The sequence below is a fragment of the Tenrec ecaudatus genome, chromosome 8, assembly GCF_050624435.1.
Source record: "Tenrec ecaudatus isolate mTenEca1 chromosome 8, mTenEca1.hap1, whole genome shotgun sequence".
Lineage (NCBI taxonomy): Eukaryota > Metazoa > Chordata > Mammalia > Afrosoricida > Tenrecidae > Tenrec > Tenrec ecaudatus.
In genome coordinates this window covers 38187446-38331624 of record NC_134537.1, presented here as the reverse complement: position 1 = coordinate 38331624, position 144179 = coordinate 38187446, and positions in this window count along the sequence as shown.

Here is a 144179-nt window from a genome sequence, read left to right as displayed (position 1 = left end):
TCCCTCTCTCACTGTCTCATTCATTGGCTGCCTCATTCACTCACTCAGTTTCATTCACTCACTCAAGCACTCACTCTCACTCACTCTCCCTCCTTCCCACACTCACTCACTGTCTCACTCACTGATTGCCTCACTCACTCACTCATTCCCTGTCTCCCTCCCTCCCTCTCTCTCTCTCTCACACACATTCACTCACTGATTGATTGACTGACATTCAGTGTTTTGCTCACTGTCACTAACTCTTCCTCACTCACTCAGTCTTTCTCATTCACTCATTCACTCCCTCACTCAGTCACTGTCTCACTCACTCTCTCGTGCATTCTGTGGCACTCACTCACTCACTCACTCACTCACGTCTCTCACTCAGCTACTTTAACTCACTCACTCACTCTCATACTCACTGTCAACAAGAAAAATGTCAGGTGCGGCAGGGCTGTTTCCTTTTGGAAACTCCTTTTCCTTGCCTTTTCTGCCTTGTAGAGTCAGCCTGTAAGGAGCCTGGTGCAGTAGGGTAAGCCTTGGACTGCTATCCTCAAAGTAGGTGGTTCAAAGCCACCAGCCACTCTATGGGAGAAAGTAGAGGCTGCCTGTAGCTGTAAAGAACCCCATCCTCTATCTTCAGAGCTTCTTCGCATCAGTTGGATTGCTCTCCATCCTTGCAGCTTCTCTCTCTGCCTCTCGTCTTTCTGCCTCTCTCTTCGTCTATTTGGGACTGGGCTCACCGGATCATTGCAAGATTCCCAACTTCATCATACTGCAGCGCCTCCCTGGTTGCATGTTTAACTCCCTTTTGTCATGCAAGGTAGCATTTTCCTGGATTTCCAAGATTAGGGTGTGGACATCTGTTCAGCTTACCACCACGGTGTCTTGTTCGTTTTGGGGCTAGTTCTTATTGTTTTGTCCTTTATGTAGAGAAATACATATTGTCATCAAAATTTCATGGGCAGGTGAACACAAAAAGAACATAAGTCTGGGTTCTTTTGGGGGAGTTGGGGGTTGGTATTACAGGTTCCATTCTCTGCCAGTGTGTGACTCAAACACGGAGTACCTGTGGGAATGAGCTACCTGGAAAGGCTCTCAGTGCCTTCGTACCAGTCATGGTAGCCCAGGAAGAGCCAATCTGGGAGTACCATGCTCAAGGTCACACAGCACCGAGGTTACAAGCCAGATGTCCTAGGTGATGTGCTAATTAGGCTGATGGGAATATGTGGGTGGGGTTTGGTTGACCGGAGGATGACTGAAATAAACAAGACAGCTGGCATTCCATCTCCCTCTTGATCCCTAGTGATTGGACCCACGTGCTGCTGCTTTAGCTAATTTTCTGCTTCAACCTGTGTGCTACACTACTTGTGGGCCAAGCCAACCCATGAATTGTGTTCCTAGAGCTTGAGGCTCCTTTGACACCTGCTTCCCCATGCTGCTGGTTCATACATTGCTTGAGCTTGAGGCTGGTGGGTCCTGTCACCTGCTTGAGTTCTAGATCCCCTCAGGGCCTGCTTTACTAAGCTCCTGAGCTACTGACTGTTGCTGACCCATCTTGCTGTCTGCTGCCTGTTGCCTTGACCTTGGAGCCATCAGCCCACGTGAGTTGAAGGACTTACAGTATACTAACTGCTCCATGAAATGAGTTGAACTGAGCTTTCTGTACTGCTGTGTGGACTAATTAGCTGTTATATTCCTTCTTGCTATATCAATCAGTCTGTCTGTCTATCTATCTATCTATCTATCTATCTATCTATCTATCTATCTACCTATCTATATCTATCGCTATATATCATGTGTCCTGGTCTTGTTTCTTTAGAGAACCCTGTTTAACACACCCCACCCCTCCACTGTTTGCAGTTCATTCAGGGGACCTGCCTTCAGGAGGGATCTGCCTGCACCAGGCTCCAGTTTCTACGCACAGATGCAACCTGGGAAGTCAGACCCCTCTTCTGGCATCCTGCCTCAGCAAAGACTGACTTGGGAGACCGGCTTTCCTGGAGGTGTCTCTCTCGGTTCTCAAATGCTCTCTCCTGCCACAGTACGGCTTGTCAAGGCCCTGCTGGAGACCTCTTCTTCAGCCTCCTCCCCTCCTCTAAGACCTTTGTCCTCCTGTCTGCACACCTCATGACCTTCTCACTTGTGAGAGTTATATGGCTCTGGTTGGTGCCACTGAGTCAATTTCAACTTACCACGGGCCCGTGTACAACAGAACAAAGCACTGCCCGGTCCTTGGTCATCCTCACCATTGTTATGTGCGAGCCCGTTATTGCAGCCAGATCCATCTCCTTGAGGGTCTTCCTCATTTCATTGCCCCTCCACTTTACCGAGCACGATTTCCTTTTCCGGGCACCATTCTCGCTGAATAAGGCGTCCAAAGCACATAAGATGCAGTTTCCCCATCCTGGCTTCTAAGGGGTCATTCTGGCTATACATCTCCTGAGACAGATTTACTTCGTCTTAGACATCATATACAACATATCTCTGTGTGTGCGTGTGTATATATATATATATATATATGGATATATGGTGGGATATGTGTGGTGGGATATATACAATGGGATATATATGGTGGGATGTATATAATGGGATGTGTATATATATATATATATATATATATATATATAAACATATAATGGGAAAGGCAGGGCCCAGGCCAGAGTGCTCCTTTCCTGGTCTCAGGGGGCAGCACCTGCCTCGGTCCTCAAAGAGGTGCTAGGCTAATCCCACATGATGGCACTGGACCCAGGAGAAAGCTGGTGGGTGCGTGTGTGGATGAGCTGACATTTCCGTCTGTGGATCCCTCCCTCCCTCCAGGGACCTCTCAGCCTGGGCAGCCGTTTCCCTCGGGGATTTCGTTTTCATCCTCAGTCTTCAGGAAGTGCCTGACACCCAAGCTGGGGAGGGGCGGATGCTGGGAGGGTCACTGAAGTAATATTTGCAAAGCAGTCTGGGTTGGAAGCGAGCGCTTGCTTTGCAGTCTGAGGGTCCCAGGAGGCCGAGTCTTGCCCCAGCACCAGCGTCCCCTGGGAGCAGTCCCTGTGCAGGCAGAGAGGGAGCCAGGGGAGAGGAATCAGCCCTTTGTTTCCTTCCATTTACCCCTTTCTTAGAGAATGTCAAACCGAGACGTGCGGTGGAGGGAAATCGATACCTCCCCGTGGAGACGACCTTGCTACATTTACAGCAAATCAATTCGGTGCAAATTTACAGAGCACCTACTGTGGGTGGGGCCCCGGGCCCAGAGGGAGTCAAAGCTGAATCAGCCTCTGCTGGGCTACTGCAAAATTCACAGGGCGGGAGGGTGGGAGGAGGAGGACGGCCTCAAACATTCACAGTCAAGCTACAGGGTGTTGTCAACCAGGCATATCACTCTCCCTCTGGGCCTCCCACCCTCGACCCCCAGCCTGGGTTTTGCTGACAGGAGTACCGGCTTCAAAAATCCCTCTGTCGTTGCTGACTCCTCACAGCGACCTATAGGAAACCCTGTGGGTTTCTGAGCCGGCCACCTTCGACACTCAGCTGGGTTCCAAGGATGGCCATTGTGGTTAGCAGATCAGATTGGAACCACTACACCATCAGGGCCCATACCTAGGTTTGGAGTAAGGCGCCCTGGTAGCACAGTCAGGTAAGCGTCGGACTGCTACTTATAAGGTCAGTGGTTCAAGGCCACCAGTTGATCCTTGGGAGAAAGAACTGCTCCCATCCAAATGGAGAGCCTTAGAAATCCTTTCTAGGATCACTGAGTCAGAGTGGACGCGAGGAGCTGTAGGAGTTTTGGGTTTCAGAGTTGTAGAGGCAAAACACAAAGACGACATGTGGGAGGGCTTTGTCAGGAGAAACCCTGTGCTGAGCTTCACTGTGTATGGTGACCAATGGCCTGGGAAGGAGAGGGACTGCTTCGGTCCGACTGGGGAGCGCTCCAGAGAAACCCTAAGGAAATGGCTTAAACAAAGCACGAAGCTGTTTCTTTATCCTGGGAAGGTCCCGAGGTTGATGGTTCAGGGCCAAGAGGCTCACTCTGAAGTATCAGGGAGCCACGGTGTCGTGCCGTCTCGGGCTTCTCAATGTGGGGCTTCGTTCCCAAGATCACCTGTGGGCCCCAAGTGGCTACTGCAAGTCCAGCCATCACATCCTCACTGAGCCACCAGGAAAGAGAAACGGGGAAAAGTAGTTCCCTTCCCATTAGGAAATGTCCCCAGGTTTCCAGTCACGTGGCTCAAGACATGCTAGGAGATGCGGTCTTAATTCTGAGTGCGCCACTAAACATCCCATGGAACCAAAGGAGAGCGGACACTGCGCCCACCAACAGCCCAGGGCTGTAGACGCCATCTCGACTCTCCTCGGCATGTTTTGTTTCCAGAAGCCGTCTTCCTGCCTTTCCATCGGGCATCCTGGGGCTTTACAGGTTCTGAACAGGTTCCGATGGACTGCAGAAAGAACAAGTTAAAATCTTCCAGTCACTGTAGAAAGACTCCAGAGGTGCGCAGAAAGAGTGTCGGTAATGCAGGGTGTGCTGGTCTGGGTGGACTAGAGAAACAAACCCATGGACATGACACACATATGTGTATAAGAAAGAGATTAATAGACAAGAGCAATTGAGCACTGAGAACACATCCCAGTCCGGCCCAGATCAAGTTCATAAATCCGATATTAGCCCATGTGTCTGATACCAATCTATAATGTCCTCTTCAGACACATGAAACACGTGCAATGGCGCCGAATGTAGATCACAGGCCAGTGGGTAAAAGTCTTTGGATCCAGTGGCGTTGGAAACATCTCAGCGCTGGTAGGGGTCTCTGCATCAGGGTGCATCCATGTGTGCTGTTACCTGCTATGTCTCCCAGGATGTGAGCAGAGTCTCCCACCTCCAAGGAGGAATTACCAGATTTCCCAGAATTCTCAGGAGAAGGTCATGCCCACACAGAAGCCTCATTGCCTGTGATCTGATTGACAAGCTAGACTCCATTCCTACACACTCTAAATCCTCAAACTGACAAATGATTATATATCTACCACACAGGGTTGTATACCGGTGTCCACACGGCCTTGGGTGGGGGGGCACCAATGGGCCTGAAGGCTTTCCCCAGGACATGAGGGGTGACCACGAGAGATGCCTTGGACTGCACAGAACCCCTGTCCCTTGCTGAATCCTGCCGAGGCTACTCTTTCTAGGTTTTGTCCACCCCTCTGACCAGTGCCTGCTTCCTTAGGTGCGAATGTGCAGATTGCCAAGGGAGGGGGATGCCCTCCTTCTCCCCTGCTCCTGGATACCTAGAGCTCCTATCGTGGAAATGCCAGGACCAATGGTGTCACCGCCCAGAAGGGTTCTCTCCTTGTTTCGGTGGCCCATACACCACATCCACAGTGCTAGCTCAAGGGAAGGTCTCTGGCTGCTCTCAGGGGAAGATTCTTGTTGGAAATCCTCTAGGTCTGGGAGTTTCTCCACGCAATGACCCCAGGACCAAAGGGTGCATGCGTTCTCTTCCCAACTCAACCCATCTTAGGTACTTTGGGCATTACATCAGAAGAGACCAGTCCCTTGAGAAGGACATCATGCTTGAAAAAGTAAAGGGTCAGTAAAAAAGATGAAGTCTCGCCATCCTGTTTTCCAAGAAGCATTCTAGCTGAGCTTCCGCTGAGGCAGATTTGTCTGTTCTCTTGGCAGTTATCTCTGACACGGTACTTTTTAATATTCATGGCCAGCACCATAATTCAAATGCATCTGTTCTTCCAGAGCCTTTCTTACTCCCTGTCCAACTTTCACATGCATAGGACGTGATGGAAAACCCTGTGGCTTGGGTGACGGACGACTTTCTCTTGAACACGTTAAAGAATTCTCATGCGGCAGATTTGCCCAAGGCAACATGTCATGTGATTTCTTGGATCCAAGCAAAATGAAATCCTTGACAACTTTGACCTTGGCTCCGTTTGTCATGCTGCCTTTTGGGCCATTTGTGTGACTTTTGTTTTCATGAGATCCGTAAGGGAGGCTGCAATCTGATGTTCTTCAGTGAGCACAGGCCAGTGTAAGCTGTATGTGCCACAGGGACTTGATGACGTATCACCTCCACATGTTTGTGCGGGAGCCGCCCCCCTCTAGACCTTTCCCTCTTTCAACCCAGTTTGGGAGGGGGCTACAATTTGGATTTGGTCTCCCCACTTACTCTCTGACTTCTCAGGGCACCTTTCTTGACTTTAGTCCTGTTTCCTTAAAAGCAGGGTGCTAATACCTTGCTTGCTTGCGAGGGAGACTTGAGGGTGGAGGAGGCCTGGGTACCAAGGGCTTGGCAGACGGCACCTGGACCGGCAGGGCAGTATTCTCTCCTTCCTCCTCCCAGAGGCCTCCCTGACCACCCCCTTTCCTGACCCCTTGTCTGCATTGTTGGGTGCAAATGACAAACGTGTCCACAGCAGGCCACTGGCAAGTAGATTTCTCTCAGTTCAGGACCAGGGCCCGGCCAATCCTCTGCATGTGCCCCTGCCCCCAACCCCCATAAGCCCTTGCTGTAGCATAGGGGGCGTGCTCCCTGGGAAGAGGGCAGGGAGGGGCAGGGGGAGACAGGCTTAGGTCCACTTACCTCCTCTCTTGGCACCCTTTACACAGAATGGAGGCTGAGCCCTGTAGAACTGAGGTGCTGTGTGCTGGGAAGGCTGCTGTCTGGGCCTGGCTGGTCCCAGGTGGTTGATGGGAAGAGTGCTGGATGAGAACCAACCTGGGTCCTTCTCAGGTGTGTGGGAGAAGGCATAGCACCTCTCTGTCCTCAGGTCAGAGGGGACCCGGCTGGGTGCAGGGAAGGGAAGGGGCTGTCTGGGGCAAGGAAGGCAAAAGCTGCCCTCTCAGCCTTCAGGGGGCTCCTCTTTACGGACTTGGAGCCTAGCTTGTCTTGGGGTATTTGGGAGAAGCCTACATGGACTTATGCTCAGCCTGGGCTGCCTGCCCACATGCGGACACGCATGCACATGCATGCGCTGCATGCATGAGAACACACACACACCATGTAATTGATATTCATCATGAAGCAGATCAATGATGCTATCGCTCCTCCCAGAGGAGGGCACTTTTACTAGAAAGGCCATGGGACCCAGGGTAACCTGTGACAGGCCCCTTCCTAAGTGGCACAAAGATTGGTGCTATATGACCGGATGACAGGGCTTTGGGTGGGCTTCTCTGAGGGTCTAAGTGGAGGCAGTCCAGGGGCCGATGGCGACTCACTGGAGCTGGTCCCGGTGGTGGGGACGGAGACTCTGGACTTCCCATTTGCCACTTGATCAAGGTCGGCTAGACCCTGGCTGTCCACCCAGAGAGGAGGGTAGGGGAATATCTCAGGAGAAGGAAGGCCTGGAGGGACATCGCCTGCTGTCTTCCTTAGGGTCTCCAAGTCACAGAAACCTGGGTGTCACTGCCGCCCAGGGCGTACCTCTGCCTGGCTCCCTATAGAGATCTGGCCACCTGTTCCCTCAGATGGCCTGCCACCTCCTCACCGAGCTCAGGGCCGTGCCAGCCTGAGCCACACATGCAGCTGTTGCCCCTTTGCTCACACTGACCCTCAGCCTGGAAGGCCCTCACCCCTGCTTTCCTTCAGCATCCTGGGGCCTCGCTCTTCAGCCCCTGCCTCTACACCTCTGGACTGGGGTCTCCCCAACTCAGCATTCTATCTGTGCCCTCTCCACACCTCTCCTCACAGTACCACAGGGGGCTTGTGGGGTAGGTATTTGGGACCTGTCCTGAGTTCTGCCCTAGACTGAGAGCCTTAAGGTATAGGGAGTCCTCTTTGTGCTTCACCCCAAGTAAGGAGCTGGTCCAGAGCAGGTGCCAGGGACAAAGTCTCCTCACTGCTCACTAATAAGCATTTAGGGCAAGAGGGGTTTCCCACAGCAACATGGTGGGGTTAGGACTTCGAGGATGACAAACTCGAACCCAAACTACCTGCCATGGAGTAAAAAGAGAAGGCAAGCTACAACTGCCCCTGTGTGTTTCTGAGACAGTCCATCTTTATGGGAGCACACAGCCTCATCTGTCTCCCACAGAGAGGATGGTGGTTTCAAACTTCTGACCTTTCATTTAGCAGCCCAATGTGTAATCCACTATGCCACCAAGTCAATAGATCTTGTAGGGCAGCCGGGGACCCCCTGCGCTGCTGAGGGCAGTGTTTGCCTGGGACATGCACTCGGGGTTCCTACCAGCCTGGTCTCGGCCACGCTCGCGGGGACAAGCTGTTCTCCCCTGGCTCTCTGGAGACTGGCTGCATTTCTGAGCTCTGGGCCGGGCGTCCCTGTCTGCAGACTGGCCGGGACCCAAAGGACACCGCAGCTTCTGAAGTGGGACGAGGCAGATGCTACCTGGCAAGGAATTCAGGCCCTGGTCCTTGATCCTTTTCCAATGACAGAGGCCGGCAACCCATCTCCTCACGCTGCCCACAGGGCAGAGAACAGGAAAAATCCTGCTGAGGGTTGTCCTGCAGCTGCTGTGTACTGCGTGTCCTTGAAGGTCAATGCTGCAGCCCTTGCTGGCTCAGAATAAGATACTCGATGGTCAGGTCGAATTAGCTGCAGCTGCCTCTGAGTACCAGGGTAAGGACCACAGCACACCTGCCGCCCCAGAGCGGCGCCAGTCTCTACATTGAACCAGGTCGGGCTCCGTGTTTCACCTGCCAGGTGTGTCTGTGTCGGCGGGTGGACCACCTTCCTGGCTGGCCTGGTCGCGGGCGGGCTCTCTGCTGACCTCACCCAGACTTGCTGGAATACACCAGGTAAGCCCTTGGCTCCCCGTCCCTGCCATGTGGAGCTCTGGGGGGGCTGCGTGTTATGCCTCCGGCTGCTAATCACAAGATCTGTTCCCGCCACACTTTGTCCCACTCACAAGGAAATTCCAGCCTTCGGCAGAGAGCGTCTCCACTGCTTGGAATCCTGCCCTTTGACCTGTCTGGGTTCCGGAGGAGGGGAAAGTAAATAAATAGAGCTCCTCTGATCACAGGCAGGACCTTGATCTTTCAGCAGGAAGCCTCCTGAGGAAGGACACGCAGGGCCTTGGAGCGGTCAGACGGCCACAGCCTCTGTTGTCCAGCTTAGCGCCTGGGGTGGGCTAGGCACAGTCTTGTGGGGAGTCATTCTGATGGTGCTGGGCCCAGCACCTCCTGAGCTCCCAGGTACCCCACAGCCCTGCCCTTCTCACCCAGATCCCTCCCTGTCCCTCAGCAGGGGACACCGATGGAGGAAATGGGTCTACGCCATTGAAGCGGATCACTCTCGGGGCTGAGGAGGTCATGGCGGGGTAGGGCAGCGCTGGAAAGGCAAACCCAGGCAGTCTCTTGTGGGGTGTCCCCTGACCTCTCAGGACCCCTAAAGAGAGGGGTCCCAGTCCTTATCTGGTTTGGTCATGGAAGCAGTTTGCCTGGGGCAGTCTTCCTCTCTAAGCTTCTGTTCTTACCTGGGTCTGACCAGGAAACCATGTGGCCTTTGGATTCATTTTTACCAACTAGTTGAGAAGTTTTGTCTCCTTATTTTAACTTGATTTCCCCTTATCTTCTTTTAAGTTTTGTTGTTGTTTAAATTGTGTGACAGTCATACCTCATGGTAGTTATATAATCTGTTGTTAATTTGAGAGGATTATGAGTGAAAGGGTGGCGTCTAGCCTGCCAATCATTGTATAGTCAATGAGGCCTCTGTGTGGGCATGGCCTTTCCCTGAGGATTCTGGGAATTCCTGTATTTCCTCCTTGGAGGCAGAAAACACTGCCTCTCTACTGTGCACCCCCTGAGAGATGTTCTACTGACGAGACACATGTCACTATGCGGCTGGACCCCATGACCTGGGAACTGGAGGAGCCACGGGGAGAACCCGTGCTGAGATACTTCTACCACCACTGGATCCACAAGACTTTGCGTCCACTGGTCTGTGATTATCCTACATTCGGTGTCATTGCATGTGTTTTTGAGTTTGAAAAGGACTTTATAGATTGGTATCAGACATATTGGGGTAATATTGGATTTATGGACTTGATCTGGACTGGACAGGGATGTTTTCTCAATATTCAATGTGTGTTTATGAATTTGTTTCTCTAGTCTACCTTGACTAACACATACCTAGACACATTATCATGGTAAAATTTAAAAAATAAAATCACAATATATTGAATAAGAAATTAAAGTCCCCTTTTGGCATTCTCTTCGGAATTTCTTGCTGCTCGTAATGGTGGCGAGCCCAGGCTGCCTTGGGGTGCTCCATAAGTGTCACTGTACTCACAGGCGGGATGGTGGGCGCGGGACCGGCGCCGCCTCTATTAGAAAGGAGCGGTGGGGAGGGGCGTCCTTTCCATGTCGTGAGGGGGCGGTAAAACCTCGGTCTTGGCTTCGCATGAGAAAGAGTTCACGCTGAGGCCTGTTTTGTAATCCAAGGTTCTTATGAAGGACAGGAGACGTTTCGGGTTTTACAGGCTCAAAAGAGAACACGCTACGTCACGGAAGCATGCCAAACCGGGTACTAGCTGCGGGAAGTCCACAACTGCACACGAACCACCTCGAGGAACAGCGCACCCAAGGGTGCGGACGGAGCCCAGAGGGCGCGGGCTGCACATCCGCACGCACGCATGAGCAGGGTCAAAAGAGACCAGGGTGTTTCAAGCCTCTGGCTGGGGAGGCTGAAGGTATTGGCTGAGCCCATTGGCTGAATTAAGCCCACCTGGGTAGGGTCATAAGCCTGGGCCTAGTTTGGGCCGCCTAGGTGTACCACCCACCTGGCTTGGGGCCTGAATTTGAGCATGCCCAGTTCGGGGGTGTCTTCATGGGTGGCTCTCATGATTCCCTTCCAACCTCCTCTCTAGGGGCCTGTACAGGCATGGGAGGGACACCCCCTGTCGCTAGCTACCGAAGCAGTAGAAGAAGCCGAAGTCATGCAGATCCTTGCGTGACTCCTGCCTCTGGCTCAGTGGCTGTGGGCCACTGATCCCGAGACACTGTGCCTTTACCTGTCCAATGGGAGGAGCCCAGCTTCCCTGCTCTGAGGATGCCACGTGGTGGCTGAAGAGTTAAGTGCCACCATCACAAACAGTAAGGAATTCTGAGGAGAAAGGCAAAAGGGGGCATTTATTTATTATTCAATACATTGAGCTTTTATTACAAACTCTTTTTTCACCAGAATATCATGTCTGTGTTTGACTTTTACACAGTTAAAAAAACATCGACAAAACTTTAAACAAGATCATGGGAAAGCAAATTAAAACAAGGAGATACAATAAACAAGATCATGGGAAAGCAAATTAAAACAAGGAGATACAATCTCTCCACCAGTTGTTGGCAAACATGAACAGGTTTGCTAAGACAAGTGTTGGCCATGAGGCGGGAAAGCTCATGTTCTCTGACAGCGCGGCTGGAGGTGAACGGAGGAAGGATGGAGGCAGCAGCTCAGGATGACCATAAGGCAGGTGAACTGACAGGAGAAATGCAAGAGCCGCACCCTGTGAGGTCCCCTCCTGCTCCTGGCTGGTTACAGTGTTCATGGAAGCAGCTGGAAATGAGCGGGCTGTGTTCATGGCGGCAAAGCTGTTGGCGAGCCTGAGGAACAGTGTTTGGTGCGCCCTGCAGCGAGAGCGCCGGCAGCGTTTCCAAGAGCAGACATTCAGAAATACCTTCTATGCCCGTAACAAAGCCACAATCTGGTGCGTTTTTATGCCACCTCACACGATGAGGTTATTACAATAGGAATAAAAAAGGAAGAAAACATGGCAGAATGTTGTCGATCGTTGCCGTCCAGTGGGCTCTGTCTCTTGGAAACCTGATGCAGCACAGCAGGGCACGTTGCCTGTGCTGTGCCCCCTCTCCGAGAACAGACAGTTGAACTTTGGGTTGCTGACACTGTGCCAACCCAGCCCATGGAAGGTCACCCACATCGCTGCCGTCCCTCTGATTTACCAAACACGGCGTCCTTTTCTGGTGACCAGTCTTTCCTGATGACGGGTCCAAAGGGAGCAAGACAAAGTCTCACGGTCCCCACGTCTAAGGAGCGATCCGGTCGCATTTCTTCTCAGACTAATTTGTTTGTTCTCCTGGCTGCGTTCAATCAACATCTTCACCAACCCAGCAATTCTAGCTCATCAGTTCCTAGGTCTTCAAACTCCTCCTTCCCATTGTCATGCTGTCACCTGCGTATGAAGTGATTGAAAAGCCTGTGGCTTGAGTCCATCATACAAACACCTTAGTGATCCAGGTTACATACAATGTAACCATTGATATAAATAAAGACACAATCCTAGTTAGTTTCCTTGTTTCTATGAAAAATCAGAGAAACATTTGGAAGGATACCAGGCAAAGTTACTTGGCTGGTATCTCTGGAGAAGAAGGGAGAAAATATAATGGGGTACCAATATTTGGAAGGAGGCTTGGTGGTGCAATGGTTTAAACTTAAGGCTGCTTACTAACTGAAAGGTCGGCGGTTCAAACCCACCAGGTGCTCCACAGGAGAAAGACGAGGCAGTCGGTGTCCTCACAGTTACAGCCTCAGAAACCCAGTTTGACTCTGTCCTGTAGGGCCGCTGTGACTTGGAATCTACTTGATGGCAGTGGGTATAATGGCATCTGTAGGTCACTAGTTGGCACACATGCTCTCTGAAAGGTAGAGCGTTCTAACCCACTCAGAAAAAGAAAGATCTGCCAATCTCCCCTAAGGATCACAGCCAAAAAATCCTCATGGAGCTCAGTTCTCTCTGCAGCACATTTCACTGTGAGTTGAAATCAATCCTACAGCAGTGGACCATCTTTGTCTGTAAAGTCCTCGTCTGTTTAGACAGTTGTCAGACACTAGTAAGCACTTGCTAACTATTTGTGAGTAATGCATTTGAATATTTATGACCAGAAACTTTGTCTGGATGAATAGAAACTTAATGTTTTTAGAGCAGCATGCGCCTCTCTGGCTGACTGCACACCTGATGTGCCTGGAAGCTTCCAGAAAAAGGATGCTCAGCCCTCCGCCACCCCGTGACTTTTGATGTGACTGGTGCTGTTTCTCCAGCCCTGGAGCCTTTCAGTGTCTTCCCAGGTGGTTCTAGGATAGAATTGAGAACCCAGAGTTCGAGAGGCAAAGACCAGACTGCCGTCACAGGTAAGAAGAGCCGGAAGCCCTGGCCTCCTGGAGTGCACATTGGTACCATCTGAATAAAATGGAGTTAGTGTGTGGACCAAAGTTATTGTGAGGATATTTCAAGATTGTGGTAAAAGTATAAACAGCAGAACATCTGTGACTTGAACCATCTTTACATGTACCGCTAGTGACATGGGCTATGCACATCGTGTTGTACGATCCTTACCACTATCCTTTCCCAAGCCGTCCCCCCACCGCGAACAGGAACTCGGTGTCCTCTGAGCAGGCACTTCTACTCCCAAGGGGTCCCCGAGAGCCATGAATGAGCTTGGTCTCTACCACATGTGCCTATTTCGTATAAGTGGGCTCATACAATGTTTGCCATTTTGAGACTTATTTATTTCACCCTTTTATTGATCGAAATATTTATTTATTGAAATGCACACACATACTATATATAGTGTGTGTGTGTGTATTTCAGCACCCAGGAGCCCGGGGAACTCATGGAACAGACAAGGGAACAAAGGCTGGGGAGATAGGGAGGTCACAGGGAGGTAGGGGTTGGGCAGGGCTGACCTTCAGATCCGACCCTCTTGCTCCCTAAGCTGAGGGCCCTTCCTGTCTGTGGCTGTGAGATTTTAGGTCAGCTTGCTCTTGTGTAAGAGTGAAGTCCAGCCTGTCAGTCAGGTCACAGCCTGATGATGCCTCCTGAGAGGAGACACTGGGAACCCCGCCCCTCTCTCTCCCTGCCCCTTGGCCCTCCAGCTTGCTGGCACCTGTACGGGCCTCCAGGGTTGGCCCCATGTGGAGTTGGACTGGGCTGGGAATGCCTTCTGGATATGACGTGATCTCTTGTTATAAAGACCTTTCATGTTCGGGTTCGAGGGCCCCTGGCTGTTTCTGTAGACGACCCAGCCTGACAGACACACGGCTGGAGGGGACGTCCTTGGGAGGGCAGAGGCCTTGGGGTTTTGACTCTGGCTCTGGGGCTCCCTCCACTTGTGCTGAGGAATACTTCTGTTTCCATGACGTGTAAGAGCAGGACACCATGAGGAGGCTTCCACCTGCCACTCGCTGCTAATCGACAGGATGGAACTGTCCTGTTAAATTTCACATCCTGCGGCCCTCTCCACCCCTGGCTGCCAGGCCCGAGCCCACCGGGCCCAAGGGCAGTTTTCACATCCATTCCGCGGGAGGGCAGGGGGCTGAGGGGAAGGGCGCCTCTCGAGGGCTTCTGCAAACCACCCTTACTACAGCTTCACTTAATCACGGATGGCTGCCGGGAGCAGTAGGCTCTTTTTGAGAGGATCCGATGGGCAGCAGCACCTGGCCAGTTTCCACGGGGACCTTAGTGGGCAGGGAGTTGGGTGAAGGGGGAGGAGCAACTCAGAAAAGGAGCGTGGGCCACTAAACATCTGAGACCCGGGCCCCGCTGTGCTCTTGGCATTTCTTCCCTACAGAAGATTCAAAAAAGAAAGCGAGAGAAAGGACTGGAGCAGACCCTCCTTGAAACTGCCCTGCCCGCGGCCCCTCCTCACCCCTCGGGGCAGGGGGACCTGCCTGGCCGGCCCTGAATGGCTCATCTTGGGCTGGGCTGGGCACAAACGGCCGTGGGAAGGTGCAATTGCTCCCACAATCACGCAAGGAAAATGCTCTCTGATTTAAGTCGCGTGGCCCGGGCTTTGCGCAGGAAGGAGACGGCGGAGATCGGAGCCGTGACTATTGACCTGGCTGTGCAGCACCCGGGAGAATCACTCGATCCCCCCACGACCCTGATTGAATGGGGCATTTTTCAAAGTGCCCGGAATGCATTTAATCAACAGCCGGGATTGAAACCCTTGGGTTAAGGGAAAGGAGGACAGAAGATCAGTGTCTGTGGATGGAATTAATCATGTTTGTTAAGTTGAGGAGCTCTCTGGAAAGCGATTGACCGAAGGTTTTGTGACTTGTTGGCTAATGGCATGCCAGGCTCCATTTAACGAAGATCTCTGGGTCCACAGGCCTGCACTGGCCATGCAGGGCCACCGGAATATAAGGAGCAGTCCCTCCCAGCCACCCAAATAGCTGGATAGAAAACAGAACAGGACAATCGCCAAGGCTCCAACAATGGCCTCTGAGAGAATTTGGGGGGTGCCGTGTGCACTCCCCACCATGGTTTCCTCACCCCCAACCCCTCCAGCACCCGGATGCAACCTGGAGGTTGGCGTGGGTAGCTCCTCTGAGCACCCCCTTCTCCGGTGGGAGGCAGAACGACGCAGCAGCTCCGCCCGGTTTCACTCCAGCTCCTCCCTGTGTGACCAAGGACAGTTACAGACCTCTCTGTGCTTCCCGGCCCGGTGGGGATTTGAAATACCGGTGGCACAGCTTCCAGCCTCTCAACACCACGCAAGTCATTGCACTATGATGCGCTGAGAGATGGGGGTCGGCAGAGGGCCCTCACAGCCAAGGAACTCCTCCCTGGGGTGGACGGCCCGGTGGCTGCAGTGGTGCCTTCCAGCAGACCCGCCGTTGTGAGGATGATCCAGCAGGGTTTGGTTCTGTGGTGCCCATGGCTGCCACCCGCTGAGCCCACTCGTTGGCAATTAGCAGCAACAGCACCTGCTACCAGCAGACTTACAGGCTAGCCGTTCATGCCTCCTGGTTCAAAGGGGAAGGAAGTTTTCCACACACCAACTCTGTCCCTCCTGACGCCGGACACACCAGCCCCACCCGCCTCTGGTTACCTAGCCCTTGTCTCCCAGCCACCTGTTTTCAGATCCACCTGGACCTCGCTCTAGCTACACCCTGCACGCAGACGTCTGCGCTTCGCTCTCACGTGCCACCCGCTACTGTTTGTGTCTGGCCCACGGACTCACCGGCCACTAACTTGACTTTGTGTGTCCAGAGCGTGTTTTTCTCTGTCCTGACGGGCGGCTTTGTGGAGGATGAACTGCCTTCAGCAGGAGGGAGTTGGAGGTCTGAAGAGGCAGGTAGGAGGATCAGGGACCCTGAGTCATTCCCTGAGCTGTGGTGATACAGGGAGTGATTGGCACTGATGGGGTGCACGGGTGAACAGCCACCAGGAACCCCACCACCAAAGCAGCCCAGTGAGAACTCCACGGCCCCGCCTCTGCCCATCTCACAGAATGCCACCGCCGAGGAGGCCCGAGACCAGTTGGCAAGATGGTGGTGGGAAAATTGCAGCGGCAAAGAGGAGACTGAGATGCTCATAATTGTGTGCCCCTTATGGTACGGCTCCATCATGGCACAGCTCGCATTTCCTCCCAACAACCATTTAACATGGTCCCTGAGTCTTGAATGTCCCCAGTAGTGGGCTTTGGGGGTGCTGAATTCTGGGGTCTGAGGCCAGCCCATCTTCCACACAGGCTTAGGCCGCATGAAGACTATAATATTAACCATTGTAAACATATATGTACTTACAAATATGTAATATATATGAATATATATATAGTATCAAAACCAAGACCACTGCCATTGAGTCGATTCTGAATCTTAACGACCCTGTAAGACAGGGCAGAATTGTCCCATAGGGCTGCCAAGGCAGCAGATATTTTAAAAAATTCATTTGATTGGGAGCTCTTACAGATAGCATAACATTCCACGGGTCAATCGCTTCAGTCAGCATTATACAATTGCTACCACAATCAGTTTCAAAGCATTTTCTTTCTTCTTGAACTCCTTGATATCAGCTCCCCTTTGTCCTCTGTCTCTCCCACCATACCCCCCCCCAGAATTCTTTGTCTTAAATATATATATGTATATTTCCATATCTTACTCCTATCTATACACATACAATTCCATCCCATTGAGTGAGTTACACCGTCATCAATGCTATCAGCTCCCCCTTCCCCATGTCCTCCCCCTCCCCATCCCTTCCCACACCCTCAGGGAACCATTACTCCTGTTACTGTTTCTGAAGTTATCTGTCTTGACTTTCATGCATTGAACTCATCTTAAATATATAGATGAACATATGCAAATCTGACATGCTTAATGGGGTAAAACAAATAAAAGTTATAATAGTAAGGGGAGGAACTATTAGTTGTGCATTTCATCAGTGCCATTCTGCACCCTGGATTTATAATCCCTTCCATGTGGCCCTTCTGTGAGGGACTGTCCAATTATCTTACAGGCGGGTTTGGGGTCTCCACTACATCCACGCCCCTTCACATCAATTTGGTTGCTTGATTTTAAACTTTGATACCTCTTCCTGTCTACACCTCATGATCACACAGGCTGATGTGCTTCTTCTATGTGGGCTTTATTGCTTCCTTGTTAGATGGCTGCTTATTTCACTACAAGTCTTTAAGACTCTAGAGAGTGGTTCTCAACCTGTGGATCGTGATCTCTTTGGGGGTTGAACGACCCTTTCACAGGGGTCACCTGATTCACAACAGTAGCAAAATGACAGTGATGAAGTAGCAACTAAAATAACTATGGTTGGGGGTCACCTCCACATGAGGACCTGTACGCTCTAGGATGGGCAGGACTATAACACAGGTTCCAAGGCCACCAATCGTTCCTGCCACAGACAGCCACACCTGTCGCCTTCGGAGCAGCTGGGGGATGTACACTGCGAATCTCTTTCGTTAGTAGGCCAGCTTAACCTGCTGGGGCTCCTGGGCTCCTCAGGAATTTCCTCAGTGATTGTGGAAATGAAGGTGCTGGCTGAGAGGTGGGGAGACGGGGTGGGCAGAGGCATGGAGACAAAATGGAAGGATCTGGGGAGCTTCCAAGAGTCGAATCAGGATGAAGGACAAGGGGAGCATCTCTGTGTCAGTCTGGGTGCTTTAGAGAAACCAATCCACAGAAACTCATGTATAAGAGAGAGTTTTATGTAAAGGGTAAGTGCCTATCAAGAAAACATCCCAACTCAGTGCCTCCCAAGCCCACAAGTCCAACATTAACCCATATGTCCAACACCAGTCCACAAAGTCCTCCTCCATCTCACAAAACACACGTAATGATGCTGACTGTGGAGGAAAGCCAAGTCAGTGAGTGTGTAAGCATCTCAGCGCTGGTAGGGGTCTCCACACGGCTGCTTCAGCATCCAGGGCTGCACCGGGGTAGGTCCATGTGGCTTCTCCTTGGGGGTGTCTTGTAGGAAGTGAGCCTTGCCAGCTGAAGCAGGGAACTGGTTAAGGCAGCTGCACCCTGGTGTGACCAACAGAAATCAAGAGACCCAAGAACTCCAAAGGTGAGGCTCACTGAGCCATTTATCTCTCCGCTCTTCGATTAACCCCACCTGTGTTTATTGACCAGGTTGGCACAATAAATTAACTAGCTCACAAAGGGACCACTGTGAGGACGGTGCATGTCTTGGCAGTGTTAACAGGGTTGCTGGGAGTTGGATTCGATGGCACCAAACAACAGCTGCAGCCACCAAACAGATAACCTTCAACGAGCCCTGGTGGTGCCGGGCTAAGTGCTCAGCGATTGACTCAAGAGTCGGTCCCTTGAAACTTGACTCCACAGCAGTTCAGTGAGAGGAAGGATGACAGCCTAGCAACTCCTGGGACATTCTGCTCTGTCTTCGGAGGTCCAGGTGAGTCAGAAGCTACCTGGCAGATGAGACAGATCACTTTTACATTCCTTCCAACCTTGAGATTTCACGATTCTATAATTCTTTGTATTTTAAGAAACTTAATGGAATCAAATTAGTTCCAGCCTACGCAAATTGGGGTGGCCTGCCTTCCAGCTTCCCCAAGGGAAAGACGGTAGAAAACGCTGCGCCCTCAGAGCAGAGCTGCGATCCCTGCAGTTGCCTCCCGGCAGCCCGCCAACCGGAGGATCCCGAGGATGAAGCAAACGCGCCTTGTCATGCTGACTGATAGGCTCACTCAGGTCTCATCTCTCGGGAGCGGGCCCGATGGAATGGCTGGAAATGGAGCATTGCTTTCAACAAGGTCTTTTTGAGGATGATTTTCTGAATTTCCCACTCCTCAGCTCAGCATTTCCCCAGCTGACTTTAGGATTTCAAAGTTATGCTCTTGTTATAAAATTTCATTTCGTTCTTATATTCTTGGAAGAAGCTTGCAAAGGAGGTGGTTAGGAAGGAGAGAGGACTTTAGGGTTCTAGCTTTGATGGGACAAGTCTCTGAGCCACCCTCCCCCCCATCTGAGCCCCTGTTGCCACATGTGCCCTGGAATGATATAGAAAAAACAATGCCATGGTGCTTGCTTCATATTAGGATGGTGTTAGGATATCCCCAGCCTAATTCAAAGGGAAACACAGCTTATTGCGTAAGTCACCAAACCATTGGACGTTTTGAAATTCGATTGTACGTTTAAGGAATGCTGGTCCCCTAGTGGGTTATGCATGGGGCTGCTAATCACAAGGTTAGCAGTTCAAAACCACCTGATGCTCTTCAGGGGAAAGATGAGGCTTTCTACTGTAAAGAGTTACAGTCTCAGTACCCCCCCACCCCCAGCAGTTCTAGCTCATCCTACAGGGTCACTATGGGTCGGAATAGACTAGCTGGCAGTGCGTATTTGGAATTTTCACTGTAATTTTAAGGCCCTCCCCACATGACTTCTTTGACCTAAATGATCCATTTGATGACCAGCAACAGACATGGTTTCAGCAGGAAGGAGACATGTCAGCTTGCTCACATGACTTCCAGCCCTAACCTCACCATGTTTGTCCTAGGAGCTCTCCGCCTATCGTCCAGTGAGTGTGTACTAGCATCTTGTGACATCAATAATGTGTTCAACACACTGACACATTTCCAGCTGGAGTGGGACCTCACGCCGCTCTGTGGCATAAGAGATGTTACTTGAGTTCCCCCTCACGTCCAGGATCAGTGGAGTAGAGGCTTATCAGCATTCTAGAAGTTCTCCATGCCAATAAGGGAAAGACACTTTTCGAAACTCAATGTTCATTAGCCTACTTCATATAGAGTAAATTCATGTTGACCGATAGCTCAGTGGTGCCTGGTTCTAAAGAAAAAGGGGAAGACATATGGGGTCTGGACAAACTCTTCCCTTCCAGTTAAAGTCGCTGCCATCGAAAATGTACCCTGAAGTACACTAGTTGAACTCTCTTAACCTCATGCTCTATCTGGAAATATCAAGGATTAAAGAAGTCTAGATATTTATATTCTTTTGCTGATTCCAAAACAGATGCCAATGGCTTTGATACAGGGCACACATTCTAGACCACTAGGGAAGCAGATTTGTGGGGGGGGGCATGGGAAGAAGGAAGAGTTGTGTCAGAATCTAGACTGAGCAGAGGTTTTTATAAAAACAAAACCAAGCCCACTGCTATGGCGAAGTACTGTGCCAGGGACCAAAAGCCAACCCTTGGAAGGCTTTGACTCCATGCAATCCCCACCTGCCTGCACACCCGGATTCCCATCAGGAAGAGTTACTTGCTCTCACCAGCAGAGATCGTGGTGGGTGAATGGTGAGTGGTGTTGGGTTTACTCTCAAAAAAGCCCAGAGAGAAAATGGACTGTAAGGAAATGTTGGAAAAACCTGAGTCCTTTTTCCCCAGCACTTAGAAACATCGCATAATATATAGCAAACATCCCTGTAGATGAGAAACCAAGTGTACAAACAGGGAAGGAAAATTACCTGGCACTGCAAACAAAGAGGAATCTCAAAGCTCCAGTGGGAAGTGAATGAACTGCTTCTGTGACTGGCAGGCACATAGAGGTAGAAGATGGAGTTGTGAGATTCTGCGTTTCAGTACTGAGGGTACTTTAGAGAAACAAATCCACAGAAACTCATGTATAAGAGAGAGTTTTATATAAAAGTTAAGTGCACATGAAGAAAAAAATCCCAACCCAATGCTGCCCCAACCCACAAGTTCAACATTAATGCATTAACCCATATGTCCAACACCAATCCACAAAGTCCTCCTTCATCTCCCAAAACACATCAACTCCAGGAGGAAAGCCGAATCAGTGAATTTGTAAGCATCTCAGTGCTGGCAGGGGTCTCCACCCGGCTGCTCCAGCACCCAGGGTTGCATGGGGGTAGGTCCATGTGGCTTCTCCTCAGGGATGTCCTGCAGGAAATGAGCCTTGCCAGCTGAAGCAGGGAACTGGCTAAGGCAGCTGCACTCTGGTCCAACCATCACAAATCCAGGGACCCAAGAACTCGAAAGGCGAGGCTCACTGCACCATTTATCCCTCCGCCCTTCAATTAACCCCACATGTGTTTATGGGCCAGGTTGGCACAATAAACTAACCACCTCAGAGGACTTTAGGTTTCCAGAGCCACATAAGGACAGGAAATGGAGCCTTTGGGCCACACAAGAAGGAAATTTGAAGGATACCCCTGCTTAAAGCTAGCATCCTTGAAGGGCTGGGCCCTCAGGGAAAGCAACGATTAGAGAGCGCTTGCTCATTGGCACAGTCCGATAATAAAACAGCATGATGAGGGTGGGGTGAGGGTGCCCCTGCTTGGGCCCTTAGTGATAAAATAGTGTTCCTTGAGAAATTAATACCAAAGGCGGTGCCAACTGGCATTTGAATTTGAATGTAGACTCTCCATGAAAGCCAGGACAATCCCAAGCCAAGAAAAAAAAATCCTATCCAATGGGTGTCAGACTGCTGATCCTTTTGATTTGCCTGGAGAAGTTACTACAACAGCATTCTGGAGGGGCTGTTTCCTACCCTACCATGAAGCGGGGGGCACGGAACACTCAGCCCCACCACAAAAGGCGAGGACACCATCTCCGGAGCACGAGCCTGAGGATGCAAGGAATAGGAGGAGCCGAGTTCCAGGAACCTGGGATCACAGAAGACAAGCATTGGATACCCGCGTACGCTGAAAATGAATAAAGCACTCACACACGTACAAACTGGCACACGTATAAGGCCTCTTATTACAGTATTGCTTTAGAGGCTTCTTAAAGGAGCCGGGTGAGGCATGCCTACCCAAAGGAGTGAGGTGTAGCTGCGCAGAAAGATGAGCTCGTTTTCCAAGGACAGCTGTGAAAAGCTACCCAGGATTGGCTGCTCAGAAGAAAAAAGGTTTATATAATTAGTTACCATGTATCTAAGACAGGAATGGCAGAAAGATGATGAGGATTCATTCCTTATTTGCTTGCGTTTGCAGTCTTACTGAAAGAGATGAACACAAGAAACTAATAGCTTTGGTTGCCCATAAGGACTGAGGTGATGGATGCTGAGAATGGGTCTGGATCCAACAAGAGTTTTCAATGGGTATCTTTGTATGTTAATTTGATGTGTGAACCAGAGGAATGTGCATTAGGCATTGCCTATTCAGAAACTTAATTCTAATGCTAGAACAGTAAAAATGAAACTGCAATACAAGAAGAGGACTAAAAAAATAAATAAATAACAGCAGGTTTGGAAAAAAGGGCCAAATGTAAATTATGGATAAAATGGTAGTTGAAATAAGAGTTGGTGGAGGAGTTACAGAGTAAAAGAAATGTAACGGAAGAGAAGACGAGTGTCTAAAAGGAGTTTAGCAAAATGAAGTGTATGAGAAGCAAAACGAGAAGTCCAGCACACGTCTGAGAGGAGTCTTAGAAACAGACAACGGAATCATTAAAGTGGTGAGGGCTACGGCATTCTCAGAATGAATGAGTCAGGCATTAGGGAAGTACAGTGGGCCCAAGACTGGGTAAATCAAGCCAAGCCCACCCTTAAACGCATCAGAGTGTAACCCTGGAACTCCAAAGACAGAGATACGTTTTTTAAAAACTAGCAAGAAAAGATGGAGGAGGAGCAGGTGGCGGATGTTCACATTTTCTATAAAGCCCTCAAACTAATGGAGCAAAAGCTTCAAGAAGGGAGGTTTAAATCAAGACACTTTTAGGGACACAAAGACTAAGGGACATTTCTTCTTGTAATCAACCTGTAAGCATTTCAGAAAGAAGCAAAGGTAAGCTCACAGGATGGAGTGGAAAGCAAGAAACAATAATGAGAAAAATATTAAAATGAAAAAAAAGAAAAAAATTAAAATGTGGGAAATAGAGATGTGTCATGACTATATAAAATAGCAGCATCAACAAGGATAACAAAATATTTCAGAAAATGAAACAAAGTGTAACTAGAATACTGGGGGGGGGGAATCACATGTAAGATGCTGTCAGAGTTAAAATATTCTAAGCAATGGCTAAGACTAGGTGAGGTAAGTGAAAGAGTTGCCTTGGGCATGAAATTTAGGGGAGGTGGTAAAAACCATCCTGCTGAATAATACCATAGTACGATGTTTCAAAAGTATATATTAATGCAAAACTGTCATATCAACATTTTAAATTAAGGCAGATTAACATGACTGAGTTTTCCCTTTGCCCCACACTCCAACACGTCTAGGTACAACGCTGGTTCTAAGGTTTCTGCATTGCTTGGAAGGGGGGCAGAGATGTGAATTACCTCCACGGTGTGTAAAGGTTAAATTTTTTAAGTGAAGCCAGTAGAAGGATAAAAACAGGATGTAGGAACTCTGAACAACTGCAGGGATTGGAAAATTAAAATACTTTTCACTCAATCTTATTAAGGGAAGAAAATGAGGTGGGCCCAGCCAGGTGGTGCAAATGAGATCAAGATGGAAGAATGAATTCCAGCAATGTCAATGAACACAGTCAGTCAAAGCCCAGACAGACCTGGGTAAAAGAGTGGATAGAAATCTCCAGATTCCTCTCATCCAGCTATATGCTGCGTATTAAAGGCAAAGCTAAAAGAAAGATGAAAGCAAAGGAGTAGAAAGTGAGATATCAGGCAATTATTATGCCAAAGCGGTCCGCTAGGAGCATCTTGAAGCAGACAAAATGGACTTTCAGGCAATATGCCAAGTTGGGGATGCTGGGGATGCTGGGAATGCTGGGGATGCTGGGATGCTGGGAACGCTGGGATGCTGGGATGCTGGGATGCTGGGAACGCTGGGATGCTGGGATGCTGGGATGCTGGGAACGCTGGGATGCTGGGATGCTGGGATGCTGGGATGCTGGGATGCTGGGAACGCTGGGATGCTGGGATGCTGGGATGCTGGGAACGCTGGGGGCCAGCATAGGAAGGGAAGACAAGCAGCTCACCAGGAAGATGAAGCCATTCTGAACTTTTCTGAACACAGTAAATAGTTCCTGAATGTACAAATCAAAAAGTTCAAAATTACAAGGAGAAATTACCAAAGCCACAACCAAATTGAGACGTTTACCTTAATTCTCTTAATATTTGATGAAGGAAGCTTCACAAAGTGCTGGGATAAAGGAAATTTGAATAATGCCGTTAATTGGCTTGATCGGAAGTAAGCAAGTAAATCCTCTACCAACATTTAGAGACTACTTATGCTCTTAAAATAACACTTGCAGGAATAGAATCCTCTTTGTGTCGTTCATAAAGCACACAGAGTTGGTAAGATTTAATTCTTATTATGTGCCACATCTGTGACACAATAAAACTGAAATCCATATAACTAATATATTGATTTTATTCAGATACCTAGGAACCAACTTATAAATAACCCATGGATCAGGGAGAAAATGATACGAGAATTATGAAAATACTCCAAATGATGATTAAAACTCTACTTATTAATTATGTGGGATAAAACCTTACATACAGATATTATAAAAGTAGCCTATATACTACAACAGCATTGGGAATCCAGAAGCAAATCCCTGCATTTATCAGAAATTGACTTTCACAGGAGTGCCAAGATAATTCAGTGGGGAGAGTGTCTGGAAATAATACTTTCAACAACTGGTGCGGGCAGCTGGGCATCCACATGCAATAGAATGAATGGAAACTCACATGCAAAAATGAACTCCTACTGGATCAAAGACCTGCCGGTATGAGCTAAAATTATTAATCTCTTAGATGAAATCATAGGTGCAAATTTTAGCGAGTTTGGATTAGGCAGTGGTTTCTTAGGTAAGACACTAAAAAGCACAAGCCACAGAGGAGAAATCGTTAAACTGGCTATCAACAAAATTAAAAGCTTCTGTGCTCCAAAGGATGCCATCAAAGGAAGGGACGATTCAACCAGGGTGCAGTGTAGATAGCTGTGACGAACCACAACACTCCTCCAGTTCCTGAGTGCTTCGTACCCGCCCCCCTCCAACTACCATGACCCAGTTCTACCTTAAAAATTTTGTTAGACAGGAGAACACACATTGATACACAGAAGAGCTCTGAACACATGGGATTCAGGACAAATAAAACCCTCAGGAACAGTAGTGGGAGTATCGATGACATGAGGATAGGGGGATGGGGGTTGATGTGAAGGGGGAGAAAGGGGGAACCCATCACAATGTTGGATATATAGCCCACCCCCATGGGGACGAATAACAAACAGTAATGTGGACCAAGGGAGACAATGAACAGTGTACAACACGAAATAACAACAACAATATATAATTGATGAAGGATTCACAAGGGTGGGAAGGGGAGGGGAGGGAGGGGCAAAAAGAGGAGCTGATATTAAGGGCTCAGGTAGAAAGAAAATGTTTTGGAAATGTTGATGGCAAAATATGTACAATTGTGTTAATACAATTGAATGATGGATTGTCATAAGATTTGTAAGAGCCCCCAGTAAAATGTTTAATTAAAACAACAACAACAAAAAGAAAGTAAAAGGACAACTCACAAATTGGGAGAAAGTTTGCAAATCATTTATCTGAGAAAGGACTTATATATAGACTATACAAAGAACTCTGACAACGCAACAATAAGGAGACAACTAACTCAATCTTTAGAACTAGGCAGAGATCTGAAATGACCTTTCTCCAAAGATAAGCAAAGCTCCAACAAGCAAACGAAAAGATGGTCAATGGGGAAAAGGCCCATCGAAACCACCATGATACATCCTCTGGACACAAGAGAGGAGGGACCCAATTTCGTAAGCTCCGTTTGATGAGAAAAGATGGGTAAATAATTGAGGGGGACATAAGTGGTATTTTGGAATATGAATCACAGAAAGAAAAGGAACTACCTAACTCTGAACAGCGACTAGTGGAAGGCACGACTGGAATTCCGGGGTGAGCTGAGGTAGAACTCTAAGAAATGATGCTCAGATTGGCCTCACCCTGATAGGCCTTTGTTTACAGTAAGAACTGTGTGGGAACTGAGTAACCCCTCGAGGTGGTGGGTGCCCCGTCACTGGAGGTGCTCAGAGTCTAGATCATTCTTCTTGAATGGGTTATGGAGGGTGGTGGGGGTGGGGGTAGGAAGAGTTGTATGCTGTTCATGGTTTCTTCGAGCCTACGAACAGTCTCTAGTTAGGAACAAAAATGCTACGAACAGACGTGGGTGTTTTCAAGGTTCCGGAAGGAGAGAAGCAGGCATAGTCGGGGTGGCCAGAGAGGGCTTCCTTAGGCTTGTGCTGACACCCTTGTAAATGCCACTGGTGGTGGCTGTGTTCTGGACAGCAGCCTGCGGAGAGCCGGCAGCGTGGCGAGGAGATGACAGTCCAGCCCCGGGCTGGGATCCCAGGACCCGGGTATGGGATGCCCTCAGGAGCTGAGGCTGGCCACAGAGGCCTGGGGCAACAGTAATAGTCGAAGGCATCAGGCAGGCCTTGTTAGGTTGGCTCTGGACCTTATAAGCACATTTATGAAATGCCCCATTCATTTCCTGCCAGAGATCCGATCTCAATCCAAAGCTCTCACCGCCAGGAGAATTAGCTGTTTCTCACAATTCTTGCCTGCCCCTAAAGATGCTGAGGGAGGGCTGGGGAAGGAGCTGTCCCATTTGGCAAAGCAACCTCTGCGCTGTGTTCTCCATATGGCGACTTAAGCATACACTCCTTTGCTTGTTTAGACATCTCAGGCAAAATATTGGACCAATTTCACTCTGCAACATTTGCTAGCGTGGAGTATGGGTGATCTGAGACAATATTCTTCCACGCTGTGCAAAATATCGGAGCCACGGCGAAGACTGCAGCCTCCAGGAGAACACAGTGGCTGTCAGACTCTGAGCTGCCTGAACCTGTTACAGCCGAGGCTGGAAAGGTCGCAGGAGGACAGGCACAGGGCTTTGCTGTCTCGACTTCTCTAAGTCCGTCTTGCAGGTTTATTGGCTCATAGGAATGTTTAATGGTATTCAGCACAACTTTCACTTATCTATTCATTCTTTCTCTATCGGTGGATAAATAGATGACTATAGATGATAGGTTTTTTCTGTCTATGTATAGGCATATATATATCTATCTCTAGATACATCTACCTACAGATAGATAGATATATAATTGATAGGTAGCTAGAGCAAATAGTCTCTATCTCTCCCTCTATCTAAATGTATATAGATAGATATCTATAAATATTGACAGATATCTAGAGAGCTACATAGAGAAAGCAAATATATTTCATATACATAGGTATCTATAGATAATATATTTCTCTATTATATTTTATATATAAATATATGTATGATATATAACATATCAACATCTATCTATATATATATACATAGAAATGTAGAGAGAGAATATTTATATATCTATAAATATATATGAAATTAAATATATATCACCTTTGAGGATAAAAAAGTATTTCTATGAAAACACAGAAGCCCTTTTTAAACAAAAAAATCAAAATTGTTTCTCTCTATATATATCAATAAAGATAGACATAATATATCATCAATTTATTTATCTATATCTTTATAGATAGATGGACAGAATGCATATCACTATCTACCTATCAATCATATACATAGGAGTCTGAGTTAGTTTATTGTGCCAACCTGGTCAATAAACACATGTGAGGTTAATTGACGGGCGGAAGGATAAATGGCTTGGTGAGCCTTGCTTTTCTAGTTCTCAGGTCTCTTGCTTTCTGATGGTCAGACCAGGGTGCAGCTGCCTTGGCCAGTTCCCTGATTCAACTGACAAGGCTCACTTCCAGCAAGACATCCCCAAGGAGAAGCCACATGGACCTACCCCAATGCAGCCCTGGGTGCTGGAGCACCAGTGTGGAGACCCCTGCCAGTGCTGAGATGCTTATACATTCACTGGCTTGGCTTTCCTCCTGCAGTCGGCATCATAGTATGTGTTTTGTGAGATTGAGGAGGACTTTGTGAATTGGTGTTGGACATATGGATTAATGGGTTAATGTTGGACTTGTGGGCTTGGGCAGCACTGGGTTGGGATGTTTCTTGATGCACACTTAACCTTTATATAAAACTCTCTCTTATACATGAGTTTCTGTGGATTTGTTTCTCTAAAGTACCCAGACTAACAGAATCCCACGGTGGGGCAAATGGATAAGCAGTAGACTGCTAACCAAAGGCTGGTGGCTCAATCCCATTCAGAGATCCATCAGAAACTGGTCCTGGTGGCCTGCTTCCAAAAGGAAGCATCCTATGGCATGCTGGTCTACTTTGCCTATGAGTGGCCGCCATGAGTTGAAATCAACTCAATGCAACTACCAACACATACATATTTAATTTTAATATATTGCACTATGTAAAATATTATGTATGACATTTCTATTTTAAGAGGGTAAGTCAAAAGCATTGCTAACTTAGCTTCCAATTCATACATGTGTGTATATATTTTTAAATGTTAAGACTCATCTTAACATTCAGTGGCTAGCTGCATTCACGCGACAGTCTTTGTCTCATCAGGGTGCCTTCCAAATTGTACCCAATCCAAAGAGTGACTTTCGGGGAATCTGATGGGCTAGGTCAATTCAAGGCAGACAGGTCAGTAACCTTGACAGATTTTCCTGAAGGACAGAGAATGATTACAGGAGCTTGGTGGGAAGATGTTTTAAGAAAATGTTTGTGAGACAGGGACAAGCAGAGGTGCACTGAGGAATTTCCCCATCCTGACAACGCGCTGGTTCATTCGGTGAGCGCAGCAAGCGCTGGCCTATGGGGCTTTCATTAGGAACTCTGACCCATCCACTCTGCAGCCCTGACCTTGCTCCTGCAGTCTCCTTTTTGTTCCCCAAGCTCAACATCGAAAAGCAGCACAATGACAGGTACAGATAAGAGCTAAGAGCTCATGACACATGGAATCCAGGAACAAGAATGGGAATAGCGATACCAGAAGGGTAGGGAGAAGGTGGAGAGAGAGGGAGAAAGGGGGAACTGATTGCCATGATGGACACATAAAGACCACGCCTACCTCCAGGGGGATGGACAACATAAACCACGGGGGAAGGGAGAGTGGCCAGTGTGAGATACAAAAATCATAAAAATGTATAGTTTATCAAAGGGTCACAAGGGTAGGGGGGAGGGAAAAAAGAGGAGCTGAATCAAGGGCTCCATAGAAAGTAAATGTCTAGAAAAGAATGATGGCAACATATGGACAAATATGCTTGATACATGATGTATGGATTATTATAAATATTATAAGAGCCCCCACTAAAATGATCTTTCAATAAAAAAAGAAGAAAGAAAGGGAACACAATGGAGTCCCTCAGGAATGACTTGTTGAAGTGGAAGAGAACAAAATTCTTTGGGGAAGAGTTAGAGATGGAAACCCTGCTTTCAGAAGTACATAAACCTAGATGGATGGGGCGGCAAGAAACAACTTTGATATTTTGTTTCATAAGGTTTCTGTGACTTCACAGTAATACTCTTTGACCTTCAAAGGTCATATGTATATACACACATATGTATGTGTGTGTGTGTGTAGAGAGAGAGAGTGCCAGAGATGTGTGCATGTGTGTGTGTGTATACACATACACACACCATTGAGGGGAGGATCAATCATTATAATAAACTCACTATCCGGGAACAACAAGTGATCTAAAATCAATGACAAGGAGGGCATAGGATGCCTGGTGAAACTTGATCAGGTGGCAATGTAGACAAGAGGAATTACCGAAATCTGTATGAAGGCTGAACATGATAGTGGGACAAGAGGAAAATAAAAGGAAATAGAGGAAAGAACTAGGAGGCAAAGGGCATTTATAGAGGTCTAAATACAGGCATGTACATATGTAAATACATTTTTATATAATGATAGGGAAACAGATCTATGTCCATATACTTATTTGTTAAGTAATTAGGCAGCAGACAGAAATTGGACCTCCAATCAAGTATTCCCTTGACTCAAGAACACTGTTCTAATAACCAGTTATTCTGTGCTGCTCACCTTCCTAACATGATAGCTGAGGAAAAAGCGGGTGCATAAGCAAATGGGGTGAAGAAAGCCAATGGTGCCCGGCTATCAAAAGATATAGCATCTGGGGTCTTAAAGGCTTGAAGATAAACAAGTTGCCATTTAGCTCAGAAGCAACAAATACCACATGGAAGAAGCACACCAGCCTACATGATCATGAGGAGTTGAAGGGATCAGGTATCAGGCATCAAAAACCCAAACAAAAAATCATATCAATGTGAATTAGGGGGAGAGTAGAGTGGAGACCCAAAGCCCATCTGTAGATAATTGGACATCCCCTTACAGAAGGGCCACAGTACAGCAATGATTAAATATACAACTTTCCTCTAGTTGTTTAATGCTCTTCCCCCACCCCAACTATCATGACCCCAATTTTACCTTACACATCTGGCTAGATCAGAGCATGTACACTGGTACAGATGAGCTAGAAACAGGGATCCCAGGACAGATAAACCCTTCAGGACCAATAATGAGAGGAGCAATACCAGAAGGTAAAGTTAAGGTTGGGGGAGAAAGGGGAACCGATCACAATGAGCTACATATAATGCTCCCCCTAGGGGGATGGACAACAGAAAAGAGGGTGAAAAGAGTAAGTGGTCGGTATAAGTTATGAAAATAATAATCTATAAATTATCAAGGGATTATGAGGGAGGGAGGTAGGGAGGGTGGGGGAAATGAGTTGATACCAAGGGCTCAAGTAGAAAGAAAATGTTTTGAAAATGATGATGGCAACATATGTACAAATGTGCTTGACACATAGATGTATTTAAGGATTGTGATAAGAGCTGTAAGAGCCCTCAATAAAATGACTTAAAAACTAAAAAAACAAAAATTCACTACCATTGAGTCAATGTCAACTTTTAGTGACCCCACTGTGGATTTCCAAGACTGTAAGTGTTTACAGGAGTAGAAAGCCCATTCTTTTCCTGAAGAGTAGCTGGCGGATTTGAACTGTAGACCATGCGGATTGTAACCCAACTCATAACCACTACACCAAAGTCATTGCTTTGGCTGAAATTCTGAATGCTCTCAGAAGTCAAGGCTTAGATGTACTTGTCAGAGGCTGGAGCTACAGTCTTGAGCGGTCCCAGGGTTTGGTGATGTGCATGATTGTTGGCACAGCCTCCGACTGTGTTCAGCACCAGCTGGAGGAGTTGAATACAGTTGATCATTATTTGCAAATTCCATTTGCAAAATTGCCTGCGAATTAAAGCTTACTTGAGCCTCACAATCCACACTCTTGGCACTTTTGTGACCATTTGCAGATATGCTCAGAGTGGCTACCAATGTGCCATCTCCCACATTGACGGGGGACAAGGCAACACTCTGCCTTCTGGTGACGGACCCACAGACACCAGACGTGTGTGCGACAAGCTTTGTTGAGGAGCGCATCGTGGTGCTGTTGGCCAGGTGGAGCTCATGTGAATGATTCAACATCCATACTAAACAAGGCCTTCCACAATAAGAAGCACACATAACATGGAGTGACAACCATGTTGTGACCGTAGGCTCACAGGAACCTGATTCTGTATTCCCTTTGGGAGCAAGGGTTTGTATGTATGGATTCTGTGAGTGTGGCGGCTTTAGTGAGAACAAATAGTAGGAAAATAGAGAATAAGCTGTACTTCTCTTCTTCCTTCCTTCCTTCCTTCCTTCCTTCCTTCCTTCCTTCCTTCCTTCCTTCCTTCCTTCCTAAGGCGCCATTCGAGTGTGTGAGGGACCTCAGATAGCAGAGACAGGGCGGATGCCTCCTAGGTTGCCTGAGAGGCTGATGAGAAATGGAATGGGAGTGTTAGGATGGCTGGCATCCCTGAGATTACGTTGCAGTTGGTGGGAAACGGTAGAAGTTACTCAGCATTCCTCTAATAATCTCTCTGGAAAAACTGAAGCTGGTCTTGCTTCTCTGGCTAGACACTTCTGCTCTGAGCTCCTTTCAGTCAAAGCTCTTTATTTGTCCCCTCTTTTCCCCTTGGAGCTCCAGGAGCCCACTTACCTGTTCCAGGGCACGTTCTACCTTGTATTGTAGGCTGGTGTCTGGACCTGCCTTGAAAGCAGGGCTGGGCTGTCTTACTCCTTTGTGCTCAGGAGTAGGGCCTTTGTCCCTGTCCCCGCACATGCTAGGCACCCAGTACAGGTTGGTTAGGTAAAGGTCCCAGGGAATGAGAAGTTGCTCACGGTCCTCAGTGCCCATGTGAGGCTTGACCAAGAGTAAGCACTCAGTACCACTGACTCCCAGCTGTTCTAAATCCCATTGGTCCTTCATCCAGCTAGGCTCTGAGACCCTTCCAGAACAGCCATTTGAGATCTTACATTTCAAGTGGATGCTAAGTTGTTTGGCCTGTGAAGTGGGTAAGTGACCCTCCTAAAACCAGTCTTCATGGTCTGGAGGGTTGACCTCTGGAGCAAGCTAGCTTGTGCAATCATGCTTGGAAAAGGAGAGGTGCAGCAAAGGAGAAGGAAGCCCTCGATGCGACGGTGGCACCATGACTGCAACCATGAGTTCAAGCCCAGCGTCAGCGGTCAGGATGGCTCAAGATGGGGCGGTTCTTTCTTCTGCTGTGCATAGGGCCCTTGTGGGCTGGCACCAACTCGATGGCACTCAACAACAGCAACATTTAAGGGAGCAGAGAGACTAACCGTTCTCCTGAGGGGAAGCTGGTTGGTTTCAACTGGCGGCTTACTGGTTAGCGGTCCAATATTTACTTGACACCACCGACAAGACTCCTTGGGGTTACCACTCCAAAACCAAACTCACTGCCCCAATCACCTCAATTCTGACTCATCGTGACACTAGGGGACACAGGAAAACTGCCCCATTGGGGTGCCCAAGGCTTCAAACCTTACAGACAGACAGTCTCATCTTTCTCCTCGTGCTGATTGAATTGTTGACTTGTGGATAGAGGCCCAATTTATAATCCACTACATTAATTCTTTAACTCACTATGGTGGAGTCGATGCCAAGGCATAGTGGCCTATAGGACAGGGAAGAACTTCCCCTGTGAGTTTCTGAGACTGTCATTCTACAGCAGTAGAAAGCTCTGTTTTTCACTCATGGGGTGGTTTTGAATGGCGAACCTTGCAAGTTAGCAGCCTAATACATAACCACTCTGCCACCCGGGCTTCTCAGACTGTAGCAACTAGTGGAGGTCAATCTTGGCTACTCTAGTCTATCTGGAGGGAGCCCTGGTGGTGTAGCGATTACATGTTGGGCTGTGATCCACGTGGTTAAGAGTTTGAAACCACCGGCAGCTCCATGGGAGAAGGACTGGGCTTTCTACTCCCGTAAACAGGTCCAGTCCTGGAAACCCACAGGGGCCCACTAGGAGTCAGCATCGACTCCACGGCAGTGAGCTGGGTTTTTTGAGTCTATCAGAGCGGGGGTCAGCAGACTGCGGCTCTGGAGCCATATGCAGCGCTTGCAGTGTGTACATGAGGCTATGAAGTAAAACTGAAAAGTGTTAAAGCATGTTGTTCAGATAACGGTGATTTCATTTGTCTGTAAGAATATGTTTATGGCTCTCAAATAATTTCTAAATTGTTGTGAGGTACAGGATTGGTGCTGCCAGCTCAACAGTCTGCCGAGCCCTGATCCAGAGGGAGGGCCTGCCTGCTGGCACAGGAGAGGCTGTCCTGTAGTGACAGCCAGAGTCAAGAGGGAAATTCCATGGGGACTACGGGCCTGAGGAGGCAGCATGGTCATTTGTGATCTGGTTTCTGTCATGGGCCACCTTTCAGGTCACCGCCATCTGGCACTCCATTGCTCCAAGCTGCTGGGGACCCTCCCTGGCCATCCTTCACCCTGCCTTGAGGGTTGCAGCTCAGGCTGAGAGAGAGCCAGGAAGATGCATAAATGGTTAAACCCTAGGGGGCTTCTGAATGAGTTTGAACCTCCAACCTTTGGGCTTAACCATTTGTGCCACTTGGGGACACAGGAACCTTATTGAGCATAGACTGGAGGTCCTTCCTCTGATGCAGTAAATGTTCCCATCAGAAACACAACTATAAATGGCCCCGGGGATGAGTGGAGCTGGTAGAACCTTGCGTTTGAGCATTTTGTTGAAATGTAACCTTCTGCAGTTAAATGCACAGATGTCAAGCATCCACCTCAGTGAATGCTACACCTCAGCATGCACCAGGGAACACCACCAGACCAGGACAGGGCATCTTAGCACCACCAAGCCCCCCTTGCTCCCCCCTCCCATCAAAAACCACCCTATTAGTCCATCCCCTGCTAAAGATGATCACGTTTCCAAATACTTTCCTCCGTTGACTAGTTTTACCCATTCTCAGCTTCCATGTGTAGTCCCTGGGTAGTACAGATGGTTAATGTGCTGGGCTGCTAACTGGAGAGGTTGGAGGTTCAAGTCCTCTCAGAGACATCTCAGAAGAAAGGTCTGGTGATCCATTTCTGAAAAGTCAGCCACTGAAAACCCTGCCGGGTGTGACCCTGCTGTGACCCACATGGGGTAGCCGAGGGTCAGAGTGAACCCAGTGACTACTGGTTGGCCCTTCATGTTCACTGCAGCACTCGGAAATGGTCCTCTCGGGGCCTCTGTGCCCCTACCCCACCTCTTGGTCATGCCCTCCTGAGGCTGCTGAAAGGAGTGAGGTTGGTTTCAGAAGTCCTTGAAGAGGGCATCAGGCATCATCTTGGGGTAAAGGACAATGGCGGCATTCTGGTTGGCACCGGTTTGGCAGAACTGAAACCTAATTTTTGGTCAAATTCAGTGAACTCGTTGTTAAAGTGGCATGTGTCATCAGGCTGCTCTCTAAGGTGGAAGGCTGGGCAGCTGCCCAGTGTGGAAATCACAAATTTACACTCCTTACTTTCATCTGTGCAGTAATGTATTCTAAGCACCCACAGTCATGCTCAATCCATATGAAAAATTTAGATGAGCCGATGTTTGTAATATTTACTTATTCATTTAATAAAACTTGTTACATATTCTTTTGATAAAATATTGCATTTTTATTCCCTTGCATTTGTTACTTCAGTAAGCAAACTTAGAACTTAAAGAAAAAGAAAAAATGTGTCAAACAGCCAGAGGGTGACATGCTGTCATTCATTTCAGCTTTCTGTTACACCCCAAATTCCCATGAGCTATTATGAGTGAATTATGCAATTCCAGAAAGTTCCCAAAGAGCTAAAAGTATTGTCAGAATAATTGCTGTAAGTTCAGCAGAAGCAGAAAGGGTAAGAACCCAGAATGTTCAGAGAAGAAAAGTTGCATGTTTCTAATATATCAAACACAGTGACTGTTGTCTAACTAGCCAACCTCTAAAGCAGTGGCTCTCAACCTTCCTAATGCCAAGACCCTTTAATACAGTTCGTCATGTTGTGGTGACCCCCAACCATAAAATTATTTTCATCACTATTTCATAACTAATTTTGCTACTGTTATGAATTGGGAAACCCCTGTAAAAGGGTTGTTTGACCCACAAAGGGGTCGCCACCCACAGGTGGAGAACCACTGTTCTAAATGAGAGGGATCCTACTCTTATAGTGAGGAGATGGTAAAGGATAAATCACACAGTCGATGATGCTCAGATAAAAGTGAAGAATATTGGGAGGATGCCAATCAAGAAGCAATATGGAAATATTTTAAATAAGAGTTATCTTGTTTGCTTTTGGTCAGGTATTATTTAATATTTTAAAATAGTTTCTTTTTTTAAAATGAATGAATGAATAAATTTAAAATATTAATCATTTTATTGGAGGAGTCTTACAACTCTTGTAACAATCCACAACTCAATCATATTAAGCACACTTGTACATATGTTGGAAATGTTGATAGCAACATATGTACATGTGCTTAAAATTGTCTCTTCTAGCATAATCTAGTTTTGTGTACCGCTTTTATTGTTCTTATTTAAGTATTAACTGTGTGAAATAATAAACTGCCTTTGGGTACATCATTTTTTATACTTAAATGGTCAGTAGGGCAGTGGGTTTGTTGTTAAATGGTTTGAATTCCCCCACTGCGGAAGGATGTTCTGACTTTGGAAATGTAATAAAAACCAAACCAAACCACCACCACAAAAGCCCCAATTGCCATCAAGTCAATTCCAACTCATGGTGACGCTGGCTAGGGTTTCTGTGACTGCACATCATTACGGAAATAGCCAGCCTCATCTTTCTCCTGCCCAGCAGATGATGGATTTGAACTATTGACCCTGAAGTGAAGCTGATGGTGGCACCAGGTCAATAGGGACCAGCAAATAAAACAGCAAAGAATCTTGGGGGAAAGTGGACTGTATTATCAGGTTCTGATTGTGGTTTTATTATTATGAGATAACACGGAGGCAGGATCCCCCTGGTCCTAAAAGGAGACAGCAACATACCTAAAGTGAGCCCTGCTGCCTGAGAGAGAAGCCTACCCTCTCTGACTGGCAGTGGGAATCCGAAGTCGGTCTGGAGAAGTCTGCTGCGGCTTTCCCTAACAAAGATTCCCACCAGGAAGACAAATGAACAGGGGCTGCTGCTGTGGTGAGGCGGCACCGGTTGATTTTCACTCACATTGCCCAGCTGTGGCTGAGCAGAACAGCCCGGCAGAGTTTTCTTCACCACTTGCCTGCCAGTTGGCTGTACAGTGGTGGCTTGTGTGTTGCTATGACGCTGAAAACTCCATCACTGGGATTTCAAATACCAGCAAGCCCACCCAAAGTGAAGAGGTTTTATTTATTAGAGCTTCAAGATTGAGAGCAGACTCCCAAGAAGAAAGAGGCTGTCCACTTCAAAGGAATGGGCCATCGAAAACCTTATGGATACCATCAAAACATTGTCAGACACTGAAAACCTACTGAAAAGAAGCAGAACATAGTCAGAGATAGAGCCAGAGGAGCCCCTCAGGTAGGAAGAAACTCAAAACACGGCTGAGGAAGAGCTGCCTTCTCAGAACAGAGTCAACCGCAATAGAGTAGAGGGCGGAAAGCCTGCAGGCACAAAGTCTTCGGGACCTTCATGTGCTGATGAGGCAGGAGGCAGACTGAGAAGAAACAGCTGCAAGCATTAATTAATCATTGGAACTTGGAAGGTATGAAGTATGAATCTAGGAAAATTGGAAGTTGTAAAAAATGAGATAGACCCTTATTAGACATTTTGAATCAGAAAGTCACCTGGTTTCCTGTTCCTGAAATAGTCTAGACATCACCTTCATAATCAAATAAGACATTTCAAGGTCTATCTTAAAGAATAATGCTGCCTGTGAAATACAGTCAATACTATTATTCAAATTTATGCACCACTCACTGAAACGACTGAGGAAGAACTTGAAAAATTCTACCAACATCTTCAGTCTGAAATTGATCAAACAAGTATGTAATCAACATGCATTGATAATGACTGGCACTCGGAATGCAGAAGTTGGAAACAAAGAAGAAGAGCAGTATTGGAAAATATGGTCTTGATGATAGAAATGGAGTTGGAGATCAGGTAATAGAATTTTGCAAGAACAATGACTTCTTCATAGAACAAATAATGCAAAGGGAAACTATATACATGAACTTCTCCAGATTGATTTTGAAAAATCAAATTGACTACATTTGTGGGAAGAGATGACAGAGAACTCAGGATCAGCCACTAAAACTAGGCCAGGGGCTGATTGTGGAACTGTCCATCAATTGTTCATATGTAAATTTAGGTTGAGAACTAAAAGAAGTCTGCTAGAGGCAAAATATGCTCTTGAGTATATTCCATCTGAGCGCCGAGCCTATCGCAAGATCAGGTATGCTGCACTGAACATTAATGACAGAGACCCGCTGAGCTGTTTGTATGACATCAAGACTATCACACGTGAAGAAAGCAAAAGGTCATTAAAACGGAAGGCCATGAAAGAGCCAAGTGGATGCCAGAAGAGACTCTGGAACTTGCTCGCCATCAGAGAGTAGCTCAGCAAGTGGAAGAAATGACGAAGTCACAGACCTGACCAGGAAATTTCAAATGGCGTTTGAGAAGACAAAGTAAAATATTACAACAAAATGTGCAAAGGCCTAGAGTTAGAGAATAAAAAGGAAGGACAAGCTCAGCATATCTGAAATGGAAAGAATTAAAAAATAATTCAAAGCTCAAGTTTCGACATCGATTCTATGGGTGAAATGGAATGACATAGGCAGCATCAAAAGGAGATGGAAAGAAAAAAAGAAGATGGAAAGAAAAAAAAAAGAAGATGGAAAGTATGCCGTCACGGTGCCACAAAGTAGTCGACAGTCAGCCGTTTCAAGAGGCAGCATAAGAGCAAGAACTAAAGGTAATGAAAGAAGTTTACGCTGTATGAAAGCATTAGCCCAAAACAAGGCTCCAGGAACTGATGGAACACCAACTGAAATGTCCCATCGAGCAGAGGGAGCACTGGAAACATGTCGGAGCCCGCCGAGGAGTCGAACATTCCTGAAAGGGGGAGTGAGGATTAAGGGCAAAAAGAGAGACAGAAAGTATTGGGAGGGCAACAGTGAATACTGAAGCCCCGAGTTTATTCTACACGCTCCTTTTATCCATGCAGAAACAACCCGGGGTTAATACTCTCATTGTTAAGCAAGCACATTTGATACACATAGCAACTCTATCTTCTGCCAAGCCAGGCATGCTTGAGAAAATTAAACCACCTGTTTTTCCCAGACCTTGTATACTTTCTTGTTCTTGACAGTCTATTTAAAATGTTAAGTTGCAGGAGAAATCAACAAACACTGACACATAGGTCATGAGACTTCTCAGCCGTTTCAAGACTGAGTCTTAATGGCCTTCCACAGAAACACCCATCTACACCAGGAAATTCGGGAGACAGCTAGTTGGCCAACTGACTGGAAGAGATCCATATCGGTACCCATTCCAAAGAAAGGAGACCCAACAGAATGTGCAAATTGTGGAATAATGTCATTGATATAACATGCAAGTCAAATTTTGCTGAAGATCATCCAATAAGGGTTGTAGCAAGACATTGACGGGGAGCTGTCAGAGGTTAGAGTCAGAAGAGGATGTAGAACAAGAACTATCATTGCTGATGTCAGCTATCTCTTGGCTGAAAGCAGAGAACACAAGAAAGATGTTTATTTGTGTTTTATTGACTATGAAAGGATCATAACAAACTATGGGCAGCCTTGAGATGAATGGAAATTCCAGAACATTTCATTGTGATCCTGAGGAACCTGTACTTGGATCAAGAGGCAGTGGTGGGAACAGAACAAGGGATGACTGCATGGTTTAAAATCAGGAGTGGTGTGTGTCCGGGTTATAGCCTCTCACCATCCTTATTCAATCTGCACGCTGTGCAAACCCTCAGAGAAGCTGGATTATATGAAGAAGAATGCGGTATTGGGATTGGAGGAAGGCATATGAACAAACTGCAATATACAGATGACATAACTTTGCTTGCTGCAAGTGAGGACTTGAAGCACTTGCTGATAAAGATTAAGGGTTACAGCCTTCAGTATTGATTACAACTCAATGTAAAGAGGGAGAGAAAAATCTTCACAACTGGATCAATAGGTAGCATCATGATAAATGGAGAAAAGATTGAAGTTGTCAAGAATCTTGTCTTGCTTGGATCCGCAATCAATGCTCGTGGAAGCAGCAGTCCTATCAAAAGCCACATTGGTTTAGATAAATGTGCTGCACAAGACCTCTCCGGAGCACGAAGAGCAAAAATATTACTTGAGGACTAAGGTGTGCCTGTCGTAAACCAGGAAAGTGGGCGTCGGGATAAGGAGGAATCCCGCAGGACGCAACGCTCCTGCGGAGCAAAGACAGCGACTTTGTCTTTCGTGCTGTGGACGGGCTGGCAGGAGAGACCCGTTCCCGGAGGAGGACAGTCCACTTGGTGGAGTATCGGGACAGGGAGAAAGACGGAGCCGTCAACAAGCTGGAGGCACAGCGGCCGCAGCAGTGGGGGAAGCCGAAGAACAATGGCGAGATGGCGCCCGTTGTGTTGGACCGGGGCACGCTGGCACCTGCAACAACACCATAGCACTTCCTCGGCTGCAGCCGGGACGGGAGCCGATGACCAGGCCTATCTCCCTCGGAGCCTCTGGGTGGGTGGGAATGGCCAACATCGTCCCTATCCAACAAAGGGCTCCTTCAGCAAAGGACATCATTTGCTAGTTCGGTAAGAAGAGCTTTTGTCTTTAGAAAGTGGATGTTCGTTTCCTTCTCAGCCCCTAAGTCTTAGTAGTCACCAGTTCCCGTCACCCGTTTCTCCCTCCTGGCCACTCACCGCAGCATTTTCCCTGTGAGAAGGATCTGCCTCCTACCTGGGAGCCCTGGTCCACCAGCGGAGCCCCATCCAGTCCACAGCCAACTGGCCTCAAAAGAGAGGCTGCTGGAGGTGGGGGGGCCCTGAGAGCCAGAGGGGCGGGCATGTGGCCCTCGCCCCTGTTGCGCCGGCTCCAGACCAGAAGCCCAGAGGCCTGTGAATGGCGATGGTGGCAAGTGGCGAGGCGGGTAGGATGGCTAGGAAACCCTGTACCAAGTTCCTGTTGGGACCCCGGGGCTAGTGAAGAACTGGACGCTGCTGACTGGGGAAGGGGCCACGGCGAAGGAGTCCAAACCCAGCTTCCATGCCCTCAATGGCACCCTGAAGACGTCGACCATGGGCAGTCAGATGGCCTGTGGCGCCAGGCCACCCACCCCACCACCTGGCGGGCACCCACGCCACACTTTGTGTAGTTGGTGCGCATTGGGGTTTCGGCAGGTGCACGTGGTGCCTTTGTGGGAACCCCAGCCAGAGTGGCTCTTGTCCACATGACCACTGAGGGCCGGCTTCCACCCGACCAACGTCATGACTACCAGAAGGTGTCCAATGCCATGATATGAATTGCCTAGGAAGAGGGGGTCCCTGCCCAGTGCCAGGCTTCCATCCTTGCCATCTCCCGGGGGCTATTTGTCCATGTTGCCCGGCTCACTGCCTCCTGTCAGTCAAAGCCATTCTTGCTGGACTTGGGGCACTTCTCTGACAACAGCCTGTGCCACTTCTGTGCCAGCATGATCAGAGGCCTTGGCATCTCCGCTGCTGGCATGCCATGGGCACTGGTAAGACGGGGATCCGAACATGCGAATGATCGGTGGGAAAGCAGCCTGTAAGACTGGGCTGAATGTGCGGATGGAGGTCATGGGTTGCCAGGGTTTCTTCAGCCTGGGACTCTGTCCACCTGGCCTGGGCCCCGCACCGTCCTCACCTGCATCTTCTTGGAGCACATGAGCAAGGAGGCTGAGGTGCGTGGGACGCAGGGGTGGAGGTGCAGGCAGCGCTCCCCTAGCCAGTGTGGAGGGGGGCTGGAGTGGACCTCTGCTGCCCTGGGCCCCTCTATTCATTTCCCGTCCACAATGGGTGGTTTCCTCCTTTGCCCTAACGACTTTGGTCCGTGTGTGTGTGTGTGTGTGTGTGTGTGAGAGAGAGAGAGAGAGAGAGAGAGAGAGAGAGAGCACTCTGGAAGAGGACAAGGAGTTGCAGGAGCGGCATTGGACTTAGAGCTGTCGGTGGGGCTGCCCGGCCTGCGCTGAGGCGATGGCAGGGACCTCCAGGACACTCCCTCCTCCCTGCAGGAGCGGGTGGCAGGCCAGGTTGGCTGGCCTTTGAAAGCCATGTCTTTGTCATGAGAAAAGCACACTTTCTGCGAGCGAGCAAGAGTGGTAAAATGAGTGAAACCTTAACATCTTGTCAGTGTGCAGAGTTGATATGGAAGGTAACTGAAGTCTGAGTCTGGCCTTGTACCACACACTGAGGACACAGCTGTGAACAAGACAGATGTGTGTCTCTCTCCTCCCAGGACACACAGCCTGGGAGGGCAGACATACACTTAATGAATAATTAGACAGATAATAGTAGATTATAATGGTGATATATGTTATGATTGGAAACTGTCAAGAAGCAAATTGACCAGGTGTGGGTGGGCCTTTCTCTGAGTCCCTACGGACTCCACTGATCTGTGAGTTCAGCTTTTCTCAGGCACCACACCGCCTCTCAAGCTACAGCGAGGCTGTGTGCCCTCCGACTCTGATCATCTTCTCCACAATCATCTCACCTCTTTCAGTACTTCCATTTTCTCATATACATTTTAGAATCAGCCTTTTAGAACCAAGTAGCTATACATAGCAAGTGTTATAAAGGGAGAGCTCATGAGGCTAACAAACAAACAAACTCCCCAAAACAACAAAGTTGCCTGATTGCAAAAAAAACTTTGAGGAACTGAGAGATCTTATGTTTCCTTCAAAAATGAGTTGAGGTGGCTGATATCTGAATGCGGGTCAGGACTGTTTACAGCTGCCCAAGTCATCCTTTGGGTATTTATTCTTTCTTTTTAAAACATACATGTACTTAAATCGTTGTTCTTGCTGAGAATGTACACAGCAGGACGTGATCAACTCACCTGTTCCAACATGTACAGCTCAGTGACAGTGACTCCACCCTTCAGCTTGTAAAGCCCTTCTCCCCCTCCCTTCCCAACTTGTTGCTCCCCACGAACATAAACTCACTGCCCTGAGTACTATTGTCTACTTGGTCCTAGTTTAGACTGTGGCATATGTGGTGTGTGTGCACTGACTGCTACCAGTTTGACGCTGACTCATACAGACCCTATGCAGGATTTCGAAGGCTGTAAATCTGTATGGCAGCAGATCGTTTTTCTCCTAAGGAGCAGCTAGTGGGTTTGAACCACTGACCTTCTGGTTAGCAGCCCAGCACTTAACCTGACAGTGCCACCAGGGTGTGTGCTCTCTCTCTCTCTTTCTCTCTAGGACACACACACACACACACACACACACAGCATGAGTGAGCTCTGGTGATGTAGGGGTGATATGTTGGGCTGCTAACTGCAAGGTCAGCAGTTTGAAACCAGCAGCCACTCCACAGGAGAAAGACAGGGCTTTCTATTCCTGTAAAGAATTACAGTCTCAGAAACTCACAGGGGCAGTTCTACTCTGTCCTATAGTTCTACACTGCTATGAGTCCACAGCGACTTGATGGCAGTGAGTTTGTTTTTTGGTTGTGTGTGTGTGTGTGTGTGTGTGTGTGTGTGTGTATGTGGCAGTGGTCTTAGAGGAATCCACAGCAAGTGGCCCTCACGGTTGGGCCACCTCAATGACCTACCTCCCTGCAGGATGCCCAGCCCACAAACCCTGAACACATCCCAGGGCCGATAATCAAGATAATCAATCGTGTTCAAGTCTGTGACCCTCCATCCAGGGACTTTGGGGGCTGCAGGTCAGCCATGCCTCCACACTGGAGGGAGGATGATCGGCCCAGTTCCGGCCCAGCAGGTTGGCCGCCTCCTGCTGGGGAGCCTCCTCTCTGTGTTGTCCCCCGCTACACAGTCACTGCTCCTGGCCAGCAAGCTGTGCTCAGACTGGAAGGCAAGGCTCCCCACTGGGAGTGCCTACGTGGGCAGGCACAGCCTGAGTCGACAACTCACCCTCCTGGCCCTCTCTGCAGGCATGGGGATCCCAGCCCTCAGGGAGCCTGTAGCAAGCGACAGGAAGTGGAAGCCCAGCGTGGCCAGCCTCCCGGGAGGAGCAGTGCAGACAGGGGCAGGTTAGAAAGTTGGGGCTCCTCGGAAGCTGCCACGTGGGTCACAGTCTGACCTGAGTGCCCCTGGTGCCAAGCCTAGTCCTCACCCCCTGGCCCTGCATCCCAGACCAAGGCTCACACAAGCCTTGTTTTCTCTTGGGGGCAGGCTCAGGCAAGAAGTGTGGGGAGGCCCATAGCGTGCTGCCAGCTCCCAGGACATCACAGGGGTCCCCACCAACGCTCTGGAATGTGACTGTATTCAGGAAGCGCTTGTCTTCCCTGAAGTTCGCAGGGTCTTTATGGGGCTGGCTACTTCATGGCTTCTGTATTCTCCCCCGCTATCCCCAAGGTGGCTTTGCGCAGGCCACCTGGTATGCTACATGACACACTGTCGGTGGGGATGTTTTGCTGGTGGCAGCACCAAGGTGGAGAGGATAGCTCCTCTGAGTGAGGTTCAAGTGGTGTTTGGGACTTCCCAAGATCTAGCCTTCCCATCCAGCATGGTTCCCGAGGACCTCGCGGGACTTGTTTTCCAGTCGTCTGGTCTCAGAGGCTGGAGAGCCCATGCTCACCACTTTCCGCCCTTGGGTTGAGCCTTGCCGGGTCCAGCAAGCCCTTTGTCCAATGCAAGCTTAGCAGGGCCGTGGGGGATCTCTGAAACCTTTCTGTGAGGGACTTTGGTCCCCATGAGGAGCAGATGGGGGCACCAAGAACAGGTGGGAGCATGTCAGGGATGCTGCAAGGTGGGCACTGTCCTTGTTAGGGCCATTGCATCAGCTCGGGCCCCTAGCGACCCTCTGCCAACAGAACGAACCCCTGCCCGGTCCTGCCCCGTCGCACAATTGTCCCTCTGCCTGATTCCATGGTTGTAGCCACTCTGCCAATCCATCTTCTTGAGGGCCTTCCTCTGTCAAAGTCCCTTCCCTTTCCCAAGCATGTCGTTCTTCTCCATAGACTGGTCTCTCCATGGAGAGACATGTCCAACATGTCCAGAGTATGTAAGATCAAGTCTTGCCATCCCAACCCCTAAGGAGCACTCTGGCTGTACTTCTTCCAAAACAGGAGGGTTTGTCCTTTTAGCAGTCCGTGATATTTCCAACATTTTTCTCCAGCACCACCCTTCAGCCATCTCCACCCTTCTTCCACCTTCTCTGTTCAGTGGTCAACGTTCACATGCATATGATGCAGGGGTTGGCAGACTTTTGATTTGGAAGAGCCAATCCTGTCCCTGACAACAGTTAAAAAATTATTCAAGAGCCATAAACGTCTTTCTACAAACAAGTGGAACCACCATGAGCTGAATGTTATCCTTTAAATCTTGTCAGTTTTACTTGAGAACCACATGCATTTAACCGAAAGAGCTACAGCTGGCTCAAGAGCTCCAGTTTTCTGACCGCTTGGATGAGGCAATTGGCAATACCATGGCCCGGTCAGGTGCACCTTAGTCCTCAAAGGAATGTCCTTGCTTTTCAATACTCTCAAGAGGTCTGTGCAGCAGATTTACCGAAGGCAACGCATCTTTTGATCTCTTGACTGCTGCTTCCATGAGCATTGATTGTGGATCCAAGTAAGACAAAATTTTCGACCACTTCAATCTTTTATCCATTTATCATGATGTTATTTATTGTTCCGGTTGTGAGGGTTTGGGTCTTCTTTACATTGAGTTGTAATCCACACTGAAGGCTGTAATCCTTGATCTCCATCAGCAAGTGCTTCAAGTCCTCCTCACTTCCAGCCAGCAAATTTGGGTCATCTGCATATCACAGGTTATTAATAGTCCTCACTCCAATCCTGATGCCACATTCTTCTTCTATAATCCAGTTTCTCCGATGATTTGCTCAGCATACAGATTGAATAAGGATAGTGAGAGGATACAACCTTGTTGCCCCACCTTTCTTGAATGCAAGCCATGCACTATTCTCTTGCTCTGTTCCCACAACTGCCTTGTGATCCACGTACAAAATCCACAGGAGCACAATGAAGTAATTTAGAGTCCTGTTCTGAAGGTGATCCATAGTTTGTTAGGAAGGGGGAACTTTGGCAGTTGGCTTTTTTTTCTGTAACTGGCTCTCAGAGAGGCAGCCTCCACAGGGATATTGGGCCTGGGCTGTAACCCACAACTCAACACTGGCAGTGGTGTTGACCTAATATAAATTCATTTCTTACTCGATGCAATTTAGTGCAAGGTGGGCCCCTTGGCTCCAGCAATCACTCAGGGGGCCCAGTCTCTTCCTTCTTCTGGGTCCCTGCTGTTTTGATACAACAGGTGCTAGGTTTGGCAGTAACCTTTATCAGCCACACCCAAATTTCATTAGGTAGAACTCAGTCACCTTTTGCAAGGGCAATCATCTGTGAGGTGGGGACGGGGCTGGGCAATGTGCTTTAGGTGTCCACCTAGAACAAAGAGGGAAGCACAGAATTCTTGCCACAGAGGGGCCCCTCTCCCTCTGTAGGGAGATCCAATGACTTGATATCACTCTTCTATCCACAGTCTTTGCAACCCTCATGCCCATAAAAGGGAGAGCACTCTCAGCTGAGGACTGGCCAGTGAGGTTTGTCCTTTTGCTGGGTGAGCCATTTCAGAAGGGAGAAGAGATAACCCCATGACCAGCAAGAAAGATGAACCGAGTGAGGTGCATCCTTGATCCCTCTGTGGAGAGGACACAGAGGAGCACCCCTAAGACCATGAGGCGGGGCAGAGGTGCTGTGCCATTACTGAGAGTGGTGGGCTTCCTGGCCCCAAGAATGAGTCCAGCTGAGTGCCTTTGAGCAGGAGGCGAGCTTGCAGTGTGTGCGCGCGTGCGCGCGCGCGTGTGTCTCCTTTGGGGGTATTTATCAGAATGAAAGAAGCTTTGTAAACTTACCACAACAGGGCCGACTGTGAGCCTAGGGGCCAAGGATCAGAGGGGGACAGGCATGCCAATGTGGCTGAGAGAATTGTTAGGGACAAACGAACTGTGTCCCTAATGTGTTGTAACTTGTTAGCTTCCTTATTAAACTGGTGATTGTGGGTGTTGTCTGTGAATTGTGTGTGGCCATTGCACTGGCATGTACGCTGTGGGAGGGACGATCAGTGTGAAAACATTGGAAGGCGGGGGCGGGGGGTATCTGATCCCCATCTCACCGAAATCGTCATTGGTGAATATGGAGCTGGATTCTCCTCCCCTCTTCTGGAGCTAGACGTTGGACGTGGCCCCGCACTATTTCTTCATCCTCCTTTAAAACAATAAGGAGCGGAGCCTAGGTTGGACTATCAAGGAAAGTTTCCCACTGGAGAGAATGTTAGCACCGATGTAGAGGGCGGCGGCCTTCCCATGCACAACACATGGACAGCTCAGGGCGGATCACTGTAACCCAGGAGCACCAGGAAGCACACCTTACCCACAGATACCTGGGCTGCCTTACCAGCACAAGTCAGTGCAAATCTCAGCTGTCTCCTAAGGACAAAAGCTGGTCCTTTTGTGGACCAGGAGGTGCCAGGAAGGCACTTTCCTGATATTGCCTATTCATTAGGGGAATGTAAAAAAGATCGTTCCTCTCTTCCTGTACAGAAGTGTGATTTTCTGGAGTAATTTCCAGCCATTACTGATATTTTTCCAGTAACATTATTGCAAATCCATATGTGCAAAGGGACTCATTCAATAGAGAGAGTGTGGAGGGGATGTGGCCATTTCCTTGGAGAAAGCCCCGGCAGGGCTGAGGAACGAATGATTGCAGCTGACTTCGCTGGCAGGCTTACCTCTCAGTACCGCGCGCCCACCCCTGCCCTCTTCGCAGAGAATGTGTCCTCTGAGCTGAGCCGATGGCAGCCCTGCCTGCCACCAAATGTCCAGGGCACAGGCCCCAGCAAGGGACCCATAGCGTGCATCGTGTAGAACTTGTGCGGTGTCCTCTCTGGCCCCGGCAGACTCTTCCCCTCTGGCTGCCTGGGCGGGAGATTGATACTCTTTTTCCAGACTCGCAGGCCACATGGCAGAGGAGTTAAAAAACGCAGACTTGTAACCACTTTGAGCTGCTCTCGCCCAGTACCTGGGCAGCTGGTCCTTAAAACCCAAATCCAATGCTACCATCAGACCCTGGACGCCTGCCAGGGACCCTTCAGGGGACACCCTTTCTGATGCCCCTTTAGAAACGAGGACACTGATGCCAGGCGAGGTCAAACACTCGCCCAAGATCACACAGCACAAAATCATTATGCTCTTGCCACTGAGCCGTGATTCATGTTTGCTTTAGAAAAGTGGGATTTGAAGAAGCAGATGTGAGATGAATAGACTACTCTCTCCCCAAACACAGATCGTGCCGTCTTCCAGCTCCCTGGCATTCCTCCCGCCCTGCCCTTCTGGCTGCCCTGCTCCCCTGCCTGCTGGGGTCATACCCCTTTAGCAGGAGGCTAAGATTCCCACCCAAGCAGTGCGAGAGCCCTTGGCAGAGCGAAGGACCTTGGAAACGACATAATTTGACCCTGTCGTCTTGAAATGAGAAAACAGAGAAATGTGTTTGCACGATCACACAGTAGCTCAGGGCCTCGCGCCAGGCCCTCAGACCCCAGAGTTTGTCCAGCAAACGGGGCCCCGTCCTTTGGAGTCCTGGCACCACCCAGTGCCAGGCTTCCATTCACTGCCTTTCCTGTCAGCTTCCCCAGGGTGCTGCTCAGCAGAGCTCCTGCCTGCCACAGTTCCTAAGCTGCCATTCAGAAGGAGATGGAGAACTGGCAGGAGAGGAATTTGTCACCAGACAACAAAAATAAAGGTATTCCGGCCTGCCAGTGTGTGGTTGAGGAAATTACCAAGTCCTAGTGATTATCACAAGGACTTCAGCATACACACAAAGTCTCTCTCTGTCTCTCTCTCTGTGTCTTTCTGTCTCCTGAGGTGAGTGTTACAACTTCCCTTGTGCTTGAAGTACACCCAGCAGCCAGCAGAACTGGCTCATCACACAAACGAAGCGTGTTTCCTCTGTGTCCACTGCAGGCAGGTGGGCCGGTGGGTGCTGGGGCCTGTTGGGTGAGCAGATCGACAGGTATTTATACCCACAGGGACAAACGCACGGGTTGCTACAAGCACTAACACGTGGTGCACATCCACCACATGTACATACACATACCGTACATGCCTACACATGGGCCTGGGGACTTGGGGGTGCGTAGGAACCCTGTGTGGGCATGGAGAAGGCTCTGGGCACAGTAACAAGGCTGAAAGCAAATTCTGGAACAGTGCAAACCCTGTGTGCTGAAACTGTATCTCTTTGAAAATTAAGCCCCGCCTCCCACCCCCCCTCCTCCCTAGAGGATTGGCCCGGCTTCCCTCAGCCATGTTTTAATTAATCCCTGGCACAGCTGGTGGATGAAAGGCTGAAGCTTGGGTTGCAAGAATGCAGACCTTCCCATTTGTGGACAAGCTTTGGATGGTCATTGTCACCGGGATGCTTTGCTTCAATAAGCAGGTGCAGCAAGGAAGGTCAAGAAGTCCACTGTTCCAGGTCTTCATCTGTGGAGGCCACCGACCTCCCACTCTTGCCCTTGGCCACTGTCCAAGCCCTGTCTCCTGCAACAAAAACATCACATGCACCTGCCTGGCAGGTGGCCAAACCATCCATGGGGCAAGGCACTTTCTGTGGTGCCTCCCCAGCCAGGTGAATTTTGCTGGCATTTGCTGGACCTCAGTTTGGGGTGTAGGTTGAAGACTGACTGAGATGTGTCACCTGAGGTCTTTGCCTTCAAGTAGCCCTTGGTCAAATTGGGAAGACTGACTATAGACTAGAGAAACAAGGTCATAAACGCTCATGTGTATAAGAAAGAGCTTTAGCTACAAGAGCTATTGAATATTGCTCTTGAATATTGAGAAAAGATCCCAGCCCAGTCCAGATCAAATCCATTAGCCCATATGTCAGATGCCAGTCTATAAATTCCTCTTCACACTCACACAATACATGCAATGACACCAAATGCAGGACGATCACAGGCCAGTGGATGAAAAATCTTGTGGATCCAGTGGCGGTGGACGTATCTCAGTACTGGCAGGGGTCTCACGTGGCTTCTCCGGCTCCAGAGCTCTAGCATAGCTCCATTCATCTTGTCAGAAGGAAGATGAAACTGAGCGTGTGTGTGTGTGTGTGTGTGTGTGTGTGTCCTGCCTCCAGTGAGCTATTTACCACCTTAGCAACGCCAAATGAGGTCATTAAACCGAGACCTGATTGACAGGCTAAACTCCACCCCTTCACTCTTAAGTCTCTAATTGACAACAGAGTATGTAACTACCACACCAACTTTGAGAAACTCCAAGTCACAATAGCAGGCAGAGGGCTTTTCGACACCTCGGCCCCACAGTCCGGCTGGTGCCCAGTCCCTGCAGAGCCCAGTCACAGGGTTGTGTGAATGAATCAAGATCTTGATTGGGCGCGCTGGGAGGTTATGGCTTCCGGATTATGGGAAAGACTTATCTTGGCTGGTGTTTGGAGCAGGCCCTGGAGGGAGAGAAACATGTCCGAAGAGGGACCTGGGAGGGGAGAGAGGCAAAGGAGGACCCAGCGAGGCGGGGATGCATCTGCACAGAGGGATGGGCAGGACATTGAGGCTCATGTGGGGAAGAGAGAAGGGTGGAGAAGCATCACTGTTGAGGTCAGATCGGGGAGGCAGAGGTGGGGGTGAGGATCATTCATGCAGAACCTGGAGAGGCTCTGTGTGAACTTGAATCTTACTCAGCAGGGCAATTGGGAGCTAGTAAACCCAAAACTCAGTGCCATCGAAGCGATTCCAACCCACAGTGACCCACTGGGACAGGGTAGAACTGCCTAGAGGACTCAGCAGACCCCTGCGTCTGCTTCCCTGGGGTGCAGCCTGCTTCTTGTGGGTTTCTGAGATGGTAACTCTGTAAGGGAGTAGAAAGCCTCATCTTTCTCTGCAGAGGCTGGTGGTTTCGAAGTGCTGGCCTTGGAGTTAGCCCTCCAACTCGTAACCACCGCACCCTCAGGAGTCCAGCAGCAGGACAAAGGATTACATTGCACCAATCATTATTAAAATCTGTGAAGTTAAATCCTCCAGGATTCTCTCCAGAGACGGAAGACCTCCGAGGTAGAGAGCGCCCACCGAACAGCAACCAGACACTATCTGTTAGGTCGCATTCTAGACCGCCAACAAAACGAGTCAGTTCTTGGGGACTGGCTGTGGGTCAGAGTAGAATTGCGCACTCTGTGGTTTCCAAGGACTGATCTTTCAGACGCACGTCACCAGACCTGTCTGTGGGCACCTCGAGATGTGCTCAAACCATCAACCCCCTGCTAGCAGTTCAGTTTTGCACCCCCAGACTCCCTTTTTGCCAAATACAGCCCAACAGTGCTTCAGGTAAAGGCAGGAAGAATGCCTTCCCTCTGCGCAAGAGCCCGCCCACTTCCCTGGCTACTGCTCTCTTGCTCAGTGAATTGCCTTCCCAAGCGGCTGTGAGGGCTGTTCACCGTTTACAAATGAGGTGAAGGGGATGATTCACTGCAGCCTGTGTGTCAACAGAGGACAGAGGCTGTCAGCCCAATCTTTCTCTCAGTATCTCTCAAGGGTTACTGTGAGACGCCCTGCCCGCCCCTGCCCCCAGGGGCTGTGACGCATCCGCATCCCCGCAGACTGCCAGCAGCTCCCGGGGCCTAAGGACCATCAGATGCCTGTGTCGTCCTTCCCTGGGATGCAGCCAGTTTCTTTCCTTGGTTCTGGATAAAGGGTGTGCAGAACATGTTAGCTAATCCTTTAGGAGCCGCTGGGATGGCCAGCAGATGGGTTAATTATTTCATGCAGCGAGAGTTTCACAAGACTGCAGGGGAAGGCTTGGAAAGAATCCTATTCTGGAATTTGGTGATTTGATGACAAGTGGAAAGGGGAGTGGCCAGGAGTGGACACCTGGTGGCGGTCCAGGGCCTCCCTCCCAGTTCCAAAGAGGCCCAAACATGTCGCTCCTGTCCCAAGTCCTCGGTTCATTCGTTGTCATGTAAGGGGCTGCGTCAGAGCATCTCACGTTTCCTTCCAGTTTCATATTCGTGACGATTGATTCACTTGCTTTTTCAAAAAGCAATTTCAGTAGGTCATCTTTCAGCCAAATAATAAACAGACTTATAACAAAAAAAAAGCTCTGCTTCATATTAATCTGACCCTTGGCAGCTTATAAAAATGAGTGTGTTTGAGATTTTTAAAACCTAAGTGAGCAAATTAGATGGGGAAGAGTAAAGTTGGAAAACTGAAATAAAATGAGACTCCATGCTTCAGGACAAGGTCCTATATACAAATTCTGGTGTGGATTGGGCCAATATTTTACCTCTGAGCTCCCTGGCAGCAATGGCAAGGAGGAAAATGAGATCCATATACTAACGTCCTAGCCTACATAAATAAGCCAGCTATTTAGGAAAAGCTCAACTCTTCTTAATTCTAAAGCTTGGTCTTCACTTAGGGCTTCACAAAGAGTGCTTTCCGTTGTTCCAGAAGCAAACCTTCAGCTCTGTCCTCACTAGAATGGGAGCAAAGATTTGAGCCTAGAACTCAAATCCCTTTAGCAGGTCAGACTTACTGTGCCCACAGAGAAGCCCCAAGGCTCTTGTCCTCAGGTAACTTTTGAACTTGGATTTGAAGTAATTTCAATAGGTCACCTTTCGGTCAAATATTGGATAGACTTATCAAATAACAATACCACCCATGAGTAATGTGTTCTTTTAAACAATTAATTACACAAGATCAAATCATCAATACTTATCCAAAAACAAAAATGAGAAATCATGGGAGGCCAAAGAGAAGGCAGACCAAAGGAAATCGGACAAACAGAATGGAGACAATGAGAATGCAGACACATTTTTACATGGGAACTCAAGAGGTAGAACAATGTGTATAAACAGGGTTAAAGTGTACTCAGCAACTTCAGTTCCCACTTAAGGGTTGCTACACTGTACAGATTGCTCAGAGACACTGGTTACGTTTCTTCACAATATCTTACCATCCCCATTACTTTCCTCCCAGATGTTTCGCTTGCAGTGATCTGGTTGTTCCCGTGCCTTTATCCTTTCATCTTTGCTTCAGTGTCCCCGCCCCCCACCAGCCCTTTGGTCTCACGGAGATGATTACACATGACTTCTTTGGTTGATACTGAGAAGATAAGCAGATACAACACAATATACACGACTCCACAGTTCCTGCATGCACCGCTGGGCGAGATTAGTACCTTTGGAGCTGTACAACCAGTCTCAGTCTACTGCACTGATTTTTCCTCCTCATTAGCATAAACTCAGTCCCTCCTAAGGTTCCTATCTAATCTTTTGCTGTTGTTTATTTGATGCTGTAGGTAATTCTTTTGAAAAAAAACACATCCTTTTACTGGGGGTTCATACAACTCTTATCACAATCCATACATTTATCAATTATCTAAAGCACATGTGTACATTGATTACCCTCTTCATTCTCAAAACATTTGCTCTCCACTTAAGACCCTGGCATCAGCTCCTCATTCCCCCCCTCCCTCCCCACTCCACCCTCCCTCATGGACCCTTGATAATTTCTAAATTATTATATAAGGGCATAATGTGCAAGATGGACATCTTTTACTAGTTCAGCTAAACTATTGCCTGCTTTTTAAGATGTCCGGGGATGTTTTTTGGTCTAAGATTTAAAGACTGTCTCAGAGTAATCATTTCAGGGGTTCATCCAAACTTGATGGCTCCAGGAAATCTGGAGTCCGTGAGAATTTCCAATTCTGTTCTCTGTCCCCCGCCCCTTTGATCAGGATTCTTTTATGGAATCCTCGATTAAAATGTTCAGCAATCATAGATGGGCCTGTGCCGGTCTTCTGGTCTCATGACAATGGAGACAGTTGTTCATGGAGGTCAACAACCACACAGTTGTGTCCTCCTTGGATTCCTTATTCCTCTTTCCCTCTGTTGTTCCGGGTGAAGAGACATCTTACGGTTCCTTGGATCTCTTCTTGCAAGCTTTTCAGACCATAGGAACCGTACATCGAACCAAGAGTCAACAGAAGCACTAAACAAATTATTAGGCGAATTACCTCAGATGTCCCAGGAAACCCTGACTCTAAACCTATGAACAATGAACCAATCCAGTAGTTTGGGGTGGCACCTAAACAACCTGAGCGGCTACTTCGGTGGTGGCGGAGTCATTACAAATATATTTATCACAGCACTTTGGCCAATTTAACTTGTTACGGTGTATAGTTTATTGACAATGATCACACTCTATTGTGCAGCACTACCCTTGATATATTTTGTCGCCTCTCCCTGTCTCCTGCCCCTGGTCACCAGGAACAAAACGTCATGTTCTGTCCATTTGCAATTGCTTGTCTATTTATCTAAATGAGTTCATACAATACTTGTATTGTGATTTGACTTATTCCACTCATCATATCTTCCAGCACAAACACATGCTTAGTCCTTCTATTGTCCATACATTTCCCCTTATTAGGAATCCTTCTTTTGATGCATAGCTTTGGTTAATTTCTAGTGTCTTTTCGTGTCCACGTGTTGAACCCCTATTCGTATTTTTTGGTAGGGCCAGGCTGGTAGCTATGAACTCTCTCAGCTTCTATTTACCTGGTCGTGTTTTATTTCCACTCAGACTTTTGAAGGATAATTTCGCTGGGTATAGCAATCTTGGTGGCCTGCTTCCCTTACCCTACTCTCAGCACACAAATTACAGCCTTTCTTGCCTTCAGTCCACCAATGTTTCTGAGGGGGGAAACGTCAATATTTAATCTTATTGCGGATCCTTTTTCGGTCACTGGGAATCCTTTTCTGAAGACTGCTTCTCTTGAACTGCTTTCGGGGTTCTCTGTCTTTACTTTGTGAACACATAACTATGATGTGTCTGGGTGGACATTTTTTTTGGGGGGGGTGTATCCTGCCTGTGGTTCTTTGAACATTTTGATTTGTAGATTTATGACCTTCTTTGGATTGGGGTCATTTTCTATCATTATTTCTTGTCATATTCTTTCTGTCCCTCTCCTGTCTCCTCGTACAATGCCTAGGACATGTATATTTTGTTCTGATCCATGATTCCACTCACCTGTGCTTCAACATCAGTAACTTTAGCTGTCCTCTAAGTAACCTTCTTCAGCATCAGTAACTTTAGCTATCTTATCCTCTAACTTGTTCATTCTTTCTTCTGCCTGGTTAAATCTGTTGGTAAGTCTTTTTATCCTATTTCTCATTTCAGTAGTTGCTCCTTTAAGTTGTAGTGCATCTTCTTTTAGAACTTTATTATGTTCGTGCATTGTTTTATTTCTCCTTGATCTTTGTCTCAGCATACAGCAGCCTCAGCCACCCTCCTCAGCACTGATGCAACAGGAGAATAGACAGACTTGAACGGACCCCTTAGGGGCTGGTCCAATTGGTTTCAGAGGCCTGAGCTAAGGGACAGGGAAGCTGGTATAGTGTTGACTATGGGAGTGGATTACACTGCTTCTGACTTCTGCAGCAATTCATAGCCAGTTTGCAGTCTATGGTGTCCAACAGGATGGGGTGGGGTGGTGGTGGGGGGTACAGCCTCCATTCAAGATGCCTGCTTCCTAGCACTCAACACTCCGAGTTATATCAGTTCTCAGATGTTTATGCTGCTGACAGGTAGCTAGATTATGGATAAAGGAGGCCAGAGTTGTCTCCCCCAAATGCCTGTGCTACCGAAGCCACTGGCAGGGCCACATCATGGGGTTGCAGGGAAGTCAGACACCCATCAGACCCCTGTGGGAAAACGCCTCAGCACTAGTGATGTGACGTCACACAGGTGCACCCGAGCTCAGCCTTCCTCCCACTTGATGCTGACCCTTCTCAAAGCGCAACAATACACAACAAAATAAAAACAACCGCTGCCATCCAGCTGGTTTCGATTTTGGGCGAGAACTGCACCTATGGCTTTGCAAACCTTTATGGGAATAGTAAGCCTGCTACTTCTCTCCTGGAGTAGCTGGTGGTTCCGTACTGCTGACCTTGTGGTTGACAGCCCAAAGTATAAACCACGATGAACCAAGACGGACTCGGTGGCAGGGAGTTTGGTTCTAGGATGCATGTGGTGTATCAGTTACCTTTGGGTACCTTAGTGGTTTAAAACAACATGTATTGGTTCACTATTTTCTGAGTCAACCATTTGGACTGGGACCAACTCAGTGGTTCTTCTGGTCTTGTCTGGGCTTCCTTATGTATCTCTAGCTAGCTGATAGAGCCCCTGGGCTGGGTGGTCTAGGACAACTATAGGCACATGGTCAGCACTGGCTAACCTGTCATCTTGGTTCTCTGTCGTGTGACTCCCCAGCAGGCTGCCTTCAAGTTGTTCATATAGCAGTAGAATTTCGAGATAATAAAGGCAACCATTACACGATTTCTTGAGGCCTAGTTTTGGAATTTGCATAATAACATCACCTGTGTCATTTTCTATTGATCAAAGCAAGGTACAAACAAGACCAGTACCTTTATAAAAATACTTTTATTGGGGGCTCTTACATCTCTTATCACAATCCATACCTTTATCCAGTATGTCAAGCACATTTGCACATAGGCCACCATCATCATTTTCAAAGCATTCTCTTCCCATTTGAGCCCTTGATATCAGCTCCCTATTACTTCCCCCTCCCTCTCCTGACCCCCTCCCTCACAAACCTTTGATAAGTTTTATTTTTTTCCATATGAAAGCCACCTCTTGATGGAAGTTACTACCCCCCCCCCCAACACACACACACAAAAAAGATCTGTGAATATTTGCAATCTACCCAAGAGGAGTGGAGTAAGAGAAAGCACAGGCTCAGAGGAAGTGGGGTTGTACTCTGGTCAGATCATCCAAAAGTTCCTTAGCATGATCTGTCTGGTTGTTGGAAATCAAGATGGAGTGTAGTTGCCTTATATACACATTCACCTGTGGAAGCAACAAATCCACTGGGGAAGGGGAGAGAGAATGTGTGTGTGTGTGATGTTTGATGAGATCAACAGTGCCCCAGATTCCAGAACACGTGCCTTGGAGCCAGTGTGAGATGGGAGACACACATCCTTTGGAATACTCTTCAGATGCCTGTCAAAGAGTAAGCATTTTGCTGGGCAGAATAGCATCGCAGCAAAAAGAAGCATGTTTTGTTCCCAAACACATGCCAACTTCTAATGCTCAACTAATCAACGACTCCGGTGCTAGAAGGAAAAATGGCTGCTGGGGTGGACATAATGAAAGATGACTCCAGTGCTTTGCCTTTCTAAGGGATTTTTCTTTTTAATTAGTTGGGATTTCATACATATATCATATCACTCCATATTTCAACCATGTCAAGTAGAATATATCATTGCTACCACAGTTTCCAGTATTGTTTTTCTACATGGACTCCTTGACATCGTCTCCCTTTTACCCCCATACCTCCTCCCCCTTTATTCTACTTGCTGCCCCTATAGATTCAGCAATCCTGGGTTTCATAGACCTAAAAACAGAAAAGCATATAACGCCGCTTCAAGAGGATCACGTCCGTTGACAAAACACCTCTGAGACACACACTACTATGAAAGAACAAAAGCCACACAACACAATACACACCAAAAAATACAGAAACTTTTGGAAACCAGATCAGACCCAGGCTGCATCATAGTGAGGACCTATTGACACAGTTGTAACTGTTTGGCCAGATTGATGCCTCGGATCTTCTGCACTCCTCTCTCCCAAGCACTCTGTTTAGTACCACGTTCCCCCTCCCCACCCCCATCCCTCCACTGTAGACAGGGGGAGGGCTCCGGAGACTTATTTCCTAGGCAGTTCCACAAATGGATCTTGGGCTTCCACTGTCGTCCATGGCCTTCTGCACACCTCCTTCGACTTCAGGTGATATGGACTCCAATCCTTCAGTGACTGATGATGATGTGCTTCTTCAATGTGGACTTAGCTGACATCTCAGATAGAGGCTTGTTTGGAGACAAGCCTTGAAGACCCCAGATGCTATTTTATCTGATAGCCAGGCCCCATTTAAATTCTTCACCACATTTTGCTATAGCACCTGTATCTTCTGTGTTCCCTTCCTGAGGGTGAGTACGGAGCAGGGTCATGATGTAGGAACTAATTCTTCTTAAGCTGGAGCTAGGATTGAGTGTGAGTCCATTGCAGGACCTATGCTTTTGTGTGTGTGTGTGTGTGTGTGTGTGTGTGGCTAATTTGCTGTAACTTGAGAGTGAACACATATGTCATATCATTCTTATGTTCAATCCTGCCAAACAGAATGATTCAATTGCTTCCATAATCAGTTTCCAAACATACTTTTCCTTCCTGGACTTCTTGACATCATTGCCTTCTTATCTCTCTCACCCTTCTATGTGCCCCCTCTCCCCGAAACCCTTGTTCTAGCTGCTTTCCCTGTAGGCTCAAATCCTGGGTTTCCTTTGCCCCAAACCAGAGAAACAAATAACACAGCTTCAGGAGGGTGACCCCTCCCCCGTGGCATCGCACCTCTCAGGTACACCCTAAGATGAACAGCCTAAGTAAAATACAATGGAGTGGCCGTCACAGGATTGTCAGGATCACACGTGTTTAATACAGCACACAGGGCGATGGTGTATCAGGACCTTCTTTGTCCGCCAGCCAACAACAGGACACTGCTCTTGGTGCAGCTGCCTTCTGCTTGCTCAGACACCAGGTATTTTCTGGCTTAAGTCCTCAGGTTACAAGTGTGCCTGAGGAAGAGTCCAGTTCACCAGTGGAGTTCCTGTGTGGGGTCTCCCCGATGCAGCCCCTGGAGCATACCTGTTGGCTAAAGTTCCAGGATTCAGGGTCCCAGTGTTCCACAGCCCCCGGCCTGGGTTCCCGGGATACACCCAGATGCCCTGGTGCAGTGGTTCTCAACCTTCCTCATCTGCGACCCTTTCATACGGTTCCTCGTGTGGTGGTGACGCCCCAACCATGAAATTATTTTCATTGCTACTTCATCATTGTTATTTTGCTACTGTTAGGAATCAGGAGGCCCCTGTGAAAGGTTGTTTGACCCCGAAAAGGGTCATGACCCACAGTTTGAGAACCACTGCCCTAGTTCAATTCTGCATCCCCGACCAAATGTTCCCCAAAGCATCCTCAGTCTCTTCTCTCCCCATCTGGAGGTCAGCCCTCCCTCCACTCCCCTCAACAGACATGCTCCCCACAATGTGAACTTTCCCTCTCCCCTCTCTTGTGCTGCCCCTCCCATCAGTAAGCCTCATCCCCCTCTGGGGTGGGGCTCACCCCAGATCCACTTGGCTACCCCTCAGCAGACAGCATCCCAAACTCTTCCCTGTCCATTTGATCCCGGCTGTCATGAGGTGTCCTCTGGCCCTAAGGGATTTTTAAAGGTAATGTTGACCAAGTGAATATCCTAATAGGCCAAGCTTAGGATCCAGCCTCCCTGTTGCATATAATTCCTTTGGAATGAAGCACCAGGGAGAACCCAATGGGCTTAGCTGCTAACCCCAAACATTGGCTGTTGGAACCCATCCAGTTGGCATTGTGGGAGAAAGTCTGGGTAATTTGTTTCCGGAAGGATGGCAGCCAAGACAGGCCGATATAACTTACTTATTTCTTCTCTGTACCACATGGCTCAGCATCGACTCCATGGCAGCAGGTTCCACTTAGCACAGATGGTGATCGGCTGCGGAGAGTCCTGGGGAGCAGCCTCCTCAGCGCACACGGGGTGGCCTCGGGGCGGAATCAACTCGCCCACAAAGACCAACAGCTCTGTTTGTCAAACAGAAAATGACTCCTCCCTTCCCCTCATCTCTATCTCCTTCCTTCCACCTAGTGAAATAGTTCCCGGAAACCACTCTACAAAACACAGAGAGAAGATGCTGCCTCAGGCCATTTAAACCTTCACTTTTGGGGAAAAACATTTTAGTTTTGGTGAAGATGCAGAAAGCCCTCAGGGGCGTCCCAGCAAAAGACTTCCAATTTTCGTTTGTCTTTCTGTTGTTGTTTGTCTTTCTGTTGTTGTATTTTCTTTCTAATTTCTTGGCTGGAAAGTTCTCCAAAATAATTGTAAACAACTTCACACATTTTAAGCTGACATCGAAAAGCTTTCATCATAAAACAAATGGTTGTAAAATATGGCACATTGCGACTATTGACAGTTTCAAATGTAGCTGTTGTCATGCTCTTTTGAATGTATCTACTGGATCCTAAATATCGGGGTGATTTAATTCCACTATCATTGATCATTAAAATCTGAACAAGCTCGTCTTTAACATTCAAACTTTATATCTTTGCTCTTTCTCCTTGAGCGCATATTTTCATTTCACGTTTTCATGAAGATTTTTTATTCTAACACAATGTAATTTTATGCTTGAAGGTGTTTTATGGAGCATGCTCCTTTGTAAGAAAAAATTGAATATGCATTTAAATCGTTTAAATTAAAATTTTTATGACCATAAGGTTCTAAGTGTTAAAATATATGAGTATTCTTCTGGATTGAGATATTCCAATTATCAGTAGTATGGGATTGATCAAAATAAAAATACAGTTATGTAATTATAAAATAGCTTTTTATTACAAATGCATCTCTTGGTGAGCTCAATGAGGCTGACTCCCGCTCCCCTCCCCACCACAGTTAAGTCATGTTTTGATTGATGAGTATGGCTTATTGCTATATGAAGTTCTCTCACTCACTGCCATGAAGTTAATGCCAACTCAGAGTGATCCTACAGGACAGGGTCGAACAGTCCCTGTGGATTTCTGATACTGTACTTCTTTACAGACGCTGAAATCCCTCTTTCTCCCGTGGAGTGGCTGGTGATTTTGAACTGCTGACCTCCATGTTGCAATTAGCAACTGCAGTGCACAAACTAACCGACGGAAAGCTCCCTGCCATGCGGTCCATTCTGCTCAGGGTGACCCTGCAGAACGGGACTGCCCCTGGGCGGCCGAGACCGAGACGGTAAGTCTTGAGGGGAGCAGACAGCCTCAGCTTTCCTCAGCAGAGGGGCAGGTGGTTTCCATAAGAGAGAGCTCTGAATTTTGTTTTTCTAGAAGTACTAAAAAAGGCTATTCACATGAGAAAGTGGGAATGAAAAGCATCTTGCTTTAGTAATGTTACTTGACTCTTTGAACCGCTTCTGAATTAAGTGCCTAAAACTCATATAGCAAATTAAGAATCAATTTTTATGAAAGCCCCAAACTAGGAGCCACTTGATTTGAAAACGATTTTACCGAGCCCTCCCAAGCTATTCTCTTTATCATTTTCTGGGCAGCACACCCCAAAAGCCCTGCTAGGGCTCATTAAATGATTATTAATCAGACCTGTTCTTTTGTCCCTTCGAGGCATTTGGGTCAGCCCCATCGCATCAAGGTGGGCTTGAAAGCACTAATCTATTAATTTAATTATGTACCTGCCAATACCATATTTTTCATAAAAGCACTTGCTTTAAATATATTTTCATCCAGAAAGGAAACTGTGATTTTAATTCATCCAGTTTACCCCAAACTACCTGCCACGGGACTTACTTGTCACCCAGATCCTTATTGTTACACTAAAAAATGGAACCAGATGTACTTCCTGTTGAAAACGTTGACTTCAGAAATGAGTTAACACACGTTTCAGAGAATTATCCAAACACATAGTAGAAAATAAACAAGTAAATATCATGAAAAGCAGCTCAGCAAAGGGACAGGGTTGACCCAGTGTAACAATGTAACCTGTTCTACGAACAAAATAGCGCCATCTATGGTGTCTAAGGACTTAACTGGTATACGAACAAAATAGCGCCATCTATGGTGTCTAAGGACTTAACTGGTAACGTGGGTAAGAATGATGAAAAATGATGTAAAAACTCAATTCATGGCCAGGTGAAGCCAAAATGATAAGTTCTTTTAATTTCATTTTTAGGGCTCTGAGGAGTCTATGAAATTCTTCATCAGTAAATATGCGTGTTCAACTCTGGCATTTGGTTTGGGGAGTTCATTAAATTAAGAGTCTGAAATCATTCCATCACTTTCACTGCTCTTAGACATCAGGCTTTTCCATGTCTGTCATGCAAGAGACAGATAAGGCAGCTAAAGAAGGAAACAAACCCACAGGAGCCTGCGCCGGCATGTTGGCCACGGGAGGTGGAGCGTCCGAGGCTCGTTCATTGCCATCCTTGTTCCTGTGGCCCCGTAGGTTCTGACTCATAACCACCTGATGTCAGCAGACAGAGCGCTGCCGGGTCGTGCCCAGCCTCCTCACTGTTCCTGTGTGGGAGCAGCCCGTCCATGCTTTACCAAGCATGGTGTCCTTCTCCAGGGACTTGGGCCTCCCGGTCTGTTCAAAGCCCTTCAGACGAAGTCTCACTCTCCTGGCTTCTGAGGGGCATTCTGACTGCACTTCTGCCGTGACAGATGGTTTTTTGTTTTTGAAATTCCTGATACTTTGAATATTCTTCAGCAGCACCGTAATTCATGCATCCATTCTTCTTCAGTCTTTCCTCTCCAATGTCCAACTTTCACATGTATATCAGGCAATTGAAACTATCATGATGTGAATCAGGCACACCTCAGTCCTCAGAGCAACCTCCTTGCTTTCATTGCTTTAAAGAGGTCTTGGGCAGCAGACTTACCCGCTGCGATTCGTCTTTTGATCGCTTGGCAGCTGCTGCTTTGTGAGCACTGATTGTGGATCCAAGCAAGGTGGAATTCTTGACCACTTCACCCCTTTCTCCATTGATCCCGACGTGACCCACTGCTCTGGTTGTGAGGATTCTGATTTTCTTTACATTGAACTGTAATCCATCCAGGAGACTACACCCTTGACCTCCATCAGCAAAGACTGCACATCCTCCTCACATTCAGCAAGCAGACCTTTGGGACACAGGGCATTAGTGTTGGGCTGCCAACCTCCCGGCCAGCAGTTCCAAACCACGAGGTGCTTGCTGGGGAAGAGTGAGGCTCTCTGCTCCATAACCACTGTCTTGCAAGCCCTTCTGCCTTACAGGGCTGTGATAAGCTACAAGTGACTCCGTGGCAGGGAGACATTTTACTAGCTGACCAGGATGAAGATGGTCTACCACTGAAATCTAACAATCCATATGACTTAGCTTTTAAAAGGCAAAACCAAGAAAATAAAAAAAAACCTTTCTGTTTTATTGAGCAATGCACAAAACCAAATCAACTCAGGGACATGGCTGATGCCCATCAGTGGTGGTGATGGAGTGAACAGCGCATACTCTCAGTCTGAATTTTCTATGTTAATACCAGACTCACAGAGTTCGTGATAGTACCACATAGGACCACGATCCTGAGGGCCCTGCAGACAGTGGTGCTCTGCCTCCCTCCCACCTACTCCATCCTCTGACTCTTAGTTCAAGGCATCTACCACGCTGAAGCCCCCCAAGAGACCAAGCCTGTGCCCTCTGTGACCTCCACAGCATCCCACTGTCCCCGCCTTTAGGATTCAGATCTTGCCCCTCCTCCCTGCCCTCCCTGGAACAAGTCAGAGGACAGCTGCCCTATTTCCCCACCTCTAACCCTCAGATCCCGGGAGATCAGTAGTCCAATGCCCCCCACCCCCGCCCACCACTCCACAGGAGAAAGTTAGGAATTTCTATTCCCCTGAGAACCCAGCCTCAGGAACTCACACGGGCAGTCCAGTAGGGTCGCTGTGAGTCAGCTTCCACTTGGTGGCAGTGAGTTTTTGTTTTGGAAACCCTCAAATTCAGCTGGTAGGCTCTGCACTCTGGGATTTCTACCCTGCCTCCCCACACCCCTCCCCTTTGGGAAGTCAAACCCAGAAAGAAAGGAAAAAGGGAAAGTATGAAAAAGAAAATTGGAGCCCATATTTCACATTCTTCTAGGATCCAATGGACTTCAGGGTAATTAGACAGATATAGTGAAATGAATATGGGGCTCTTTTTTAATCCTAGGTCGACTTAATTGCCTCACTTGGGAGAGTCATTAATAAATGATAAATGGAAGTAGCTCTTGTAAAAATTGAATTACCCTGAGATGTATGGTAACCTGGTGCCCAGAAACGCTTCAGGGAGTTTAGAGTTGTTAATAGCTTCAGGTTTACACAGCAGAAAGGCCCTGCGTAGAGGACTCTCCTCACAGCTGAGCCTTTGGCCTCTTGTCAGAGGGAAACTTGCGATCAAGGTTAAAGAACTAATGCTCTTTGTGGGGATGAGGCCTGGGGGTGAAGGAGCCCCAAACTGGGGCCCTCCGGGCTGGAAGAGGCAGATGGGAAGAGGCTCCCGGTGGGATTTAGTTGAAGCCAACAAAAATCTCAAACAAAACCAAATAATAATACAGGTAAGACAATGTAATTGACTTTGGGATTTTTTTTCTTTTTATACTGTTTTACCTGCATTGAGCTTACATGTGTTTGATATACTTTTTTCCAAAGTGTCTTTTAAAAGAGTTTTATAGAGAGCATCCCTAAAAACATCTGATTATAAAAAGGCATAGAGATCCACACCTTTCTCATGTTTAGGGCAAAAAAAAATTAGGAAGGCCAAGAACATGAGGGCCTCCATCATGACAGACGGCCAAGTAAAGCGAAGAGGCTCTTCTTAGGCCCAAATTTCTCTTTGGGCTTCGGACTCTGGGAATCCCTGGCTGGATTCCAGCCTCTCACTGCCCAATTCCCCTGGGACTTCCCAGTTGAGCTTGCCACCACTACCCTGCCAGGGGGTCAATGTCAAATGCATTTTTAAAGCCAAGGGTGGTACTGGATTCACTTGAGGTTGCTTAATGCCACCCAAAAGGTAAAGAGAGAGAAACGCTCTACCTGCTCAAAGAAAGAAAGCATGCTTCAAGGGGGGACAGAATGCATGCCTCTTCGAAGCTTCTCAGTTAGAAACTGACTTCCGGTTGCTAGCCAAAGTCAGAGGCTGAAGAGCGGATTTTCTTTTGGGAAAAAAGTACTCACCTGTGCTCAAGCTATTATTTTAAGCAGCGAATAAGGGACGCAAACAAAGGTAATAGAGCCTTTCATCGTGCGTACTTAATCTGTATGCTGGAAACACAATCCAAGAAGCAGGCTAGATGAAGAAAAAGGAGACACCAGGATTAGAGGAAGGCTTATTGACAACCTGAAATACTTTTTGAAAAGGATGATGGCAACATATGTACAAATGTGCTTGACACAATGGATGTATGGATTGTTATAAGAGTTGTAAGAGCCCCCAGTACAATGATTAAAAAAAACCCCAACCAACCTGAAACATACAGATGACACAACCCTGTTGGCTGAAAGCCAAGAGGATTTGAAGCACTTGTTGATGAAGATCAACGACTGCTGCCTTCAGTGTGGATTACAACTCGATGTAAAGACAACAAAAATCCTCAAACTGGATCAATAGAGAGCATCATGATAAATAGAGAGGAGGCTGGAGTTGCTAATGTCTTGCTTGGACCCACAATCAATGCTCACGGAAGCAGCAACCAAGAAGCCAGACAACGCCTTGCTTTGGATAAATCTGCTGCACAAGATCTCTAGGGTACTGAAAAGCAAAGGTGTCCCTTTGGGGGCGAAGGTGCGCCTCTTCCAAGTCTGGGTATTTGAAATGGCCTCCAATGTATGTGAGAGCAGGACCGTCCATCAGGAAGCTCCCAGAAGAATCTATCCATTTGAACTGCACAGGGGAAGACTATTGAAAGTGCATGGGCTGTCAGATGAAGTAACAAATCTGTCTTAGACAGGCAACCAGACAGCTCCTTAGAAATGAGGTTGGCGAGACTTCACCTCATGTCCTTTGGTCATGATATACGGAGACACCAGTCCCTGGAAAAGGAGAAGGCCATGGAAGAAGAGGACGTCCCTCGAGGAGATGGACAGTAACGATGCGCTCAAACACACGGCGCGGGACCAGCAGTGCCTTGTGCTATCGTCCAGAGGGTCGCTGTGATTTGGAATTGACCCGGTGGCACCTAAACAACAGCAAGGGTCTTGAGAGTGCTACATTCCCTGACCTTCCTACTACAGCCAGGGTAGAGGTATCCCGGATTATGAATGTTATTTCAGCAGGCTTTTAAGGGAATGTTTCCAAAAGGAGATGGACTAGACATAGAAGTGATCTTCATGTGGTTCTATAATTACAAAATGCTTAGCCCCCTGGCCCCCAGACCCCATACAAACCGGAGAAGAAAAGCATACAGAGCCGGATTCAGCACAGGACACTGGAATGGAGGTTGATTGTCCCAGCAATCCCTCTTGGTTTCCGTGTGTTTCTTCAACTGCCTGGCTCAGCCAGGGCTCATGGAGCATGTAGGCCCGTCACTACTAACTGCCGTGAACACGATATCAATAGGCTCCTGTCGAGTCCTTGCTAGATCCGTTCTCTAGAGTTTCTTTCCTCCAGACTTTTTGCTTGTGTCCAGGAGCAGGAAGCTACCTTCCAGCATCTAGATGAGGTGGAGACATGGTGGAGGGGTTGCTATGAGAGCAAGGAGTTTGCTAGGTGAGGTTCTGACTCACCTTGGGTCTAGCCAGGCAGGCCCGGGAGCTTTGCCAAGGTATTTAGTCAGCACTCTTGGGTTGCAGGTGACAGAAGGCCCGTTCCCTTTTGCTTAAGCATAAAAGGAAACTTGGGTTTCTCAAGTTTGAGGAAGACGGGGTGGAGCTGATGGACATCAGGCACGGCTGGATCGAGGCATCAGCAATGTGATCGCTTGCTCACTCACTCTCCAATGCTCGATCTTCTCTCGCTCTCTGAGTCCTATTCATTTTTCAACCATGGGTAGATTTGTCCATGGAGGTGGGAGGTGGGATGGAGGTAGAAGGGGAGAGACTTGCAGTAGACAACTTGGATTCAATCACCCTAGTGAGTGAAGGTAGAGACTGAAATCTCAGTGGAAACAGGTCTGGGGAGGAAGGGAAAGAGAGGGAGGGAAGGAGGGAGGAGGGGGGAGAGAGAGAGAGAGAGAGAGAGAGAGAGAGAGAGAGAGAGAGAGAGAGAGAGAGAAAGAGAGAGAGAGAGAGGTGGGGAACATTAGGGGGGATCCCTAATTGACTTCTATCAGCCACATGCTGTCTCTGAGAGCAGTCACCACATCTAGGCCAGGTCATGGCAGCAAAGAACTGCCATAAGCAGTCAAATCGAATCAACATCATGGATTCTCTGAGTGGGCAGTTCTATGAAGGCTGCATTGTTATCAGAGAGGGCGTGCGAGAGATACACTGAGAGGAACACACAGTAGGTATCAACTAAAGGTCTGTGTAGGACCCTGGTGGCTTAGTGGGTTACCCATGGGGCTGTTAATCACAACGTGAGCAGTTCGAAATAACCAGACACTTGGGGGAGAAAAGCAAGGCTTTCTGCTCGCCTTGGGAAACCACAAGGGCAGTTCTGGTCTGTCCTACAGGGGAGTGAGTGAGTGAGTGAGTGAGTGAGTGAGTGAGTGAGTGAGTGAGTGATCTTGTAAGGAGCCCTAGTGGCTCAATGGTTACATGCTCAGCTGTTAACTAAAAGGCTGATGGTTAGACCCCAGCAGCCACTTCACAGGGCAATCTGCTTCCATAAAGGTCACAACCTTAGACCCCCTAGGGGGCAGTTCTATTCTGTCCAATAGGGTCACTGTGAGCCAGAATCAACTCAACGGTACACAACAGAGATCTTCTCTCAGTTAGTGTCCAGTAGAAGAGCAGAGAGAATTTAATATAAAGATCTGTGGGGCATGAAGCTGTCACACGGCACAGTGATGGAAGGTGTAACAGGGGCAGCAATTAGCTCCTGGTTAGCATCCGAGGAAGCCAAAGGAAATTTCAGGAACAGAGCAGGGGCCCTGCAGAGGTGAAAGGGAAACTTCTGGGGAGGCAGGCAGTGTTCTGTGGGTGCTGGGCTCAGAGGAAGGGCCCACATGTCTGGGAGAGACCCTGACCTTTGAGGAAGGAGCACTATCAGGCAGTCAGAAGTGTTTCTGGGGGAACAGAGTGGGATGGAAGTGGACTTGCAGCCAAGAATTGGGAAACTATTCAGCTGCCGTTATAGTTAGGTGCTACCTGCAGCCAGGAGGATGGTGCTCACAGAAGCCGGAAGGCCACAGGAAGCAGACAGGGAACAAACAGGAAAGAACTAGCTTTGTCTCCCTCTTCCAGCTTGCAGTCTCCCTCTGACACCCCCTATTGGCAGGGTCTAATATGCAGCCAGTTGGCACAGAGAAATGTGAATTAGGAGTCCCAGTTCAAGATAGGAAATGGCTTAACAACTTGTCCACATGTCTCAGTCCATTTTCCTGGTGGGTGTAGGCTCCAGTGTAGGAGCCGTGGGGCAGTCTGCCTCTATCAGGAGGCTGTGAGCCCCTTGAGGCCAAAGACATGCCTGAGTGTCCCGTGCATCACCCTCAGCGTCTAGTGAGTGTGGGCAGTGCAGAAATGAGTTCTAGACAGGAGCCCCACAGGGCAGTGTGCCCAAGGGCCACTTGGTGGCTCTCCCTGCCCAGCCTTCAGCACTCCCATCTGTCTCTCATGGGCAGGGACCTAGGCTCTCTGGGAGTCCTGCCTCCAGCAGTCAGGAACGCTAGACTGTACATCCTGGGCCGGCTGTGACCCACAGTACCATCACTGGCTCGAAAGGAAGATGCCCACCAACCACATTGACTTCACCTGGCACCAAGATGACTTCATGTGCTAAGGAGGTGGCGGCGGCCCTGGTTGGTAGACTAGTGGCCCAGGGAGAAGGGCTATGAGGCATTGGTGTCACTAGGTGTCACTAGGGTTGGTGTCCTCTTTTGTCCCCACCCTGCTCCCCATCACCCGGTGCAGTGCAGCGCGGTAGCTCACCAACTTCCTCTCTTCAGCAGCCAGTCCCGGTGTGCGAAGGGGCGGAGCAGCGCTTTCCACTGGGCAGAGAGACAGAATGATATGCTGGGTCCTTTGCCTCTCACTCACTTCTCTCCCCTGCCCGGACCTTTGCCGAGTTGATAGTCTAATGTCACAAAGCCTTTGCTGTCCGCTGGATTCTGATTCATGGTGACCCTTTAGGACAGAGTCGAACTGTCCCATAGGGTTTCCAAGATGGAAGTCTTTATGGAAGCAGACTGCCACATTTTTCTCCCACCGAGAGCTTGGTGGGCTTGAACTGCCAATCATTTGGTTAACAACCAACTCCCAAACCCCCGTGCCACCATGCTGCTGTTGCTAGGTGCCAACAAGTTGGTTCCAGCTCATAGCAACCCAATGTCCAAGCCCAGGACACACTGCCCAGTCCGGCCAGTCCTCACCCTCACTGCTGCAGCCGCTGGGTCAGTGCATCCCGCTGAGGGATTTTACGCTGACCCTCAGCGAAGCTTGATGTCCTTCTCCGGGCATGGATCCTTCCTGAGAGCATGTCCCAAGTTCATGCCACCATAAGACATCATAAATGAGCTGGGAAATTGGTCAGTGTGAACAACAGATCTCTTTAGCTTTGACAAAGGTAACTGTGGAACCCCTGGCATATGCTGGGCTCATTAAGGCTGCCCAGGGGTGGGGCTCAGAGAAGGATGGAGGGGGTGGTGCTCAGAGAAAGATGGAGAGGGTGGAGCTCAGAGAAGGATGGAGAGGGTGGAGCTCAGAGAAAGATGGAGAGGGCGGGGCTCAGAGAAAGATGGAGAGTGGGGCTCTGCACTAGCGGCCTCCCCAGGATTCACTGTGAATTCCAGATCTGCTCAGTATTTGAGCAAGCCATCATGGGAAGGCTTGAGCGACCCCAGTTTCTAGGTGCTGCTGAACAGCGCAGCCCACAGGGCGAAGGGAGCCACGATGGTTTACGCCTGCAAAGAGGAAACTAGGATGAGACCTGCACTGAAGACACAGGGAACACGCAAAACATGGGCAGTGGCTTTGAGCTCGGTGATAGCCCTTCTCACATTGAGCCTTGTGCTACAGGAGCAAGTCTGTCTTCCGTACTAGACTGGAGTTCCTTCAAGACAAACAGCTGTCTGCTTTCCCTCTGGTGGTGCCAGGGCATCATCAGAGGCGACCTTGAGACCATGGTCCAGGCTGCTGAGGCTCGCAGGGTCCGTGGGGGCAGTGTCGCCTACACTGTGGCCCTGCGAACTGAGGGAGCTACGGTTGAGCCACACAGAAGGGGGCTGTCCCCGTGGGGACCTGGCAGCCGGCGAATCCAAGCCCAAGGCCTCCTCTTTCATCCCATGAGAGAAGCAATGGAGCCCGGGCCCCAGGCTTATTAAGTCCTGAAGACAGACAGATGGGACGCCCTGCGCCCATTCAGCATCTTCAAAGCCGCAGAGCACCTGCCTTCTCAAGAAGTTAATTTTCTTTTGTTGAATGTCGTCTTCAGGTGGGGAGCAGTTCGGGCTCCGTTTCTTCGACTTGTTTTGTAATAAGTCACTCGTAGAGGCAGGTTCCAGTGCCTGGTGACTTTCAGAACTGGGCCCGGAGCGGAAAAGGGAATGCCATTTCCTGAACAGGCTCTCCGTCTGGCCAGCACCTGATATCTGCACATCCCCATGGAAAGGGCTGAGGGAGCAGCCAGAGCCCAGGCTGCTAACCCTTCTTCCTGGGGTCTTGATTCAAAGCAAGGGATCAACATACTTTCCTTCCCACCTTCCTTCTCTGCTTGATAGCCATCCCTCCGGACCACCGCAGCGTGAAGCCTGTTGGTATTAACTGCCATTAAGTCAGCCTTTCCCCTCCCCCTCCCCCTCAACTCGTGCAACGCTGTGATCGGAAGTTTGCTTGGGATGGTTTCCAGAAGAAGATTGTCAGGCTTTTCTTCTAGTCTGTCTTAGATGGAAAATGTTGCTGAAATTCGTTCAGCATCCCAGCAACGTGCAAGCCTTCACTGCCAGATGGGTGGTGGTCACACGTGAGGGGCACTGAGTGGGAAGCGAACCCTGGTCTCTTGCATTGAAGGCAAGGATTCTACTGGTGAGCCATCACCCCACCCCCAATGACTTGAGGAGTTAAACTTTGTAAAGAAAGATGGTTCTGGAGCTTGTGACTGACCCCAACTTTGTGAGAACCTGGGCCAGTGATTTAACCTCTTCAAGCCTCAGTTTTCTCATCTATAAATTAACTATTCCAGAGACTTAGTGTGAGACTTAAAGGAGATAATCAAAGGAACTGATGGGAGCATAGATTTTATTAGTAAGAGGGAGAATTAGTTTCGTGTGGCTACTATAACAAATTGCCACAAACGTGATAGGTTAAAACCACAGAAACATTGATTCTTTCATGAGTCTGGGGCCCAGAAGTCTAGAATTGGTTATCACTGGGCTGCAGTCCAATTGCTAGCAGGGCCAGAATCCTTCTGGAGGCTCCAGGGGAGAACCCGTTCTTCTCTTGTTCCAACTCTGGTGACAGCCAGCATTCCTTGGCTTGTGGCCACTTCACTCCAATCTTCAAGGTCTCAAATCTCTCTCTGCTCTGTCTTCACATCACATTATCCCATATGTGTGCGGCCAAATCTCTGCCTCCCTATTATAAGATAGGAAGGGGCTTCTGAAAGTTCTTGGAAAAATGGCATGGAATTTTGCACTAACGTTTTGAAGCCCTCTTGTATTTGCGATTACACATAGGGTTTACCTGAACATCCTGAAATATCTCCCGATCACAAGATCCTTAACTCAATCACATATTCAAAGACTTTTTTTTTGTTGTCATATAAGGTAACATTCACAGGTCCTGGGATTAGGACCCAAGTATCTTTGGTGGAGTGGTGGTGGTATCACTTTTTAGCCCACACCGAGGGACATGTTGAGGAAGGGGAGAGGTTTGAATGCCTCTAGCCATTTTCTTAGGACAGGTTCCCTGGCAGCAGACTGGGAAGAGAAATCGTGTGTGTGTGTGTGTGTGTGTGTGTGTGTGTGTGTGTTAGTCTGGGTAGACTAGAGAAACAAATTAAATATGTGTATAAGAAAGAGCTTTATATACAAGAGCAATTAAATATTGAGAAAACATCCCAGCCCAGTCTAGATCAAGTCCACGAGTCTGATAGTAGCCCATATGTCCAATCTATAAAGTCCTCTTTAGACTCATGAAACACATGCAATGACACTGAATGCAGGAAGATCACAGGCTAGTGGATGGAAAGTCTTGTGGATCCAATGGCAGTGGAAGCATCTCAGCTTTGTCATGGGTCTCCATGTGACTGCTCCAGCTCTAGGCCATGGGCTCCATCAGCTTGGCTCCATGAGGCTTGTCAACAGAAATGTCTCACAGGGGGTGAGTGTATCTGGCCTCCAGTGCGCTATGTATCTCCGTGGCACCTCCAAATGAGGTCATAAAGTTGCTAATTGATTGACAGGCTCAACCCCACCCCTTCACAAGTTGACAAGATATTATGTAACTGCCACAATATGCAAGTGTCGTATTAGGGAAGTTCTTTTGGGAGAAATTGATTATAAGGGCGGGAGAAGCAAGTGAGAGGGAAAAAGCTAACCAGGGTGAGATTCCAGGTGAAATTGGCCTCACACCTCCAGAAGCTTTAAAAAGCAAATCACTGAAGAAATTGAATTTCTCTTGGATAGTCATCTAATACTGTTTCCTTGTTCCTTTGTCTGAGGAAATCATTATAAATTTGATAAGTTCCATTTAAAAAGAAATGCTTATAATACATGTACATGGCACACACATTGTACATTATGGCCTGCTGTATTCAACATTTTTTATAGTACTATAAATAAATGCCATCTCCTCTTACACATCTTCCTGCTGCTTTGTGGTTTTTATTCAACATCGGACCTGGCGGCTCTGTCTCTGTCCGGCACTTTAGCTGCTGTGAAGTCGTATGGACTACTTCTACTTTATTCATCATTTTCTCCATGGAAATGTGGGAGGTTTTAAATCCCTGTCATATTGCTGCAATGCTAAGCTGTCTCCTTACCCGCATCTAAGGCAAGGTGCTTTCTAGGGCCAGCGTGATAGGAATTTACTGAGTCACAGAAGATGTGCATTGTGTGATTTTAATAACAACTTCAACCTTGTTTTCCCAAATCCCTGTGCTAAATGTGTTCTCCCACCTGCAGTGGATGAGTATTTTCATTCCTTCAGATTCTCACAAAGATGAGCATTGTCAGATTTTATGTATTTTTCAAGATGTGGGGAGTGAAGCTGTGTTTCAATGTTTTAAATTGTTTTTTTTGGCAAGTACTTGGGCAATTGAGCATCTTTTAAAAAAACATTTTATTGGGGGCTCGTACAACTCTTATCACAATCTCCATCCATCCATCCATCCATTGTGTCAAACACATTTGTACATTTGTTGCCATCATCATTCTCAAAGCATTTGCTTTCTCCTTGAGCCCTTGGTATCAACTCCTCATTTTCCCCCCTCGCTCCCCGCCACTCCCTCCCTCATGAACCCTTGATCATTTATAAATTATTACTACTTTTCCATATCCTACACTGGCCGATGTTTCCCTTCACCCACTTTTCTGTTGTCCATCCCCCAGGAAGGAGGTTATACGTAGATCCTTGTAATCCATTTCCCCTTTCTAACCCACCTTCCCTCTACCCTCCTGGTATTGCCACTCTTACCACTGGTCTTGAGGGGTTCATCTGTCCTGGATTCCCCGTGTTTCCTGTTCGTATTTGTACCAGTGTATATCCTCTGGTCTAGCCATATTTGTAAGGTAGAATTGGGATCATGATAGTGGGGGGAGGAAGCATTTAAGAACTGGAGGAAAGTTGTATGTTTCATTGTTGCTATACTGCACCTCACTGGCTTGTCTCCTCCCTGTGGCCCTTCTGTAAGGGTGTCCAGTTGCCTACAGATTGGCTTTGGGTCCCCAAACTGCCCTCCCCCTCATTCACAATGATATGATTTTTTTATTCTTTGATGCCTGCTACCTGATCCCTTCGACACCTCATGATCACACAGGCTGATGTGCTTCTTCTATATGGGCTTTGTTCTTCTGAGCTAGATGGTCGCTTGCTTACCTTCAAGCCTTTAAGACCCCAGATGCTATGTCTTTTGATAGCCAGGCACCATCAGCTTTCTTCACCACGTTTGCTTATGCACACACTTGTCTTCAGCGATTGTGTCGGGAAGGTGAACATCATGGAATGCCAGTTTTATAGAATAACGTGTTCTTGCATTGAGTGAGTACTTGAGTGGAGGCTGGCAGTTGAGCATCTTTGCATGTGTTCAATGAGCATTTTTTCAGAGGACATTATCATCTTCTGTGAAGTACCCAGTCACATCTCCTATTCTTCATTCAACTAGGTTAGATACCCTTTTCTTATTGAATTGTTTATTCTGGATAGCACTTCTTTGATACTATATGTTGCAAGTAACTTAGAATCTGTCATTTTATTTTCATAAACATTCTCCTTTTAGTAGACTCAAATCTACTGATTTGCAAGTGGTTACCATAATTCCTTTTATACCTTGCTTAGAAAAGCTTTCTCTTACCTGAGGTCATGTAGATATTCTCATCTTTTAAAAAACAATAGCTTAGTATAAGGCATCATGCATATATACACACACACACACACACACACACATATATATATATATATATATATATATATATATATATATATATATATATATATATATACCATAGTGAATGAAGGGGGAAGTGCAGAGTGGAGACCCGAGGCTCCAATGTCGACCACTGGAGATCCCCTCATAGAGGAGTTTAGGAGAGGAGATGGGTCAGTCAGGGTGCGATGTAGTACCGATGAAGAACACAGCTTTCCCCCAGATCCTGGATGCTTCCTCCCCACAACTACCATGATCTGAATTCTACCTTGCAGGACTGGATAGGGCAGAGGTTGTATACACTGGTGCATATGGGAGCTGGAGGCACAGGGAATCCAGAGTGGATGATACCTTCAGGACCAGGGGTGTGAGGGGCGATGCTGGGAGAGTGGAGGGTGAGTGTGTTGGAAAGGGGGAAGTGATTACAAGGATCCACATGTGACCTCCTCCCTGGGAGATGGATGGCAGAGAAGGGGGGGAAGGGAGACTCTGGATAGGGCAAGATATGACAAAATAACAATCTATAAATTATCAAGGGCTCATGAGGGAGGGGGGAGCGGGGAGGGAGGGGAAAAAAAGAGGACCTGATGCAGAGGGCTTAAGTGGAAAGCAAATGCTTTGAGAGTGATTAGGGCAAAGAATGTACGGATGTGCTTTATACAATTGATGTATGTATATGTGTGGATTGTGATAAGAGTTGTATGAGCCCCTAATAAAATGTAAAAAAAGAGAAAAAAAGAAAGAAAATGATTAGGGCAAAGAATGTACAGATGTGCTTTAAACAATTGATGTATGTATGGATTGTGATAAGAGTTGTATGAGCCCCTAATAAAATGTTTTTTAAAAAATCCAATTAAATTAAAAAAACCAATAGCTTAAAAGTGATATTTTATATCTAGATTTTATTCAATCAAAATTTACCTCTATATTTTTTATGAATAGAAATGTCCCAGAGGGGTTTCCAGCCTGCAATTTTTACAGAAGCATCTTACTCCTTGACGTGGTTGATGGGGTTGAACTGTCAAACTTTCAATTAGCAGCTAAAAGCCTAACCAGAGTCGGAATGCCCGACTGGGTTTCCAAGGCTGTGCATCTTTACAGCAGCCTCCCCCTCTTCTTCTGAAGTGGTTGGTGGTTTTGAACCACTTATGTTTGGTTAACAACCAAGTGAAAGAGCAGAACAGAAGATCTGAAGGGCAGCTGAGAAGACAAATGAACCAATACTTGAAGCTAGAGACTCAAAGGGAAAGAACATTTTTGGCTTTTCTCAAACTGAAAGGACTGAAGAATAATTCCAAGCCTTGAGTTGCGACAGTGAAGGATTCCATGCAACTATGAAGTAACACAGGAAGCATCAAATGAAGATGGAAAGAGTACAGGCTCGCTCAGAAATGATTGGTCAATGTTCAGTCATTTCAGAAAGTAGCATGTGACCAAGAACCCATGATATTAAAGGAACTAGTCTAAGATACATTGAAGGTCTTGTTGAAAAGCAAGGCTCCAGGAATTGACTGAAACCAATTAAGGTAAGTCAACAAATGAATGTCACACTGGAAACACTCTCTCCTCTATGCCAAGAAATGTAGAAGACAGCCACCCAACCAGCTGGCTGGAAGAGACCCATATTTGTGCCCACTCCAAAGTAAGGTGACCCAACAGAATGCATAAATTATCCGGCAATATCAGTGACATCACATATGTAAAATTTTGCTGAAGATAACTCAAACATGGTTGTGGCCGTAAGTATCACAGAGCTTCCAGAAATTCAAGCTGGATTCAGACGAGGACATGTCAGATGGGTCTTGGCTAAAACAGAGGGCACCCGAAAGATGCTTCCCTGTCCATATCAGGCTGCTGTAAAGATGTACAGCCTTAGAAACCCAGTCGGGCATTCCGACTCCGGTTAGGCTTTTAGCTGCTAATTGAAAGTTTGACAGTTCAACCCCATCAACCACATCAAGGAGTAAGATGCTTCTGTAAAGACTGCAGGCTGGAAACCCCTTTGGGACATTTCTATTCATAACTATTCATAACTATCACTTGTAACTATTGTGAAGAGAGGGAATTCCGAAATTCTTCATTCTGCTCACGTGGAGCCTGTACATAAACCAAGAGGCAGTCGTTCAAACCAAACAAGGGGAGACTGCAGGACGTAAAGTCAGCAGACATGCGCATCAGGGTTGAATACGTTCACTATACTTATGCACTCTGTATGCTGAGCACATAATCTGAGCAGCTGACCTGTGTGAAGAAGAATGTGGTGATAGGATGAGAGGAAGCCTCAGTAACAACTTTTTATATACAGATGACACAACCTTCCTTGATGCAAACAAAAGGAGCCTAAAACACATCAATAGGTATCCATTTCAACATACCCGTAAAGCAAACAAAGTCCTCACAACTGGACCAATAAGCAGCATCATGAAGAGACTGAAGCTGTGAAGGATTTCCTTTTACTAGGATCCACAGTCAGCACGCATGGAAACAGCAGTCAGGAAATCAAACGATGTGTTTCATTGGGTAAATATTTTGTAACAGACGTCTTTAAATATTAAAAGCACAGATGTGCCCTTGGCAACTAGTGTGTACCTGACCCTCGCCGTGGTGTTCTCAATCACGTCAGATGCATGAGAAGTCTGAACAACGAAAAAGGAAGACGGGAGAAGAAGAGATGGCTCTGAACGATGGGACTACAAAAGAAGAAACAGATCTGTGCGTGGAAGGGGTACAGCCACATGGCTGCCTCTCTCACATACTTTTAGACATGTTTCCAGGAGGACCAATCCCTGGAGAAGGACATCATGCTTGGTAAGGTAGAGAATCAGTGGAAGTGCAGAAGAGCCCCAGGAAGACGAATCGACAGTGACCGCAGCAACGGGCTCACCCCTATTTACCATTATGAGGATGATACAGAACTCAGTGCCCTCTTGTTCCATTATACACATGCCTCCTATGAGGCAGAGCCATCTCACCATCTCAGAACCATGGCACCTAAGGACAACCACATATTCTAATAAAGGAACATATTCTTATTCTTTCATGGACAAACTCTGTGGTCTCAACACCATTGTAGCTTCAAGATTCTTGAGTCTATCTTTCAGTGCTAAACACAGAACTTGTCATTATTACAACCTTATCATAAGTCTTTCCCTCTTAGAGTTGGTTTGATGGGTTACGTGAGATGAAGTCCAAAAAGCTTGCCGCCCCTTTGATTCCAGAGGAAAGCTAGCATCAGACTGAAGCCGGCATTCTGAAAGGCAGAGCAGTGAGAATACTGTTGTTTAATCAACCTGCTCTGGGGCCGATTCTGCCTGCGGAGTTTCTATTGATCTGAGTTAATACATGTACTTTATGGCTAACCAATTTGAGTTCATTTTTTCCCTGTAATTTGTAGCCAAAGCTTTCTAATGAAGACACCTGCTATATTGTTTGCTATTTTCCAATTGTGTCATTTTGTTTGAAATGTTTCTTATACATTTAATTTATTGAGATTTTAAAGTTTAGCGCATCTCTATTTTAATGGGTAGTATAAATTCATTTAGCGTTTACACACAGATGAGTGTGATTATTTGGATGGATGTTAGTATTCTTGCCTTGCCTTGTTCACACGTCAGTTCTTTGCCTCACCCACTTCCTCTTCCTAACTTTCTGGGGGGCGGATTTGGTTTCCTTCCCACGTTTTGTGCTTTGTTGATCGGAAGTTGTGCATTCTGTATCGCGTCTGCACCTGGTGTCCTGGAAATTGTAGTATGCAGACTTTGCTCTTTCTTTTTCTAACAAAGCCTGAGGTTAGTCAATATTGCTATCTTTCTCCTGAGCACAGCCGGGACTGTGTGCACTGTCACCTTCCTGATGTTGCTGTTTCAGGTATACTAGTTCCCTGCGGTGTGTGATAAGTGTGTGTAGAGGAGCTGTGGTGGGACCGTGGGTTGTGACTTGGGCTGCTGACACCAGGCAGGAGTTTGCAATGAGAGACCACTCGGTGGGGGAAAGAGGAAGGTCTATGTCTGTAGAGATGTACAGCATCAGAAACCTGCATGGGCAGTTCTACGCTCTTCGATAGCATAACTGAGTCAGAATTGGCGAGATGGCACTAATGGCATTGCTTTTTGTTTTTTATTTGTTGTTGTTTATGTTTTTTGTACTTTTCCACGTGGTTGCTGATGATAGTTATGGTGATGAGTTAATACTTAAGTTGCATTTAGAACTTATTGATTTCTTTGCTTATTTTCACCTTTGTAAAAAAAAATACCATGTCTTAGTTTGAACTTCTCTTTTTCTCAATAAAATAGTTACTAGATCTAGTTTTTTCAGAAAGGATTTCTATATATTAAATTATTTCAGTAGATCTAAAAATGCATTTCACCTCACTCACGAATGGTAGTTAAACTGAATATAGAATTTTAGAAGTAATTTATATTCCCAAAGTAATCTGGATTAGTACATCCTATTTCACTAAATTCTATCCCTCACAATAATTATTCTCTCTACCTACTTCCTCAATGGCATGTGTTAAAATAGATGACAGTTTATTTATAAGTGCATTGATTCTCTTAAGTCTGTACGCATGGAAAGAGTCCAGGAGAGGCTCTCCATGGGAGTCTCTTGGACTGGTATTTTTCCTTAATGTTTTGAAGTTATGTCTTATGATGTCTGTGTAGCTGTTGGAAAGTCTGTCTGTTTATCTGACAACCATTCTGTTGTGGGTAATCTGTGGCACTTTCCTTCTGTACCGATTACAGACTGTGAAACTGTACAGGGGAGGTGCTACCTGCTCCTAGCTTGCTATGTGTTGAATTTGATAGCAATGGTTTTGTTTCTTTGTATGTTTTTGGTAGATAGGTAATCTATTTTCTTTAGGCTAATTTTTACGATATGTTTCTTTGTGGGTGTAGATTGTGTCTGTTTGTTTTGCTTGAGGCTCAGTGTGCTTTATTCAATGTAAGCCTTTCCTAAATTCTTGGAAAATCTCAGCCATTATCTCTTTAAATACCACCTTTTCCTCAAGCCTGTGTTCTTTATTTCTGGAATTCCCATTAAACATATATTGAGACTTCTCGGTCTCTCTACCACATCTCTAACTTCTAGCTCATAGTTCGTCTCTCTGTGATTTCCTTAGCCCTCTTTTCCTATTCACTAATTTCTCCTTCAGTTGTGTCTGATTGGTTAACTTGACCAGTGATTTTATTTATAGAAAATAAATCAATTACACCAATTCCTAACATGTTAATTATCTTATTATCTGACATTCCACATTTGTAATAGGAAAAAAAATCTACTTAAATCACCCCAAAGCCCAGGAAAGATGCATGAGGTTTGAGTCTCAGAGAGCGCCTCCCTCCTGAGTACAAACCCTTCATTTCTCTCCATGGTCTTAAAGTTGTTGTTTTTAAAGCTCTAAGCTGGGACCATGGGCCATTAGCCTTCATACGTGCTCCATGACCTCTTTGAATCCCAGCAAGACCCATAGAGTGACAACTACCTGATGGTTCTCTTCTCGTGGAGCTGGGCTTTGGCCAGCAAGGGAGGGGCAGTGCCGCAGAGGGAGGGGTACAGGCAGTGGCTACTTTGCCACAGACCCAGAGATTTGCTGTGTGTTTGCTTGGGAACACTGGAGCTCATGGGTGACAGTTACCAGAGGGTGGTTTTTTCGGAAGAGATCAAGAACTCCACCTGGATTAAAGGAGGGCACATTCCCTCCTACCTGAACATCCTGACCCGTCGGTGGCTTGAAATGGCACACTCTTTCCAAACCCAAGGGCTATGGAGACGACTGCTGTGGAGGGAGCAACCTCACTGCAGCTGCTTCCAAAATGACCCCTGGAGCCTGAGGCTGCTGAGCTTTCACCCAACAATCTGGCTTTGGAGCCCAGCAATGTCAACGAGTGAGCAGTGGGTACATGGCATTCTTCATGTCTATCATTTTCTATTTCGGCACCTTTCTCCATTAGTCTGTTTATCTTCTTAAAGTGTAGTTTGGTTTTGCCTTATGAATCTTTTTCTTCTGAATAATTCAAGGATGCCAAACCCAAGCCAAAGCCACTGTGACTCCTAGTCACTCTGTAGAGTAGACTAGACCCTCTCCATAGGGTTCCGGGGCTGTACATCATCACAGAAGCACACTGCTGCACCTTTTCCTTGTCAAGCAGCCGGAGTGTTTGAACTGCCAACCTTTTGGTGAGCAGACAAGACCCACTGTATCATCAAGGTTCCCTTCCAAATTTCCATATAATAAATTGTTTCCCACTTGGACTTGTTATTCGTGTCTGTTATTACGTGTTTCCTTGAATTGCTTTGCGATTTTTAAAATTTTTTTTTTTGGTGAGTGGTTTCCTTGATTTGCTTGGTGATTTTTTTTGGTGAGTGCAGAATTGTCTTCTGTAGAGGTCCTGCACGTGCCCTGACATGGAGATGCTTCTCTGGGTGAGGGGAGGCATTGTGATGATTTCTGCCATCCCTAAAATATAGTTTCCAGACTAGCTTTTATGTGAGTTTCAGGGCCTAGGACATCCACACCATGCCGATAGTATAAGAATATCGGACTGTTATTATCTTTGCAACCACACAGACGAGGAATTCAGACTTCTCCAGGGTGACTCTTTCCACCCACAAAAGCAAGTGACCCACTTTTGTGCCTGACGTTTGTGCCCGCAGAGTTTGTCTCATCCCAGCTCCTAAACAGGAGAGCCCTTTCCTCACCCCTGGCTTAGTCAAGGAACCTTGCTTCAGCCTCCCTGCTGGTTACAGGGCTACAGCTGTGGTACCCACCCCTCAGAGGGGGAATAAGAAGGCCAGCCCTCCCGCACGCATGCTGCTGGGATTCTGTTTATGTGATCTTCTGGAAAAGGGGCAAGACTAGATCAGTAGCTGCCAGGGACAGGAGGTCGTGGGAGGGGCTGCCTACAAAAGGGAATTTGGGGAAGTTCCAGTTTGGGGAAGTGCCGAGCTGATTTACACCTAGATTGCAGTGGTGATTACATGACTGCGTTTGTTTATGAAACTCACCGAATAACAGCTTGCATTTTACTGTATGTAAATTATGCCTGCATTTACTCTTAAGACATTCGAAAATAAACAGACATGCTATTCAAGATAATAGGGACAAATTGCGGAAGAGCCTCATTCAAGATAGTATTTGACAAATTGCGGGAGAGCCTCACCGGCATACATACACAGGTGTGGTTCACTCCTGATCCGCACTGTGAGCCTCCTTCACGTGAGCATTTGTAGGAGCCTTTTCGTTTCTGATCAGATGATCAGTTCCCAAATTCAATGTTCTTGCCTAGCATTTCTATGTGTTTAGAGCAGGAAGGGGCTTGCCACGTCAGCTCAGACCACTACCCTGGCTGGAAGTCCAGTGCCCCATCTTGCCCACCTCAGGGTTTGTCTATTGGCATGGCACGGTGTGAAATCCCCTGATGGACCTCATTGGCTTGAAAATGAGAATGTGTATTTTAGATAAAGTAAGAGGTAGTAGGTGTGCCCTGCTCTCTCCTAGTCTTGAAATTGAATTTTATCATCTCCCTGACCTCCCCCCAGGGTTCCCCTTTGGTCCCTGAAGCGTTCTCTGTCCCTGTGGGCCAGGTCCTTCCTGCAGAGGCTCCAGAGCAGCGTGGCATGCTGGTGCAGTCGAAGATACATCTACCCTTTGCTCAGGGCCTGACTGAAGCTGGAGGACTCGACTCAGCATCCAAGAGGGTCACCGAACTGGCATCTACTGCAAGTGCGTGCTAGTTGCCCAATAATTTGATCAAGTAATGATAATGCATTTGGGGGGAAAAACACCAAAAACTAGAAGCTGTGCCAATGGAAAGAGGCCAGCCTCAGGCGTTAGCACTGCTTCAGCCTTAATTATGCATATTGACTCATGAAATGAGCTGAAGCTACTAAAACTCAAAAGACATTGATTTAATAGTGGAGTAGTTACAAATACTTCTGTATTTCTCTGAAGACAAGATCTCCATGCCTTGTGCCAAGAAAAATAGAATAATTTTAAAAATCATTAGAAAGTCCATAACCAATGTATTATTTTCTGAAAAGTTGAGAGCTTTGGTTGTGTTTTTTTTTAGTGCAATACTATGTCATGGTTCCACCAAAATGCAAACACACAACCACACACAGGAGAGCGAGAGAATCTTAGACTATCCGAGTAGGAAGAAAGCCTGGAGATCATTTAGTACAGCCTCCTGGTTCCCCTGACTAGGAAACTGAGGTTCAGCAATGGGGATCACTTACCCAAGGTCACCCAGCTGACCAGTAGAGAGGACAGAAGATCAGTCAAGCCCACATGTCCTGATTTCCACTTAAGGACTTATCCCCATCGGCCCAGCTGTCAGATGAACTGTGCACATGCACACTATTGAGGGAGACAGCCAGCCAGTGGGCTCAGTGGTTCTGGGAGACATCCTGGGTCTGAGTCTGAGGGAATGGGGGCAGTTGGATATAAGGGGAGGCCAGGTGAAGGCATGGCAGGCCCATCTACCCACCTGAGTAGTGAGGAGAAAATACGAGGAGACTTCCAAAGGTTGTGGGGAAATGCCATTATCCTTGAACACCATTTTCCCATGAACTTCTGGAAGTCCGCTTGTACGCAGGCCCAGCAAGCATCCGGCCACCAGAGGCCAGGGCTCCTTCTCTTAGCTGCTCCTTTAGCTCAGCTGGAAAAAGGGAGGCCAGGCTCTGAGTGTCTGGTATATTGAAATGCTTACGAAGTGAGGGAGTGGGGGTGGGGGGACAGAGCATCACTGAACTCACTAATGAGGACTGCCTCCATGAAGAAGTTGGAGCTGGCTCAGGGGAAACGCTCACACTCCCTGGCAATGACCCTGCTTGGTTTGAGCAGCCTGATACATTTTCCTCCATTCATATCTGGGCCAGCTCTGGGACTCACTGTACTTACAGACTCATCTCCTCAAGAGCTCTCTGGGGCCTGAGAGGGGATGAGTTGGGGGTAGCTGGGAGAAATCTGCCCCAGCGGCCAGAATATGGCACCACTGCCATTGCTTAGAATTGTCCCCACATGGTGAGAGTAAAAAGCAGACTGCCTGGGTTATACACTGAGCTGCTAACCATGAGGCCAGCAGTTCAAAACCACCAGCTGCTCCGAGGGATAAAGATGAAGCTTTCTACTCCCGTGTGACAATTAAAGTTTATTGTACCAACCTGGCCAATCATCACATGTGGGGTCAATTGAAGGGTGGAAAGATAAATGGCTCAGTGAGCCTCACCTTTCTAGTAATGGTCGGACCAGGGTGCAGCTGCTTTAGCCAGTTCCGTTTCAGCTGGTAAGACTCACTTCTTGTGAGACATCCCCAAGGAGAAGCCACATGGATCTACCCCGAAGCAGCCCTGGGTGCTGGGCAGCCATGTGGAGAGCCCTGCCAGCGCTGACATGCTCACACGCTCACTGATTCATCTTTCCTCCTGCAGTTGGCATCATTGCGTGTGTTTTGTGGGGTGTAGGCGTCATTGTGTGTGCTTTGTGAGATGGAGGAGGACTTTGTGGATTGGTGTCAGACATGTGGGTTAATGTTGGACTTGTGGGCTTGGACAGCACTGGGTTGGGATGTTTTCTTGATATGAACTTATGCTTTATATACTTATGCTTCATATATATGAATTTCTGTGGCTTTGTTTCTCTAATGTATCCAAACTAACACATCCTGTAAAGAGCTACAATCTCAGAAACCCACAAGAGCAGTTCTACTCTGCTCTATAGGGTCTTCGCGAGTCAGGATTGCCTCAATGGCAGTGAACTTGGTGTTTGGGGAATCGTTGATTAGCCCTGGTGGTGGAGTGGGTAATTAAGTGCATTAAGTTGTTTACTTCGAGGTCAGCAGTTCAAAACCACTAGCCACTACGCTGGAGAAGGACAAGGTTTTCTACTCCCACAGTTACAGTGCTGGAGCCCCCAGAACAGTTCTATCCTGTGAGTTGTAGTTGCCTTGATAGGGATGCAGTAGGCTTTTGAAAGTGGCACAGTGGGTTAAGCACCAGGCTGCTAAATGACAGTTCAAAGCCACCAGATGCCCCTTGGGAGGAAGCTAATCTGTCCGTTTCCATACGCTGACATACAGCCTCAGAAGCCCCATGGACAGCTCGACTCTTAGAGCGATGCGTGGGAATCCACTGGATGGTAGTGGATTATGTTTCTGTTATTTTTTTTCAAAACCAATTTATCGGGAACTAATACAGATACCATCTCATTCCATAGCTCAGTGACCTCAGGCAGGAGGATACAAATGCTACCACAGCCCGTTTCAAGACATCCTCTTTCTTCTTGAAGCCATCCTGGAGGCACTGGGTGGAGTGCTAGACTGCAAATCCAAAGGTAAGGAATCCCCCTACCAGCGCCTCTGTGGGAGCGTGTCGCGGCACTCTAAATCCCGTGACTTAGAGACTGCCTTGGAAACCCTCTGGGGCGGTTCTGCTTTGCCCACTGGGTCACTGTGAATCACCCTCCACTGACAGCGAAGGGTGCGATCAGTGTTTTGGTGTCTTGCGTTGGTGCAACTGGCTAAGGCACTTGACGGCCAATTGAGCGGATGGAAGTTTGAGCCCACTCACGGGCACCTCACAAGAAAGAGTTGGCAGTCTGCTTCTTCAAGACTGGACACGGAAAACTCTATGGAACACCATTGTATTCAGGCCAGGGCTTCAAACTGGTTCAGTCCGGCTGGATCACCTGCTGAGAATTCGCATTTCCACTCCTGATACACAGAATGAGAATCTACAGTTCACCCCAAATCCCCAGGCCATTCTTAGACATCATGGTGAAATGTAGATTCTACAACGTCGATTCTATCTGGGGAGGAAATGCAAATTTTCAGCAGGACGTCAAATTAGACTGAGCTAGTTCTAAGTCCTGATTCTGATACAAATTGGGGGTGGGACATGTCTCCATGAGTTGATTCATAGAATCATTGTTCTAAGTTCTCTACAGACAATGGGAACCATGGCAGACTGCTCTCACTCTTACCCCTCTCCCTGTCACACCCCTCCCCAAAGCCCCTGCCTGATACCCGTGTGCTGTCCACAGGCTGCACCCCTGGATGAAAGCACAGCTGTGGAGCACAGACTCTCAGTCCCAGACACGCCTGGGAAGGTGACAAGGGAGGGGAAGACTGGAGTGACTGCGAGAGCAGCTACTGGCAGGCTTATCCCCACCAAAGGTGGGCACTAGTTCTGGCAGCAGACAGACAGACATCTTGAGCATTTTCTCACCCATTTTTGGAGACTTCTGGGACCTACCAGAGGGAGGGTTATTGTGTAGATATCAAGGGCCACCTGGAGGGAGACAAGGAGTACAGGAGCCTCTGAGGCAGAGCGCCCAGAGTTGAGAGAGAGGAGCAAGTGTCATGGGTGTGGCATGGCAGGCGTTCTGCTCTGGAGAGTTCTGCAGAGGCAAAGGCTGCTTCCCTTACTCCAAGGGATGGCTATCTGAATCTAGATGCACAAATATTTGAAAGAAGCCAGGACCCACCTAAACAATCTCATCCGAAAAATCAGGAACAACTGAAAAATTACACGAGGAAAACACAGTGTTGGCGGCCATTGCTGGGCTAGACTTATCTAAGCACCTCACCATCAATTGTCAAAGTTGATCGTCCCCATTGGTGATGGCAGATCTTCCCGTGGTGAGCATGCTAACAAGTGAGTCCCATGTGCTTGGCAGGATGAGTTCTGCACATTGGCTCGTGGTGATGTGGTCTCTCGTTCACTGGCTGGACTCATCTTTCACGATGGAGACCGGGAGGGCTGGAGTCACTGAGTTAGTCCCCAGCAGTGAGAGGCCGAAATGGTGTCCAAGGGAGGGTAGAAAACCCGAGTCCTGGGCAGCTCTGGTCAGGTTCTGTCCAATGTCCATATTCTGCTTCCTCTGCCAGACTCTGGGGTGTGTGCGCAGTGTTGTATCAGCTCAAGTGAACTTACTGTTTAACTTCCAGGACTCATCGGGCTGTGCTGTGTCTTATTTTGTTCTAGCTGTTTAGATGGTTTGGTATGATTTCTTTATATGAAATCCAGAACAGGTAACCCAGAGAGACAGAAACTAGATTAATAGTTCTTTAGGATTATGCAGGGGAGGCTGGGGGTTAATTGGGAGCTAATCGTAATGGGTACAAGAATGAAAAAAATGTCCTAAGATTGATTGTGGTGTTGGTTGCACAGCTCCTTTCAATATATTTAAGGAGTTGAATTGTATGGTATGTGAATTACATGCCAATAAAACTGCCTCAAAAACACGATTATGGAAAACAAAGCAATAAAGCTAACAGGGAAAAAATTAAAAACACCTCATTGGAAACATTCCCAGCAGGAGACACTCCCATCGTGCCTGTCCTTGAAGCATCAGTGGCTTTGGAGGGTTCAGGAGTCTGAGGGCGTCTCTCTATTTTTTTTAGATGTCTGAGAATGCTAGTGAAGAATCTTTGCAAATACTTTAAGGACCGGAGTCTGAGCCTGTAACTGGATCTAAGAAAATGCCAGAGGCAAAATGGGCGAGGGAGGCAGCCACACCCATTGGCTAGGTCTGGTCTGGAGGGAGGTCTCTGGGGTAGTAGTCCAAGTAGTTTGCAACCAAGGGATCAACTAAGACCTGGTGTTGGAATCCACATAGAGGCACCACAGAAGAAAGGCCTGACAATCCACTTGTGTAAAGATCACAGCCAAGAGAGTCCTACTGAGCTGAGTTAAACTTGTAACCAATGGGGATGTGCTGAGCTGCCATTGGCCTGACCACAAGGAGGTGGTCTGGCTTTGTTTTGTTGGTTTTGAGGGAAAGGGGAGCCTTGAAGATCTGCCTTCTGCTGGCCTGCTAAGTGCCCCACTGCTGGAATAGCTATTGATGGGATCAGATTAGGGGAGAAGGTCCTTGGGCAAAATCCATTGTGGAACAGAGCTCAAGCACGCAGTCACAGCCAGCCCTTGTAAGAAGAGAAGATTCTAACTGCTGTGTGCGAAGACATGCCTCATGTTTATTTTGCAACTGATCACAAAATGTTAGGTGTGTGGGGGGGATCAGGTAGCTGGGTGTGGTTGTTAGGTAATAGAGAATGTTGGGTCCGTCTTAGAGCATTTCTAAATGGATCCATTTCGAAGAATGAAATAGGCATTTGTTGATTGTCTTGTTAATTAGAGTTCTGCCTACCAATCTGCTTGGTGGCTTAAGCACATTAGACCAGGGCCTTGAACTCATTCATTCAGTTCTATTTGATGTTGAGAACTTGAATTTCCACCCCATATCTAGTGAATCTGAATCTACATTTTAACAAGGTGAACAGGTGATTCTTGGAAGATGTAAACCAAGGGTGGTTAACGTGGGACCCCAATCCCACTTGATGACATGGGTTTTATGTGAAAACAGGAGGGTTATGTGAAAGCTTAAGTCGCTAGTTCTGGGAATCAGTAAAAATCATCTTCTTAAAATGTAGCTATTCAGTCTCTCAGGGGTGGAAATACAAACTTTCAGCAGGTCAGACTGGAATGAACTGCTTTGAAGGCCTGCTGGGAACCCAGGTTTGCTGGGGCGTGAGGCAGGGTGTGTGGAGAAGGACAGCGGAGCACAGGGAGAGGAGACCCTTGTCATAATTTGCGGATGACCTTAGGTTTTCCTGCAAAAACCAAAATTCATCTGAAAATATTTCAGAATTAATAAGAATACTCAATAAAGTCAGAGTAATGCATAAGAAACAGTCTAATACAAGAGAATAATGCAAGAGTAATATAAAAGAAACAAACAAGAAACAATACAGGGGTATAATACAAGAGTCATACAAAAGAAACAAACAGTATAATCTTCACGAATACATAGACAACACTCAGGAGCGAGGTGGAGGAAAGTTTCCATTCACATGTTGTTGTCAAACCAGTTCTGATTCGTGGTGACCCAATGTACAACAGAACCTACCCCCCCCACGGCACTGCACCGTCCTCACCGTTGTCGCTACGCGTGAGCCCACGGCGGCAGCCACCGTGTCAATCAAGGGTCTTCCTCGTTTCCCTGCTTCTCCGCTGTACTGAGCACGCTGTCCTTTCAAAGGCACTGGCCTCTCCAACTTCCACACGCACACGAAGTGATGGAAAATCCCAGGGCTTGGGTCAGGTACCTTAGTCTTCAAAGAGACATCCTTACTATTCCCCACTTTCAAGAGGTCTTGTGCAGCAGATTCACCCCGTGAAATATGTTGTTGGATCTCTTGACTGCTGCTTCCATGAGCAAGATGAAATCCTTGACAAGGTCAACATCTTTCTGTTTATCTTGGTGTTATAGACTGGTCCACTTGGAGACTTTGGTTTTCTTTACATGGAATTGCAATCCATACTGAATGCTGACATCCCGGATCTTCATCAGCAGGTGCCGCAAGTCTTCTTTGCTTTCAGCCAGCCAAGTTGTACCATCTGCCTACTGCAGCTCTTAGTAAGCCTTCCTCCAATCCTGACTGAGTAGTCCGCTTCAGACAGTCTGGTTTCTCAGACACTATTTTCTCAGCATACACCTTGAATAAATATGGTGGATGGATACAACCCAGCCGCTCACCTTCCCTGGTTTAAAATGACTCCGTGTTCCCTTGCTCTGTTCTTACAACTGCCTCTGGATCCATGTACAGGCGCTACATGAACATAATGAAATTCCCATTCTTTCCAGTCCTATCCATAGTTGATTTTTTTGATGATGCACCACAGTTAATGCCTTTGCATAGTCAACAAAGCACAACCAACACCGTCCTCCTATTCTCTGCTTTCCGCCACCTTCCATCTGCCGTGAGCAATGGCCTCTTTTCTTCCACGCCCCCTTCAGAATCCAGCTTGCATTCTGGCAGCATTGCGGATGACTGCTGCGACTGTTTTGAATTTGTTTCAGCAAAATATTGTGTGATTTTTAAAAATCATATCGATGTGGAGACCCACAGCCCATCTGTAGTCAATTGAACATCCCCTTACAGAAGGGTCACAAGGAAGAGTGAACCAGTCAGGGTGCAGTATAGCACTGAGGAAACACCCAACTTTCCTCTAGTTCTTTAATGCTTCTTCCCCTCCCTCCACTATCATGACCCCAATTCTACCTTTCGAATCCGGTTAGACCAGAACATATACACTGGTACAGGTAAGAGCTCAAAACAGGGAATCTAGGACAGATAAGCTCCCAGGACCAGTAATGAGAGTAGCAATACTAGGAGGGCAGTAATGGGAAACCAATCACAATGATCGACATATAAGCCCCTCTCTGGGGAACAGACAACAGAAGAGTGAGTGAAGGGAGACAGTGGTCAGTGTAAAACATGAAAAAATAATGATTTATAAATGATCAAGGGTTCATGATGGAGGGAAGATGGGGGAGGGAGGGGAAAAATGAGGAGCTGTTGCCAAGGGCTCAAGTGGAAAGAAAATGTTTTGAAAATGATGATGGTAACATATGTACAAAGGTGCTTGACACAATGGATGGATGCATGGATTGTGATAAGAACTGTAAAAGCCCCCAATAAGATGATTTAAAAATATAATTTGATAATGCACTCTTTCCGTTGGATTACCTTTCTTTGAAAGGGGTACAAATATGTATCTCTTCTAGCCAATTGGTTGGGCAGCTGTCTTCCAAATTTCGTGGCCTAGGAAAGTGAGTTCTCCAGTGCTTCATTAGCTTATTGAGACTTAAATCTGAATTCCATAAATTCCTGGAGACTCTCCCCCACACCCCAATACCTTCAGTACCATTTGGACTTCTTCCTTCAGTACCTTCAGTTCTTGATCAACTGCTGCCTTTTGAAATGGTTGAGAGTTGACTCGCCCTTTGTGGTCCGGTGACTTTATATTTCCATCTTCCTGTACTGTTCACTATTTTGCTAAATGAATCTTTCAATCTTGAAACTCAAGGCTTGAATTTTTCTTCAGCTCTCTCAGCTTGATATATGCTGAGGGTGTTCTTACTTTTTGGTTTTCTGACTCCAGGTCTTCGCACAGTCTATTCATATATAAGAATAAAAATAAGGTAGGAATAATTAACAAAAATTAACTTACTATGCCGTAACTAAGCATCAATAAAGTCTAACGTTTTGTAGAGCTTGAAAAAGCCTGACTGCATGATGAGCTGCAGCATGCGTCGTAATGGAAGGACTTGTGCAGTAAACTGTCCTTGTCTGTGTAATCATATTTAAGGTGGGGCATAAGAGGGTGACTGAAAATGTCACGTGGCGGTAGGATGGTGTAGGGATGGTGGTGCCTCGTGGACTGGGGCTTCCCTGGAAAGTGGGCAGGCCAAGCCAATTTTCCGTGGTGTCTGTATCTTGAGGGGTTCCCCCTTGTCCTTGGCCTTGGAAGAGATTTCCTGAGTGGGGACATGCTCGTGCTGTGGGTGACTAGTGGGGGAAGAAGACAGAAGTGTCTCACCCTGGGAACCCGCACTTTCACAAGCCCTCTTGTGTTCACACAGCACCCCTGTGTTCTTTCAGGCTGGGGTCTCACCATGGAGGACCTTCTGCTTACTCTGTTTAGCGCATAAAGCACAGTCTTCGGTCAAGAGAAGAGTGTGGGTAGGGATCAACCAGGTAGAATTCAGTGACATCGCTTATGGCCATCGTGCTGTTGAACCATCACCATGATTTGTTTCCAAACGATTCAAACACCATCAACAGAAACCCAGGGCTCTCCAAGCAATGCCTTCCTCTACCACTGTGGTTCTCAGCCTTCCTCATGCCGCAGCCCTTTAATACAGTTCCTCAGGTTGCCGTGACCCCAACCACAACATCGTTTTTATTGCTACTTCATAACTGTAAGTTTGCTACTGTTATGAATTAGGTGGCTCCTGGGAAAGGGTCACTCGCCCCTCAAAGGGGTCGTGACCCACAGGTTGAGAACCGCTGCTCTACCCTTTTTTCATCCCATCTGTGTTGTGGTTGTGAGGTGCCATCGCATCAGTTCTGACTCACAGAGACCCTGTGTGCAACATAAGGAAACACCGCCCGGTCCTGAGCCAGCCCACCCCTGGTAACCACTGCTAATAAGCTTTGGTGTCTACACATTGGCCTAGTTCATCTCAATGGGATCTTACAACGTCTGTACTTTAGTGACGAACTTATTTCTCTCAGCATCATGTTCTCAAGGTCCGTCCATGTTGTAGCATTTATCAGATCTTCGTGGCTCTTTATGGCTGAGTAGTACGTGTGTGTGTGCGCGCGATGTGTTTCGTATCTGTTGATGGACAGACATTAAGCTGTTTCTAACTTCTGATGGCTGTGAATAGAGTTGCAAAGCAGATGGAGGTGCAACTCCTATCTTTCTTTTACATTGACTTCCGGTCCACCCTCCTCTTTGAATGATTCCAGAAGAACCAACTGCCCTGTTCTTGAGAATCACAGGGTGTCTTCAAAGAGGATTGTTTCTCAACTTCCCCAACTGCTCACTCACTTGTGCCCTGTCTGCTAAGTCAGTTACCACGGGCACAAATGGTCCACCGCTTCTTGCATCCCCAGTGGCTGGAGAGGGTGTGATGGCAGGGGTGGAGCAGGGTGCTACGTGACGCGTGTGTTCACCAACAGATGCTGCCTCCAGGCCTTTCCAGCCTGGCTCTGGGTTTCACTGTGAAACAGAGCATGGCTAACTTCCCTATTCTGACCCCTTTTCTCGGCCAAGTTCTCCAAGTTTCTCAGTAATGTGGTTAACCATCCACTGTCAGTAAGCTCATTTTTTTAAAACTTACATTAGCCAGAATTTCTTTCCAATGTTGCCATTAAGAGATTTGTCTAGACAAAGTTGATATTTCCTATTCTGAGAATTGTCTCCTTTATGATCAACTCGCATGCAATTGAGCATTTAGACTATGATGCGATGACAACAAATTGATCACTTGGGTAATACATAAGGATTGGAAGATTAAAAAGATGCTGGGTCTGGACTGATTCCCAGCAAAACATTCTAGTTGTCGAAGCAACCTCTGCAGGCACCAAAGCGCTTCAAAATTGACAAAACCAGGGTGAGAAAGAATTACTGTCTTACAGAATGACCCCAGAGAAGCAAAAGAAGGTCTAGTCTAAAGTAGTGCAAAATTCTGAATGTTTCATTTAACACATGGCTCTTTTGGTACCAGGAAGCCGCCAGCTCCTTGGCCCAGTGAGATGGATTCCTATAGAGAGCAATGAGTTCCTTTTGACACTGGATCTGGTCAAGAGGACTGAGGCTCATTGAACTTGGTGTGCATGTGTGCAGATGTGTGTGTGTACATGTGCATGTGGGAATGTGGTCCAGACCCCCTGCCTTTGTTCCCTCTTGGTTTAGCAGAGACAGAGGATCCTGCCTCTAACCTGAGCTTCAAGGCGGAAGTGAGACTAAATTGGAACCTACAGGAGGAAGTTCACTGCAAGTTCCATTAAAAAGACAAAAGAACTAGTAGTGAATCAAAGGTGTTCCTAACATGAATTGCAGTTGCACGATGGTGTCATCACCACCTGGCAGAGAATTTGTTCCCCCTGCCGCCGCCCCAGGAAAATGGAGCCCGCAGAGCAGAGAGCACAGCTTTCCTTTCAACTGACACTCCAGGTGCACACTAGAAAGAGCCACGGTGCAGAACATCTCTTTGACTCTGGAATATCCATTGAGTGGATTTCAAAGAAGCTTGCATATCAAAAGCATGTTGATATTACATTTTACAAGTGAGACCAGGAGTGATCACTTAAAACAGTGCTAGAGAGACTTACTGGATGGCATACCTCTGAGAGAACCAGTGAGGGGGAGATCAAAGCATGCGAGTAGTCAGCTGCTTTACAGATGCAATTATACAGAGAATGAAGACACAGGAGAAATGATCCTGCTGCCGATTATACGCTCAAACCTGGAAAAGGGTCTTTGGAAGCAGTAGATGAGGAAGATAATGGCATTTATTGAGCCTCTAGGACTTCATGCGCCCAAACCAGCCTCCTCCAACTTTAAGGTACTTGGGAATCAGAGGAGTGGCAGAGTTGGGTTCAAAGTAAGATCAATCTATTTCTGGAGCTCAGACAGAGACCTCACACTGCCTGCTGAGCTCCCTCAAGGCAGGACTTCTCCAATGTTAATGCGCTTACCCATCACCTTGTTTAAATGCAGATTCTGATTAAAGTTCTGTAAGGTAGGGCCCGAGGTCCTGAAGTTCTGACAAGCTTCCTGGAGACACTGATGCTGCTGGACCACAATGACAGGAGTACAGCTTCCAAGATCTATCTATCCCAGCCTGTCACAACTCGGGATGCACAGCAGCTTCATCTGAGGTGCTCATGAAACAAACAACTCTTGCTCAGGCCCAGTTAATTAAAAAAAAACAACTTTCTAATTGACTCTAGTGCTCATCCAGAATTGGGAATAGTTTATCTGATCCACCCCCTGGTCCTTGGCCAAGAGACAGAGATGGTGTGTGGGTGGAGATGATTATGATTCCACTTTATGGAGTTTCCTCCAAACACTGGGGTGTGTTTATCTCTTGTGGATATGTATGTATGTGTATATATATATGTGACTTACCAACTCTATTTTCTCTTTTGAGAAAGATATATATATCTTACAAATTCTATTTTCTCTTCTGTTTTGTGATACAAACACGTTGCGTACACCTACAGCTTCCTCTTGCTCCCCTTCATGTCCGAGGGCACTGATGTCACTAACGAAGGTCATAGAGGAATCAGAAGTAATTCGGAAAACCTGGAGCAACATTTGTTTTACAAGTTTCAATTCATGGCCTTGAAGAGGTTCAAGGGGATGTTGCGATCATAAGGCAAGAATGTAGGTAAATCTACCTGAAAAGAAGAAATATTTTCTAAAAATTTACAGCAGGATTGCTGGAATTAAAAGCTCAGTGAGATAAACTGAGTAATGCAATGCAATGCGCAAGACTGAGAACCAAATTGGTAATTTGGAAAGGGAATCTTCCCCAAGTTTATAGAGCAAAAGCACAAGGAATTAGAGAAGAGAGAAAAGTTAAGAAATATGGGATATATATCAGTATGTACAGGGAAGATAGGAGTTTTGATCAAAATAGAATTTGAAATTTCCTGAGTAACACAAGGTCAACAGTTCAAAACCATCAGTCACTCCATGGGAGAAAGATGAGGCTTTCTACTCTCCTAATGAGGTACCATCTCAGACACAGAGGCAGTTGTTCTGTCTTGTGGCGTCTCTATGAGTCAGAATGGAATCAATGGCAGTGTTTGGTTTGGTTGGAAGAACAACGAACCATACTTAATCAAAATGTCAGCATTTGCAAAACAAAAACAAACACAAAACAACCTCATAAGACAGGAAGCAAGCAGGAGTCTACCGAATGTCGGGAAGGATTTATGAAGCAAAGGCCAGTTCGAGTGCAATGAAAGGACTCGATGGATAAAGTCAAAAGAGCAAAAATCCCCACAGAGCCAGAGCGCCTAGCTAGCTTGACAAGGAAGATTTAGACAGCCTGGAGATTTCCTCTGGCCAGCTGAGTTGGGTATAAGAATCCTAGGGAGCAATTTCCTCAAAGTTCTGAGGAAAAACCATTTTTCAATATAGAATTTTAAATCCAGCCATGTTACAAACAGGAGCATGCCCCCTGCCTTCCAAAAAAAAAAAAAAAGGTATTTTCAGCCATGTAAGAACATAGAATGTTATCAGTTATACACTCTACATGAAAATATATTTTGAGGAAGCAAAACCAAGTGGAGTTTTAAAAGAGGATGTTGTGAGAGACGAGAGAAAAGCAGCTAGACCTGACCAAGGAGAAGTAACGAAGCTGAAAGGACATTTCAGAGGCTCCCTGGGCTCTCGGCTGAGAGTCTCCTTAGACAGCGCAGGCGTAATGGCAGGCTGTTAGATTTCTTCTCTAGGCTCAGGCAGAGGACTTGGATCTCCAGCGAATCATGCTCACAGTCAAAATGCCATCTTCAACTTTTAGAATCTCCAATGGACAGAATGTGGAACATTCACAGCCACCGAAGAGAGTGAATCTGTTATGAACCTTAACATTGGGAAAGATAATGAACTGGGAGCTGGTGGGAGAGGGGGTAAAGAGAAACAGTTTGCTGATTTGCTCTACTATCCTAGGAGGCTGTTAATGGATGGAAAATAGACGAATCAAGGTATATTTGTAGGTATATCGCTAAAATAATCAGAGTGATAAGGGACAACAGAAAAGAACGAAGAAGCTTAGAAGGGAAAGGGCTGTGGAGAGAGGGCAGCTTATGATCAGTGTGCTGAATCCCGAACCTTTCCCAAAGGGAGTCAGCAGGTATCACCTACAGAGACTACAACACCAGGGACCATTGTGTCCGGTACAATTGTACTCAAAACTACCACGAGAAAGGAAAACCAATTACTAACGGAGCTTCTCTAGGCGGGGGCACTGGGTTTGGACGTGGGTGAATGGAGACATCTGCTTTTTACATGGGAGCCTCCTGCGCTACTTGCATGTGTGTCCGAGGGTAACATGTATAAGTACAAACAAAAGAGCGAATCTAATCATAGAAAATTTGAAAACCGAAACAAGTCCCTAGTCTCTTGCGAGGACCATTTCCGAAGGACATGGAGTCACGATGCTGAGAGGTGAGAGAAGTGGGCCATGAGGAGAAGCAGAGCCAAGTCCTTTGGAGAGTGGCTGCCAGAGACTTCAACCAGATCCAGGAGCCACTTCATCTCCAAGAAGAGAGGCCCTATGGGAAGCGAGCGCCTTCTTTAAACAGCTGGAGGTTTCTAGGACGACTGTGAAGATTGAGATGTGCCCGACCTAAGCCATGGCTTTGATAGACTCATGTGTGTGCAACAGTGACAATGACTAAGGAGGAGAGAAAAAACGGATGCTTTGAATGATGGTGTTGGGAAAGAATTCTGACTATGGCATGAATTTCCAGAAGAATTAACCAAGTAGTTTTGGAAGAAGTACAACCAGAATGCTCCTTAGAACAGAGCATGTTGCCCATGTGTCCCGGAGGGAACAGTCTTGGAGGACATCAGAGGAAGTACAACAGAGTCAGTGAAAAGGAGGAGGAAGCTCGGTGGGATGGAGTCCTACAGGGGTTGCAACGATGGCCTTCAACATAGTCATGATTGTGAGGGCAGTGCGGAACTAGACGCTGTTTAGTCCTGTTGCATATAAGGTCATTTTGAGATGGAATTGACTATTGTTAGATGCTGCCTAACAACAACGGCAACAACATGTGACCAAAGGGCAACGTTTTGTTTTAAGACCCTGCTGTTGGAATGCCATGACGTCTCTGCTTGTTGTACTGGGGTGACTTGCATGTTGCAGGGATGCTGGGAGCTATGCCAACAGGGTGGCCCCCGGTGAACAGTTTTTACCACATCTTCCAGACTAACAATAAACTAGGAAAAAGAACTAGAATCTCTCTCCCTCTCTGGGAACCTTATGAATAGCAGGAGAACATTGTCAGATAAAGTACATGCAGATGAGCCCCTTAGGTTGGAACGCATTCAAAATATGACTGGGTAAGAGATGCTTCCAGAGGGGTAGTGGGGAGAAGATGAGTCACTCAGGGTTCAGTGTAGCAACAATGAAACTAAAAACCTTCCTCTAGTTCCTGAATGCTTCCTCCTCCCCCAATTATCATGACCCCAATTCTACCTTGCGGACCTGGTTAGACCAGAGGATGCACAGCGGTGCAGTGGGGATCTGGAGGCACAGGGAATCTAGGACGGACGAACCCCTCAACCCCAGCGGTCGGAGTGGCGACACCAGAAGGGAAGAGGGTGTAGAAAGGGAGAACCAGTCTCGGAGATCTATGTGTAACCTCCTCTCTGGGAGATGGGCAATGGGGAGGCGGGTGAGGGGAGACGCTGGGGAGTGTAAGATAAGATATAATAATTATTTATAAACTATCAAGGGACCAGGGGTGGGATCGGGGAGGGAGGAGGGGGAGAGGAAAACCAAGCTGATTCCAGGAACCCAAGTGGAAGGTGAATTATGAGAATGACAAGTGCAACGAATGTATAAGGGTGCTTTGCTCAATTGATGTATGTACAGACTGTGATAAGAGCTTTATGAGCCCCAATAAAAAGATTTTAAAAAAAGAGATGCTTCCAACCCCCTAATGACATGGATGGAAGAAAACTTAAGCAACCTTCACTTGATGATGGAGTACAAGTCCAATGGAGAAACAGCTGCAAAAAAATCCATTAGTAATCAGAACAAGAAATGTATGAGTATGAATCTAAGTAAACGGGAAGTAGTAAACCATAACACGGAACACCCTAACATCAGTGTGATAGGCATCAGTGAGCTGAAAGGGACTGGTATTGGCCATTTTGAATCAGATAATCATATGGTTTACTATGCTAGGAATGAATAATTCAAGAGGAATTGTATGCATATTCATCACCAAAAGGAGCATTTCAAGCTCTGTCTTGAAACCCCATGTTGTCTTGATGGGATATCTATATGCCAACAAGGAAGTAGAGTTATACATTGAATATGGAAATTCATGCACTAACAATAAAACTAGTGATGAAGATATAACCACTCTATCAACTTCCTCAATTTGGAATTTATTAAATGTGCTGTGTTAGACAGGGTTCTCTAGAGAAACATAACAGGATATATATATATATATCACGAAGGAATATAACAGCTAATTAGTCCACACAGTGGTACAGAGGGCTCAGTTCAACTCACTTCCATGAAACAGTAAATATACTGGAATTCCTTCAACTCATAAGGGCTGCGTGGTCCAAGGTCAGGGAAGCAGACAGCTGAGTCTTCTATAGAGCAATGCAGGCAGTCTGGCCAGAGTCAGCAAACAGCAGGGCGGGTCACCAACAGTTAGCCAGATGACAGGACTCAACAGTCCTAAGCTCATGTGATGTATACACCAGCAGCGTGGCAAAGCAGTTCACGAAGGAACCTTAAGCCCTAGTGACATGATCTACGGGTTCAGTGTCCACAGGTAGTGCAGCTCGCAACTTGAACCAGGTAACTAGTCAAGGCAGCTGCACACTGGTCTGACCATCAGAGAGCAAGAGAGAGAGAGGCGGGGCTTGCTGATCCATTTATCTCTTTGCCCGCCCAATCAAACTGTGATCTTATTACCCCACATGTTCTTATTGGACAGGTTGGCACTATAAACCTTCCTATCACACATACACTCAAGATGCATTAGCAATTATTGGCAATTAGAATGTGAAAGTGGGAATAAAGAGAAAGGCTCAATAGAAAATACGGCCGTGGTGATAGAAACAAAGCTGAGGACTATTCAGTGGGGTTTTGCAAGACCAATACATTTTTTCATTCAGCTATGCCAAAAATTTGGAAAGCTACCTGGCCAACCAACTGGAAGAGATCCATATTTGTACCCCGTGGCAGTTACATAATCTACTGTCAATTTGTGAAGGGGCGGAGCCTAGACTGTCAATAGGTCATAGGTAATGAGGCCTCTGTGTGGGCATGGCCTTCTCCTGAGGATTCTGGGAACACCTATCTTCCTCCCTGGAGGTGGGAGACACACTCTATCTCTCTGCTTCATCTCCCTGTGAGACATTCCTGCTGACAAGATACATGGAGCTATGCTGATGGCAGCCAGATCCTTGGAGCTGGAGGAACTACATGGAGACCCACATCACTAAGACGCTTCACTGCCACTGGATCCTCCAGACTTTCCACTTGCTGGCCTGGGATCTTGCTGCACTCAACAGCATTGCATATTTTACATGAGTCTGAAGTGGAATTTATGGACTGCCATTGGACATATGGACTAATATTGGACTTATGAATTGATCTGGGCTGGGATGTTTTCTCAATATATAAAGTTCTCTATTACACCCACATGAGGGTCTATGAATTTGTAACATACACCCATTTTAAAGAAAAGTCACCTAACAGAAAAAACTGAACAATATCATTGAGATCACATCCAGGTAAACTTTTGCTGAGGATAACTCAATAATGGTTGCAGTGCTACATCAACAGGGAGCTGCCAAAAATTCACGCCAAATCCAGAAGAGATGAGGAATGAGGGATAGTGTTGGTGATATCAGAGGAACCTTGGTCGACTGCAGAGAGTACCGGAAAGACATTTGCTTGTGTTTCATTGACTATACCAAGGAACTTGACTGTATGGCCCATAACACATTATGGCTAACATTTTAAAGAATGGGAGTTCCAGAGCACTTCAGCATGCTCATGTGGAATTTGCCCACGGACCAAGAAGCAGTTGTTTCAATGGGTGGGAATCCTATTGCAGGGTTTCAAATCGGGAAAGGTGTTTGTCAAGGTCGTGCCCTTTCACCAGGCTAATTCCATCTCTATGCAGAGCAAGTGATTCAAGAAGCTGAACCATAGACGAAAGTGGCATCAGAATTGGAGGAAGGCTTATCCACAGTCTGCAATACGCAGATGACATAATCTGGCTTGTTGAAAACTGAAAGACCTTGAAGCACTTGCGGGTTAAAATCAAAGACTGCAGGCTTTAGTATGGATTACAACTCACTTAAAGAAAGCAAACCCCCTCACTGGACCAGTGTAATAAAGGGGGGAATGACTGAAGTTGTCAGGGACTTCATTCTGCTTGGATCCACCACCAATGCTCACGGAGGGCAGCAGTCAAAACTCACCTGGCTGACAGCATTGGGCGGGTGTGCTGCACAAAACCTCTCGAAAGTGTTGAAGAGCTAAGGTGTCACTTTGAGGACTAAGATGTGCCTGATCAGCGTACTTACACATAAGTGAAAGTCAGACAGTGAAGACGACCACAGAAGGATTGATATATTTGTATTACAGTGCTGGTGAAGAGTATTGTGGTAGTTACATAATTTCCTGTCAAATCGATCTATGAAAGTGTAGGGGTGGAGTCTGGCCTGTCAATCAGGTCACAGGCTGATGGTACCTCCTTGTGGGCGTGGCCTTCTCATAAGGAGGGAACTGGGAATCTCTCTACCTCTCTCTCCCTCTGCCTCTATCTTCCTGCTAGTGAGTCACGCTGGGACCTGCCAGAGCCCTGGGGTTGCTTCCACTGCCATAGGAACCACAAGACTGCACCCACCAACTCTTATCACAACCCATCCATCCATCCATTGTGTCAATCACATCTGTACATTGGTTGCCATCATCATTCTCAAAACATTTGCTTTCTACTTTAGCCCTTGGTATCAGCTCCTCATTTCTTCCCCTCCTCCCCGCAGCCCCTCTCTCATGAACCCTTGATAATTATAAATTATTATTTTGTCATGTCTTACACTATCCAGTGGCTCCCTTCACCCACTTTTCTGTTGTCTGTCCCCGAGGGAGGAGGTTATATGTAGATCCTTGTAACTGGTTCCCTGTTTCTACCCCACCTTTCCTCCACCCTTCAGTATCACCAAGCTCACCACTGGTCCTGAGCGGTTCATCTGCCCTGGATTCCCTGTGTTTTCAGTTTCTATCTGTAACAGTGTAGATCCTCTGGTCTAGCCAGATTTGTAAGGTAGAATTGGGATCATGATAGTAGGGTGGGTGGTGAGGAAGCATTTAGGAACTAGAGGAAAGTTGTATGTTTCATTGTTGCTACACTGTACCCTGACTGACTCATCTCCTCCCCGTGACCCTTCTGTAAGGGGATGTCCAGTTGCCTGCAAATGGGCTTTGGGTCTCCACTCCACACTCCCTCTCATTCACAATGATTTGATTTTGTTTGTTCTTTGATGCCTGGACCTGATCCTTTCAACACCTCGTGATGACACAGGCTGGTGTGCTTCTTCCATGTGGGCTTTGTTGCTTCTGAGCTAGATGTCCGCTTGTTTACCTTCAAGGCTCAAAGACTCCAGACACTGTATCTTTTGATAGCTGGCCACCATCAGCTTTCTTCACCACATCTGCCTTATGCACCCACTTTGTCTTCAGCACCTGTGATCTTTCTGCATTCTGCATCACTGCATGTGGCTTTGTGAGTCTACAGAAGGACTTATGGAATAGTATCGGATTTATTGACTTGATCTGGACTGGACTGAGATGTTTGCTTGATATATAATTACTTCTTGATATAAAGCTCTTTCTTACACATATATGAGTGTCTCTGGGTTTGTTTCTCTGGTCAACCTGGCCCAACACTAATATGGAAAGTTCCATGGATTGACAGAAGAACAAACAAATCTATTGTGAAGTAAGTATAACCAGAATGGCCATTGGATGTAAGGATGACAAGATTTCAACTCAAATATTTCGGACATGTTACTAGGGGAGACAAGTCCCTGGAAAGGGGCATCATGTTTGTTAAATAGCAGGTCAGAGGAAGAGCCTCAATGAGATGGATCCTCAGTGAGACTCCATGGCTGCGAGGATGGGCTCAATCAGAACAATATTTGTGAGGACGGTGCTGGACTCGGTAGTGTTTTGTTTCATTGCCCACAAGGTTGCTATGAATTAGAACGAACTTGACAGCGCCTAACAACAAAAAGAACAAATTTAGAATTATGGTTCCTGAGTAGTGTAAGTGAGTTCTGGTGGCACAGTGGGTTGGGCATTGGACTGTTAACCACAAGTTCAGAAGTTCAAAACCAGCAGCCACTTTAAAGAAGAAAGATGAGGCTTTCTACCCACCTAAAGATTGATAGTCTTGGAAACCCACCAGGACAGCTCTACTTTGTCCTATAGGGCTTCTATGAGATGCCATTGACTCGATGGCAGTGTGTTGAGTTGTTGAGTAGTTCAAACAGTTCATGCTTGTTTACTGACTGGAAAGTTGGCGATTGAATCTCATCCAGCAGCACCAAGGAGGACAAGCCTCGAGGTCTGCTTCATAAAGATTATAGCTGAGAAAACCCTATGGAGGATTTATCTCTCTGCCCTTCCATAAATCCCACATGAGTTCATTGGCCAGGTTGGCATAATAAACCTATGATGGCCAGGTTGGCACAATAAATCCCAATGATGGCCAGGTTGGCACAATAAACCTATGATGGCCAGGTTGGCACAATAAATCCCAATGATGGCCAGGTTGGCACAAGAAACCTAGCTATCACAGGGCCATCCTTCAAAGAAGTGTTAGGAGCCTTGGGGAATTGCAGTCAATTGGACAGTAACTGCCCCGCACGTGGTAGGCCAATATACAGCAGCGTTCTCATACCTGTATCTCAGAGGCAGCTGTTTTTCTGACCTCTGGCCTATGCCTTCCCTGCTTTCTGCCCTGGGAGGTCGCATAGAGGGTACTGGGGCCATGATGGTGCATTCCCAGCCAGTGTCATCATGACACAGCCCTGATGGATGCTCCAGCCTCTCCCAGGGCCATGACAATGAGCCATTGATAAATACAGCTTCGACATAACCACCCATTGCCTTGCAAGGGCTCAGCCAGTCACAGGTATGAAAATCTCCATTCCCACGCCACCTGCCTTTCAGCAGTAGCAAACATTACATTGGGAGAGAAAGGGAGTGTATGTTTTCCCCCCCTTTGGAAGCATTTAGATTTGAATGGTTATTGTGGTAGTTATATAACACCATCTCTACTTAAAGATATAGAAGTCAAGGGGTGGATTTCAGCTTGTCAATCAGGTAACAGCCTGTTGGTTGGTACTTCCTTATGGCCCTGGTGTTCTCATAAGGAGGGGCCTGGGAACCTCCCTTCTTTCTCTCTGCTTCACCTTCCTGCTGACAAGCCACTTCAAGCCACATTGATGGCAGCCAGAGCCCTGGAGATGCATCCAGCACCATTGGATCCACAAGACTTTGCACCCACCGGCCTGGGACCTTCCCGCATTTCATATCATTGCGTACGGCTACGTGAGTCTGGGGAGGGGCTTCTGGACTAGTACCAGATTTATGGACTTGATCTGACTGGACTGGGATGTTTGCTTGATATAGGATTACTTCTTGATATAAAGTTCTCTCTCAAGCACATACAAGGTCTCTGGATTTGTTCCTCTCATCAATCCGGCCCAACACAGCCATATTCTAACAGAGCCCTTCATTCCAAAGCATGAAAGCAATGCAGTGCTCAGCAAGGCAGAGTCTTCGGTGCTTGGGCCTGAGGTGCTCAACCAGGATGCTCAACCTCAGGTTGTGACCATGTCCCACTGGGCACATTCCTGAAAGAGGATTTTAGGGAACTTGAGGGACTTGGGTATCCTCCTTTAAGCCATTCAACTCACAAGCAAAAGCTTTGCTCAAACCCCAGCAATATCAACAGGAGCCTGGTAGTAGAATGTAGCCCTTCCTTTGATATTCCCTCCTGGGAGCCAGTGGTGGTTCAGTGGGTGTCAAAGTGAGGAGGAGAATGTGAATGCCAAGGTGGGCGAAGGAAGCTGGGAGGCTTTCTGGCTACTTTTCTTCATGATTTTCTCCCCAGAAATTCTAACATTTACTGAAGGCCAAACATACTCTGTGCTCGAATGTTCACTGTGCATGACAGAACTAAATAAAGTTTGTAGGTTTATACTTGAGAGATAAACACAGGTCCTATATAACCACCCACGACGCCTTCTCATTGAGGTCAGCGGTGGACAGGCTGAGAGACTCTCACTCACCAACAAACAAACAAACACAACTAAACCCATTGCCAAGGTCATAGTGACCGTATGCAGGGTTTCCAAGTCTTTGTAAATCTTTACAGAAGACAGCCTCCTCTTTATTCCTGATGGTTAACAGCCTGGCCCTTACCAGGGATCCTGGATAGGTAGAGAGCTTTCCACAATTCTCAGCCTACACCTCCCATCTGCCATGCCTTCCAGCCTTCTTTCCCTAGTTGGTAGTGGTATGTACATGCCTCTGATATCGGCATGGCAGAAATCTTGTCGGCTCCTTGGATGCTCCCTGCATCAATTAAGACAAATCAGAAGATGACATACTTTTTGCCTCATGAGGGTTAGAACACATAAATGCATGAGCATGTCCTTTTCACGGCCTTGCAGAAGACCAAAGCCAGTGGACACTGAGTCACCTTCAACTCATGGCTAAGTGTGTCAGAGTGGAACTGTGCCCTTAGCGTTTTCAGTGGCTGGTCTTTCAGAAGTGGCGGTGGTGATGGTTACACGTGGTCAGCGGTTAGAAACCACCTGCCACTCTGAAGAAAGGAGGCCTTCTTTTCCTGCTAAGAGTTGCAGTCCCAGAAACCACAGGGGCAGGTCTACCCTTTCCTCTCGGGTCACGGTGGGTCAGAATTGACTTGAGGGCAGACAGGGAGGGAAAGCTCAACAGGCCAGATATTTCTTCAGGGTACCCTGGGTAGCCCTGGACCATCAACCTGTCAGTGCCTTCAGGAGCAGGACATCTCGGTGGGCAAGCCAAAGAAGCCCCCTTCCCTCTTCTTCCTAACACTTCTTTGTTCCCTCCCTTTGCCTTCCTCTTTCTAATCTTCCTAAAAAATAAAAACTGGTAACAGTGTGTAAAAGCAGCATTATTCAGGGATTTCCCAGTTTCCTCTCATTCCATCCTCACCCCAATTCTATGGGGTGAGTCCGGCTACTGTCTCTATCCTGAGACTCCGGGTTACATTGTCTGACTGAGGGCGGAACAGCTAGTAAGCAGCAGGATCAGGATTCAAACCCACATCCCTCTGATCCAAAGGCTAGCTTTTCTTCCTTTCTCCTCCATCTCTGACCATTCCCCCATGCCCTTGGGCCACTTGTCCTTGTTCACTCCAGTTGACAGACATTGGGACTGACCTGAAGGCTGGACCCGAGTCACTCAAGGCCATTTCTCTTCACAGGGCAACAGGAGTGTCTTTGACAGATGGCTCCCTGGTCCCATTTGCACCGAGGGGTTGTCACGCTCACCTGCCATTGCCCTCAGCTGTATTATTGGGGGTATGGAAACACCAGAGCCCTATGGGCATAAGAGATACATTTTGGGCTGCTAACTGCAAGGTCAGCAGTTTGAAACCACCAGCCGCTCTATGGGAGAAAGAAGCAGCTTTGTGCTCCCTTAAAGAGTTATAGTCTCAGAAACCCACACGGGCAGTCATGTCTGTTCTACGGGGTCACTGGGAGCCAGAATCAACCCAATGGCAGTGACTTTGTTGTTCGTTAGGTGACACTGCCAGGAAACCGTGTATAGGAGAAAATGTTTAGGTCGTGGAATTGGGTTGATCTGGAATCAGTTTGGGGAGGTCCATTAGTCTCTTGGCACCTCACAATCTTCAGAAAAATTCATGATGGTGAGAGTCCTATGAACTAAAATGTTAAATACATCATGTAAGGCTTGTAAAGCTCAAAGGGTTCAACCATTGAATTAAAAAAAAAAGTCTTGTGAGGCCACTGGCTTGGGTTTATAATCCATCCTGGGCCCCTGCACTTCTTGGCTCATCAGCTGCATGATTGGGTCAACCATTTGCTAGGCTTCGGCTGCGCTTGCTACAGCGTTCCTGCAGCTCCTGCTTCTCTGGGCTAAAATTTGAAATGGAACATTAGGGTAGGAGAAAGCACATGACCACAAGAGCTCTTAGTTTCTTCAGCCAAAAAACAGTTTCTTTGTTATGACACTTCTCAAAACAAACAAACAAACAAACAAACAAACAAACAAACAACCCCCTAAACCAAACTCACTGCCACCAAGTTCTTTCCACCTCCTGGCAACCCAATAGGACAGGGCAGAACTTCCCCCTGTGAATTTCCAAGACTAATTGTTTATGGAAGTAGAAAACCCCATCTCTCTCCCTCAGAGCAGCTAGTGGTTTCAAACTCCTGACCTTTCAGATCGTAACCCAAGTTGTAAACACTATGCCATCAGGGCTCCATATGAGACTTCGACTGCGGATTAAAGAAGTAAAATTGGTTTTACTCTCGGTTTACAAATGTAAACTTGGTAGCTTTCACCAACTGCAGGTGTGCTGACAGTGCTCAGCCCTCTGAGCCTCCGGACAGAGAGGCTGTGAGCAGCATGGGAGCCAGAGCCCAGGTTTAAACCCTGGCTTCCCATTCAGCTGAGCACTTAACCACTGCACCACCAGGTGCCCTTATTTAAGGACACACACACACACACACACACACACACACACACACACACACACACACACCATGGCTTTCAAGATAGCTCAGAAAAGGAGCAGAGAAATATAATAATTACTAAAGAGTTTATTTACCTAGTGACATTTTCAAGTGTCATTCAGACCAAGGGTCCCTGAAAGGTGGGGGTGAGTGGCTTGAGCTGCAAACTCTCAGGTGCTAAAATCTTACCTATTTCTGTCGACCGCAAAGACAGAAAGAGGAGGTTGAAAGTCTCACTGAGTACAGATAACTTCGGGGCGATTAGTTTGGCATCTAGCTTTTCTGGAAACTTCCATTTTATCATGGAAGTCCCTTGAACCCCACTCCCCTTTAAAAATAGAAAAGACAAAGAAATGCAGGTCAAACTGTTAGAACCAACGGTCTTGCTCCTTTGTCCAGCCATATTCTTTGTTCTCACAAACTGCCCACACAAGGGGCAAGAGGACAGTTGGTACAGAGAAGGCTGGGGAACCCCGGGGAACTGGTTCCTCAGTGTATGTAACCCAGGGCCACAAACACAGATGAGTGAACTTGTGTCAGATTCAGACCTGAGAAGTGAAAGATGGTCAAGACCTTGGTTGACCGCAGCTGTGGGCTGGGTGTGGGGAATTGGCACGCCACAGAGTAGCTTCTTCATGTGCTTGGATGAAATGAGCTACTGAGCATGGCGATGGTCCCAGCTCTGTGACAGTGCCTGAGGCCAGAGGAATGAAAAAAACCTACACAGTCGGCCACCAGCTGCTCGTCTGTTCCACGGGGCCAGTTCAGTAGGCACAGGTGCAACTAGACGAGACTGATTCACTGCTCCTTGGGAGCGACTGAAGGTTGATGGTTCAAATCTATCAGCTGCACCTTGTGAGACACATGTGGCAGCGGCTTCTGTAATGACCACACTTGGGAAACCCCTGTGGCGCAGTGCTAGTCTGCCACTGTGAGTTGGAATTGACTTAATGGCAATGAGTTCAGGAGGAGATGGTCAGGTGGAGCTTCCAAAGGAGGCGGTAGAGGCTTGCTAAGACAAAGTCCAGTGGGCTGATTCCCACTCAGTCAGCCTCTCATGGCTTCTTCTCCACAGAGGGCTCTCATCTTGGACTTGGGGGCCTTCCGCCATTTCTGATTTCCTGCTCCGCCGTGAATTTTGTCTCAGCAGCTTGTGGCATTCTCTCCTTTACTCTTTGACTCAGAGGTGACTGGTGACTCCAGAGATGGTGTACAGCCCTACTCTGGAGGTCGACATCTCTGGGGAAGACTTGTGGGCTTGGATAAGCAGGCACAGGCTACGTCTGCTGTGCCAGGAGCTACCTGGAACGCCTGGCTGCCCAGGTGAGCAGTGAGGCCCATGGTAAGGTGACCAGATGTCCCACTTTTGGTGGGACAGTCCTGATTTTGAACAGTTTTTTCCACATTCCATGGCATTTTAAAAAGTCCAGATTTTTGGAAAGAATGCATGACAAGCTAAGGTATATGGTTTTCGGCTGCCATGTGGCTATTTCACCAGGATATGAGTTTTATCAATGGTGTCCCGCTTTACCAATGTTAAAATCTGGTCACCTTACCATGGGACACATTAGAAGGGACAGGAAAGGCTGTGAGCCATCCTCTTAAGGGAAAAATGAAATATCGGACTATGTTTAGATGGTAAGGGGCCTAACCCAAGTCATCTGAGCAACGATTGAAGGTCTTTGGGCATGGAGGAAAAATGGTGTAAGAGCTGTCCTCCAGGATTGGAAGGGCATCCCAGGCTCTAAGTGCTCCGAGGCTCTGTATGCCTGGAAAATGCCAAGAATTCGGCTGGATATTGGTTGTGATCATGTCATGGGAATCCAAACCTAAGCAATTTTGAAAGGGAGAGGCTGAACGAACCCCAACCAAGACTCCATGTGTACAAATATTCACATAGAGGCACGACAGACCTCTCAGTTCCCGCATGTCTCCTCCAGCACAGGGCAGAAAGGTCCTTATGCTCAGAACATCTTGCTAACTAACATAAAAGAGAGCTGCTTCCTGTTTAAAAAAATCATTTTACTGGGGGCTCTTACAGCTCTAATCACAATGCATACATCCACCTGTGTGTCAAGCACCTTTGTACATTTGTGGCCATTGTCATTGTCAAAACATTTTCTTTCTATTTGAGCCCTTGGTATCAGCTCATTTCCCCCAAACCCTACCATCCCTTCCTCATGAACCCTTGATAATTTTTGTGTCTTACACTGACCGCTGTCTCACTTCATCCACTTTTCTGTTGTTCATCCCCCTGGGAGGGGGTTATATGTCAATCATTGTGATCAGTTTCCCTTTTCTCCCCTCACTTTCCCTTACCCTCCTGGTATTGCTACTCTCATTAATAGTCCTGAGGGGTTTTTCTGTCCTGGATTCCCTGTGTTTCAATCTATTATCTGTACCAGTGTACATGCTCTGGTCTAGCTGGATTTGTAAGGTAGAATTGGGGTCATGATAGCTAGGGGAGGAAGCATTGAAGAACTAGAGGAAAGTTGTATGTTTTGCCAGTGTTATACTGCACTGTGACTGTCTCGTCTTCTGTAAGGGGATGTCTAATTGTCTACAGATGGGCTTTGGGTCTCCACTCTGCCCTCCCCTTCGTTCACCTTGAAGAGCGACTTCTTTATGTTCAGCTAGAAGACATCTCAGTTTGAGAGAATTAAATGTCATTTGACGTCTCAACTGATAACTATGCTCAAGTCAGCCCACGATGTTAGAAGAAGAGAAGAAGAGGAAGGAGGAAGGGAAAAGATGCGGCATCTCAAACGCCCAGGGTTTTCCTGGCTTTGCTCCCATGTCTTCTGTGCAGAGAGGCATTGGACTGAATCAGCTTTGTTCTGTCATCTGTGAATGACAGGATCCATGCTGAGCGCTCCCAAGACTTAGACAGAATGGGCAGGGCCTGTTTGTCCAGCATCCCCCTCTATCTGCAGTATGCTTATTTCTGTATCCTTACCATATGCTGTTTGCTCCTCCCAATTTCCAAGGACCCACAATGTAGAGCAGATGAAAAAATTGAGACACGGATTAATTTTGTATATCCTTTCTATGAAATCAGTGAACATTGACGTTAAGTGGTGACCTAGAATAAGAATTAGGTTCGACATGCCAAGTGAGGCTGCACACATACTAAGTGGGTGTTGAATAAACAAAGCGACTACTTGGAAGTGTTCTCAGTGAGTGGGCTGTCAGCGTGCGGGTGACTCGGCTATCTCCAGCCTCCACATAGAGAAGGCACGGAGTAGAGCTTTTGATGCTAGAGTTTCGAATGAAAGCCTCCCCAGTTGACTTTTACAACCAAGGCAAGTCTTGCCGATCATAACATTTTAGGGAACTGGTTAGAATGATGAAGACAAATGAAGAGCAGGCATGCCCGGGGAGCTTTTGGAAAACTTTCTGATCTTGGTCCTAAGAGAACATTTCAAGTAAACCGCTGCTTAGGTACAGGCAGAAACCATGCAGACGGAGCTGGGCGTCATCAGGAGATGACCCCAGCAGGAGAGTACATAGTCAGGCATTCTCCTAGTCAGCTGGCACGCAGGAATAGGGTCTAGGTGTGTTTAATTGCTGCTTGGACTATGTAATTACAGAGATAGGTGTCAGATTTTCTCACTTGATGTTTGAAAACTTTTGCTTAATCCCATACAACTCTAAGGATAACTCCTAAGAAACACAATGGGGCAGAGAGTGGAGGGAATCCAAGCAGAATGTTGAATTCTCATGCACTCAACCCCTGGAAACTGTTGTCCTGAAATGATCTTTAAACCTCAAACCAAAAGTAGCCCCTAAAGTCTTCCAAAAACCAAACAATGGTTTTGCTTAACTAGTAAAAAATGTCTGCTTCAGCATCTTGTTCTCTTAACCTCTATCTATATGAGGTCAGAGGAGCTCTGATGGTGTAGTGGCTACATGTTGGGCTGCCACCTGCAAGGTCAGTGGTTCGAAACCACTGAGCTCCTCTGGAGAAAGATGGGGCTTTCTACTCCATTAAACAGCTACAGTCTTGAAAACCCACAGGGGCAGTTCTACCATGTCCTCTAGAGTCACTATGAGTCAATATTGATTCAATGGCAGTGAGATATGCGATCAAAGTGACAGTGGCAACTCGAACGATTAGCGATTAGCTAGGACATGGTTCAAAGAGTTAGGAAGGAAAACAAAATAGAAATAATGAAATACAGAGAGGAAGTGGAATGAAGAGATGTTTCCTTTGGGGGATTGCAGTCAATGAGACAAAATAACATACCTCTGAGCCTGGCTATCAAAAGATATAGCATCTGGGGTCTAAAAGACCTGAAGATAAATAAGCGGCCATCTAGCTCAGAAGCAACAAAGCCCATATGGAAGAAGCACACCAGCCTGTGTGATCTTGAGTTGTCGAAGGGATCAGGTATCAGGCATCAAAGACCCAGAACAACAACAACAAAATCACATCATTGTGAATGAGGGGGATTGCAGAGTGGAGACCCAAAGTCCATCTGTAGGCAATTGAACATCCCTTTACAAAAGGGTCGTGGGGAGGAGCCAGTCAGGGTGCAGTATAGTACTGATGAAACATACAACTTTCCTCTAGTTCTTTAATGCTTCCCCTCCCCCCACTATCATGACCCCAATTCTACCTTACAAATCCAGCTAGACCAGAGCATGTACATGGGTACAGATAAGAGCTGGAAACACAGGGAATCAGGACAGATAAACCCCTCAGGACCAATATAGAGTGTTGCCATACCAGGAGGGGGAGGGGAAGGTGGAGGGAGAAAGGAGGAACCATTCACAAAGATGTACATATAACTCCCTCTTAGGACAACAGAAGAGTGGGTGAAGGGAGACATTGGACAGTGTAAGACATGAAAAAATAATAATAATTTATCAATTATCAAGGGTTCATGAGGAGAAAAAGTGGAGGAAGGAGAGGGAAAATGAGAAGCTGATACCAAGGGCTCAAGTAGAAAGAAAATGTTTTGAAAATGATGATGGCAACAAATGTACAAATGTGCTTGACACAATGGATGGATGTCTGGATTGTGATGGGAGTTGTACGAGACCCCAATAAAATGATTTTTTTAATGCCGTTGACAAAATAAAAATTGTCTGCTCTGCAAACCTCCACCCATTATTTACAATAAATGAAAAACAATGCTGTAACACTCCCAAATAACTGGACATAAAAATCATACTCCAGAGCGAGAGAGAGAGAGAGAGAGCGAGAGCGAGAGAGAGAGCGAGAGAGAGAGAGCGAGAGAGAGAGAGAGCGAGAGAGAGCGAGAGAGAGAGCGAGAGAGAGAGCGAGAGAGAGAGCGAGAGAGCGAGAGAGAGAGCGAGAGAGAGCGAGAGAGAGCGAGAGAGAGCGAGAGAGCGAGAGAGCGAGAGAGCGAGAGAGCGAGAGAGAGAGAGAGAGAGAGAGAGAGAGAGAGAGAGAGAGAGAGAGAGATTGGCGAGGACCCTTGAGGGTGCAATTTGAGGAATGTCACCAATATCACTGCATGGCGTGGGTAGAGTCTGCCGAATTGGTGCATGTCTTGCTTAGTGTATGCTCGACAACAACAAGATAAATACAAGTGACAAAAAGAAGGAAGAAGAAAGTAAACACACCAGCCATGCCTGCTCCTCCGTGCGCCACACTGCAAGTGTGGCTGTGCCTGCGAGAATGCAGCGCACCCCGTCCTTGAAGTCCTGGGCTCCCGCTGCACCGACGCTCTCTGACTTTGTCCTCCGCTCTTCACGCTGGCCCCCTGTCCTCCCGAGTGCAATGCTGGGAAGTAAACATCAAAGCAGAACAAAGCCACAGAACTCGCAGCCACCTGCCTTACACAGCACTGAATGTTGGGTCTATGAAGCTCTAGAGCAGTGAGTGGTTCTCAGCCTTCCTAATGCCATGACTCTTTAATACAGTTGTTCATGTTGTGGTGACCCCCAACCATAAAATTATTTTTGTTGCTACTTCATAATTATAATTTTGCTACTGCTATGAATCATCATGTACATCTCTGATATGCAGGATGTATTTTAATTGTTACAAATTGAACATAATTAAAGCATAGTGATTAATCACAAAACAATATGTAATTACATATTGTGAAATATTTATTTCTAATTACAAATAAATGAAACTTTGTCATAAAGCACGGTGTATAATGGGTAGCAGTCTTAATATACCAACAGTAATCTACAGTGCTACATTTTGCCACAGGATGCGTAAAAAGCCAATGTCAGTGCAAAGGTTGAGATAGCTTCTTTCTCACCAGATCAGAAATTCTCAGGGCAGTCTTTGCAAGAATACAACAAAGATCATCTTCCACACCAAGTCTACTTCTGTATTTAGACTTGATAACCAACAAGCTGGAAAACCCTGTTTCACAAAGGTATATTTTTAGAAATGGAAGAAGAAGGCACAACACAGTCTCAGACAGTACAGGATATAGGTGCAAACACTCGATCCAGAATTTTGTAACTGGCATTGTAGAGCAACCAGTTCTCACTGCATCGCTGTTAATATGTCCAAAGAACTCCTCTTGTGCAATCTCAAGAACATCTTCAACTTTGTGAATAGACTTCTTTGAATGGGCAGTGGCTGCTTTTAACAAAGTAGCTGCTTGCAACACAGCAGCTGCTTTCTACACAGTAACTGCTCTCTACACAGTAGCTGCTCTCTACACACGTGTCACTGGTCTGCATAGGTATATTGTGGTGCCAACCCTGTCACATACACCTATATTTGTACAGGGTGTATGTGATGGGGTTGGCTCGATGATGTCATCATGCTGGGTACTTGTATGTGGGCGTATCTGCATGTGGATGGACCCGCCCCCTGCCTCTGTGAAAGGATTGTTGGACCCTCAAAGGGGTCGTGACACACAGGTTGAGAACCACTGCTCTAGAAAGTCAGTGCAAGAACAGGTATTCCGAGACGTGGATTCAGCCTTCAATTTATAAAGGCAGGAGCTGGAGCCCAGAGAAGTGGGGCCCATGATGAGGGTGGAGTTACTTGGTGCTGTATCAGACCAGTGAGTGTTCTTTTTGTTACACAATCTTAAATATTAGGCTACTTCTTCTTTCTCCTTTTGGGCTCTACACTTTTACCTCCTCTGATACAGATAAGCTCTGTCTGTATTAGTAGCTCTCTACTAACTGCTCTAACAAGCAAATCCTTAATCTCAGGGGTTAATTCTGTAGGAGAGCTTCAAACCAGAGGCACTTGGTGTGTGAACAGAGCTGTCTGAAAGCAGAGCCTTAACTCCATTTGAAAGGCAGGACATGAATCTCGAACTCATGGTGACTTTTCAAAGCTTCCTTTTCTGTGACGAGATAATGCCAACTAGACACTCCTGGGAAAAGGTATCAGCAGAGCCCAACCTAACACTAGGGCCACAGCCTTATGACACCTTGTGAGGTGTGGCCTTTGTATGAGAGAGAACTAGCGTAGTTGAATTCTCTTTGGGCCTCCTCTTCTACTTGAGATGGATCTCCCACCTGCTTCCTCAATCTCCTGTTTCGTCACTGGCCCACCCCAGGATCCATTATTGAACTACAAATGGTAGATTCATTCAGCCTGTTTTAGATTCATACTACCTCTGCACTCACCAGCCTGTGCCCACCTCTGTCTCTGCTTTGTCATCCTGCTTTCTATTCATTAGCTTCCATGAGTCAGAAGAAGCCTGACTTGAACCAGACTGAATTTACCTATATCTACAACAGTGTAAACCAATTTTGATATACTCTCTTTCTACATACAACACATGCAGATGTCACCGCTTCTGATTCTCTAGAGAGCCCAGCCTAACACAGGGATCTAACATGTACCCTAAGGAACACACTCCTTTGCTCTGAGCTTGCTGGTGCAGGTTGCTGTCGTCTGTTCCAGAGAGTGTTTCCACAATGGTCAAGCTTATGCTGGAGGGGTCTTGGCACACAGCTTATTGATCAATCTTTATAATAGACTTTTAGAAACAGACTTGATTGAGGAAACATTTTTTATAGCAGGAAATCAGGAAAAACCCGCATTACCTGGTAAACTGAAGGACATATAATTTTAACCAACCTTGTAACTGCACTTCTGGGCCACCCACCTAGCCCTGCCACCTCCCAGCTTCTAAGTGTCCTACTGCTGTTGCCTTTGATTGTCTGGGAGGCTGTGATTCTGCTGATGATATAAAACTGTGTTTTTTCCTCATTGTCTGCCAGAGACTATTTTCACTATGTGAATTTGGATGGCTTCCTGGTTCAGGTCATCTCTATCCTGGAATAAATCTCTGTGGCTTTTCCTGTAAGCTGACTCTGTGATGTCCACTGAGACATGGGAGTTCTTTGCTTCAGCAATTAAGGAGCCCTGGTGGAAGTATACATTAGACATTGGATTGCTAGCCTCATGATGGGCAGTTCAAATCTACCAGCCACTCCACTGTAGAAAGAAGAGGCTGTCTGCTTCTGTAAGGATCTCAGAAACCCTATGCAGGGTCAATATGGATTAGAATCAAGTGAATAGTATTGGGCTATTGGTTTTGACTCAGCAATTAGCCGAATAACAGGAATTGGCTTCTTTTTAAATTTTTTTAGAATTGGCTTCTTGAAGTGAGAAACGAACATGAAAACCTGGCATCTTGTCTGAGAAGTCTGATAAAAAAAGAGCCACACAGCAGTTTCAGAAATTCAAAGTCACTGCCGTGGAGTCGATTCCAAGTCATGGCGACCCTGCAGGGCAGAGAGGAACTGCCTCTATGGCATTTCAGTGGAAGTTTCTTAGACACAGTCCCATGCAGGTTGGGGCCTGGAGGGCTCTGCTACACATGTCCACTCAGAACACAAGCTCCTTCCATTGTGCAGCCCCACTGTCTTCCAAGCGCTGCAGCTGCCTGGTGGGCACTGGGACAGCAAGGAAAGCACCTGCTGAGTGGTTTTAAGGGCCAGTCTGGAAGCGTCATGTGCAATGTCTGCCCACAATCCACTAGGAAGAGCTAGTCTCATGGTTCCCTGGGAGACTCCCTGCTATCAAGTTAGTGCCAACGCATAGCCCCGCTATCGGGCAGGGTAGAACTGCTTCTGTGAGTTTCTGAGACTGTCATTCTTTGCAGGAGTAGAAAACCCCATCTTTCTCCCTCCTAGCTGGCTTGTGGTTTCAAACTGTTGACCTTGCGATGGCAGCCCATCAGCCCAACACGTACCCACCATGCCACCAGGGCATCTTTCCCAGGATACAAGGGCTGCACAACATTGCAGCTGTGTGCCAGGATGGAGAGATGACACCCAACGTGGAGACCATGAGCAGTCTCTGCCATACCCTGTTCATTTGCTCAGAGTTCAGGATCCTCAGGTGTGCTTGAAGAGTCAAGGTCTTTTAAACCCAGATTCCGAATTTTTTTGTAATACAATTTTCTCAAAAATTTAGAAACCTCTAATCTGTTTGTGTCCAGTCAATTCCATGTGCAGGTAACTATACTCAAAGGTTTTTGTTGTTGTTGTTTTTTCTCTTCTGAGTCATAATTCTCAACCCAGCCACATTCATTCATTCATTTATTCATTTCACCTTTTCACTCAGAATGCACTCTGTCTCAACTTAGTGGTGGCTCCATTGAAGATAGCACACTTGGGTCAGAAGACATCCCATGAACTAGATTTTCTTCCTGAGGTCAATTCAGTGTGTTCATTTGAGAAGTTTCCATGGGTCTTGATTGCTCAAAATATTCTAAAATTCAGAACTGAGCTATGTCTAAGGGAAGAAATTTTCACTGTATTAAGCCTCTGAGATTTGAGGATTATTTAGTATAGCTGTGAGCAGATCCCTACAAATGCAGACAGTGATTCACTTCATCTAGGGGAGCAGACCCACATCACATTTTCAATTGCTTCATATACATATGAAAGTTGGACATTGAATAAAGAAGAATGAAGAAGAATCAATGCATTTCAATTATGAGGCTGGCAAGAATTTTGAAAGTACCACAAACTGCCAAAAGAACAAACAAATCTCTCTTGGAAGAAATGTATCCAGAATGCTCCGTGGAGGCAAGGATGGGGAGACTTCCTCTGACATACTTTAGCCATGTTGTCAGGAGAGACCAGTCCCTGGAGAAGGACATCATCGGTGGGAAAGTAGAGGGGTCTCCATAGCAGGACATCGCGCTTGATGAAGTAGAAGGGTAGGGAAAAAGAGGAAGGCTCTCCATGAGCTACCTCAACACGGTGGCAGTGCCAGCGGGCTCAGGCACAGGAACAGTAGTGAGGATGTGCAGGCCCTGGCAGGGCTCCAGCCTGCTGTGCACAGGGTCGCTAGGGGTCAGAACTGACTTGATGGCACTGAAGAACAACATGGGGCTTCTCACAGCGATTGAGTCGGTGCTGACTCATGCACACCCCCTGTGGGTTTCTGAGACCAGTATACGGGAGTAGAAAGCCCAGTCTTCCTCCTGAGGAGCTGCTGGTGGTTTCGAACTGCTGACCACCATGTGATCGCAGCCAATGCGTAACCTCTACACCACCAGGGCTCCTGCATGACATTACTTAGTACTAAGAAAAAAATTACTTTTCTTTTTTTAGAGACTACATAGTGGGTACTTGGAGAATGTGGGGAAAGAGATTCTAAGACCAAGACCAGCTCATAATTTCTTTGTAGGAAAAACATTGGTGGGAAATGGGTGCATGCCCAGTGGTTTGTTTTGAGCTAATATTGGGTAAATAGGCCTTCTTTTAAAAACAAACAAACAAACACACATTCATTTGGAGTAGCTGGGAAAGAAAGTGAATGATGTACAGTATTAGGTGGCAAAGCCTCTAGAATCTGTGATATTACCCCAACCTGCAGGGATGCCACTGGACAGTGAGGAGTGGAAGTCTGGCCTAGAATGGAGGAGACATCGATTTCATATTCACTGAGCACGACACCCACTCTTCATTTATCATCACGGTCCAGTGCCAAAGGTCAGGTCATTATGTGAAAGTCAGCATTGTGGGAACATGAAGGATGATGGCATCATTACATAACTGCCAAATCACATCATTAGATAACTGCTAAATTACATAAGTGCATATGCATAACTGCCAAACTACTGAAAATGACGACGCAGTCAAAATGATACATAACCTTCCCCATCATAGGCACTATTACTCTGTTTCCCCAAAAGTAAGACAGCCCCCGAAAATAAGACCTACTTACAGTTTTGCCTCTCCCTGAAATATAAGGCATCCTCCCGAAAATAAGGCCCCCCAAAGCTACCGTAACTCTGGACTCTGGACCGTAGCGGCAGGCACCGCCACCTAGCTTACTGTTGGCCGCAGCGCAGCCAGAGGACACAGGAAGTTCAAAGTTTCTTTTAATAAAACAGTAAATGTGTACCGTATTCTCCTTCATGGAAAAATAAGACATCCCCTGAAAAGAAGACCTAGCGCATCTTTGGGAACAAAAATTAATATACGACACTGCCTTCTTTTCGGGGAAACAGGGTACTCTCCCCGCAAACTGCAGCACAGGTTATTGCCATATGCGTATTGCCAATGGGCAAACCCATTGGATAGAGCTTTTGCTATTGTTGTAAACATGAACTCTCGCTGGCTGAGATGGTCCGCAGCGAGGAGCCGGGCTTGAGAGGAGGGACAGGGAGGAAAGTGGGCTCCGGAGAGTGCAGAGTGAAGAGGGCCGTTTCTCACGATGCTCACAGGGAAGCTAAGAAGGCAAGTTAATCATGAAAAATTAAAGACCACTGGGACAGTGAAACAAGACAATACAAATAGATGCCACCCAGGCACTGTTGCCGGCAGACTCGGAGGCCAAGCAGGAACTGGGCAAAAAGGCGTCTGCTCTAAATTGAAGCCATTCGTTACCCACGCGGAGTTCAGCGCTGCAGACACCTAGAGAGATGGATGTGAAGTCAGAGGGGGTAATAAATAAAGGTGCTAGATGGAGCTGAGATAAGTAGAGTGGGTGATTGATGAGAGAGAGTCTATAAAATCAAGATGCATGAGGACATAGAGGAATGAAAAATTATAGAAGCGAGGGCTAAAGGGGGTGAGTGAGAGAGAGACCTCAGGCAAGGTCCTCTCATCTTTCAGAACAACACTGGCCCTCACGTAGATTTCTCACCCTTGTCTGGGGTTCCAGAATCCAGGCTTGGCGCCGGGCTAGTCCTGTGTGGCCCTACCAGTGCCCCCCTCCCCCTCCCAGCACACGTCTCTGGCGGAGCCCGAGAACCTTTCCTGGTCCTGAGAGAGAGTCGTCCTGGGGAAACGCCGAGCTGCCCAGTCCTCAGTGCTGTTTGATCCCTCACTTCTGTCTGTCTTCCGGTACCCTTCCGGAAGTCTGCGCACCCACAGAAGCGTCAAATTTCCATTGGGCAGTCAAAGAGTCAAAGTTCAATCATGCCAGCTTTCCTGCGCACATGGGGCCATTGAGAGTGCCATGACTTGGGTCAGGCACACCTGACTCCTCAAAGTGCCAGCTTGGCTCTTTAGTGCTGAAAATAGACCATGTGACGCAGATCTGCCCAGTGCAATATGTTATTTAATTCAGTGACTGGGCTTCCATGAGCATCGAATGAGGAGCCACACAAAAGGAAATCTTTGACAACTTCGGCATTTCCCCTTTATCTTCAACCTGTGTGTTAATGTTGTGTATTCTGGTTCTGACGATTTTTGTTTCCTTTACATTGAGTTACAATCCGTAATGATGGCTGGAGTCTTGGTGGTGGTGTTGGGTAAGCAATGAAGCTCCCACCAGGTTGGCAGTTCAAACCAGTCACTCCCAGGAAGAAGAGGAGGCGATCTGCTACACTGAAGAGTAATTGTCCTAGAAGGCCGGGAAGGTCACTATGTGTTAGAATTGACCTGACAGCGGTGGGTTTTGTTGTTTGGCTTTTAGTGATTTTTTTTTACATCGATTTGTAATCTATACTGAAAATCGTAGACTTTATTCTTCGTCCTTGAGTGCTTCGGTCAAGGTTGTGCCATCTGCAAAGCTCAGGGTCTTAATGAGCCTGCTGCTGTTTGCTGTCTCCAGTCACCTCTGACCAGGGATGCCTCACAGGGGCAGCTCCACCTTGCCCTGCAGGGTCATCAAGAGTCAGAATTGACTCAATGACAGTGACGGGGTTCGGCTTGGTTAGTCACCTCCAGCTCATGGCAGCCTTATGGACACCAGAATAAAATGCTGCCTTGTCCTGCACACCCTCATCATTGCGGGGATGTGTGAGCCTGTTGTTCAGCCACGGCATCGATCCTTCTTCCGGCGGTCCTCCTTCCTTTTAGCTAGTCCTTCACTCTTTGTTGTTTTCGCTTTTTATTTTCGAGGAGGTGGAGGTTTAAAGAGCAGATGATTAGTTTTACAGTCAGGAAGACATAAACATTTTGTTTCCCGGCCTTCATGTTAGCAAGCATGATGCCTTTCTCTCACAATTATTCCTTCCGGGCCAAGTGTTCACATTAGACAAGAGGAAGTCTTGCTATCTCCGCTCTGGAGGGCATTGTCGTTGGACTTCCTCCCAAGGTGATGCGCTCACTTCTCTGGCAGCCCGCGGTGTCCACTCTCAGTCACAATCACCCCAAGACAGTGGTGTCTATTCTCCTTCCATTTCCCTTTTCACTGATCCGCTTCCGCGCACTTATGAAGTATAATTGAGTCAGGCCTACCTCAGTCAGTGAAGTGCTATGTTTGCTTTTTAACACTTTCATATTTTGCAACAAATTTTCCCAATTCAATGTATAATGTGATTTCTTGGCTGCGGTTCCATTGGCATTGTTTACTGAACGAAGCGGAATGAAAACCTTAAAAAATCAATTTCTTCATCATTTATCAACATGTTGGTTATGACCTCTAATATTTATTCAGATTTAAAAACAATGCAGATAGATTTGGGATTTCTGAGTCCCAAGGGCTCTTGGGCTTGTGGACTGGGAACGAAAATTCGAGGAGCGTGTTTCTGAAAGTATGATCTCTAGACCGGTAGCACCACCATCTCTGGGAGTTTGTCATAAATGCAAATTCTTGGGCCCACACCTAAGCCTAAAAAGCACCACACCAATGCATTGCTGGGCAGTCAATTCTGATGCCTAGCAACCCTAGACCTACCGAGTCAGAAATCCTGGCGCTGGGGACCAGCAAGCTGCTCCTCTGGCCAGAACTGCCTCTGATGTTGAGCTCTCATTCCAGGAAAGGTGTAGAACTGCTCCACAGTTTTCTAGGCGATGTGCTCAACGGAGAGAACGCCCGTCTTTCTGCCTAGAAGCGGTAGGATGAGTTTATACTACTAGATTTTCAAGTAGCAGCCAAGAGCTTAATCTTCGCACCACCACGGAAGACAGAGCTGTTGTGAGATGCCGACAAGCCCGTTCTGACCTTCACTGATTCTATACACAACCCACCGAAACACTGCCTAGTCCTGTGCCATGCTCACACGTGTTATGGTTGAGCCCGTTGTTGCAGCCTCTGTCAGGTGCCCTCCTCTCCTTTACCAAGCAGCATGTCCTCCTCCAGGCGCTGGGAGTTCCTCAGACCATGGTTCTGAAGGAAGAAGTCCAAACTGCACTGAAGGCATTTGTGAAACGCAAAGCCCCAGGAATTGATGGAATACTAATTGAAATGTTTCAACAAACTGATGAGGTGACGGGAGCGCTCACTCACCTATGCCAAGAAATTTGGAAAACAGTTACCTGGCCAAGTGGCTGGAGGAAATCCATATTCTTATGCATTCCAAAGACAGGGGCCCTGAGAGAATGCAGAAAGTGTTGATCAGTATCATGAATGCCATACACAAGTAATGTTCTGCTGAAGACCCCTCCACACCGCCTGCAGCAGCGAGCTGCCGGAAACACAAGCTAGATTCCGACGAGGGCACGGAATGCCACGTCTCATTGCTGGTGTCAGCGGGATCTGAGCTAAAAGCAGAGAATCCCAGACAGACGTTTGCTGTGCTTTATTAACTACACAGAGGCATTCCATGATAACACACCATGGATAACCTTAAGAATGGGAATTCCAGAACACTTCATCGTGCGCATGTGGAACCTGTACAAGGACCCAGAGTCAGTCATCGGAACAGAACAAGGGAATACTGTGTGCCTGGAAATTAAGAAAGGTGTGAGTCAGGGATGTACTCTTTGACTGTATTTATTCAATCTGTATGCTAAGCGGATAATATGAGAAGAACATGGAAAAGCCAATTCTTAAGGTGGAGAAAAATGGTATTTGATTCAGAGGAGCCAGCATGTGCTGAGGTTTCCTGTCTTTATCGTCTTTGTTCCTGTCTCAATCCTGAGCTAGTGGCTGTGACCTTTTTGAGGTGGGATTTGCTCCGGCTTCTCGCTAAGCTCCGCTCAGGATCTAGACCTTATAACCAGTGAACCCAGTGGCTGCTGAGACTGTCCTGACTCATGGGAACCGATGTGAGAGAACGGCACTGTGCTCATAGGTTTCTAAGTAACCGAATCTTCAGAAGTAGAACACCAAGCCTTTCTTCTGAGATGTCTCTGGGCGGACTTGAAACTCCAACCTTTTAGTTAATAGTCAAACATGAACTGGGTGCACCCTCCAGAGACTCCCTGATTCTTACACATCCTAAATGCAGCATTAAGTCAGAGCCAGTAGAATTAAGCTGAGCACTTCCCAAACAAGTATGCCCACCAATTTAGGCTGACCCTGAAACAGCTTCCCCTGCCCTCCTGAGTTGGGCACAGTGGCTGACGCCATTCATGAGCCACATTAGGCATCCATGTAGTTTCTGCAGCTTTAGCCATTAAGAGCCAGAGGTAAGTAATATTTATAGGCTGAGATCAATATTTGCCAGGAGCGCTACAGGAGGAGGCAGGAACAGTGGCCAGAGTGGCCTGTGCTGTCAGGACACTGCCCACACAAACAGTGACCAAATGACACTCTCCGAGGAAGAGACTTTGCTTAACCAAACACCAGAGCAGTACCTGCACTGAGTGGCCCCTTGACCCTTGGTAGGCGCTCCTTACTCCTGGTCACAGGCAAACCGAGACGGAGTGTCAGAACCCCAGAGCTGGCAGGAGGAGAGAGAGGCCCAGGCGTGCTGCAAATCAGAATAATCAGGAGAAGACGCTTTGGACCTGATTATCCAAAGGCAAGGTTTTAGTGTGCTCAAAGAGGCCTGGTTAAACCCATCAGCCAGTAGGCCAGCATGTAGAAAATCTCACATTTCTAGTGAAGATGGAAAGAAGGAAGCAGGCTTGAAGTGGTTCTTCCTGTTCTCGGCTTCTGGGAAGGGGATGGCGGAAACTGTCCTCCAAATATGTAGCACTTGGCTGAAAAGTGACACCTTTGCTTTTTAATACTTTTAATCCTTTGCTTTTTGCCCAATGCAATATGTAATTTGATTTTTTTTGACTGCTGCGTCCCTGAGCACTGATGTGGATCCAAGTGAAATGAAATCCTTGACAACTTCAATCTCTTCTTTGTTTATCGTGATGTTGCTTATTGGTCCTGTTGTGCGGATTCTGTCTTTACATTGAGTCGTAATCAATACTGAAGCCTGCAGGCCTCGATCTTGACCAGGAAGTGCTTCGCATTCTCTCTTTCAGCAAGCAAGGCTGTGTCATCTGCATACTGCCGGTTGTTAATAAGCCTTCTCCAATCCTGACACTGAGTTCTGCTCATATAGTCTAGCCTCTAAGACTCTTTGCTCAAATACACATGGAATACCCTTACGCACACTTCCCCTGATTTTAAACCATTCAGTATTCATTCCCTTGTCCTATTCAAAGAACTGACTTTTGGTTTGTGTCCACCCAGCTGTTTAGAGTGCTCAGATGATTAGATTTAGGACACACTCTGCACTGATGTGGTCTGATTGGCCTAACAATGAATCCGTAAAGGGGTTAGAGTACTAACACACTTTGTAGGAAGAGTTCATTCGATCCCTCACACCATCCCAACACATTCCCATTCTTCCCAGTCCAAACCCCACTTTCTCTCAACACCTTCAGGATCTCCCTAGTTAGAAGAGACGTGTCCTCTTTGAAGCTCCTGGGTGGCATTTTTCACTCCCTCACTTATCTCATGGCTATTTGTGCACTTGTCTGGACTTACCTCTGGGAGCAGGAACTCTGTCCCCATCACCCATCCCCTTGCCCTCCCACCTCCACTTCCACCCTGTGTCTTGGCCAGGTTTCAGGGGAGCTTCCAGACTAAAGCAGACTAGGAAGAAAGGCTGGCCATCTACGTCCTAACATTTATCTCGACTGAACACCGGTTGGAGTAAGCACTGGGCCTCCGTTGGCCCCGTGGGCCTCCGTTGGCCCCGTGGGCCCATCAGCCTCACAAACGCTGCACAGGAAGCTGGAGAAGTCTCCACAGCCTTGAAGGCCTTCTCCTGCCCCGGGAAGACAGCTTCCCTTCTAGGAGAGCCCGAGGGCTGTCAGCTGGTCATTATGGATCCCTAGAAAGGCTGTGCCTAGGTCCTCCTGCAGAAGAGAACGCGTACCTCTTACCAAATTGAGCTCTTGGCAGAGGCAGCGCTGGAGAAGTAGCATCTGTGGAGGGCGTCTTCTGGTTGGTGTTGCTGCAACCTTGCTGTGGCCTAGCAGTACCAGCCTCTCACTGTCAGCGTCTTTTGCTTTCCATTTGTCTTACCATCGGCTCGATCAGGGCAGAGGGGAGAACGCGACCCTCCCTGTGGAAGTCTGATGGGGGCGCAGGGGCCAGCACTGAGGAGAGAGGAGGATCGAGCCTGGCTGGTGGGTGGTCCTCAGGAAGGAGAGAAGAGAGCTGGGGACGGGGCTCTTCACCCTCTCCCACTTGTCGTTGCTGTGGTTGGCTGCCATCCTGTCGTGCTGGCCCATGGTGAGCTCATGCACCGCAGGATGTGGCGAACTGCCTGGTCCTGCAGGAGCACAATGAAGCGTTCTGGAATTCCCATTCTTCTCAAGGTGACCCACAGTTTATTATGGTCCAGAGTCGGATGCCTTTGCAGGGTCAAGGAAGCACTAGCAAACATCTTTCTGGCATCCTTTGCTCTGAGCCAAGATCCATCGGAGATCAACAATGACACCCTTGTTTCATGTCCTCTTCTGAATCCTGCCTGAACTTCTGCAGTTCCCTGTCAAAGCACTGCTATAACTGTTGTTGGGTGATGTTAAGCAAAATTTTACTTGTGTGTGATCTCAATGATATTGTTCTATAGCTTGAGCACTCGGTTGTTTCGCCTTTCTTCGGAAGGGGCACAAACATGGATCTCTTCCGGACAGTTGGCCAAGTAGCTGTCTTCCAAATGTCCCGGCAAGCACAAGTCGGCTTCCAGTGCTTCTTCGGCTCGCTGTAACACTTCCACGGGTGTTCCATCCGTTCCTGGTGATGCATTCTGCGCAATTTGAACTCCTCCCTTGAGCACCGTTAGTGTGTGCTCATGTTCTACCTCCTGAAATGGTGGACTTCCCGCTCGTTCTTTGTGGCACGGTGACTATGTCTTCTTGCCATCGTCTCTTGATGCTTCTGGCATCATTCAATATCTTGCCCATAGAATCTTTCAAGATTACAACTCGAGACTTGAATTCTTCCCCCCGAGTTCTTTCCGTTTCAGATACGCTGAGCACGTTACTCCCTTTTGGGTTTCTAATTCTAGGTCTGTACATTTCATTATAGAATTTGGCTTTGTCTTCTCGAGCTGCCCTTTGAAATTTTCTATTCAGCTCTTGGACTTCACTCTTTCTTCAGTTGCTTTAGCTACTCTATGATTAACAGCAAGTTCAGAGTCTCTTCTGACAACCGCTTTGATCTTTTCTTTCTTTCCTGTCTTTTAATGACCTTCTGATTTCTTTGTGAATAATGGTCTTGATGTCCTCCCACAGCGCAGCAGGTCTCCCGTTATTAGTGTTCAAATGTGTCAAATCCGTTCTTGAGATGCTCTTGAAATTCAGGTGGGACAGACCCAAGGTTGTATTTTGGCTTGGGAGTGGTTCATGGAGTGGTGTCAATTTTCTTCTGCTTTATGCTGAACTTACACATGAGCAATTGATGGTCTGTTTCCACAGTTGGCCCCTGGTCTGGTTTTAGCTGCTGGCATTGAGCTTCTCCATTTTGCAAACTATTAAAATCTGTCCTCCATGATAATAACACACAGTCTCCACTGACAGATAGATAGTGACTGGGAATATACATGGACCCCCCAATGTCCTCTTCTAACTTACCATGCCACTCATTACCCCAGTCTAACCACTTCCCAGGGGATGGAGCAACGTGAGCGCCTATGACAGTAGCAGCCACCATTCCCCAACACCTGCCATGCCCAGGCACGTTTCTAAGCACTGGGCACTAATAACTCATTGTAGCCCTCACAGAAATACTATGAATTTTTAACAGTATGCTTATTTTATAGTTAGGATGAAATACAGAGAAGTTAACTAGTCTAAGGATACACAGCTAATAAATAGGGTTCAACCCCAAGGTGGTCTGACAACAAGAAAATGGTTGCCATTGAGTTGACTCTGGCTTCTGAAGACTCATGTGTGCCACAGGATTTTCAATAGCTGTGATCTTGACTTTTCTTTTTCAACACCTCTGGTGGGTTCAAACAGCCAATCGTTCTGTTAGTAGCCAATCACTTACCCATTTGCACCACCCAGGAACTCCGCTCCGAATCCCCAACCCCAAGCACACCCTCTGCTGGTGAGTCAATTGCAGCTCACTGCCACCCTGTATAGTGGTATCAAGGCTGTACAGCGTCACAGGAGCAGAAAGCCTCTGTGTCCAAACGACGATACTCATGCTGGGATTTCTATACAACATTCAAAATTCCACCACAATAGGCTGGACATTCCACAATGATAGATGGAACCTTGAACAAGGGACCTCACTAGCCTGGATGGGACTCGTCATCAGTAGAAAGGAGGTGATCCAGGTGAGTAACTGGAGTGAGAATTGAGAGAGAACATTTTGTGAAGTGATTTGAGGCCTGGAAGGCAAGTGAGCCTGGAAGCCTCCGCATGGAAGTACTGCAGGTAGGGATGGGCCCTCCAGGTGCTGAGACGTTCCCAAGGGCCAGCTTCATCAAGTACAAGTAGATGACAAGCAACCGCCAGAGCCCAGGGTCTTGGCTCTGGTGCACTAAAGAATGAGGCCTTGGCTTGGACCTCTGGCCATGGTTCACTCCTTTCTCATCTCCAGAGGACCTGGTGTTCAATTCCTAATGAGCAAACACATTCGATAATAAAACAAGGAAGTGCAAATGTCATTGGTGTTTCTGAGGAAGAGGATGAGTTGTTCTTGTGGGAGAAATGATGAGTCCCCAGGCATCTCACTTTTTACCCAGCGTCTTACCCATGAGCAGGGCTGCTGGCTCTTTTGCCCCAATATCCCAAGCGTAGAAATTGATTATAATTTTGAACTGCTAGGTGAGGTGGTCAGATCTATGTGTATGTACCAGCCACAGCTAATGGCCCATTTAGACAAACATTGGTCCTCCCTGTCTAGAAGACCAGATTTGGTTTGATAGAAACATTTGCTTTGCCTGGATGGACATGCAGACAGACAGATATGGGCTGGTAGGTTCACAGCTTTTGTAGGTTCTTACGGCAAAGGGTGCTTCTTGGATAGTTTAGAGTATTTGGCTTACTATTTTTTAAAAATGTATGGCATCTTTGAATTGGAATCAAAGAGTCATGGTGGTGGTGTAAGTCAGGCATTGGGCTGCTAACTCTAAGGTTGGTGGTTTGAACCAACAAGCCTCCCCTTAGGAGAAAGCTGAGACTGTACAGGCCCAGAAGCGTGTACAATCTCAGAAACCCGAAGGAGCTCTCCTACTCTGCTCTCTAAGGGCTGCTACTGCCTGGAACCAGCATGGCGGCAGTGGGTTTGGTTTTCTGGTGGGGTTAGACTTAATCCCACACATGATGTAATTGGCCCCTGTTCTATGTATGAATCTCCTTGATCACATTCCTAGCAAGTGGTTGTTAAGCTTCTCCTTGGATGTCCTTACTGATGGAGCGCTCACCACGTCTCCAGGCCAGCACAGATGGCGAAGGCAGCTCTCAAGCGTTTCCACAGCCAGCCTTTAACTGCTCCAGCAGAAACCCCACCATGCAAATCAGAGCCGGGAAGCATGACCACCTGCTTAGTTAAGCCTGCCAAGGGCTCAGCAACAACCCTTCAGATGCCAGGTCTGTTGGTCCCTTGGACATGATGTGGGCCAACAGCTTTCTTTTGCAAAGATGGAAGCAACCGCACTAGACTCCCATAAGTCGTCAGTGGCAGGGTCTTCTGATAACAGCAATGGCTAACATTTGTTGAGACTTTATTACATTCCAGGCACTTTGGTAAAAGCGTCGGCTGCAGGGTTTCATTAAGTTCCCACTGCTGGTAGGCATTTGTGAGACAGGTTTTAGTCATTTAACAGATGAAGTTGCTGAGAGAAGTTCAAAGAGGTGATATGATTTGTCCAAAGTCGCAGAAGCTAATTAATGGCAGAGCCAAAACTCGAGTCCAGGTCTGTCTGAATTCCAAGTGCATGTTCTCAGTTGCTCTTTTGGTTTTCAAGTGCTGTGCTATGTTTGGCTTTGCAGAAGGTCAGAGAGTTGGATATTTTCCTGTGGAAGGAATTGAGAGTGTGTATTAGTAAGGATTTAAAAATTCTGAATTTTTAATCTCTGAATACTGCAGCATTGTGAGGTTGGGCCTGTGCATATAAGAAAAGGAGGGGGGAATAGATGATCAAACGATAGAAATAAGATTTAATTGATAATTTGCTGCTTGTTTACAAATAGCTAACAAGCTGGTGTTTAGCTACAATGCGCAGTGTATTGTAACCTCGTCAGGAGAGTAACTTGCCTCATTGCCTGACTCATCTAATCTCTAGGTGAAATCATGAGAAGCTGGAGATGTCTAATATTTAATTTGCAACCAGAGAGCTCCAAAAACTCCTTTCTTCTTTTAATTGGAGTGGGAAATTATTATTGTGCTGGCAACGAAGTTAGCACGATCGTCTTTCAAATAATGGCACGAACTTTTTAGCAATTATATCTTAAAGGAACATTCCCTGCAGTTGAAACACTTCAATCAAAGCCAAAGCCTGAGATTTTGCTGTGCGGATCACTGTCTCATGGAGAGCCAGCCCCAGGGAACTCCAGTTCTTCCCAGCTGACTCCCTGCTGACTAAAGGCTGAGCGCCTCCCAAGACGCTTGTCAGAGTTCTCCTGTCTCTTTCCATAGCCTCCCAGAGGAGGCAAGAGAGGAAGCTGCCTACAGGGTCTGTGTTTCCATTTAGTCTTTCAAATAAAATGTGTGTGTTGGAAGTTGAGATTTGGCTAAAGAATTCTCTAGCCTTTCACCGGAAGATCAGTGGACAGCGCAGTGGCCTTTTCTGTTGCCCTTTGATGGGGCTGTGCCTTTGAGAGGAAAGACTCTCCAAAAGGCAGGAAATAGAGTTTCTCTTCTCTGGTCAACTACGAGGGAGCCTTTCACCAAGCGCCACGTCATTTTGCACAGAGGGTGGTACAGCTGGTTTGGGGCAGAGTGCCTCTGAGCACCTGTTTGAGGCTAAGTTGGTCTTGCTTTTGACACCACCCTAGTAGCATAGTGGGTTACATGATGGCCTTCTAAACCTCAGGGTCAGCATTTCAAAGTCAGCCAGTGGGACAAAGAAGAGGCTTTCAGCTGCCCTAAAGACTTACAGTCTGTGAAGCCCCCAGGGGCAGCTCTACCCTGTCCTATAGGGTCACTGTGATCCAGAATCCTCTCGGTGGCAAGGAGTTTGGTTTTGATAGTTTGGAAACAGTCATTCAATGGGAGGTGCCTGCAATAATGACCTTTGGATGCATACTCATGGCTAAGCTTATTTATTTCCATAATCTTTGAGCTCTGCAGGTGTGCATCTATTGGATAATTATATGAGAATTCAAATGAGAAATCAAATGGTAATAATTCTTAAAAGATGACAGCAGCTCATCTTTTATTCCCTTACCCCTGTGCCAACAGTGGGCACTATCAGATTCCTTCAATTCTGCCCATAAGAAAGGTGAAAATGCTATTGGGTTGATTTAAGTTAGATTTCTTTCATGAAAAAGGAAGTTGAGCAGTTTTTAAAATATGTTCATTAGTCATTTGTTTCTATTTTTCTAGGGACTTCTTTCATATCTTTTGCTCATTTGGGGGGAGGTGTCAATTTGTAATGACTTAGAATAACCACCAGCCTATACATTTTATGTATTGGAATGCAAATCATATGTTAAGTTGTAACCTATCTCTGCAGTGGTCACTTTGCAATGGGCCTTGTCTGAGGACCTGGCTATTCACACCCTGAGTCAGTGGTCTGAGGGAGTTCAGGAGGCTTAATCTGCGTGGGACCCTGCAACAGATTTTGGGCTTTCTCTGTCATCCATGGACTTCTGCAAACCGGGTGCTCAAAATTAAAGCTCTAGTATCATTCCTTCCTCGGATTTTGGATTTTATTATTGACAGTCCTTGGATCAGACAGGCTGGTGTTCCCCTTCCATCTGGAATTAGCTGGTGGCTCATTTAGATGGCTGCTTGTTTGAGGACAAGCCCCTTAAAGACTCCACATGTTCTTCATTCTGAAAGCCGGCCACCATCTTTTTCTTCCCCACAGTTTGTTGTAGTACTTATGTCTTCAGTGATCACTTCATGCAGACAAATATTGAGCAGGGCCACATCATAGGAACTATTTGTTCTTAGATTAGAGCTTACAATTAAGTGCAAGCTGAAAATCCATTCCTCTGTCTGAAGTTTATTTACATCCCTGGTCCACAGTAGAGGTAGCATTATCAGCTTGTTGAGAAATAATTTAAGTAAACTTTGATAATTCTAATAACAGTGTTATTTGTCGCCAATGACACAGATTTTGGAAGTACTGTTGAGAAAAGAAATCATACGTATATAGGAAAGTTATTTAGACTAACATACGGGGAATGCTCAATTATACATGTTAAAACAATTGACTAAATACTGTTTAAGAAAGCAATGAAGGTTAGACACAAGGCAAAATTTTCGATTATGCTCACTCACTGAGGCAAAACAAACAAACAATCACCCCCCCCCCACACACACAACAACAACATCTATGTCTGCAGGACTTAGATATGTCACAAAAAGCAAAGAAGGCATGGAAGTAGCAATTATGAGGCAGTCTTACAATGCCAATGATTGGGCAGTTTCAGAAGCCAAAGCTCACTAATGTCCAAATCCACAACGGTGTGACAGCGCTCCTCACCTAGGGTGTTTCAGCACTCAATCAAAAGGAGTATTTCAGTTCTGTTAATGTGCAACAAGTATGTTTAAGGTAAAGTCCCGTTCCCTTAGTGGGATTTCCAAATCACATCATTACCATGTGGTCGATGAAGAATGCTATATACAGAAAACTTGAAAAGACAAATTCTAAAATTCAAGTAGCTGTAATACTCAGCCCAAGTCCCTGAAAGCTGAAAAGAAACGTGATTACAACAAACAAGCAGACAAAACACCCGGCAGATTCTCCTGTTGGCAGACGACACCAGTAATGGTTAGCATTTTGTCCAAGGACAGGCTGTACCCCTGGGCTTATCCAGCAGCAGAAATGGCATCACCTCAGAAATAGACATATCCTCACTCTCCCGCCTCTGGTTATGAATTCTTATCGAAACTCACTGATCACCACTATACGAGCCCTATTAATTTAGAGGTGACCGTGGAACAATGCTGTGTGGCAGGGACTATTTGGTCCCCCACCCCCCTAAAAAAATAACTGACTCCACCTGAGGTGAGGCCTCCTCCGAAGAAGCAGTTTTTAGGACTTACAAACAAGGAAACAATAAAGGGATTGTAAGACACACCACCCCATTGTTTGGGAGCGTGGATAAAATGATTACGTGACCTGAGAACAGATGTCTGTCTTTGCTTTGTTGTCTGTCCTTTTGGCAATGGTCTCATACAATATTGGTCCTTCTGTGACCTACTAACTTTGTTCTCCAGAGCCATCCATGTCTTGAGGTGCTACGCTGTTTCCTCATTGTTTGTTAAGGATGCCTCGTATTTTACTGAGTGTATCCCCAAAGTTTCTTTAGCCAGTCTTCTTCTGATGGGTTTGTGGGTTGTTTCCAACTTCTTGCTAATGTGAACAGTGTTGCCGTGGACATGGGCGAGCACACATCTGTCCAAATTGTGTCTCTTACATATATATATATATATATATATATATATATTTCTATCCAGCTGATGCATTGCTGGATAGTTCTATTCCCAATTGTTTAAGTAGCACCACATCACTTTCCACAATGGTTGTCCCTGTGTCCAGGCCCACCCGCAGTGTGTAAGAGCTCCAAACTCTCCACATGCCCTCCAGCATTTGTTGTTACAGTTTTTTAGTTGAGTTGTTATTGTTGCTGTAAGGAGCTCTCTCGTCTTGCTTTGGATTTGCATCTCCCAGATGGCTGGTGATCTTGAGCAGTACTTCATGTGCTTTTTAGCCATTTGAATGTCACTTTTGGTGGACTGTCTGTTCATGTCTTTTACCCCCTTTCAATTAGATTTCTTTTCTTATTGCAGTCTCACTGTATCCTATAGATATTAGAGAGTAGTTCTTTGCCCATTGTGTCATTGCCGATCTATTTTGGCTTCTGTGCATGTTTCCTTCATTATGTTTGATAGCATGTGTATGCCCTGCAAAAAGGCCCGTGTGTTTGCTTCCATTTTTCTCATTGATGATTTTTATAGCGCTGAGATCTAGATTTTAGCACAAAGACTTTTGGGTCTTTGATCCAAATTGAGTTCCTTTTTGTACCTGGGGTAAGTTATAGGTTCGGTTTCGTTGTTCTGCCGACAGAGATCCACGTTGGCCAGCACCATTTGCTGAAGGGTATGTCTCTTTCCCATGTAATGTGTTTTGGCCCTTTGTCAAAGATCAATTGCCTGGCCGTGGATGAGTTTACTTTGGGGTGCTTTATTCTGCTCCATCGGTCGATGGACCGAGCGGCTTCGACTCCCGTGGCTGCGGAATCGGCTTTGACATCAGAGTGCAAGACCTCCTGCTTGGTTCTTCTTGAGGAGTTTTTTGCCCCTCCCACTCCATAGGAAGTGACTCATTATTTTTTTCATGTCTTTAGAGAATGAAGTTGGGGTCTGGACTGGATTGCTTTGGGTAGCACCGAAGTCCTTGTAGTGTAGTGGGCTATGTGTTGGGCTGTTAACCCCAAGGCCGGCAGTTAGAAACCCCCAGCCACTCCATGGGAGAATAAGAGGCTTTCAACTCCTGTAAAGCTTCACAGCCTTGGAAACCAAAGGGGCCGGTCAGCTCTATTCCATACGGGTCTCTGAGATGGAATCGACTTGATGGCAGCAAGTTGAGGTTGGGCAGCAGGGACATTTTCACAAGATTAAGCTACCCTTCCCATAAAGATGGGTTAGTCTTCTATTTGTGTAGGTCTCTTTTGGTTTCTGCTAATAGTGTTCGGTAGTTTTCTTAGTCCAGGTCTTTTGTTTCTCTGGTTAGGTTTATTCCTAAGGATTCCATCTTTTGTGTAGCATTTGTAAATGGTATTGTTTTCTGATGTGTTTTTTTAAAATCATTTTATTGGGGACTCGTACAACTCTTATCACAATCCATCCATCCATCCATTGTGTCAAGCACATTTGTACATTTGTTGCCATCATCATTTTCAAAACATTTTCTTATTACTTGAGCCCTTGGTATCAGCTCATTTTCCCCCTTCCTTCCCCTCCTTTCCTCCTCCATGAACTCTTGATAATTTATAAATTATTGTTTTTCCATGTCTTGCACTGTCCGATGTCTCCCTTTACCCCCTTATCTGTTGTCCATCCCCCTGGGAAGGGTTATAGGTAGATCATTGTGATCGGTTCCCCATTTCTCCCCCCACCTTCTCCTTCCCCTCCTGGTATGGCTACTCTCAACATTGGTCCCGAGGAGTTTATCTGTCCTGTATTTCCTGTGTTTCCAGTTCTTATCTTTACCCATGTACATGCTCTGGTCTAGCCATATTTGTAAGGTAGAATTAGGGTCATGCTAGTGGGGGTGAGGAAACATTAAAGAACCAGAGGTAAGGTGCGTGTTTCATCAGTGCTATCCTGAACCCTGACTGACCTGTCTTTCCCCGGAGACCCTTCTGTAAGGGGATATTCCATTGCCTACAGATTGCCTTTGGGCCTCCACTCAGCACCCCCTCTCCCCAATCACATTAACATGATGCTTTCTTAAGAGTTCTCTTTGTTAGGATGCAGGAATATGATTTCTGTTTGTTAATCTTGTATCCTCACATTGTCATAACTTGACTGTTTCCAACATCTTTTTGTCAAATCTTCAGGATTTTCTACATAAAAAATTGCATTATCTGCAAACAGTGATTTTCTTGTTCATTTCCATTCCTTTGATATCTTTTTGCTGTCTACTGGTTTTGGCTAAGCCTTCCAGCACGCTTTACGGATTTCCTGTTCACAGGGAAATGCTTTCAGTTTTTTCCCCAGTTGGGTGAGGTGATGGCTGTTGTTTGTTTGCTTTGTCTATGGCTTTTATTGTGTTCAGAAATATTCCTTCTACCCTTACTTTGTTGAGTGTTTTTTATCAGGAATGAGTGCTGGAGATTGCTTTTTGGCATTGATTGATATGATAATGTGGTTCTTATACTTTGTTTTTTGTGTGTGGGGTGACATGGATTGCTTTTCTTATGTTAAATCATCCTGTGTACTTGGTATGGATCCCACCTGATCGTGATATATTACTTTTTTGATACTTTTTTGTGCATTTTGTTAAGAAAATTTGCATCAGTGGTCATAGGAGATATTGGTCTATAGTTTTCTATCCTGTGGTGTCTGCCTGCTTTTGTAAAATGAATTTAGGAGTTTGAGGCTATTCTTTCCTATGTTCTGGAATAGTCCATGTCAAATTGGTGACAGCACGTCTTTGGGTAGTTGGTAGAGTCCCCCCCGTGAAGGCATGCCGTCCTGGACTTCTCTTGGTTGGACGTTTTTTAATAACCTGCTCTGTCGTCTTCTGTTGTGGATCTGGTGTATTTTCCTCCACAGTCTGTGTTAGTTTGGCCAGATTGTGTGTTTCTAGACATTTGTCCACTTCATCTAGGTTTTCAAACTTGTTGGAGTACGGTCTTTCTTAGCACAGTGATGCCTCAGTTGCTGAGCTCAATTTGTTCCAAATTCGTATTTCAACACCGAAAAGTTTGAGAACGGAATATGTTTTTCCCAACAGAAATAATGGCAGACGTGTAAGCCAGCTGTTCATAGGCTTGTGGCTTGGCGATGCCTTTTACTCTTTAGTATGAAGGTCCTATTGGGCATCCACCCCCCTCTTCCCCCCCCCCCCACCAAAAGCCCAGTTTCGTCACAGTTGAACACTTGCTGGGAACGAAGCCTTCAGCCTCACACACATTCAGCACATTTAGTCACGAATTATAGGCTTCGTCTTGGCTTGCACTCACCCCGCCCCGTGCCTTGCTCCTCATTTACAACGCGTCAACCAGCCCTGGCTGGCTTTGAAATGCTCGCATTGAGTCACTGCGGAAGCTTTTAACCCTCTCGCATCTCACGATCTGGCGTACGCTATCACGATCGAGTTGATTCTGATTTATCTAAATTAACGGTCACTTTTCCACCTCTTCAATGGTCTGGGTTCTTTGTTTCATGGTTAATCATTTCACACTTTTCACAGTATACGCTGTTTTAACCACCCTTGCCCCTCCCCAAATGTTGATAATATTGACGCAGCCTTATTTTATACAGCAACCCAATCGCACAAGTGGCGGCCTGACTCAAATTTCATAACGATTTTCTTCTTTAACTCTATTGTGGTTCTCAGTTTTCCTCATAGCATTATTGATAGTATCACTAACTTTTTTGGGAGCCATGGTTATGGTATTTTACGCAAATAAAGTCCAGTAAAAAGCGCACTGATCGGTGTTTCAATGCACCAACACGAGCACTCTGTTGTCTACGAGAGGGCAGTGCTGGGCTGAAGTACCACTCCCCGTGTGTGCGAGAAATGCAACACTCGCCCTGTATAGGTTTGAGCAAGTCAGACTTTCAGTTCAACTTTTGAGCAAAATCAACACTGACCCGATTTTTTTTTCTTGAACTTTGCTGTTTGAGAAAAGGAAAACTTGAATTTGGCGTTGTTTGGCAACTGAGGTATCACTGTAGTGCGTTGTTGTTGTTAATTTCACTTGCTTCTGTTGTGATCTCATCATTTTTATCTCTAATTCTAGAATTTTCACCTTTTCCTTTGTTAAGTTCAGCAGTGGTTTTAATTGTGTTAATCCTTTCAGAACACTGACTTCCTGTCCTGTTGGTCGTTTCCTTTGTTTTCCAGTTCATTTATGCCTGCTCGAATCTTTATGATTTCTTTTTTCCTGTTGGCTGGGGTTTATCGTGTTGTTCATGCTCCAGGGGTTGAACACGCTGTCTGAAGGCGATGATGTTGGTCTTCCTCCTTCATTCTCATGTGCGATCGCTGCCTTACCTGGCCCTCTAATTACTGTGTCCAAACGTTTTTGTTTGGTTTGTTGTGCTCATCTGTTTCAAGAAATGCTTTATTTCATTTCTTATTTAATTACCCAGTCATTATACAGTGTGTTGTTCAGTTTTCTTGTTTTTGGATTTTTTTTTGGTGGCGGGGGGCGCTGTTCTTTCTACTGTTTTATAGTGGTGTGGTCTGAGAAAATAGCTTGTAGAATCTCAGTGTTTGCAAATGTTTGCAGGCTTGCTTTGTGCCTGAGTAGAGAATGTGCTGTGTGTGCTGGAGAGGAATATTTTATACTCTCGTTGTTGGCTGGAGCGCTCTGTACATGTTGGAGAGGCCGAGTTGGTTGTGTAGTTTGGTTCTTCGGTGTCTTTATCTAGTTTATTTCCTGATGAGCTGTCCTTCCTTGAGAGTGGTCTATTGAAGTCTCCTGCTAGGATTGCTGAGCTTGGTTAATGTATTTTGAGGGTCTTTCACGGAGGTACAGATGTTTAATATTGTTAAATCTTCTTGCTCTATTACTCCTTTAATCATTATGTAGTATTTTTTTGTCTCTCGTGATGTTTTTTGACTTTAAGTCTATTTTATCAGAAAATAATATTCCCACTCCAGCTTTTTTTTGGACTTTGCTTAGCTTGGTAAATTTTTCTTCATTCTTGGGTGTTTAGTCTATTTTTGTCTTTGTGTTTAAGATATGTTTCTTGTAGGCAGATTTATTATAAATTGATTATTTATCAAGATTTATTGATAGATCTTGTTTTCTAATCCAGTCAGCTGGTCTCTGCCTCTGGAAGGAAGCACTTGTCGATCAACAGTCAGTGCTATTGTTGATATGTGTACATTCATAACTGTCATTTTTGTTTTTGCTAATTTCTTTTGTTTTTATGAATTTCTTTATTCTATTTCTGTGCTGTTTTGAGTTCTAGTTTCATTGTATTGTGTTCTGGGTTCTGGTGTTGACTTATATGTTGCTCTCGGGTTTGTCTGCTGATGTGAATTCTCTGTCCAAAGTGTCCCTCAGCATTTTTTGTATTGCTGGCCTTTCTTCCTCCATATGTCAAAGGTATCTAAACACTATTCTCCAAAATTCTATTTCTGGTACTTCCAGGGAACCTTCAGAGTAATCCTTTAGTAATACTTATTATTCACTTATTTGTGACTCTTTTGTCTTGAATTTTATGTTTGTAGTGTGACTGATTGCTAATCGGTTATTTTAAATACCTAATTGGTTAGGTCCAATAGGTAAGTAATCTCTGTGTATGGTTCTATTGGTTGCTCTATATTTTGATAGTTTTGTCTTGGGGGGTTGTTTTGTTGTTTATATTCTATGCCTTTTCGATCATGGAGGGTATGGAATCTAATAACCTTTACTTGCATGTTGAACATTTTGTTCAGGATACATTCAGAGTTGCAATGAGTTGGAATTAACCACACAACGTTTTGCTTGTTAAATCTCTCTGAGTCTCTCTTTCTCTCTCAATGTTTATGCTCCATCCTGAGTTTCCCACGTTCACTGTGCGTACACCCTTCAGGTGGCGTCTCTCTCCGTGCTCTTTCTCAGCAGTAACTGTTGTTACTTGTTGTCCAGGGGTTCCTAGACCTGGCACCGTTTCTTTGGTTCTGCTCCAGCTTCAATTTCAGGCAGGCCCTGCATTTCCTGACTTTGGAACTGAGGCTTTATAAGTCATTCTGTCCCTCCTTTCTTTCACAGGAAAACCCAAGTTTCCAATAGAAGGAAGGTCTCTGCTTCTGATGATGTCCCAGAGAGAAAAGACATTTCGATCTCTAATGTTTTTCTTTTATTCTGATTCCTCTTAGAATGGTCTTCCTTGTGCTCTGAGGCTGACAGGGTTTCCTTTAGTGGCTAAGAGTCTTGTCCTTAAGGGAGGATGTCCTGTGAAAGCTTTAAGTCATCGGTTCTCAACCTGTGGGTCGCGACCCCTTTGGGGGTCAAACGATCCTTTCCCAGGGGTCGCCCAATTCATAACAGTGGTAACATTACAGTTATGAAATAGCAACAAAAATAATGTTATGGCTGGGGGTCACCACCACATGAGGAACTGTATTTAAGGGTCGCGGCATGAGGAAGGTTGAGAAGCGCTGCTCTGAGTTCTTCCTGCAGAAGCAACAGCGCTGCCCCTTTCCAGGACTAGACCACAGAGGGAGATGCTGCTCTCCATTACCTGGCCCTGCGCCAGCCTTTTTCTTTAAAATTTAAATAATGTTATTAACATATCTTACTCCTTCCAATATATCCATTCCCTTCCCATACAGGTGTGTTGTTGAATCCCATCAGGTGGGGCTACACAACCATCAATGCTATCCAATCCCCTCTTCTCTCCTCTCCTTGCTCCCCACCCCGCTTAACTTCCTGTACCCTCTCGGAAACCTTTCTCTGGGCACTGTCTCTGAGGGGTCTTCTGTCTTGACTCCCACGTACTGCGTGATCTTACATGTACAAAGAACATATGCAAATCTAACATGACCAATGAGGTGTGTCACGTAAGGGTCATAGTAACAAGGGGAGGGATCTTGAACCAGAGGCCAGTCCTGTGGTTCACCGGGCCTGCTCCAGTCTCTCTGAGCATGCTTGCTGGAGGTTCTTAGAGAAGTCTCTCTGTGCACCTTCTTTTGAATCTCTAGCATTTGTCTGTCTGTAACTCTCAAACTAGCCCATGCTCCCCCTTCATGTTGACTTGTGTTCTCCAAAAATAGGTTTTGTGAATCCTAACCTCTGTGCCCATGGTTGTAGCCTCATTTGGGGGAGGGAGTGGGCTGGTTTTGTTATTTTAATGAGACAGTGTAGTATTGGATGTGTCTTGAGTCCATCTCTTTTGACATGGAAGAGAGCTTAAACAAGCAAATGAAGGAAGCAGAGACAGAGGAAGGTAGATGCCAAGCCACAGAAGCAGCAGCTCAGAAGAAACAAGACTTTTCTCTAGAACCAACACAGGAGAGGGGAAAGAGAGAGAGAGAGAGAGAGAGAGAGAGAGAGAGAGAGAGAGAGAGAGAGAGAGAGGAGAATCTTCCTCTATGGCTGACACTGAGTTCGGACACCTAGCTTGGTAAACTGTGAGAGCACGCAGTCTGTTTTGCCAGCCTCTCGGTGTGGCTTTCCGTGACCGCAGTGGTGGGTAGCAGGCATCAGGCACTCTTCCTCCATGCTCCAGGGCAGGGGAAACATTGCTCCCATTTGGCCTCTTCCTGAAGAGGCACGTCTCACCTTGGATTTCAGACTGCTTAGTAGCCGTGAAACCTCTTTGATGAGTTTAAGAAAAGTTATTATTTTGTAGGCTAGTCAGATTTTTGTCATCGTTGGGTAGCAGCGACATTCTTGTCAGCTTCTCTGTGCACACCTTACATCTCTCTGTACACTGCTGGGGGCAGGGACCATGTGTTAGCTGTTGACCTACCCCAGGACCTGGCACGAAGTCAGTGTCACTCAATATTTGGGGAGTGAAATAAAGGTGGGAGCTGGGAGCCATATGGTCCGTGAAATAGCGGGAGTTGTTAGCAAAGAGGCTGCAAGTGTTTCCTGTCAGACCAAAACACCTTGGCAAAATTGTGGGAGGCAGCTTTCCAAAGCTCCAGACTCACTGCCATTGAGTCCACTCTGGCTCGGAGCAGACCTATGGGCCAGGGCAGGACTGGCCCTGGGGGTTTCTGAGATTATACTTCTGTGTGGGAGTAGAAAGCCTCAACTTCTCTTGTGGAGCAGCTGGTGGCTTTGAACTGCTGGCCTTTCCATTACCATCCCAAAGAGTAAACCACTACACCACCCAGGTGCCTTAGAAACTCCAGTGCCTCTGATTTCTCTATCTATGCTTTTCTCCATTTCTGAGGAAACTACTCACAGACTTCCACCCTCATCTTGCCCTCTCTGACAAGAGGATCTGACTGGGGGCCTCACCCCCTTAGAGGATGTGCTAGTTATATCATTGTTTGTCAATTTGAGACGATTAAGAGTGAAGGGGTGGACTCTGGCCTATCAATCAGGTCATAGTCAATGAAGTCTCTGTGTGGGCATAGCCTTCTCCTGGGGATTCTGGGAACTCCTGAATTCCTCCTTGGAGGTGGGAGACTCTCTTTCTGTGCTTACTCCCTGGGAGATATTGCAGCTGACAAGACACATGGAACTACACTAGTGCCCTGAGCTGGAAAAGCATGTGGAGACCCCTGCCAGAGCTGAGATGCTTACACCACCACTGGATCCACAAGACTCCCCACCCACTGGTCTGTGATCTTCCTGTATTTGGCGTCATTGCATGTGTTCCATGTGTCTGAAGAGGACCTTATAGATTGATATCGGTCATATGGGCTAGTATCGGATGTATGGACTTGATCTGGACTGGTCTGGGATATTTTCTCAATATTTAATTGCTCTTGTATATAAAGTTCTTTTGTGTCTTCGTGGATTTGTCTCTCTGGTCTACCCAGACTAACACAGAGGGGAATAAACTACACTGAAAGGCTCCTTCAAAGGGTTGTAGACGCAGAGGATTTAGGGTTATTTACCTTGAGTTCCTTTTTTGTGACCAGTATGTTTAAGTGCTATTTCATCCTTAATCCATTCTTGGGCTTCCCAGTGACTCTGCTTGAATTTCTATTTGAATTGCTGTAATCTGGCTCCTACAACGGACACCCCCACCCCCCAGCATTTCAGTAGTTTACTACAATAGTCATTGATTTTCCATTCATGACACAGTCTAAAGCAGGCATTCCTGGGCAGCCATCCTGACCCAGTCTCTATTTCCCTCAAACTCTGCTCTCTTCCAGGACCTCTGGGTCCTCTTGATCCAACTGGTAGATGAAAAAAGTAACCAAGGATAAGGCACACCTGCTTCTTTCTCTATTATAGCAACACAGAAGTTAAATACCTTGGTGCTATTATTTTATTGTAGTCACATGTCCCCACCTAGATGCCAGAGAGCCTGGGAAATATAGTCCCTATCAGACCAACTGATTTGCACACCAAATCTACAAATGGAGCGTCAGTCTTTGGTGATTTTAGTGGTCTCTGCCACCATCTTGGAAAATTTGGGGCAACTGGCCCAGCAAGGACTCAGTCTTGAGAAAATGCTACTGAAAGCCTTTATAAGTGTCCTTAGGTAGAGAAGATTCAAGGTATGATCTTGGGAACTTTAGAGGGAGAGGTGGAATAAGCCTAAAAACTGGGGGTGACAGCGTGAGCAGGAAGATGCCTCAACTTGGGGTTTGATCTGGCGAGCCTTGAGAAGGTGAGCTGACCATTTCCTGGGCTGGGCTGGGACATGTGTTAATAGGCCTGCACGTCCTCACCCTCATGTATTTGTTTGCTCTACCACTCCTCTGTCTGTCCATTACGCTTATACTATAGAGAACCCTACCATCTTCCTTACAGAACAGGTCAATATTCATTCCTTAGACATTTATTAAACATTGTTCCACCCGCTTGAGGGGATACCAAAATGAATGCATTCACTTGCTGCCTTCAGGAAGTCACAGGTTCATGTGCACTGACCTTTCCAGAAGGCGCCTGTGCTAGGAATTTGAAACAAACACCGATATCAGAGACATGGGGAAATACCCCTTATTTCCCTGCCTTCCTGTGAGTCAAACTTACTGGAGACGCTGTATTGCTTCTGTCATCTACACAATGCAAGCGTCTGTCCCCTATTTTTCCTGTAGTAGTCATCTGGCATGTGTTAGCAGAATGCCAGGGTGAGGGATTTCACTACCTCCTAAGGCACGTACCAGTTGGTAAACAAAAGTTCTTCCTTTTATGGAGCTAAAGGTTGCTTCCCTTTTATGTTCACCCTTTGGTCCACTTGATCCTCTGTGGCCACACAGGACAAATTACCCCAAGGGAAGATCAGCAAACAGTGAGTCTTCTCTTTAGAAAGGCTTCTCGCCATACAATGCCTTCTTGCTACGAGATGAGACTCATGTTTGGTTTGCACCAAGTACATCACAGAAGTTTGGCAGTGTGTTAGTCCGGGTTGCCTAGAGAAACAAATTCATAGACACCCGTAAGAAATAACTTTATGTAAAACAACAATTGTATATTGAGAATACCTCCCAACCCCATCCAGATCAAGCCCACAGTCCAATATCAGTCCATATGTCCGATACTAGTCCATAAATTCCTCTTTAAACTCACACAGCACATGCAATGATGCCGAATACAGGAAGATCACGGGCCAGTGACTAGAAAGTCCTGTGGATCCAGTAGCAGTGGAAGCACCTCAGTGCTGGCACAGGTCTCCACGCGTCTCCTCCAGCTTTCTGAGTGTTTCAACAGCAGGAAAGGGAAGGCAGAGAGATTGGGTCTGGCCTCCGGTGAACTATTTATCTCTTTTGCATCTCCAAATGAGGTCATCGAACTGCAACCTGATTGACAGACTAGACTCCACCCTGTGATCAAGCTGACAGGAGACTATGTTACTGCCACAGCCAGCCCGCTACTCCCATCCCTTAAGTGTCTTACTCTGTGCTTTCCTCACATATGTCTGTTTAGACTGTTCCTCTCGGATCACTGGTCACATGCCAAGTGACAGCAAGTCACTACGGTAACATGCAGCTGGCTGGATTCTATAGCTCCAGCTCTGTACAGGAGGAACGTGTGACAGGTTCCTGTCAGAGACTCTGTCCTCTAATTCCTGATCATTTAAAAAAATCATGTTGACAGCCCTGGTGGTGCTATGGAATAAGCATTGGGCTTCTAACCACAAGGTTGGCAATTCAAATCCACCAGCCACTCCATGGGAGAAGATGAGGCTGTCTCCACCTCTACTCTGCCCTATAGGTTCACTAGGAATTGGGATTGGAGGGGTGGCAGCGGGTTTGGGTTTTTGGTGTGCATTTGGGCACACTCAGAGATGCGCTTGTCAGAGAGCTGATAAACCAATATTTCCAGAGTGACGCGTTTGCTCTCCTCCCTTTTCTTTGTCCTTTTCTGCTTTATCCAATTTCAGTTCTTTTTTTTGGGGGGGGTGCTGAGGGTGGGGGGAGATCAGTAGTCAGAAACTTCATGAATTGTGCTTTGAAGTTGTAAGGGGCAAGGACATTTTGCATCTGTTTCACGGAGGAGAACTCCTTGTGGAAGGGTGTGTGGGCAGCACTGCGAACGCCCTCTGCTTTGCCTTTGGCTTCTCTTTATGTCTCCCTTGAGCAATTTCCTCTCCTGCCCCTTTGTTCGCGGGCCTGGATGTCTGGTAAATAAGCAACATGCGGGGAGCCAGGAACGTCCTGGAAATCTGAGCCCTTGAGGTTCAGCACAAAACAGTCTCTTTCCAGGAAGGAATTCCTGAATCAGAGCAATGACCTTGGCTTTCAATTTCATCCCTGTCCAACTTTCCCCACTCTTCCTCTCCACATCTCACCCCCTCATGCCCCAACCTACCGAGGAGTTGAGGCTCCCCTCTCAACTCCAGGGGGCTGCACAAGTCTACCTGGACTCTGGAATGTGCCCCAGGATGTCATGGGTCCACAAAGTTGAGCTCAGTCCAGCTTCCTGCCCAGCTCCCAGAAGAATGCCTGTGAGGAAGTTCAACTATTTAGAGAATGTGAAGCCCAGGATTTCAATTGCAGCGTTTTTCACAGCCCTTTAGAAAGAAGCTGTGGTGCCGGAGGGAGGAAGGTCCCTCGGCAGAGTGCGCTTGTTCACACAATGGCACCCTCCTGATTTCGACACCCAGCACCCTCTGGGTGCTGTTCTCCGCAACAGGGTTGGACAGGGGCACTGAGCTCTGCGGGTGCAGCCTGGTGAGACCAGCTGCTGAAATCAGGCAGTGCTGTGAGCAGAGGGGCCTGCCTTTGGCTTCCCTGCACTCATGGTGTGAAGCCCAGCTGGGGCACACCAAGGGGGATGTTGAAACCCATCTCTAGATTCCATGGCTGGTCAAAAAATGAAACTGCAGTGTGGGCAGCAAGATGGGAGACGCCGGTGCCTCTCGTGCGAGTTGGCTTAAACGCAGGCGGAGAAAGTCTTTGGCAATGTTGACTTTGATGATGCTGACGCCAAACCCTCCCTGGTCAGTAGCAATAGGGTGTCCTGGGAGGGGGACACTGTTGCCAAGAGTCCAATGACACGAGTTTGCTTTGTTTGAAGTCTAGGGTGGGCTGTTGGAGCCAGTCCTGCTGTTGAAACGGGTTTATGTTTTGCCTCAGAATAAAGATGTGCGGATCAACATGATGAAGCTCAGGGTTTGGTTGATGGCCCTGAGTTCCTGGATGCCAATTATGACATCACTACTTGGGAATGAAAATTAAAATCCGGGTGTCGCTGGCATTTGCTCTTCCAGATTAAATTGGGCTGCACACGTCTACGCGGAGTACAGGTGAGTCCCTGTAAACTGTGTGGGTGGCCCAGCTCACGTGGACTGCAAAATGTAATCACTGCAGGGATTGAGTAACCCTCACTCCCAGGCCACCTCATGAAAGAGGATTCCGTTTTCTTTGAAGCCCGAAAAAAATTGTTTATAGAGCCCAAACCTGGAAGCAGCATTTGATATCACTGAGGGGAGTAAAGGGAGAAGCCAAGTTACACTCAGGGTTTTGGATTTCCCCCTCGATCCCTTCCTGAATGGGTTAGGTCAGGAGAAGGGGAATTAGCACAGAACCTAGGTTCCCGAGTAGAGTCTGCAGGTACGTTGTATAAATGAAGACCAGATTGGTAACACTTCTTTGACTTCAAAGGTGCCTTTGACCCCTATACCACAAGAACTTGCCTCGCCCGGTTAGAAGACAAATATGACCACATCTGTTTGCAATGGTCAAACTAATCACTGTAGGCACCGCCCCCACCTCCAGCTTCACAGGAAGCCCATCTTTCTCAGAACTCCTCACCTTACACCGTCCAAGAATTCTCTGGCTCGCTCGGCCATAGGGGCTTGGTAGGAAACGGAGAGGGGGAAGAAGAATCTCAATTCCCCCGCTCAGCTAATATTAGGTGGGAGCTGGCCAG